Below are 144,179 nucleotides of genomic sequence, written 5' to 3'. Positions count from 1 at the left end.
AAGACTTTTGGAGTCTTTTTTATGTTAGCAGCCAATCTATTCTCATATTCTCTCTTTGCCACACTTATTTTCTTTTTCACTTCTCCTCTGAACTTTCTATATTCAGTCTGGTTCTCACTTGTATTCTCAACCTGACATCTGTCATACACCCCCTGTTTTTGCTTCATCTTACTCTGTATCCCTTTCATCATCCAGGAAGCTCTGGCTTTGGTTGCCTTACCTTTCCCCCTTGTGGGAATGTACCTCGACTGTATCCGAACCATCTCCTCATTAAAGGCAGCCCATTGTTCAATTACAGTTGTGCCTGCCAGTCTTTGATTCCAATTCACCTGGGCCAGTTCCATTCTCAACCCACTGAAATTTGCTTTCCTTCAATTAAGTATTTCTACTCTAGATTGCTCCCTGTCCTTTTCCATAGCTAGTTTAAACTTTATGATACTGTTATCACTGTTCCCTACTGACACTTGCTCCACTTGACCCACCTCATTTCCCAGGACCAGATCCAGCAATGCCTCCTTTCTCGTTGGACCAGAAATGTACATGGGAGATTACTGGAGAAGATTTGGGGTATGGAATTAAGGGGATGATTGCAAACTGGATAAAAATTGGCTAGAAGGCAGAAAACAAAGTAGGCAGTTTTCCAGAGTGGTTGGATGAGGGCAATGGTGGTGCACAGGACTCTGTCTGGGAACACTTCTGTTTGCTATTTCTATCAATGATGTGGATTATCAGACCAGAGGGAGAGATGTTGAAATTTGCAGAGAATACTGAAATAGGAAATATAGTTAATTCTTAAGAAAACCAAAGGAAACTACAAAGTGATATTGATAAGATGGGGACTTGGCTAAAAAGTGTCAGGTGGAATTCATTGTCAGTTAGTGTGAAGTGTTTCATTTGATTGAATAAAAGCAGTAATGATACTGCGAATGAGAGTAGGCTCGGTACTGGGGAAGAGCAGAGGGAATTGGGGGATAGGTTCACAGACATTAAAAGCAGCACCTCCAGTGATAATGCCATGAAACAAGCTAAAGAAATTGTAGGTTTTATGACGAGGTATAGAATATAAAAGGAAAGAGGTAATGATGAGCTGACTTTTCTGGGTCAACTGGCCTCCATGAGGTGTCTTGATTCGATGCTTTGGTTGCATCCGAATGGTCCGATCAGTTTTATTCTTTTGTTCCTTTCGAACTGTTCAGTGTAACCGAATGGCCTCGCTAAGCTACTTCAGAGGGAGGTTAAGAGTCAACTTTTGTGTGGGTCTGGAGTCACATATAGGCCAGACCGGGTAAGTACAGCAGGTTTCCTTCCCTAAAGAACATTAGTTGGGTTTTTACGACAATCCGACAGTTCGTGGCCGGTCACCTGTGTTGTATTCTGTGGGTGTGGGTTATACTCCGATTATACCAGCTGAGGACTAAACTGCACAGTGGCAGTTATGGTTAAAAGGTGGGAATTTTGCTGTGAGGACAGGAAGTTCCTTGTGGGTAGGGGTCTGTAATTGTGTATGGGGTATGGAGAGAAAGCAGGAAAGGGGTACTGAAGGAACGATCAGCTATGATCTTATTGAATGGCGGTGCAGGCTCGAAGGGCCGAATGGCCTACTCCTGCACCTATTTTCTATGTTTCTATGTTTCTATTGTCTGTATGGTCATTAAGTAATCTGTAGTGTTGTGGTCAGCAACTGGTTAATGATGAAAGTTAAAGTGTATATGTTGATACTTTGACAGGGAACTGAAAGTTCCTGATTTGGGCCTGACTCACAGCGTTTCTTGATGACTGATTTACTGAAGTGTTTCAGGCACAGCTGGTCAATGTCTGGTGGAGCCTGGTTACCAGCTCCCCGTGATTGTTTTGGATGTACACAAATGTTCTTCCGTGATGTTGCACACATGATGTTGCACATGGGAAGTCACGGCCAAGCAGGATTAGAGGGTGGAGGGATCCCGGAACCAATGTGGGGGAGCTGGGGGAGTAAATAGGAGTGAGAGTGAGGGTGGGGGAAAGGAATGGGATGGGGAAGAGAAGAGAGGAGGAGAGGGGGACTGGAGAGGGAGAGCTAGGGAGTGCTGGAGGAAAGAAAGTTCAGATCAGCAGGGTTAAGGAGGTATGGAACAGACAGACATTGACAGCTGTGGATGGGAAATGCAGGTGGGGTGAAATAACTCCTCCCCCTCCCCCTCCCCCCCCCCCCCCCACTGCAGCAGTGGGAAATGTAGCCAGTGGGAGGAATAGGATTGAAAACTTGTTCATCAAAGGGGAATGGGGTCAAAATCTTGGGTTAGGTCATCATTTTCATCTTGAAGGCTGATGTTTGGGATTCCTTTGTTAGGTGCTGTCACATCACGTTAGGTCCATCTCCACTGCAGGATTTGGGGACCACCTCCTGCTTTTAATATATCATTGATTATTCAGGATTATCAAACCTGACAGCCACTTCGCATATAGCAAAGTCTCTTAAACAAAATTTCAGTGAATCAGAGAAACATAGACATTTTGCAGCACAGAGAGAGACTGTACGGCCTGTCACATTGTACCAGCTCTCAGAGATCCATCGACTAGGTCCTCTTTCCCCTGTGTAAAGCCTTTACACAATACCACAAATCCACACGAGGCACATTCTATGGACAAGGTCACTCTGTGACCTGCACCTTTATTCACAGGACCAAGAAGTGATGACCCTGCGTGGGACCTCCCTCTATATACCTGGATGACCAGGTGAGGAGTGTCTCCCACAAGTTCACCCCCTGTGGTCAAGGTGTGCATTTCTCAAGTATATACAGTATTGCAGTGTTGTTACATGAAGGTTACATACATGACACCCTGCCCTTTCTTCATTCGACTCAAGCCCATGCTAGCATTCTGATAGATCTGATTAGTTTGGGATTGAGACAGGGCTATGAGCTGAGAGCAGGGCAATGGGATTAGTTTGGGATTCATACAGAGCTATGGAGAGAGAGCTGGGCAGTGGGATTAGTTTGGGATTGATACAGGGCTATGGGGTGAGAGCAGGGCAGTGGGATTAGTTTGAGATTAGAACAGGACTATGGGGAGAGTGCAGGGCAGTAGGATTAGTCTGGGATTGATTGCAGTAACTGTGGGCTCTGGACTAGGTATTGCCCTGCAGTAACTGTGGGCTCATACAAAAACAGAAAGTCCTGAAAATACACCGGTTCATTGGCACCTGAAAAGAGAATGATAGTGGGTCCGAACTGAACCATTGCCTTTTCTGTCTGCAGATGCTGGCTGACTCATTGCCACATCTAGTATTTTCTGATCCTATTTCTACTTCCTGTTCCCTGCACTGTTATCTGTACCATATGTGCTCTGGTTGGGTTCCTTCCGTTGAATGAAGCAAGGTTAACTTAAGATCCAATTTGCGGAATGGAATCATGCAAGCTGGGCAGGAAGGAAAGGGAGAAGAGAAAATGCAGTATAAGAAATCGAGAGAACCATGCACAGAATTATATTATAATTCTCTATTGTATAAAAAGGATATAGAGGCACTGGAGAGGTTGCAAATAAGATTTGCAAGGATGATACCAATATTGTCCTGTCCAATATTTATCCCTCAATCAACATCACAAAAACAAATTATCTGTCATTATCACATTGCTGTTTGTGAGACCTTGCTATCTGCAAATTGGCTACCGTGTTTCGTACATTACAACAGTGACTACACTTCAAGAGTACTTCCTTGGCTGTAAAGTGTTTTGGGATGTCACAATGTCATGAAAGGCACTATAGAAATGCAAGTCTTTTTTTACCAGAACTGAGAGGGTAAATTTATCAGGAAATTTGGAATTCTTTTGTTAAGTATCGAATAACTCCACGAGGCTAAGTACGGTGAGCTAGTTCAGGCATGACCTTACTGCAGTTTATTTATTCTCAAAGTGAGAATTCAACATGGCTGCCAACATTATATACACAGCTTGCACGTGTCTGCCAGTGACCATTAGGACTCCGACAGTTGCGCCCTCCGGTGGCAGGTAAAGCTCAGTTAACATCATTCCCCCCAAAATCCTTGGTACAGGTTATATTTACAAGTTGAGACGGTCTGGGGCCTTCCGCTCCCTGGTTGATCTTCTCAGTTCGAACCCAAGCTTGAGTGAGTTACTAGGACCATTGCGGCATTGTGGAGCAGTCGGTCTGACAGGACTGTCAGGGATGGTAGGTTCGTCTTTGTGAATGATACAAGGGTCAACTGATGGTTGGATGTGTGTTGGTTGGTCGATGATGATGTCATCTTCACTTTGTTCTGGGTTGTCTGTGAATCGCAGTTTGGTTTGGTCGATGTGCCTCTTGCACGTTTGGCCATTTAACAGTCTGACTACAAACACCCTGTTCCCCTCCTTGGCCAAAACTGCGCCAGCAATCCACTTTGTACCATGACCATACTTCAGGACAAACACAGGGTCATGAACAGCAATGTCACGTGATACGGCCGCGCGATCGTGGTACCATTGCTGTCATTGCCTTCTGGTTTCGACTTGATCATTGAGATCCAGATGTATAAGGGAGAGCCTGGTTTTGAGGCCTCTCTTCATTAACAGCTCGGCAGGAGGGACCCCGGTGAGCGAGTGGGGACTCATCCGGTAACTGCGCAGAATGCGGGACAAGCGGGTCTGTAGGGAGCCATGAGTCATGCATTTTAGGCTCTGCTTAATGGTTTGGGCAGCCCGCTCTGCTTGACCATTAGACGCGGGTTTGAAAGGGGCAGATCTGACATGCTTGATGCCATTACAGGTCATAAACTGGTGGAACTCCGAACTGGTGAAACACGGTCCATTGACGCTGACAAGGACGTCGGGCAGGCCATGGGTGGCGAACATGACCCGGAGGATTTCAATAGTGGCTGTGGACGTGCTGGTTGACATGATTACGCATTCAATCTATTTGGAGTAAGCGTCCACTACCACTAAAAATATTTTGCTGAGAAAGGGGCCGGCAAAGTCTATGTGGATCCTTTACCACGATTTGGATGGCCATGACCACAGACTCAGCGGAGCCTCCACAGGTGCATTACTTATTGCAAGTATTGCACTGATGCACGGATGACTCCAAGTCCGAGTCAATGCCGGGCCACCAAACATGAGACCTGGCAATGGCCTTCATCATGACAATGCCTGGGTGGGTACAGTGTAAATCTCGCACAAAAGTTTCCCTGCCTTTTTTTGGCATAACAACACGATTACCCCATAACAGAAAATCAGACTGAATAGACAATCTTTGCCAGGCTATAAGGCTTAACTTCATCCTGCATTTCCCTGGGAATGGCAGACCAATTTCCATTTAGGACACACCTTTTTACGCTTGACAGTACAGGATCCTGGCTGGTCCAGGTCCTAATTTGGCGAGCCATGACGGGTGACCCCTCGCTTTCAAAGGCATCCATGACCAGCAGCAAGCCTGCAGACTGAGGCATTTCCACCCCGGTTGTGGGCAATGGTAGCCAGCTAAGCGCATCAGCACAGTTTTCAGTGCCTGGTCTGTGGCGGATGACATAATCCTAAGCGGATAATGTCAGTGCCGATCTTTGGATGTGGGACAAGGCATTGGTGTTTATACCTTTGCTCCCAGAAAACAATAAAATGAGTGGCTTGTGGTCTGTTTAAAGCTCAAACCGAAGCCCAAACAGATATTGGTGCATTTTCGTAACCTCATATACACATGTTAAAGCCTCTTTCTCTACCATACTGTAGGCTCTTTCAGCCTTAGACAAATTTCTGGACACGTATGCAACTGGTTGGAGTTTGCCTGATACATTGGCTTGCTGGAGTACACAACCAACCCCAATATGATGAGGCGTTGCAGGCCAGCACTAACAGCTTACATGGGTCATAGTGTACCAGTAATGTATTGGAACATAGCAGGTTCCTGGCCTTCTCAAAGGTTCTGTCTTGAAATTTGCCCCAAACCCAGTCATTACCCTTTCTCAGCAACATGTGCAAGGGCTCTAGCAATGTGCTCAAACTAGGTAGAAAGTTATAGAAATAGTTCAGAAGACCCGGGAACAAATACAGCTCCGTTACACTCTGGGGTCTGGCTGCATTCTTGATGGCCTCTGTCTTCCGAGTCCGTAGGCCTGATGCCGTCTGCTGCAATCTTTCGCCCCAGGAATTCTTTTATATATGTAAACTTGTATATACTCTGTACAGCCACCAGAGGGCTCATCCTCTGGAGTCCCAAGGTATCCCATAATCCCTTGGGAGCACAGGTATTTAAGGAGGCCTCACAGGTTGGAGAGGCACTCTGGAGACCTGCAATAAAAGACTACGGTCACACTTTACTTTGAGCTCACAGTATTCAGTCTGACTCTTTCTTCATTCATAACAACTGGAGCCGAGATACAGATAGCGAACCCAAAGTGGGCATCCTGGAGAAATTCTCGGAGGGATAGGATTGGGAAACATTTGTGCAGTGACTCGACCAATATTTCGTAGCCGACGAGCTGCATGGAGAAGAGAACGCTGCCAAATGAAGGGCGATTCTCCTCACCATCTGCGGGGCACCAACGTATGGCCTCATGAAGAATCTGCTTGCTCCAGCGAAACCCACAGAGAAATCATATGATGATTTGTGCACACTGGCTCAGGAGCATTTGAACCCGAAGGGAAGCGTTCTGAAGGCAAGGTACCAGTTCTACACCTACAAAAGGTCTGAAGGCCAGGAAGTGGCGATTTATGTCGCCGAGCTAAGACACCTTGCAGGACATTGCGAATTTGAAGGACATTTGGAGCACATACTCAGAGACTTTTTTGTGCTTGGCATTGGCCACGAAACTATACTTCGCAAACTTTTGACTGTAGAGACCCCAACCTTGAGTAAGGCCACAGCGATAGCCAGGCGTTCATTGCCACCAGTGACAATACTAAGCAAATCTCTCAGCACACAAGTGCTGCTACAAGTACTGTGAACAAAGTGATGTTGTTTTCAAATCGCAACGTACAGGGCAGGTCACACATGCCTGCAGCTGCATGCCCGCAGATGTCTCAGAATCTGCCATCAAGGGTGATGAATGCAAAGCAATTAACACCTTGTTGGCGCTGCGGGGGTGATCATCGTTTCCATTCATGCCACTTTAAAGGGTACGTTTGCAAAGGCTGTGGAACAATGGAACACCTCCAACGAGTGTGCAGGTGAGCTGCAAATCCTGTTAATCCTGCAAACCATCATGCTGCAGAGGAGGACAGATCCATGGCGGATCACGACGAACCAGAGCCTCAGACCGAGGAGGCAGAGGTACATGGGGTGCACACATTTACCACAAAGTGTTCCCCGATAATGCTGAACGTTGAACTAAATGGACTTCCGGTGTCAATGGAGCTGGACACGGGCGTGAGCCAGTCCATCATGAGCAAAAGGACTTTCGAAAAATTGTGGTGCAGCAAGGCCTCAAGGCCAGTCTTAACTCCAATTCACACGAAGCTAAGAACTTATACAAAGGAACTAATTCCTGTAATCGGCAGTGCTACTTTAAAGGTCTCCTATGATGGAGCGGTGCACAAGCTACCACTCTTGGTGGTACCGGGCGATGGTCCCACGCTGCTCGGCAGGAACTGGCTGGGAAAGATACGCTGGAACTGGGATGATGTCTGAGTGTTATCGCCCGCTGACGACACTTCGTGTGCCCAGGTCTTAAGCAAGTTCCCTTCGCTGTTCGAACCAGGCATCGGGAAATTCCAAGGAGCAAAAGTGCAGATCACCTAATTCCCGGGGCGCAACCCATTCATCACAACGCGAGAGCGGTACCGTACATGATGAGAAAAAGGGTAGAGATCGAGCTAGATGGGCTGCAAAGAGGGGGCAACATTTCACCGAGTGGGCCAGTCCGATTATCCCAGTCCTCAAGGGAGACGGCACCGTCAGAATCTGTGGCCGGTATCAATGCGGACTTAGAGTCCTGCGTGCACAGATGTAACACATGCTCGCAGCTAAGCAATGCACCCAGGGAGGAGGCGCCACTAAGCTTATGGTCTTGGCCCTCTAAACCGTGGTCTAGGGTCCATGTCGACGATGCAGGCCAGTTCATGGGTAAAATGCTCCTTCTGGTTGTAAATGCATACTTCAAATGGTTTGAATGTGAGATAATGTCGGCAAACACGTCCGCTGCCACCACTGAAAGCCTGCGTGCCATGTTTACCATGCACGGCCTGCCTGATGTCTTGGTGAGCGACAATGGGCCATGTTTTACCAGTGCTGTGTTCAAGGAAGTCATGACCCGTAATGGGATCAAACATGTTACATCTGGCCCGTTTAAACCAGCATCCAATGGTCAGGCAGAGAGAGCAGTGCAAACCATCAAGCAGGGCTTGAAGAGGGTAATGGAAGGCTCACTGCAGACTCGCCTATCTCGAGTCCTGCTTAGCTACCGCACGAGACCCCATTTGCTCACTGGGATCCCACCTGCTGAACTGCTCATGAAAAGAGCACTTAAGACAAGGCTCTCGTTAGTTCACCCTGATCTACATGAACAGGTAGAAAGCAGACAGCTCCAACAAAATCAATATCATGATAGCGCAAATATGTCACGCGAGATTGAAATCAACGATCCTGTATTTGTATTGAATTATGGACAAGGTCCCAAGTGGCTTCCTGGCATTGTCATGACCAAAGAGGGGAGCAGGGTGTTTAGGGTCAAACTTTCAAATTCACCGGAAACACTTGGACCAAATCAAACTCAGATTCATGGACTATCCTGAGCAACCCACTTTGGACACTACCTTCTTTGGCCCCCACAACATGCACACCAGTGGCAACTGACACCGCGGTTGATCACAAAGCAGAACCCATCATCCACAGCAGCCCAGCAGGATTCACCACATCAGGCAGCCCAGCAAGGCCTGCTACACTGCAGCCCAGCGAGGGCCCAACAGACGATTCACCAATACCAGCACTTGCCCAGAGACGATCCACCAGGGCCAAGAAGAGCCCCAGATCGACTCACCTTATAAATAATTATATTGTTGACTTTGGGGGGGGGGGGGGTGGGGAAAGAGTGTTGTTATATATGTAAACTTGTATTTACTCTGTACAGCCACCAGAGGGTTCATCCCCTGGAGTCCCAAGGGATCCCATAATCTCTTGGGAGCACAGGTATTTAAGGAGGCCTCACAGGTTGGAGAGGTGCTCTGGAGACCTGCAATAAAAGACTAAGGTCACACTTTACTTTGAGCTCACATTATTCAGTCTGACTCTTTCTTCATACATAACAAATTCGACTTCTGGTGTCATGAAAACGCAATTGGAGTGTTTTAGCCTGAGTCCCACTCTGTCCAGATGACGTAGAACCTCTTCCAGGTTGTGCAGGTATCCGGTGGCGTCGCGACCAGTGATCAGGATTTCATCTTGGAACACGACGGTTCTTAGGACAGACTTCAGCAAACTCTCCATGTTTCTCTGAAATATGGCTGCTGCCGAGCGAATCCCGAAAGGGTATCTGTGGAATATAAACAGCCCTTTGTGTGTGTTGATGTATGTCTGTTGTTTCGACGATTCGACCAGCTCCTGTGTCATGTAAGAGGAGGTCAGGTCCAATTTGGTGAATGACTTCCCCCCCCCGCTAGCATTGCAAACAGGTCGTCAGCCTTGGGTAACGGGTACTGATCCTGTATAGAGACTCGGTTGATCGTTACCTTGTAGTCTCCGCAGATCCTGACTTTTCACTTGCCATCACTTTTCAACACCGGGACAATTGGACTGGCCCATTCGCTGAACTCGACTGGTGATATGATTCCTTCCCATTGAAGTCTGTCCGGTTCGATCTCAACTTTCTCCCTCATCATGTACGGAACCGCCCGAACCTTGTGATGGATGGGTCTTGCATCTGGGCCTAGGTAGATCTGTACCTTGGCTCCCATGAAGTTGCCGATGCCTGGTTCGAACAACGAGGGAAACTTGCTCAGCACTTGAGCACATGAAGCGTCATCCACTGATGATAAGGCTTTAATATCGCTCCAGTTCCATTTAATTTTCTCAAGCCAACTCTTGCCGAACAGCGTTGGGCCATTGCCTGGAACGATCCACAATGATAAATCTTGCACAGCTCCATCATACGATACCCTTACTGCCGTGCTGCCAATGACTGGTATGAGCTCTTTGGTGTAGGTACGCAACTTCACATTGATTGGGCTCAGTTTGGGTCTTTTTGTCTTAGTGTTCCACAGCTTTTTGAAAGCCCTCTGGCTCATTATTGACTGACTCGCACCCGTGTCCAATTCCATGGATACTGGAACCCCATTTAATTTAACTTCCAGCATTATCGGAGGACTTTTGGTAAAAGAATGTACCCCATAAACTTCTTCATCCTGTACCACGGGTTGAGTTGCCTGTGTTGATTGATCCATGCTGGATCGATCATCCTCAGGCATGTGGTGTGTCGCAGCACGCTTGCTCGGTTGCGGACACATTCGCTGAAGGTGCCCCATTGGTGCACAGCCTTTGTACACGTATTGCTTGAATCGGCATTGATGGGCCCGATGATAGCCCCCGCAATGCCAACAAGGCGATATTTGATTCACCCCCGATGGCGGACTTTGAGCAGTTAAGGTTGTACGAACACGGACAAGTAGGCCGTGCCATGTGCAGCTCTGCCTGTCGATGATATTATTTTATGCACAGTACTTGCTGGTGAGTTTCAATGTTGGGAAGATATGTGTTTCGAGTTTTCATCCGTGGACATGCATGCCTGGGCGATCGTGATGACCCTGCTCAGACCCAATGATTCAGCGGCCATTGCCAAGCACGAAAAAGTCCCGCAGCATTTTCTCCAATGCAGCTCCAAAGTTGCACAGCCCAGCGAGACGTCTCAGGTCAGCGGTTTGATACAACTGAGTGGCTTGCTGGGCTACTTCAAAGGGCAACTTAAGAGCCAATCATGTTGGTGTGGGACTGGAGTCACATATGGGCCCAGACCAGGTCAGGACGGCAGGTTTCCTTCCCTAAGGAACAATAGTGAACCAGTTGAGATTTTATGTCAATCCGACAGCGTCATGGTCACTTTTACTGGTACTAGCTTTTTAGTTCCGTGTTTTTAAACTTGAATTCAGGACAGTGCCTGACCGAGGTGTAGCTGTGCTGAATTAGCACACTGTGTGATGAGTATGGCAGGGTTTTGTGAGGAACGGATTATCTGGTGTAAGTAAATAAGATGCCTGTGTCTGACTGTTTCAATATATCTGTTACTTGAATCTGGATGTAACTGGACTATGAGCTGGAACGGTGTGGGGGAGGAACAGGGCTTGGGAGGAGAGGGGCCCCCTCGTCCCAATGGCCCCTTTCCCCTCCCCCCCCTCCTGCCAAGCTGCGTTGTCTTGTGGTAGTTCCGAGAGGAGGGGGCAATATCGTGGGATATGTGGAACATTCTTTGTTCCAGTCCTACTCGGGCCCCCTCCCTCACCTCTTTTTCCGGTACATTGATGACTGTATTGGTGCCGTTTCCTGCTCTCGCCCTGAACTAGAAAATTTCATTCACTTTGCGTCGAATTTCCAACCTTCCCTTACCTTCACATGGTCCAAACTCTTCCCTTCTCTTCCTCAACTTCTCTGACTCCATTTCTAGGGATAGGCTTTTGACCAGTATCCACTATAAACCCACTGACTCCCACAGCTACCTGGACTATACTTCCTCCCACTCCACATCCAGTAAGGACTCCATTCCATTCTCCCAGTTTCTCCGTCGCATCTGCTCTGACGATGCCACCTTCCACACTAGTGCCTCTGACATGTCTTCCTTATTCCTCAACAGAGGATTCCCCTCCGCCGTGGTTAACATGGCTCTCGACCATGTCCGTTCTATTTCCCGCACCTCTATTCTCCCCCCTTCCCCTCCCTCTCAGAACCACGACAGGATTCCCCTTGTCCTCACCTTTCACCCCACCAGCCTCCACATTCAACGGATCATCCTCCGCCATTTCCGCCAACTCCAGTGCGCTCCCACCACCAATCACATCTTCCCCTCCCCTCCCCTCTCAGCGTTCCGAAGGGACCACTCCCTCCGCGACACCCTGGCCCATTCCACAGTCACCCCCAGCACCTTCCTATGCAAGCGCAGGAGATGCAACACCTGTCCTTTTACCTCCTCCCTTCCCACTATCCAGGGCCCCAAACACTCCTTCCAGGTGAAACAGCGATTTACTTGTACTTCTTTCAATTTAGTACACTGTATTCTCTGCTCATGATGTGATCTCCTCTACATTGGGGAGACCAAACGCAGATTGGGTGACCGCTTTGCAGAACACCTCCATTCAGTCCGCAAGTGTGACCCTGAGCTTCCAGTCGCCTGTCACTTTAATTCTCCACGCCACTCCCACTCTGACCTCTCCATCCTCGGTCTCCTACAGTATTCCAATGAAGCTCAACGCAAGCTCGAGGAATAGCACCTCATCTTTCGTTTAGGCACTTTACAGCCTTCTGGACTCAACATCGAGTTCAACAATTTCAGAGCATAACCTCTGTCCATCTTTGGCTCCCTTCCCCCTCCCCCATCTTGTGTTTTCTTTCTTCTTTCTTTTTTTCCCTCTTTGTCTCCAATGGCAACTGGTCATTACTCCGCCATTCACAATCTATCCTGATTAACCTTTTTCTAACTTCTGTCACTATCATTTCAATTCGACCCATCATCCCTTTTGTCTCTCTAATCTCTCCTGCCTTCCACCCTATCACAGACCTTCCCTTTTGTTCTTTCTTCCCCTCCCCCTTTCAGTGCTTAAGAATGTGTTCTTTTCAAGGGTCGTCGACCCGAAACGTTAACTTTGTTTCTCCACAGATGCTGCCTGACCCACTGAGATTTCTAGCATTCTCTGTTTTTATATCAGATTCCATCATCCGCATCCGTATTTTGCTTTTGTGTTGCCTTTCCTTGTGGGTTAGCGGGTTACAGGACCTCAGACAGCCAACTGTCCACAAAGTTTCTCCTGAATATCCAATGTCTTCCCAGCACCCTTTCAGGCAGTGCATTCAAGATCATAACAACTCACTGGAGAAAAACTGTTCCCTCATGTCGCCTCTGGTTCTTTTGCCAATTACCTTAAATGTGTGCCCTTTGGATACCAACCCTTCTGCCACTGGAAACAGTTTTTCTTTATTTACTCTATCTAAACCATTCATGATTTTGAACACTGCTATCAAATCTCCCCTTAACCTTCTCTGTTCTAAGGAGAACAACCCAGTTTCTCCAGTCTCTCCATATAACTGAAGTCCCTCGTCCCTGGTACCATTCTAGTAAATCTCTTCAGCACCCTCTCAAAGGCTTTGACATCTTTCCTAAAATGTGGTGCCCAGAATTGAACACAAGACGCCAGCTGAGGCCTAACCAATATTTTATAAAGGTTTAGCATAACTTCCTCCTTCTGCACTCTATTAATAAAACCAAAGATCCCACATGCTTTTTTAACGGCCTTCTCAAATGTGCTGCCACCTTTAAAGATTTGTGCACATATACCCCAGGTCTCTCTGTTAGAGTGAGAGACAGAGAGAGAGTGAGAATGGGAGAGAGACACGGAGAGTGGGAGAGAGACATGGAGAGTGGGAGAGAGACACGGAGAGTGGGAGAGAGAGACAGCGAGAGTGAGAGACAGAATGAGAGAGTGGGAGAGAGACAGAGAGTGACAAAGAGACAGCAAGAGAGAGCCAGAGAGAGTGAGACAGCCAGAGTGGGAGAGCCAGAAAGAGTGAGAGAGCCAGAGAGAGAGAGAGAGACACAGGGTGAGAGAGAGAGACAGAACTCAAGAACATAAGAAATAGGAGCAGGAATAGGCCATCTGGCCCCTCGAGCCTACTCCGCCTTTCAATAAGATCATGGCTGATCTGATCCTGGCCTCAACTCAACTCTACTTCCTCAGAAGGCTTTCGACAAGGTCCCACACAAGAGATTAATGTGCAAAGTTAAAGCACATGGGATTGGGGGTAGTGTGCTGACATGGATTGAGAACTGGTTGTCAGACAGGAAGCAAAGAGTAGGATTAAATGAGGACTTTTCAGAATGGCAGGCAGTGACTAGTGGGGTACCGCAAGGTTCTGTGCTGGGGCCCCAGCTGTTTACACTGTATATTAATGATTTAGACGAGGGGATTAAATGTAGTATCTCCAAATTTGCGGATGACACTAAGTTGGGTGGCAGTGTGAGCTGTGAGGAGGATGCTATGAGGCTGCAGAGCGACTTGGATAGGTTAGGTGAGTGGGCAAATGCATGGCAGATGAAGTATAATGTGGATAAATGTGAGGTTATCCACTTTGGTGGTAAAAACAGAGAGACAGGCTATTATCTGAATGTGACAGATTAGGAAAAGGGGAGGTGCAACGAGACCTGGGTGTCATGGTACATCAGTCATTGAAGGTTGGCATGCAGGTACAGCAGGCGGTTAAGAAAGCAAATGGCATGTTGGCCTTCATAGCGAGGGGATTTGAGTACAGGGGCAGGGAGGTGTTACTACAGTTGTACAGGGCCTTGGTGAGGCCACACCTGGAGTATTGTGTACAGTTTTGGTCTCCTAACCTGAGGAAGGACATTCTTGCTATTGAGGGAGTGCAGCGAAGATTCACCAGACTGATTCCCGGGATGGCGGGACTGACCTATCAAGAAAGACTGGATCAACTGGGCTTGTATTCACTGGAGTTCAGAAGAATGAGAGGGGACCTCATAGAAACGTTTAAAATTCTGACGGGGTTAGACAGGTTAGATGCAGGAAGAATGTTTCCAATGTTGGGGAAGTCCAGAACCAGAGGACACAGTCTAAGGATAAGGGGTAAGCCATTTAGGACCGAGATGAGGAGGAATTTCTTCATCCAGAGAGTGGTGAACCTGTGGAATTCTCTACCACAGAAAGTTGTTGAGGCCAATTCACTAAATATATTCAAAAAGGAGTTAGATGAAGTCCTTACTACTAGGGGAATCAAGGGGTATGGTGAGAAAGCAGGAATGGGATACTGAAGTTGCATGTTCAGCCATGAACTCACTGAATGGCGGTGCAGGCTCGAAGGGCCGAATGGCCTGCTCCTGCACCTATTTTCTATGTTTCTATGTTTCTATGTTTCTATAACCCTTCACTCCCTTATCATTCAAAAATCTGTCTATCTCTGCCTTAAATATATTCAATGACCCAGCCTCCACCGCTTTTTGGGGTAGAGAATTCCAAAGATGCACCACGCTCTGAGGGAGACAGAGAGTGGGAGAGATACAGAGAGTGGGAGAGAGCGACAGCAAGAGAGAGTGAGAGACAGCAAGAGAGAGCCAGAGAGAGTGAGAGACAGTGAGAGAGAGAGAGAGAGACAGAGAGTGGGGGCAAGACATAAAGTGAGAGTGAGAGAAACAGAGAGTGAGAGAGCCAGAGAGAGTGAAAGAGTGAGAGAGCCAGAGAGAGCGAGAGAGTGAGAAAGAGACAGGGAGGGAGACAGAGAGAGTGAGAGAGTGAGAGAGAGACAGAGAGTGAGAGTGGCAGAGGCAGAAAGAGAGAGCTGTCCAAGATGCAATGAGAGAGAGACAGACAGAGAGACAGACAGTGAGATAGGGACAGACAGAGACAGACAGGGACAGACAGAGAGACAGGGACAGACAGAGAGTGAGAGAGACAGAGTGAGAGAGAGACAGAGTGAGAGAGACAGAGAGAGTGAGAGAGTGACAGAGAGCTCAATTTTCCCCAAAGCATTTTTTTTGCGTACTTAAAGAGTTACGCCCGATTTTTTTTGTGGCCCAAGTACGCCAAAAACAAAGTGTTATAAGTTTCCCCTTAGGATCTCTTCATTTTGGCATGGCCTAACCCGAGGGGGGTGGAGCCTTGATCTGCACCAAAAAGATTGGGCTGCCATAGTAACCAGGGACACAAGCATACAGCCACCTCACAACACATTAAAAGAATTGAAAAACACATCATAGCAATTTACCTCCAACCCTGCCGGAAGGGCTTGCTGATCCAGTCCCATTCTCGGTCCCCACCGGTTGCTTCGCCTGCCAGTGCATTCTCCCGCCCCTAGCCCTGGCTGAAGGGCTTGCCAGTGCGTTCTCCTGCCGGTGCGTTCTCTGAGTTCTCCTGCAAGCCAGTGATTTCTCTTGCCAGTGAGTTCTCCCACCCCTAGCCCGGGCTGCGTGGCCTCCCAGTCCGCTCCCCCGCCCCAGCCCAGGCCGAGTGGTCTCCTCCCTCCCGGTCAAAGGCTTCCCCCCACCCCCTCTCCCTCCCCTCACCTCTCTCTTCCTCCCCCATCTCTCTTACCTTTCCGGCTGCTGCTGTCTGGACATCTGTTGCACTTACCTGCGCCGATTTCCTTACCTGCACCGATTTCTTTAATTCTCCGCAAGGGTCTTCTCGAGCGGCCACATATGCTGGCCTAAGTAGAAATGGAATAAATATTAGCTGGCCAAAGTTGCCTAAATGGGCAGAATTGGCATAGGTGGCTGGTAACGCCCCCTTTTGAGAAAAAAAACTTACCTAAAAAAAAACGTAACTAAGTCAGTTACGCTGGTGCAAATTGATTAGGGAAACTGGGGATTTTTAAGTTAGACCAGAAAAAGCAGCCGACTCCAAAAAAAACGATGCAAATACTGGGGAAAATTGAGCCCCAGAGAATGGAGAAGAGACAGAGAGTGGGAGAGACACAAAGAGTGAGTGATACAGAAAAGAAAGATAAACTTGCGCAAAACATAAAAACAGATAGTAAAAGCTTTTACAGATATATAAAACGGAAAAGAGTGACTAAAGTAAATGTTGGTCCCTTAGAAGATGAGAAGGGGGATTTAATAATGGGAAATGTGGAAATGGCTGAGACCTTAAATAATTATTTTGCTTCGGTCTTCACAGTGGAAGACACAAAAACCATGCCAGAAATTGCTGGTCACAGGAATGTGGGAAGGGAGGACCTTGAGACAATCACTATCACTAGGAGGGTAGTGCTGGACAGGCTAATGGGACTCAAGGTAGACAAGTCCCCTGGTCCTGATGAAATGCATCCCAGGGTATTAAAAGAGATGGCGGAAGTTATAGCAGATACATTAGTTATAATCTACGAAAATTCTCTGGACTCTGGGGAGGTACCAGCGGATTGGAAAGCAGCTAATGTAACGCCTCTGTTTAAAAAATGGGGCAGACAAAAGGCAGGTAACTATAGGCCGGTTAGTTTAACATCTGTAGTGGGGAAAATGCTTGAAACTATCATTAAGGAAGAAATAGCGGGACATCTAGATAGGAATAGTGCAATCAAGCAGACGCAACATGGATTCATGAAGGGGAAATCATGTTTAACTAATTTACTGGAATTCTTTGAGGATATAACGAGCATGGTGGATAGAGGTGTACCGATGGATGTGGCGTATTTAGATTTCCAAAAGGCATTCGATAAGGTGCCACACAAAAGGTTACTGCAGAAGATAAAGGTTCGCGGAGTCAGAGGAAATGTATTAGCATGGATAGAGAATTGGCTGGCTAACAGAAAGCAGAGTCGGGATAAATGGGTCCTTTTCGGGTTGGAAATCGTTGGTTAGTGGTGTGCCACAGGGATCGGTGCTGGGACCACAACTGTTTACAATATACATAGATGACCTGGAAGAGGGGACAGGGTGTAGTGTAACAAAATTTGCAGATGACACAAAGATTAGTGGGAAAGCGGGTTGTGTAGAGGACAGAGAGAGGCTGCAAAGAGATTTAGATAGGTTAAGCGAATGGGCTAAGGTTTGGCAGATGGAATACAATGTCGGAAAGTGTGAGGTCATCCACCTTGGAAAAAAAAACAGTAAAAGGGAATATTATTTGAATGGGGAGAAATTACAACATGCTGCGGTGCAGAGGGACCTGGGGGTCCTTGTGCATGAATCCCAAAAAATTAGTTTGCAGGTGCAACAGGTAATCAGGAAGGCGAATGGAATGTTGGCCTTTATTGCGAGAGGGATGGAGTACAAAAGCAGGGAGGTCCTGCTGCAACTGTACAGAGTATTGGTGAGGCCGCACCTGGAGTACTGCGTGCAGTTTTGGTCACCTTACTTAAGGAAGGATATACTAGCTTTGGAGGGGGTACAGAGACAATTCACTAGACTGATTCCTGAGATGAGGGGGTTACCTTATGATGATAGATTGAGTAGACTGGGTCTTTACTCGTTGGAGTTCAGAAGGATGAGGGGTGATCTTATAGAAACATTTAAAATAATGAAAGGGTTAGACAAGATAGAGGCAGAGAGGTTATTTCCACTGATCGGGGAGACTAGAACTAGGGGGCACAGCCTCAAAATACGGGGGAGCCAAATTAAAACCGATTTGAGAAGGAATTTCTTCTCCCAGAGGGTTGTGAATCTGTAGAATTCTCTGCCCAAGGAAGCAGTTGAGGCTAGCTCATTGAATGTATTCAAGTCACGGATAGATAGATTTTTAACCAATAAGGGAATTAAGGGTTATGGGGAGCGGGCGGGTAAGTGGAGCTGAGTCCACGGCCAGATCAGCCATGATCTTGTTGAATGGCGGAGCAGGCTCGAGGAGCTAGATGGCCTACTCCTGTTCCTAATTCTTATGTTCTTATGTTCTAATGACAGAGATAGTGAGAGACACACAGAGAGTGAGAGAGAGACAGCAAGAGAGAGCCAGAGTGAGAGAGCCAGAGAGCGAGAGAGAGAGACATACAGGGTGAGAGAGACACACATGGTGAGAGAGACACACAGGGTGAGAGAGAGAGACATAGGGTGAGAGAGTGAGAGAGAGACAGAGAGTGAGAGAGAGGCAGCAAGAGAGAGACATAGTGATAGCGAGAAAGAGAATGCGAAAGAGACAAGAAAGAGAGACAACGAGAGAGAGAGTGTGAGAAAGAGAGAGTGAGAGACAGCAAGAGAGAGAGAGAGAGAGAGAGAAAGTGATGCAGGTAGTGAAAGCTACAAAGAATGACAGAGTGAGAGCAGCAGTAAGAAAGCATTACAGAGAGGGATAGGTAGCGAGAGAGATGGCGAGAGAGTGTGAGAGGGAGCAACAGGACAGGATGAGAGAAAGGCATCGGGGCTAAAATTAAACTTTGGCAATGCAGAGCAGACATTATCAAATCATCCATGATATACCCAGTCAGTGGAAAGGAAAATCAGGCGTGGTGTATGAGAGGCAGCCAATCCCATTCTACCTGCTTTTGCACCACCGCAAAAGTTGAAAACCTCTATTAGGTCACCTCTTAACATTCTCGGTTCCGAGCAAAACAGTCCTAACTTTTCAAACCGCTCTTCATAACTGAAGTCCCTCATCCCAGGTCACATCCTGGCGCACCTCCTCTGTACCGTTCTAAGGCTTTTATATCTTTCCTGAAGTGCGGTGCCCAAAATTGTCCACAATACTCCAGCTGAGGTCTAATTAGTGATTTATAAAGTTCGAGCATGATCTCTTTGCTTTTAGATTCTATTTCCTTATTTATACAATGTCAGATACGGCTCAGTGGATGCACACTCGCCTCTGAGTCAGAGGGCTGTGGGCTCAAGTCCTGCTCCAGAGACGTGAGCACAAAAATCTAGGCTAACACTCCAATTGCAGTACTGAGGAAGCATTGCCTGAAAGTGTGGTGGAGGTAGATTCAATTGAGGCTTTCAAAAGGGAATTGGAGAAGTACCTGAAGGAAAATAAGTTGCAGTGCTATGGGGAAAGGGCGGGGGAGTGGGACTAGCTGAAGTGCTCTTGCAGAGAGCCGGCACAAGCCGAATGGCCTCCTTCTGTGCTGTAACCATTCTATGAAAATTCCCCTCCTCTTCTCCAAATAGTGGCCATGGAATCTTTTACATCCACCTGAGGGGGCAGACGAGGCGAGGCCTCAGTCTAACATCTCATCTGAAAGACAGCACCTCCAACAGTGCAGCACTCCTTGGGCTGGATTTTCAGCTCAGTGGGGCGTTAAATGCTGTTTTTGGGCGTTCTGCCAGGTGTCCAGGATTTACCACCCGGCCAGAAGATTCGGCTATTGGTTTACTCCGGCGCAAAAACTTACCGCCCTGCCCTCCGTTTTTAGTGTGATGATGACGTCAATCGTCATACAATGCTGCGTTAGTGAAAAAACCAGGCAGTCCTAGGGTGCGGCAGGCGATATTGGCAGCATTTTTAAATGGAGCGATGAGGATCCTACATCGCAGGTCACATTGACTACAACGGTTGCACACATAACGCTGCGTGAAGCTCCGACTTGCAAACTTCACTTTTATCTGCCATTACCCTGTCCTTACAACTTCAGTGAGAGAATTTAATGGGGGCATTACTAGTTCACCAACGTATCGTGCTCCATGCTATTTACAGGCTGTGTCAAGCTAGAGGAAGGACTCTTGGCCATGTCGACCCACAGATGATGAGAGGCCGAAGATGTCCGGGGAGGAGGGCTTACCCCCCCACAGGTTTACAGGCACCAACGCTCAGACCTCCAGCTCTCTGAGGAGCAATGTGTGAGAAGGCTGTGCTTCCGAAAGGAAGTGCTGACAGAGATATGTCATCTGCTACAGGCAGACCGATGCCTGGACCGCTCTGGAGGCAGCCTTCAATACTCCCCTCAACAGGTATCCAAATTCATTGTGGTGTGCTGCATGGCACAGCTTGGCCATCATGAGGGGCCAGGCATTGCCAGTGGGGATTGCAGGCCCACCTCAGGAGGAGGATGATGACGAAGAGGAGCCTGGTGAGGCCCCCATTGGAGAACCACTCCATCCACTGGGGAGGCAGCGTGGAGATGCTGCTGGACCTAGAGTCGCACATCGCCAGCTCGTAATAGACTGGCTCTCCTAAATGGAGGAAACTGAGGGATGGAGCTAATGTGGAGCAGTGTGCAGGTAACCCTTAGGTCTCCAGCAGCGGCGCCTTCTGGTGTACAGGTAAGGTGTGTACAGGGTGAAGGTACATTCAGTGTTACAGTACATCATAACATTGTAGGCATGCATACATAACAGACCTGATGGGTCGAATGGCTTGTTTCTGTGCTGTAAATTCTATGTCATTTTATGTAGTTGCCCTGAAAAAGTTTGGTACAACTGAATGGCCACTTCAGAGGGCAGTTGAGCATCAACTATGTGGGATTGGAGTCATATGTAGGCCCAGACCAGCACGGCAGGTTTCCTTCTCTAAAGGGCATCAGGGAACCCGTTGGGGTTTTATAACAATGTGACAGCTTCATGGCCACTTTTACTGAGACCTGTTTTTATTTTCAGATTTATTTTACCTGATTTAAAATGAACAAACTGCCAAGGTGAAATTTGAACTGGTGCTCCCTGGATTATTGGTGGAGGCTTGCTAGGTTACTCGTCCAGTCACTGAACCATTACACTGAGGGTGGCTGCTGCACATTCGAGTTTTACATGTGAGAGAGGTTTTTCAATTGATATTAATATGATGTTACATTCAGTTTTTAAGAGTTTAATTCCGAAAGGAAGTCATCTTTTTTAAACTCGCATTGACCAGCAGACATGAAATTAGGTGGCAGTTTTGATAATTGTGAATATTAATTGGCAAACAGTGACAATCCTTGTATGTATTTCACATCATGGTGGTTTCTTTATGCCACCTGAATGGCCAGGCATTGGTTCTTCAATGTGCCCAGCAAGGAGCTTATCTAAACAGACCTTTGTATATCTATCGCTTCCACATCAAAGTGCAGGCATTACACTCACTGGTGATTTTGATTGATGGCTCGAGGGTTAAACTTCTCCTCGACCTTACAGTCCTAAGGGGTTGGCTTTCTCTATCTCTTTCTCTCTCTGAGGAACACCAGGATGGTTGAGTGAACCTATGTAGCTTCTAACCAAGTATAAAAAAAACACTTAGCTTGAGATTAGCTATCTTGAACGTGGGCTTTTACCTGGAGTGAGTTGTACTCCCATTGTTTTCCATAGAAGTGGTAGCAAAATGCTGTATCTCACTGTGAAAATATTGTGTTCATTCACATATTTTGTGCAAAATAATCTAGGTTATTAGTTTGTAATCATGCCTTGCCTCAAGAGAATGCTTTTCAGTCCACCTTCTATAAGAGGACTAGAATGCACACGGTGCCATGTGTGAGATTATAGTAGCCGATATATGTTACCATCCCCGAGTGAGGCTGTCATTTAACTAGATGAGCTCTCAAAGACACTGGGAGTTAGGACGCACTTATCAGAGTCATCAATGATACTGTAGCTGCAGAATCCAAAGCACATTCTGCACCAAATAAAAGTTCACGGGGTTGGAGGTAATATATTAGCATGGATAGTGTCATGTATGTAACCACAATGTAACACCACTATATTACTGTATACACTCAACCTAGATGCACACCTTGACCACAAGGGGTGAACTTGTGGGAGACACATCTTACCTGATCACACAGGTATAAAAAGGGAGGTCCCACGCAGTGTCATCGTCTTTGGAGTCCTGTGAATAAAGAGTTAAGGTCACAGAGTGACCTCGTCCCCAGAATGTGCCTCGTGTGGTTTCATACTGTAGAGTAAGGACTTTACAGATAGAGGATTGGCTAACTAACAGAAAACAGAGAGTCGGGATAAATGGGTCATTTTCCGCTTGGCAAATAGTGACTAGTGGGGTGCCAGAGGGATCGGTGCTGGGTCCTCAACTATTCACATCTATATTAATGACTTGGATGAAGGGACCGTGTAAAGTAACCAAGTTTGCTGATGTTACAAAGATGGATGGGAAAGCAAAGTGTGAGGAGGACCCAAACATCTGCAGAGGGAATATAGACAGGCTAAGTGAGTGGGCAAAAATCTGGCAGATGGAGTATAATGTGGGAAAATGTGAGGTTATCCACTTTGGCAGAAAAAATAGAAAAGCAAATTATAATTTAAATGGAGAAAAATTGCAAAGTGTTGCAGTACAGAGGGACCTGAGGGGTCATTGTGCATGAAACACAAAAAGTTAGTACGCAGATATAGCAAGTAATCAGGAAGGCAAATGGAATGGTGGCCTTTATTGCAAGGGGGATAGAGTATAAAAGCAGAGAAGTCCTGCTACAACTGTACAGGGTATTGGATATTGGTGAGGCCACGCCTGGAGTACTGTGTACAGTTTTGGTCTCCATATTTAAGGAAGGATATACTTGCATTGGAGGCTGTTTAAAGAAGGTTCACTAGGTTGATTCCAGAGGTGAGAATATAAGAAATAGGAACAGAAGTAGGCCTACGGCCCCTTGAGCCTGCTCCGCCATTTAATACCATCATGGCTGATCCAATCATGGACTCTGTTCCACTTCCCTGCCCACTCCCCATAACTCCATATTCCATCATCGGTTGAGGAATTGTCTATCTCTGTCTTAAATTTATTCAATGACCCTGCTTCCACAGCTCTCTGAGGCAGCAAATTCCACAGATTTACAACCCTCTGAGAGAAGAAATTCCTCCTCATCTCAGTTTTAAATGGGAGGTCCCTTATTCTAAGATTATGGCCCCTAGTTCTAGTCTCCCCTATCAGTGGAAATATCCTCTCTGCACCCACCTTGTCAAGCCCCCTCATAATCTTATACATTTTGAGAAGATTACCTCTCATTCTTCTGAATTCCAATGAGTAGAGGCCCAACCTTCTCTACATTTCTTCATAAGCCAACCCAATCATCTCCGGAATTAACCTTTTCTGAACTACCTCTAAAGCATGTATATCCTTTCTTAAATATGGAAACCAAAACTGTACACATTATTCCATGTGTGGCCTCAAGAATACCTTGTATAACTGTAGCAAGACTTCCCTGCTTTTATACTCCATCCCCTTTGCAATAAAGGCCAAACATAGAAACATAGAAAATAGGTGCAGGAGTAGGCCATTCGGCCCTTCGAGCCTGCACCGCCATTCAATGAGTTCATGGCTGAACATGCAACTTCAATACCCCATTCCTGCTTTCTCGCCATACCCCTTGATCCCCTTAGTAAGGACGATATCTAACTCCTTTTTGAATATATTTAGTGAATTGGCCTCAACAACTTTCTGTGGTAGAGAATTCCACAGGTTTACCACTCACTGGGTGAAGAAGTTTCTCCTCATCTCAGTCCTAAATGGCTTAGCCCTTATCCTCAGACTGTGACCCCTGGTTCTGGACTTCCCCAACATTGGGAACATTCTTCCTGCATCTAACCTGTCTAAACCGGTCAGAATTTTAAACGTTTCTATGAGGTCCCCTCTCATTCTTCTGAACTCCAGTGAATACAAGCCCAGTTAATCCAGTCTTTCTTGATATGTCAATCCCGCCATCCCGGGAATCAGTCTGGTGAACTTTCGCTGCACTCCCTCAATAGCAAGAATGTCCTTCCTCAAGTTAGGAGACCAAAACTGTGCACAATATTCCAGGTGTGGCCTCACCAAGGCCCTGTACAACTGTAGTAACACCTCCCTGCCCCTCTACTCAAATCCCCTCACTATGAAGGCCAACATGCCATTTGCTTTCTTAACCGCCTGCTGTACCTGCATGCCAACCTTCAATGACTGATGTACCATGACACCCAGGTCTCGTTGCACCTCCCCTTTTCCTAATCTGTCACCATTCAGATAATAGCCTGTCTCTCTGTTTTTACCACCAAAGTGGACAACCTCACATTTATCCACATTATACTTCATCTGCCGTGCATTTGCCCACTCTTCTAACCGATCCAAGTCACTCTGCAGCCTCATAGCATCCTCCTCGCAGCTCACACTGCCACCCAACTTAGTGTCATCCGCAAATTTGGAGATACTACATTTAATCCCCTCGTCTAAATCATTAATATACAGTGTAAACAGCTGGGGCCCCAGCACAGAACCTTGCGGTACCCCACTAGTCACTGCCTGCCATTCTGAAAAGTCCTCATTTAATCCTACTCTTTGCTTCCTGTCTGACAACCAGTTCTCAATCCACGTCAGCACACTACCCCCAATCCCATGTGCTTTAACTTTGCACATTAATCTCTTGTGTGAGACCTTGTCGAAAGCCTTCTGAAAGTCCAAATACACCACATCAACTGGTTCTCCCTTGTCCACTCTACTGGAAACATCCTCAAAAAATTCCAGAAGATTTGTCAAGCATGATTTCCCTTTCACAAATCCATGCTGACTTGGACCTATCATGTCACCATTTTCCAAATGCGCTGCTATGACATCCTTAATAATTGATTCCATCATTTTACCCACTACCGATGTCAGCTGATTGGTCTATAATTCCCTGTTTTCTCTTTCCCTCCTTTTTTAAAAAGTGGGGTTACATTGGCTACCCTCCACTCCACAGGAACTGATCCAGAGTCTATGGAATGTTGGAAAATGACTGTCAATGCATCCGCTATTTCCAAGGCCACCTCCTTAAATACTCTGGGATGCAGACCATCAAGCCCTGGGGATTTATCGGCCTTCAGTCCCATCAATTTCCCCAACACAATTTCCCGACTAATAAGGATTTCCCTCAGTTCCTCCTTCTTACTAGACCCTCTGACCCCTTTTATATCGGGAAGGTTGTTTGTGTCCTCCTTAGTGAATACCGAATCAAAGTACTTGTTCAATTGGTCTGCCATTTCTTTGTTCCCAGTTATGACTTCCCCTGATTCTGACTGCAGGGGACCTATGTTTGTCTTTACTAACCTTTTTCTTTTTACATACCTATAGAAGCTTTTGCAGTCCATTTTACTGTTCCCTGCAAACTTCCTCTCATACTCTATTTTCCCTGCCCTAATCAAACCCTTTGTTCTCCTCTGCTGAGTTCTAAATTTCTCCCAGTCCCTGGGTTCGCTGCTATTTCTGGCCAATTTGTATGCCACTTCCTTGGCTTTAATACTATCCCTGATTTCCCTTGATAGCCATGGTTGAGCCACCTTCCCTTTTTTATTTTTACGCCAGACAGGGTTGTACAATTGTTGTAGTTCATCCATGTGGTCTCTAAATGTCTGGCATTGCCCATCCACTGTCAACCCCTTAAGTATCATCCGCCAATCTATCCTAGCCAATTCACGCCTCTTACCTTCAAAGTTACCCTTCTTTATGTTCTGGACCATGGTCTCTGAATTAACCAATTCATTCTCCATCCTAATGTAGAATTCCATTATTTTATGGTCACTCTTCCCCAAGGGGCCTCGCACAACGAGATTGCTAATTAATCCTCTCTCATTACACAACACCCAGTCGAAGATGGCCTCCCACTAGTTGGTTCCTCGACATATTGGTCTAGAAAACCATCCCTTATGCACTCCAGGAAATCCTTCTCTACCGTATTATTTCCAGTTTGGTTAGCCCAATCTATATCCATATTAAAGTCACCCATGATAACTGTTGCACCTTTATTGCATGCACCCCTAATTTCCTGTTTGATGCCCTCCCCAACATCACCAACTGTTTGGAGGTCTGTACACAACTCCCATTAGCGTTTTCTGCCCTTTGGTATTCCGTAGATCCACCCATACTGATTCCACATTATCCAAGCTAATGTCTTTCCTTACAATTGCATTAATTTCCTCTTTAACCAGCAACGCCATCCTTTTCCTTTTCCTTTCTGTCTATCCTTCCTAAATGTTGTATACCCTTGGATGTTGAGTTCCCAGCCTTGGTCACACTGGAGCCATGTCTCCGTGATGCCAACCACATCGTATCCGTTAACTGCTATCTGCACAGTTAATTCGTCCACCTTATTCCGAATACTCCTCGCATTGAGGCACAGAGCCTTCAGGCTTGCCTTTTTAACACACTTTGACCCTTTAGAATTTTACTGCAAAGTGGCCCTTTTTGTTTTTTGCCTTGGGTTTCTCTGCCCTCCACTTTTACTCATCTCCTTTCTGACTTTTGCTTCTGTCTCCATTTTGTTTCCCTCTGTCTCCCTGCATTGGTTCCCATCCCCCTGCCATATTAGTTTAACTCCTCCCCAACAGCACTAGCAAACACTCCTCCTCGGACATTGGTTCTGGTCCTGCCTAGATGCAGACCGTCCGGTTTGTACTGGTCCCACCTCCCCCAGAACCGGTTCCAATGTCTGAGGAATTTGAATCCCTCCCTGCTGCACCACTGCTCAAGCCACGTATTCATCTGCACTATCCTGCGATTCCTACTCTGACTAGCACGTGGCACTGGTAGCAATCCTGAGATTACTACTTTTGAGGTCCTACTTTTTAATTTAGCTCCTATCTCCTTAAATTCTTCTCGTAGGACCTCATCCAGTTTTTTACCTATATTGTTGGTACCAATGTGCACCACGACAACTGGCTGTTCACCCTCCCTTTTCAGAATGTCCTGCACCTGCTCCGAGACATCCTTGACCCTTGCACCAGGGAGGCAACATACCATCCTGGAGTCTCGGTTGCGGCCACAGAAACACCTATCTATTCCCCTTACAATTGAATCCCCCATCACTATCACTCTCCCACTCTTTTTCCTGCCCTCCTGTGCAGAGAGCCAGCCACGGTGCCATGAACTTGGCTGCTGCTGCTCCCCCCTGATGAGTCATCCCTCTCAACAGTACTCAAAGCGGTGTATCTGTTTTGCAGGGGGATGACCGCAGGGGATCCCTGCACTACCTTCCTTGCACTGCTCTTCCTGTTGGTCTTCCATTCCCTATCTGTCTGTGAACTCTTTACCTGTGGTAAGACCAACTCACTAAACGTGCTATTCATGTCATTCTCAGCATTGTGGATGCTCCAGAGTAAATCCACCTTCAGCTCCAATTCCACAACACGGTCCGTCAGGAGCTGGAGGCGGATACACTTCCCGCACACGTGGTCGTCATGGACACTGGAGGCGTCCCTGATTTCCCACATAGTACAGGAGGAGCATAACACGTGTCCGAGCTCTCCTGCCATGACTTAACCCTTAGATTAACTTAAATTGGCAACTGTGCTAAAAGTTTCTTACTGATAAAGAAAAAAGAAAAACTACTCACCAATCACCAGCCAATCACTTACCCCCTTGGCTGTGACGTCACCTTTCTATTTCTTTCTGCTTCTTTTTTGCCCTCTCCCTGTAGCTGCACTGGCTCGCCTTTTGTAGGCCTCTCGCCGACCCCTGACTCACGTCTCTCCGACGCACCTCCCGACGCCTCTCGCGGCCTCTTGTAGGCCTCTCGCCGACCCCGGACTCACGTCTCTCCGACGCACCTCCCGACGCCTCCCGCGGCCTCTTGTAGGCCTCTCGCTGACCCCGGACTCACGTCTCCCCGAAGCCAAGATTCCATTGGCCTTCCTAATCACTTGCTGTACCTGCATACTAACCTTTTGTGTTTCATGCACAAGTAGCCCCAGGTCCCGCTGTACTGCAGCACTTTGCAATTTTTTTCCATTTAAATAATAACTTGCTGTTCGATTTTTTTTCTGCCAAAGTAAATAACCTCACACTTTCCAACATTATACTCCATCTGCCAAATTTTCGCCCATTCACTTAGCCTGTCTATAGGTTTTTTGTAGGTTTTTTGTGTCCTCCTCACACATTGCTTTTCCTCCCATCTATGTATCATCAGCAAACTTGGCTACGTTACACTCGGTCCCTTCATCCAAGTCGTTAATATAGATTGTAAACAGTTGGGGTCCCAGCACTGATCCCTGCGGCATCCCACTAGTTACTGATTGCCAACCTGAGAATGAAACATTTAGCCCGATTCTCTGTCTTCTGTTAGTTAGCCAATCCTCTATTCATGCTAATATATTACCCCAACCCCGTGAACTTTTATCTTATGCAGTAACGTTTTATGTGGCACCTTGTCAAATGCCTTCTGGAAGTTCAAATACACTACATCCACTGGTTCCCCTTTATCCACCCTGTTCGTTACTTCCTCAAAGAATTCCAGCAAATTTGTCAAACATGACTTCCCCTTCATAAATCCATGCTGACTCTGCCTGACTGAATTATGCTTTTCCAAATGTCCTGTTACTGCTTCTTTAATAATGGACTCGAGCATTTTCCCAACCACAGATGTTAGGCTAACTGGTCTATAGTTTCCTGCTTTTTTCTGCCTCCTTTTTTAAATAGGGGCGTTAAACATTTGCAGTTTTCCAATCTTCTGGGACCTCCCCAGAATCCAGGAAATTTTGGTAAATTTATCCGCCTTTAGTCCCATTATCTTACTGAGTACCACCTCCTGAGTGATTGTGATTGTGTTAAATCTCTCCCCGCCCCATAGCCCCTTGACTGTCCACTGTTGGGATATTTTTAGTGTCCTCTACCGTAAAGACTGATACAAAATATTTGTTCAGAGTTTCTGCCATCTCCATGTTCCCCATTACTAATTCCCCAGTCTCATCCTCAAGGGACCAACATTCACTTTAGCCACTCTTTTCCTTTTTATATACCTGTAGAAACTCTTGCTATCTGTTTTTATATTTCATGCGAGTTTACTTTCATAGTCTATCTTCCCTTTCTTAATCATTTTTTGAGTCATTTTTTGCTGGCTTTTACAATCTTCTGTCCTCCCATTGGTTTTGGCCACTTTGTATGCCCTTGTTTTTAAATTGGATACCATCCTTTATTTCTTTAGTTAGCCACAAATGGCTATCTTTTCTTTTACACCCTTTCCTCCTCACTGGAGTATATTTTTCTTGAGAGTTGTGAAATATCTCAAGTGCACGCCACTGTTCATCAATCGTCCTACACTTTAATCTATTTTCCCAGTCCACTTTAGCCAACTCTGCCCTTATACCTTTGTAGTCTCCTTTATTTAAGCTTAGTACGCTGGTTTGAGATCCAACTTTCTTGCCCTCCATCTGAATTTGAAATTCAACTGTGCTATGATCACTAATTCCAAGGGGAACCTTTACTCGGAGATTGTTTATTAATCCTGTTTCATTACACAGGACCAGATCTAAGATAGCCTGCCCCTGGTTGGTTCCATTACATACTGCTCAAGGAACCTGTCTCTTATGCACTCTATGAACTGTTCCTCAAGGCTACCCTGACCAATTTGATTTGTCCAATCAATATTGAGGTTAAAATCACCCATGATTATTGCTGTTCCCTTTTTACAAGCCCCCACTATTTCTTGGTTTATACTCCGACCAACAGAATTGCTACTGTTAGGGAGTCTATAGACTATGCCCACCAGTGACATTTTCCCCTTATTATTCCTTATCTCCACCCAAACTGTTTCAACATTCTTATCATTTGAGCCAATATCGTTTTTCACTATTGCAGTGATTCCATCCTTTATCAACAGAACTACCCCACCACCTTTTCCTTTCTGTCTGTCCTTCCAAATTGTCAAGTACCCCTGAATGTTTAGTTCCCAGCTGGTCATGAGGGGGTTGTCTTATGAAGATAGGTTGAGTAGGTTAGGCCTGTACTCATTGGAGTTCAGAAGAATGAGAGGTGATTTTATCGAAACATATAAGATAATGAGGGGGCTCGACAGGGTGGACGCAGAAAGGATATTTCCACTCATAGGGGAAACTAAAACTAGGGGACATAGTCTCAGAATAAGGGGCCGCCCATTTATAACTGAGATGAAGAGGAATTTCTTCTCTCAGAGGGTTGTAAATCTATGGAATTATCTGTCCCAGAGAGCTGTGGAGGCTGGATCCTTAAATATATTAAAGGCGGGGATAGGCAGATTTTTGATCGATAAGGGAGTAAAGGGTTATGGGGAGCAGACAGGGAAATGAAATTGAGTCCATGATCAGATCAGCCATAATCTTACTGAATGGCGGAGCAGACTCGAGGGGCTAGGTAGCCTACTCCTGCTCCTAGTTCTTATGTTCTAGTTCCAAGGTTCTCTCCTCAATTATAACTAACAAAAAGGGAATGGGATAATACTTGAATGGGGACAATTTGCTGGGCTTTCGGGAAAGAGCAAGGTAACAGGACTAATTGCAGGCTCTTTCAAAGAACTGGCACAGGCACGAAGAGCCAAATGACCTCCATCTATGCTGTAGCATGCTATGATTCCAACTCAAACTAATTAAAGACAATATTTGACTGATATCAAGAAGAAATCTTTCACACAAAGAGAGCTAAACACAGCTGAGCTGGTTGAGGCAAACAATCTTGGAATCACTTAAGAAGCAATAGAATGTTGTGAAGGTACAGGTACTCATCATCATCATAGGAAGTCCCTCAGGGCCGAGGATGACTTGCTTGCACACTAAAAATGAGTACTCAGGTGACTGATGAACTCATTTTAAACAGTGGAAGATGTCTGTGCGTGAATTCTTTTAACGTGGGGTAGCCGTTGCACAGCAGCCACCACACGAGCTTGACGGAGCAAAGTCTTGGTCCAGTGGCAAGTGGATCTAAGACAATTGGAAACCAGACTCTGCCACATGTGCCAATACGTACACACAACTCAAACAAACTCCAAATAACTGAGATATGAGAGGTACATAATTAGGTGCATTACCTTCCAATGGATTATACATTAGATCTGTACCATCTGCAGTACATCCTGTACCCACCAGCCAGTACTATGGCTCCTAGTAGAAGGTACTGTAGGATACTTCTGTTTGGGTGAGTTAGGATAGAGCGAATCCTTGTGTAGATCTTGCATTCTATCATGACATTACCGCAGGCAATATTAAATAGCAATCCACAGATTAACTTAATCATGGGTCAAAGTCTATTTATTAAAGATTTTCCATAAACATAGATGGGTGAGTCACTTTTAACCTGGGTTACCACTGCTTTTTAAATTCTATATATATAACCTACCAAAATAAGCATATTTTTGTCAATGTGAATGCGTTAATCTACCAGATGGATTCTTACAGTGAGATGGGGATGTTCTGGATATTGATCACAGTTAGATGGGGATATTGGTCTATATATTGACCTCTTACAATAAGACTGTTGGATTGATGTCCCGGAGACTGCTGGTGTCTTGTGACAGAAAAACTCGTGATTCATGTAGAAGAAAAGGAACCTATTTGTATTTTTAATTCGTGTTTGAAAATCAGAAAAGGTCGAGGAAGTAGTGTCTCACTGTTGCGTTTCGAATTGATTCAACATTGTGGGAAGGGAATGGGTGTTTCAGTAAGCCCTGTCCAGCCCCAGAGGTTTAACAGAAGGCACTGACTCCTCCCATCATTGTAAAAAAGCACAGCTTCAGAGGTCGACGAAAGGAAACCCCCGGAGTCAGAGAGCGGGACAGACGCTGAGATGACTGAGGCGCAGGAAGGTAGGAAAAAAGATGTAAATATATATAAATATACCAAACTTAACATGTTGAGAGAACAAGACATTGAGAGGAAGCTTAGTGCAGGCAAGGGTAGGACAGAAACTAAAGAAAGTATGTGTTACCTCTTCTTACATGGAGGGGATTGGACTGAGGTGTGACCGAGCCGGAGACTGCCGCTCCTTTGATCTTTGCACTCAGTTTGACTAATGGACTTCACAAGTTAGATCTCGGGACATTTCTGAGATGTCTGTAAATGAATTGCAGCAGTGAGAGTTGAGGGGACTCTCGGACTGCCGCCTGTCATTTCTGCCACAATTGTCGACTAAAGCAATGTGTGAACTGTGGAAATGCTCTGAAAAGCAGGCTGGGTTCCACATCAGTTGAACATTAACACTTTAGGACCAACCCATCTTTACACAGTACGTTTCACTATGAATACAAATACTTACTTTCTTGCTCTTTGTTCCCAGATAAACACACGGAATACTGTAAAGTTCCGATCGAACAGAAAACTATCTGGTCACAGAGTTTGAGAATTCACTGCAGAGCCGCAGTGTGTCAATCGGTGTGGTGCGGTTGTACCTCACTGCACGGTTACAGGGGTCAGTGTGTTAGTTCTCACGGGGTATGGCAGTCTGTAACAGCTCCAAACGGGAGCTGACCATTCACCAACACGCAGACATCCTTTACGAACACGGCGGTACTGATAGACACAAGGGCCTGGGATCGCGGTCTGTGTCTCACACGGTGTCTCAGAAGAACATGAGAAATAGGAGCAGGAGTAGGCCATTCGGCCCTTCCAGCCTGCTCTCTTATTCAATAAGATCATGGATGATCTTTGACCTCAACTCCAATTTCCTGCACTATCCCCATATCCCGTTATTCCCTTAGTATTCAAAAATCTGTAGATCTCTTGAGTATATTCAAGGCAATCACTGAGCCTCCACAGCCCTCTGGCGTAGAGAATTCCAAAGATTCACCACCCTCAGAGAAGAAATGTCACCTCATCTCAGTCCTAAATGGCTGACCCCTTATTCTGAGACTGTGATCTGGTTCTAGACTCCCCAGCCAGGGGAAACATCCTCCCTGTATCTACCCGTCAAGCTCTTTAGGCTGATAAACAAATACAATTCTTAATCTAAACTCTGGGGAATATAGGCATAGTCTACTCAATCTTTTCTCATAGGACAATCTCTTCATCCCAGGAATCGGTCTGCTGAACCTTCGTTGCACTCCCTCTACAGTAAGTATATCCTTCCTTAGAAAAGGAGACCAAAACTGTATACAGTACTCACCAAGGCCCTACATAATTGTAGTAATACTTTTTTACTCTTGTACTCCAATTTATTTGTAATAAAGGCTAACATACCATTTGCTTTCCCAATTGCTTGCTGTACCTGCATGTTAACTTTCTGTGATTCATGTACAAGAATACCTAGGTCTCCGTGAATACCAAAATTTCCCAGTTTGTCCCAGATTTTGCGCTTCCATTTTTCCTACCAAAGTGGATAATTTCACAATTCCCCACATTGTATTCCAGTTGTCCTGTTCTTGCCTACTCACTTAACCTGTATATATCCCTTTGTAACCCCTTTGCGTTTTCCTCACGGCTTACTTTCCCACCTAACTTTGTACTCAAAAAGGAGTTAGATGAAGTCCTTACTACTAGGGGGATCAAGGGGTATGGCGAGAAAGCAGGAATGGGGTACTGAAGTTGCATGTTCAGCCATGAACTCATTGAATGGCGGTGCAGGCTACAAGGGCTGAATGGCCTACTCTTGCACCTATTTTCTATGTACTGTCAGCAAACTTGGAAACATTCATTTGGTCCCCTTCATCTAAGCTATTGACATTAATTGTAAATAGCTGGGGCCCCAGCACTGATCCTTGCAGTACCGCACTAGTTACAGCCTGCCAACCTGAAAATAACCCGTTTATTTCTACTCCTCTTTTCTATCCATTAACCAATCCTCAATCCATGCTAATATATTACACCCAATCCCATGAGCCCTAATTGTGTGGAATAACCTCTTGTGTGGCATCTTATTGAATGCTTTTTGAAAATCCAAACACACTACATCCACTGGTTCCCCCTTATCCATCCTGCAAGTTACAACCTCAAAAAAACTGGTACAGATTTGTCAAACATGATTTCCCATTCATAAATCCATGTTGACTCTGCCCAATCATATTATGATTTTCTAAGTGTCCTGTTACCATGCCCCTAATAATAGATTCAAGCATTTTCCTGACCACTGATGTCAGGCTAACTATTTTCTCTCTCCCTCTTTTTTTTTGAATAGTGAGGTTAACTTTGCTACCTTCCAATCCATGGGGACCATTCTAGAATCTAGGGAATTCTGGAAGATCAAAACCAATGCATCCACTATCTCTGTAGCCACCTCTTTCACAGCCCTCGGATGGAGGCCATCAGGTCCAGGGCATTTATCGACTTTTAGTCCCATTAATTTCTCTAGTACAGTTATTTTACTAATATTAATTTCTTTAAGCTCCTCATTCTCATGAGACCCTTGGTTCCCCATTTATTTCTGGAATGGTATTTGTGTCTTCCATTGTGAAGACAGATACAAAGTATTTGTTTAATGTCTTTGCATTTCCTTATTCCCCATTATAATTTCTCCTGTTTCTGCCTCTTAGGGGCCCATTTTTACTTTCGCTCATCTCTTCCTTTTTAATTATCTATAAAAACTCTTACTAGTTTACTCTCACGTGCTCTTTTCTCTTAATCTATTTCTTGGTCATTCTTTGCTTAATTCTAAAATCCTCCCAATTTTCAGGCTTACTACTCTTTTTGGCAATGTTATAAGCCTCTTCCTTTAATCTAATACTATCTTTAACTTTTCTTGTTAGTCATGGTTGAACAACTAATCATGTGGGGTTTTTATTCCTTAGGGAAATGTATATTCGTTGCAAATTATGAATTATTTAAATGTTTAGCATTGCTTATCGACCATTTCATAGTGTATCAGTCTGCTACATCTCAGACTGCTACATCTTAGTTGGTGTCTCAGTCTGCATCTCGATATATCTCAGTCGGCGTCTCAGTCCTCTAGTTTCAGTTTATTAACAGTAAAAGAGCCAGACTGGAGGACTGCGACATGGTCCTTAATGCTAAGATGGGAATCATGGTCCTGCAGCAGGATGTATTTTGGAATATCTGACACCTTGAAGAAACTGGGCACAGTTTGAATTTTAATGCAGATAAACCAATTCTGAGGAAAAAAGCTTCACAATATGGAGAGTGAGGCTGAATTTTCCTGACCTACTGTCCTCTTGTCAGCCGTGGTTCAGTGGGTAGAACTCTCGTCTTTGAGTCAGAAGGTTCAAGTCCCACTGAGACTTGAGCACAAAACGCTAGGCTGACAGTACAGTACAGGGGGAGCGCTGCACTGTCAGAGGTGCCATCTTTTAAATGAGTCTTTAAACTGAGGGCCCTATAGAAATGCAAGTCTTTAGAATCATGGGGCCCGAAATTGGTGGACTTACTGTCCGCTGCTGCTGAGTTTTCTTGGCGGTCTCCCTGGTTTCCAGGCAGTCGCTCCTCCAAGCGAGTTTGGTGGAGTCCTCCCGCCGGCGGGGAGAGAAGACCGCTGGGGACCGTCCGCTGACATGCGCCAGCATGCAATGCCCACAAGAGTCCTCCCGCCCTCTGCGTTCCCAGTTTGGTCCGGGCGGCCCTCCGCTCCAGCCGGGGAAAAGACCGCCGTGTGGAGGCAGGTCTGACCTCAATGGTAAGTATGAAGACCTGCAAAAAAAGGTTAGTCCACTTTTCTTTCTTTTTTCTTTTGCAGGGATTTAGGATTTAGGTCCCTGAAGGATTTCTAGTGCGTTTTTTTTTTAATGTTTGAATTTTTTTTATTTTAGCAGTTCCCCCTCCCTGGGCCCGACTCAATCCTCGGGTACTTTGCCGAGGATTGCATTTGCTGCCGAAAATGGGAGCTACCGTCCGCTGCCACCCAGATTCGGCGCATAAGTCCCATTTTTGCCGCCGGGTGGTCTTTCCCAGATTTTTTTCATGAAATTTCGACCCAAATTACCATCAGGATCTCAGCAGTCCTCTGGACGGTATTTGGGTGGAACTTAGCTGTCACCAATTTCAGGCCCTTAGTCTCCATAGCCCAATTCTAATGATGATCTCCAGTCGAGGGGACATGGGTAAATGGCCCAATCTCGTGCTTCTGATGGCGGGGGCCACGGTCAATGGTAGCGCCAAGCTGATATGGAAGCGCCGATTCATTGATCAGAATTCCCTTCAAGCTAGCTACAGCACTGGGGGTGGAGTTAGCCCTACAGCTTCAAATGAAGAACAAAGGAGTAAATTGGGGTTTTAGGCAGAACTTGTTTACCCAACAACATCAACATATTTCATTATTTAGCATCTTATTAATGTAGGAAAATTTCCCAAAGCGCTTCACAAGAGCATAAATCGGACTAAGGTCGACACTCAAAGGAGAATGGAGTTGTGGAGAAAGTTCCCAGTAAAAGCGACTTGTGTAGACGGCTTCAGGAGACCGCGAGATGTGTTTTGGGGGTTCAGGGGTTCAGGGTAAGGTTTTACTCCAGTGACAACTGTCCACCAAGATACTTGGCCCTGAAATACCTTGGGCCTTTGATCCGGTGTAAATACAGGTGTCCAGTTGGTAGTAACCTCTGACCTTGTCCTCACCAAATTTGGCAGGGTCAGGAGGCGGGCACCTAATGGCAGTGGGAGTCCGATCCACCAGAGGCGTCTCATGGGCACCCGCTTGTCAGAAGAGACCTGAAATTGCAACCTCGGGCCAATAAATGTTTCTGTTCATTGTTTAAAGTTAGAGTAATTTCATGCTTCTCAGTGGCCACTCTGACTGGAGTGGAAGTGTGTTCTGAGGGAACCTGCCCAATGCCATCAAGCCACCCACAGAAACTGATTTCCATTCTTGGAAGAAAATGGATCCTAGTTAGGTGAAGACCAAAGAGGTCAGCAAATGCCTACCTGCAGAATCAAAAGGGGTGATTCCCCTCGACATTATTGGTTTAAAGGCATCACAGCATTTTACTTCCTTCAGAATCCGTAACAGTATTACTGGAGACTAAACCGCATCCTGAACAATGGGACAGAACTTGTTGTCTTGGCTCAGTGTGTAGGAATCGCGCCGCTGAGTCAGGGGGTCATGAGTTCATGTCCCACTCCAGAGACTTGAGCACATAATTGTAATGCCTGTAAGCTTGTAATGTTTGTAGCTGTGGATGTGGACGTATTGTGTACTGCAACTACAGAGTTAATAATAAACAGAAGCAGGAGGTTCCGGAGACTTCCGAGAGCTGCCTGCCATGTTAGAAAGCTGTGTTGTGTGCTGTGCTCTGTGAATATATCACATTTGGTGGCGAGATGGGATTTTTTTGATGATTTAAAGTGAAATTTTGTTGGTGAAGGATTCAGCCAGCTGACAGAGAGACTTTGGAAGCTTCTCGGTCTTTGGAAATAGCTACAAAATCCGAGGTAAAAAAAAACGAGCACGCTAGTTTAAACTGCAAAGTCAAAAATGGCTGCACCCGCAGGTGTAATGGGACATTTAGGTGAATATAAACGCGATCAGGAAAGGTTTAAAGTGAATCAGTTAGAAATGTATTTCACTGCAAATAACATAATCGAAGTTCCAGAGAATGCAGGTCAGAACTGGCTGTGTTGGAATGGAAGCGAGCTAGCTTCTTTTCTGTAGCTGGACCTGAATTGTATGAAACCCTGGTACATTTGCTTGAGCCAAAGGACACAACGCTTAGAGATTTTAACGAAGCTGGAGCAGCACTACTACCCGGTACCATTAGAAATTGCTGAAAGCTATTGTTTCGGTATATGAAATCAAAAGACCGATGAAAATATCAGTAATTACACTGTAGCATTAAAAAAGCTATTCACTGTTATTTCAGAAACTTTCAAAACCGAGCATTGCAGGATCGATTTGTTAGTGTGGTGAAAAATTATGCGATCAGAAGAAAGTTATTGACGACGGATGACTTGACTTTTGAGATTGCTTGTCAGACAGCGAGGTCAATGGGCAAGGCCAATCAATATTCCCAAGAATTTCATCATAATTATAGTCTTCAGTCAACCAAGGTAAATCGCCTGCAGATTCAAAGTAAAAGGCAGTGGGGGCCCAAAGTCTCAGAAACTGGAAATTCTAATAAAACGTCGAAGTCGTGCTATAGGTGCCTGGGACAACACATTGCTCAAAGTTGTCCATACGTGACGGCAGAGTGCTGCTTCTGCAGAAAGACTGGGCATCATGCCAATTGAAGGGTAAATCAGCTTTCAAAGTTTGAGTCCAGCATTCAAAGCTATGAGTAGAAATCCCCAAAGACTACATAGCATGGAAGAACAACAACATGACGAGGAGATGCTAGAGTTATACGTCATCAGGAGCACGAGGTTAACGGACAGCGATTCGAAAAGTATCAAAATCCACACTGATGTTGCGAGATTCAAGATACCAATGGAACTCGACACGGGTGCATCCGTGAGTGTAGTACCGCTGTACCTCGACAAATTGCGTGATTTCCCATTGGAGAAATCTAAGATGGAGCTGCGAGGCTACTTGGGAGAGAAAATTCCTGTGGTAGGTCATATCACCGTACTGGTGAAATACAAGGATCAATTTCAGAACTTGCCTCTAATAGTAGTGAAAGGAGACAAGTCTGCCTTACCAGGACGAAATTGGTTGAGATCACTGAAGCTGGATTGGAGTGAGATTTTTTGTGTTGAAACGAGATTTGCATCAATGGATATCAATAGTTATCCAAAGGCGTTCTGCAAAACGTGCAGTCCGATCCAAGGCTTCAAGGCGAGTGTCAGGGTACAGAAGGACGCTAGATCGGTTTACTGCAAGCCACGTTCCATACCATATGCACCCAAGGAGAAAGTTGAGCAAGAACTCAAAAGACTAGAGACTGAGAACATTATTTCTAAGATAGATCGATGTAATTGGGCTACACCCATTGTTGTTGTACCTATGTCCGATGGTAAAGTAAGATTGTGTGGCAATTATAAAGTAACCGTAAACCAGGTTCTTGAGGGTAATGTCCCAATACATTGCCAAATATAGAGGATTTGTTCACAACACTGGCAGGTGGTCAGATTTTCTCAACTGGATCTTACGAATGCCTACTTACTTGAACTAGATGAGGAGTCCAAGTCATGCTTGACTATAAATACTCATCTTGGCCTATATCAATTTAATAGGCTACTGTTTGGAGTGTCTTCCACCCCTGCCATATTCCAAGGGGTGATGAACCAGATTTTGCAAGGTATTGAAGGGGTAGTATGTTATTTAGATGACATACTCATTTCAGCACCAAATAGACAAAGTCATAATAACATATTGAATGAAGTCCTCAAATGGCTAGAGAAGCACAGAGTACAAGTGTCTGCTCGTAAGTGTGAGTTATTTAAAAACTCAGTGGAGTACTTTGGGTACAGAGTAGACAAAGATGGTTTGCAGCCAACCATGGGAAAGCTGGATGCAATCTGAAATGCACCCACTCCCAGGAATGTCACTGAACTGTGTTCATTTTTGGGTCTTTTTAATTATTATGGTAAGTTCCTACCAAATTTGGCTACAGTATTACTGAATGAACTATTAAAAAAACAGGTCCATTGGAAGTGGTCAAAAGAATGCAATACAGCATTTAAGGAGTGTAAAAGCAACTTAGTAGAGAGCACCATGTTAGTTCACTATGACGTATCTAAGGAGAGCAAGCTAGCATGTGATGCCTCTCCGTATGGAGTTGGGACAGTAATATCTCATGTATTACGTAGTAGGGAGGAGAGACCAATTGCTTTTGCTTCATGTGCCAATGAGAGTAATTATGCGCAAATTGAAAGGGAAGCTTTGGCATTAATTTTTAGGGTCAAGAAGTTCCACAAATATTTGTATGGTCGTAAGTTTACCATCGTTATGGACCATAAGCTCTTAACAGCAATCCTCCATCCAAAGTCACCAGTTCCAACATTAGCTGCAGCCCGAATGCAGAGATGGGCTTTGACTTGTCAGCATATACATATAATATTGAATACAGACGATCAGCTGATCACAGTAATGCTGATGCTATGTCTAGATTGGCTTCCCCATCACAAGTTACACCGGATAGGGAGGAAGTGTTTTATTTTTCATACATTGATGAACTACCAGTTACAGCTGAAGAGATTGGTAGAGCAACCAAACGTGACCCAGTGATGTCAAATATGAATGATTATATTGGAAATGGATGTCCAAACCTGTTATCAGACAAAGATATTCATCCATTCTTCATGTGGGGTGCAAGAGTGGTTATACCAAATAAATTCGGGTCCAAATTATTAGGAGACATCCATGACCAGCACCTGGGAATGTGCTTAACCAAGAGTTTTGCACGCAGTTACTTATGGTGGCCACGTCTTGATAAAGATATAGAGTACATCGTGAGTCAGTGTATATGACATGTCAATCGGTAAGCAAGCAACTGCCATCAGTACCATTACAGCCATGGAAATGGCCTCCCAGGGTGTGGCAAAGGCTACATATTGATTTTGCTGAGTTAGAAGGACAACAATTGTTCATTGTGATAGTCATTCGAAGTGGGTTGAAGTGTTTCCAATGTGGAAAGTAACAACAAGTAAAACACTGGACATTTTGCGACGTTTATTTTCTTCATTTGGCCTCCCAGAGGAAATTGTTTTGGATAATGGACCACAATTTCATTCTGAAGAATTTGCACAGTTCATGAGCAAAAATGGTGTGAAACATACCAAGGTTCCACCGTAACACCCTGCTTCGAATGGTGCAGCAGAGGGCACTGTACAAGTTGTAAAACATGCCCTCATAAAACAAATGTTCGATCCAAATCCAAAGAAACGACAATTGTCATTGGATCACAAATTGGCTAATTTTCTAATTACGTATCGTAATACTCCTCATACAACTACTGGTAGAACACCAGCAAAGTTGTTTCTCAAACGACAGCCACAAACTAGATTCTCGTTGTTAAAACCAAATTTGGCACAGTCCGTAGAAGACACAATTAACTCAAAGAGAATCATGATAGAGGTAGAGTAAAAGAGAGAAGCATGAAATGAAATCAGAAGGTGAGTGAAGAACCATCACCATAAATGGGTAAAGTTGTTACTAGGAAGAATGGTGAAGATATGTGGTCCTCGCACATATTTGGTCAAGATGTTTGATAATTGACAGGTTAGGTTTGTTCATATTGATATTTTACCTACAGACATGGAAGGAGTTGAAGGTGGGAATGATTCAATTATTTCTGACTCATCAGATAGTTTAGATACACCAGTAGCATATCCTACATCTAGTGTACTGGAAACAATTCCAAGAGAAAATCAGAATGTAAGTTTGAGTCCGAGTCAGGAAAACAAACAGCCTAAAGTTAGTGAGTTCAAATGAAAATCAAGGAAATTCCATGGAGGAAAACGTTCCTCAGGATCAGCCTTAGATTCAACATCATGTTTGGAAGGTTCTGTTCGAGAGCGAAGGTATCCTCTTCGAAACAGAAAGCAAGTGGTTAAGTTAAATTTGTAAATATGGAAAAAATAAATATATCCTGTGTTATGAATAAACATGCAAGTTATGTATGATATCATAACTTCTTTGAGGAGGGAGAAGTGTAATGTTTGTAAACCTGTAATGTTTGTAGCGCCACACTGTGAATGTGGACGTATTGTGTACTGCAACTACAGAGTTAATAATAAACAGAAGCAGGAGGTTCCGGAGACTTCGGAGAGCTGCCTGCCATGTTAGAAAGCTGTGTTGTGTGCTGTGCTCTGTGACTATATCACAATAATCTAGGCTGACATTCCCAGTGCAGTACTGAGGGAGTGCTGCACTGTCTGAGGGGGATTACTATGGGAGCTCTGCACTGTCGGAGGTGTTGCCTTTCGGATGAAACTTTAAACGGAGGCCCTGCCTGCTCTGTCAGGTCCCCTCTTTTGCTTTGAATCATGCCATGGGATCGTTTACATCCACCTGAGTGGGCAGACAGAGCCTAAGGTAATATGCTGGCACCTATCTTCTGTTAGCTGGATGGCGCGGGAGTAGAAGGGCTTTCTATGCTCTGCCTTTTATTTTGCTGGTTGGTTTCCACAATGAGATCCCTAAATTAGGTAGCTGGTGGCTTTTTGGGGACAATAGCAATGGTAGCTGTGTCTTGAACTGGACTCTAGTGATCAATGAAGGGCTCATGGATGGAGAATTGGTCTTGAGGGTTCATGGACAAGGATCAGACTCTGCCTTCCACAAGAGGGAGCTTGGGGCACAGAGAGATGTACAAGTGTCATTCTGGATACTTCCCTGATGATCCCTTTTCACTGGACCATCTTCATTGGGATAGGGTTTCTCTGAGACAATCTATTTTTGAGCTGATGCCTTGAGCTCCTCACACTGGAGCGAGCTGTTTTGGTTTGCTGTTCCCATGGTATTGAGGTAGCGATTAATAACTATTTTCATTGCCTGTTCACATGCTCAATGCTTTCTTAAATTAAGAGAAAGGAACACTTTGTAAAACACCAGTCTTAAGAGTCCAAACTAAATGAGACTGGAGGTCATGTTGTGCAGCTGGAGATTTTGCAAAGTGCAATGGATGCCGGACAGTTGTGACAGATTCCAGTCCTTATGAAAAGTCCGAAGATCAGTCCTGGGGTGAGATGTGTTAAAGGTGTGTGAAGTCAGGAAAGAAGGAGGGTATTAAAAGACTGATTTCACGAATCCCACTGTTGGGCACAACACAGGACAGTAATTCAGACACACGATTCCCACTGTTGGGCACAGCACTGGGCAGTAATTCAGACACACGATTCCCACTGTTGGGCACAGCACTGGGCAGTAATTCAGACACACGATTCCCACTGTTGGGCACAGCACTGGGCAGTAATTCAGACACACGATTCTCACTGTTGGACCCAGTACAGGGCAGTAATTCGGACACAAGGTGCCCACTGTTGGACACAGCACAGGGCAGTAATTCGGATACACGGTGCCCACTGCTGGACCCAGTACAGTGATTTGGACACATGGTGCACACCATTTTCTGACAATTCATCGGGTAACACTAGCGTGAATTCCCTTACTGGCCACACACTCGTATATGGAAACCAAACAAATACTGCTAATGCCGGAAATCCACAGTATGACTGTCGGCATCTGTAGAGATAAAACCCTTCACTTGAACTGATGTCAAAAGATAAAGCAAGCATGTTAGTATGGCTAGAGAAATAGAAAGAAAAAAAGGAGGAGGATATTATGCACCTTCAATTCCAAACTGAGTACTGTTGTTCACCTGCAATGAAGCCAGAGTGCAATCATAAATTGGATTATTAATTAACTGGTTAGCAAGAAACTAGGGTTAATTATCAATAGAGACAGTTCTCATTGGGCAGATATTACCAGCAAAGTCCATTGGGCCTGTTGTCAGTGAAGAAATTGAAAGTGGCAGCAGGGAGAATCAGATATTGGGTGTATTATACCGTGATATTAACACTGAGAATTGTCAGTGCAAACCCTTTTTATCCAATATGAAAACCTTGTTCTTTTTCCCCACTCAAAGCAGCCTAGACTTCAAGGAATAAATAACCAAGCACTTATAAGTGGGATAGTTGTTTTTCCAGAGAGAAAAGAGACTGGGGTTGGGTAGGTATGGTTGAGAATGAAGACAGGTTTCTTAGCCTAATCCTGTCCCTAAAAATTCTTCTTTGTTGTTGTTGTGACCACAGATTGTGACACAGGTCTCAGAAGTTTGACAGTGTGATTCTTTGATATGTAACATCAGCCACTGAAAACCAGCCAGTGTGGGTCAGACATGCTGAACCACTAAGTATGGAGACTGCTGGTGAGCACTGCTCACAGTGAAATAAATAAGGACACTGAAGCTGACTATTAGTACATTCAATATTGTCAGTTGCACATATGTGTGCAATTTTGGAGCAATGAATGTGAACAAATCCACAGAAGTGTCAGTTTGATAGAGTTAGGAGCACACTCACCTTAGAGGGAGAGGTGGGGGGGCGGGGGGTTGTCACTCCAGATGGGAGCACACCACCTCAGCTGACTCTTGAATGTCCTGGCTCTAATTTGAAGATTATGTCCCCATGTTCTGGACACCCCACCTGAGGAAATCGTTTCTCTGTATTTACCCTATCGAGTCTCTTTATCATGTTAAAGACCCCTCAACCTTCTAAACTCTAGGGAACAAAATCCATATTTCTGCAACTTGTCTTTGTTATTTAACCTTTTAAGCCCAGAATCATTTTTGTGATTCTGCATTGTACCACCTCCAAGGCCACTATATCCTTCCTGAGGTGCAGTGCCCAAAACTGAACTCAATACTCCAGATGGGGTCTGACCAAGGCTCTGTCAACTGAAGCAGAACTTTTTTACCCTTTGTATTCTAGCCCCCTCGGGATAAAGGCCAACATTTGTCATTTGCTGGGGGAGAGGTTCTGCTCGGTGAGCGGGTTGCTACTAATGACTGATGAACAAAAACAGCAAGGATATAGAGACACTGGAGAAGGTGCAAATAAGATTTAAAAGGATGATATCAGAACTGAGAGGTTGTAACTATCTGGAAAGACTGAACTGGCTGGGGCTCTTTTCTCTCGTAAAGAGAAGGCCGAGCGGTGCCTGATAGAAGTCTTTAAGATTATGAAAGGGATTGATAGAAAAGAAATAAAGACTTGGATTTATATAGCGCTTTTTATGAGCAACGGACGTCTCAAAGCGCTTTACAGCTAATAAAGTAATTTTGGAGTGTAGTCACTGTTGTAATGTGGGAAACGCAGCAGCTAATTTGTACACAGCAAGCTCCCACAAACAGCAATGTGATAATGACCGGATAATCTGTTTCTGTTATGTTGACTGAGGGATAAATATTGGCCCAGACCACCAAGGTTAACTCCCCTGCTCTTCAAAATAGTGCCATGGGATCTTTTACGTCCACCTGAGAGGGCAGACTCTGTTTAATGTCTCATCTGAAAGGCTGTACCTCCGACAGTGCAGCGCTCCCTCAGCACTGCACTGGAGTGTCAACCTAGCTTGATAGGGTAGACATAGAGAAGATTTTTCCATTTGCGGAGGAGACCAAGACTAGGGGCCATAAATATAAGGTATTCCAATAGGGAATTCAGGAGAAACATCTTTACGCAGAGAGTGGTTAGAATATGGAACTCATTACCACAAGGAGTAGTTAAGGCGAATGGCATAGATGTATTTCAAGGGAATCTAGATAAATGCATGAGGTAGAAAGGAATAGAAGAATATGCTGATAGGGTGAGCTGAAGTATGGTGGCTGGAGACTTGTGGAGCATAAACACCGGCATTGACCTGTTGGGCCGAATGACCTGTTTCTGTGGTGCACATTCTATGGGCTCAAATTTCCCCAGGAGTTACCTCGTTTTTTTTTTTGATTAAGTAGCTTTTTTTGGAGTAACTTTAAAAATCGCAAATTTCCAAATTTAACTTGCTCCAGTGTAAGTCAGTTAGGTTTTTTTCCAGTTTAGTTTGTTCTCTCCAAAAGGGGCGTGACAAGCCACTTATGCCTCTTCTGGCCATAGAAGTAAATTTGGCCAGCTGAAAGTTACTCCAAACTAACTTAGGCCAGTGTATGTGGCCACTTTTGTAGGCACAGAAAAACCTTACCTATATTTAAGAAATCAGCGCAGGTAACCAGAGATAGAGATAGAGGTAGGAGGGAGGAAGGTGAGTTAGAGGATTCTAAAGCACTAAAGACCTTCACAACATCAGCACAACATTACAACATCTTCAGCACAACTGCTGCACAACATCATCAAAAATAAATGAAAAATAAATCGGCTGCAGAAAATAGAGCAGTCCTACCTTGCCGACTGCAGAACGCACCGGCTAGCCCTCCCGCCTGTGTCCTTCTCCCATTGTCCTGAACAATGTTCCTCCCTTAACCCACACATTATCTGCTGTGTGTGGGAACTTGCTTTGCGCAAATTGACTTTTCAAAATTTATGCTTGAGATGTGGGCGATACTGACGAGGCCACATTTATTGCCCATCTCTAGTTGCCAAGAGGTGGTGGTGAAGGACAACTTCTTGAACTGCTACCGTCCGTGTGGTGAAGGTGCTCCATAAATTCTGTTAGGTAGGGAGTTCCATGACCATGAAGGAACAGAGATGTGTGTCCAAGTCAGGATGACGTGTTACTTGGAGGGGAACTTGGTGGTGATGGTGTTCCCATGATGTTGCTACTCTTGTCCTTCTGGGTGCTGAAAATTGCAGTTACTGGGAGCTGCTGCTGGAGGAAACATCATGATAAGTAGCATCATGTGGCTAGTACACCCTGCAGCCACAGTGCGTCAGTGAGTAAGGACTAGAGCTACTCACTCGAATTCTTGCCCTTTTCCTGGATCCTTTTCAAATACTTATTCAATCCCATTTTAAATGTTAGAGTTTCCCCCTCACTTACCCCTTGTGGTAAAACATTCCCTGATCCAATAACCCTCTGTGTGAAAACATTTCTCCGAACATTCCCCTTCAATCTTCCACTGATGACCCTCGGTCTGAGCCCCTGTTCCAAACTTTCCAACCAGTGGATAAAATCTTTAGTGTTTTCGCTTAAAACCTTTCTGTATTTTCTGAAGAACTCTAACCTCTCAATCCTGGTATCATTTGAGTGAATTTACTATGTCCCCTTTCCACAGCTCGAATACCCTTCCTATGATGGGATGTGCAGACCTGTCTGCACGGCTTTAACCGTGCTCTAACCATTGCCTTGTACAAATCATACAATCATGGAATGGTGACAAATCAGTAGGAGGCCACTCATCCCGTTGAGCCCATGCTGGCTCTCTCCAAGAGAATTTCAGCAAGTCCCACTCCCAGGCCATTTTCCCGTAGCCCTGCAAAGAATTGTCCTTCAGGTACTTATCCAATTTCATTTTAAAAGCCACGATTGAGTGTGCCTCCACCACCCTCTCAGGCAGTGCATTCCAGATCCTAACCACTCGCTGCATAAAAAAGTTTTTCCTCATATCGCCTTTGGTTTTTCTGCCAATCATCTTAAATCTGTGTCCGCTGTTCTCGACCCTTCCGCCAATGGGAACTGTTTCTCTATATCTACTCTGTCTAGACACCTCATGATTTTGAACACCTCTATCAAACCTCCCCTCAACTTTTTCTGCTATAAGGAGAACCCCAGCTTCTCCAAACTATCCACGTAACTGAAGTCCCTCATCCCTGGAATCATTCTCATAAATCCTTTCTGCATCCTCTCTAAGGCCTTGACATCCTTCCTAAAGTGCGGTACCCAGAATTGGACACAATACTGGGTAAATCAGTGTCAGAACAGTGGGCGGCATTCAAGGAGGAGATCCGGAAAGCTCAGGCCAAACATGTGCCCTTAAAGAAAAAGGCTGGGAAAAATAATTCTAGTGCCCCCTGGATGTTTAGGGACTTACAGGGGAGGATTAAGAAAAAAAGGGACTCCTATGTCATATACCAACGGCTGAATACTTTAGAATCTTTAGAGGAATATAGAAAGTTAAGAGGCAAAATTAAAAAGGATCTTGGGAATGCTAAGGGAGAACATGAAAAATTCTTGGCAAGTAAAATTAAGGAAAACCCACAGATGTTCTATGAATATATTAAGAGCAAAGGGATAACTAAAGAAAGGGTAGGGCCTATTAGAGACCATGAAGGTAATCTTTGTGTGGAGGCGGAAGATGTTGGTAAGGTTCTTAATGAATACTTTGCATCTGTTTTCACAAAGGAAAGGGGTAATGCAGAGGAATGTGATATTCTGGATGAAATAAATAAGTGAGAGAGAAAGTATTAAGGGGTTTAGCAGCTTTGAAAGTAGATAGGTCCCCAGGCCCGGATGAAATGCTTCCCAGGCTGTTGAGCGAAGTAAAGGAGGAAATAGCAAAGGCCTTGACCATCATTTTCCAGTCCTCTTTGGAACTGGGCATGGTGCCGGAGCATTGGAGGACTGCCAATGTAGTACCCTTGTTTAAGAAGGGAGAAAGGGACAGGCCGAGTAATTACAGGCCTGTCAGCCTAACCTCAGTGGTGGGAAAATTATTGGAAAAAATCCTGAAAGACAGGATAAATCTGCATTTGGAAAGGCTAGGATTAATTAGGGACATTCAGCACAGATTTGTTAAGGGAAGATCGTGTTTGACTAACCTGATTGAATTTTTTGAGGAGGTAAGCAAGAGGGTTGAATATAGGGAGTATGATTAAGAAGTTTGCAGATAACACTAAAATTGGCTGTGTGGTTAATAATGAAAAGGAAAGTCCTGGGCTGCAGGAGGATATCAATCTACTGGTCAGGTGGGCAGAGCAGTGGCAAATGGAATTGAATTCAGAGAAGTGTGAGGTGATGCAATTTGGGAGGGCTAATAAGGAAAGGGTAAAGCGGTAGGCCACTTAATAGTGTAGATGAACAAAGGGACCTTGAAGTGCTTGTCCACAGATCTCTGAATGTAGCAGGCCAAGTGGATAAGGTGGTTAAGAAGGCATACGGAATGCTTGCCCTTATTGGCCGAGGCATGAAATATAGGAGCAGGCAGGTTATGCTTAAATTGTATAATACTTTGATTGATTAGGCCACAGCTGGAGTACTGCGTGCAGTTCTGGTCGCCGTATTATAGGAAGGACATGATTGTACTAGAGAGGGTGCAGAGGAGATTTACCAGGATGCTGCCTGGAATGGAGAATCTCAGTTATGAGGACAGATTGGATAGGCTGGGTTTGTTCTCATTGGAACAGAGGAGGTTGAGAGGAGACCTCATTGAGGTGTACAAAATATTGATGGGCCTGGACATAGCGGATAGTAAGGGTCTATTTCCATTGGTGGAGGGGTCTATTACAAGGGGGCATAGTTTTAAGGTGGTTGGTGGAAGGTTCAGAGGGGATTTGAGGGAGGGCTTCTTTATGCAGAGGGCTGTGGGGATTTGGAACTCGCTGCCTGGAAGAGCGGTGGATGCAGAAACCCTCACCACTTTTTAAAGGTGTTTGGGTGGGCACTTACAAGTGCAGTAACCTGCAGGGTTACGGACCTAGAGTTGGTAATTGGGATTAGACCGGATGACCTTTTGTTGGACGGCGCAGATATAATGGTAAGTATTACAGGGAATAGAATATGGCCAGGGTGATGATCTGGACTAGTTTTGATCGCCTGGATGGGTCGGAGAGAAATTTTCCCAGATTTTTTCTCTCTAACTTGGCCTGGGTTTTTATCTGGTTTTTGCCTCTCCCAGGAGATCACATGGCTTTGGTTGGGGTGGAGTGTAGAATGTTTCAGTGTAAGAGGTGTCGCAGTTGTGGTGAGACGGATTGGTTGGGCTGGGTGCTCTTTGCCTTTCCGTCATTGTTCATAAGTTTATATGTAACTTTTGGGACTACTGACCAAGAGCCACGTGGCTTTGTCGGCCGGCGTGGACACAATGGGCCGAAATGATCTCCTTCTGCTCTGTAAATTTCTATGTTTCTATGTTTACTCAAGTTGAGGCCGAACCAGTGTTTTATAAAGGTTTATCATAACTTCCTTGCTTTTGTACTCTATGCCTCTATTTATGAAGCCCAGGATCTCGTATGCTTTTTTAACTGCTTTCTCAACCTGCCCTGCCACCTTCAATGATTTGTGCATATGTACCCCCAGTTCTCTCTGTTCAGGCACCCGCTTTAGAATTGTAGCCGTTAGTTTATATTACCTCTCCTCATTTTTCCTACCAAAATGTATCGCTGCACTTTTCTGCATTAAATTTCATCTGTCACGTGTCCGCCCATTCCACCAGCCTGTCTATGTCCTCTTGAAGTCTATCACTATCCTCCGCACTGTTCACTATACTTCCAAGTTTTGAGTCATCCTGCAAATTTTGAAATTGTGCCCTGTACTCCCACATCCAAGTCATTAATATATATCTAGAAAAGCAGTGGTCCTAGAACCGACCCCTGGGGAACAACACTGTGTATCTTCTTCCAGTCTGAAAAACAACCGTTCACCATTACTCTCTGTTTCCTGTCACTTAGCCAATCCATGTCCATTTTATTACATGGTCTTCAACTTTGCTGGCAAGCCTATTATGTGGCACTTCATCAGATGCTTTTTGGAAGTCCATGTACACCATGTCAACCGCATTGCCCCTTTGTTACCTCGCCAAAAAACTCAACCAATTTGGTTAAACACGATTTGCCTTTGACAAATCCGTGCTGGCTTTCCTTAATTAATCCACACTTGTCCAAATGATGATTAATTTTGTTCCAGATTATCATTTCTAAAAGCTTCCCCACGACCGAGGTTAAACTGACTGGGTTTATCCATACAGCCTTTTTTGAACAAGGGTGTAACATTTGCAATTCTCCAGTCCTCTGGCATCGCCATCTTTCTAAGGAGAATTGGAAGATTATGACCAGTACCTCCGCAATTTCCACCCTCAATGCCCTCAGCATCCTAGGATGCATCCCATCTGGTCCTGGTGACTTATACCGTCCAGTATCTTAACTACCTGCTCTTTCACTATGACTTTGGCAGCTTCTTCCTTGGTAAAGACAGATGCAAAGTACTCATTTAGATCCTCTGCTTCTATGCGTAGGTCTCCTTTTTGGTCCCTAATCTGCCCCACCTCTTCTCTTACTACCCGTTTATTATTTATATGCCTTTGGAAGACTTTTGGATTGCCTTTTATGTTAGAATCAACCTAATTTCTTGTTTTTATATTCAGTTCTCTTGTTTAAAAAAAACCCCACAAAACCTATTTGCCTTAGGAACATAGGAACAGGAGTTTATCCCCTTGAGCCTGTTCCATCATTCAATGAGATCATAGCTGATCTGTGACCTAACTCCATATGCGTGCCTTTGGTCCATATCCCTAATATCTTTGATTAACAAAAATCTGTCAATCTCAGATTTAAAATTAACAATTGATCCAGCATCAGTTCCCATTTGCAGAAGAGTGTTCCAAACCTCTACCACCCTTTGTGTGTAATTTCACTCCTGAAAGGTCTAGCTCTAATTTTTAGATTATGCCCCCCTAGACTGAGACTCCACAATCAGCGGAAATAGTTTCTCTCGATCCTGAAAACCTCAAATTACCCACTAACCTTCTAAATTTCAGGGAGTACAGCCCTAGTTTGTGTAATCTCTCCTTGTAATTTAACCTTGGAGTCCAGGGGCTAGAATCTCCACTTTTTTTGTATGCTTAATACCACTTAACGCCCATTTTACCGCTGAAATGATGTATAACGCCCATATATTGCCCATTCTAGCACAAAATGGAAACTGACGGGCTTTTTTAAGCGACTTATCACCAAGTGTTATTTTCCCAATGGGCGTAACGCCAAGAAAAAATATCACTGTCCGCCCACTTTTTTGGGGCAGAATCAGCAGAATGGGCGAATTCAACGCCCATAATATCACCTAGTTACTTTCGAACAGAATTAACGCTGAGATTCAATATTAATGCCTGCCGACTGTTTTTTGTCGCAAGAGTATATTTACCCAAACTAGCGGCCATGAAGATCACCCATCTTCAATTTCACCACCTCGCACACATATCGCCCACAATATCACTCGCTCAAAAAACCGCCCACAAAAAGTGGAACTAATCGGAACAAATGCCAGCAGTGTGGCTGGCATTTATTAAATCCCACTCTTATGTGAGGAGCTGATAGCGGAAAGATTTGACTGAAAGAGCGCTGATGTGAGTGACAACGCTAACACACTGCTGTGTGTGCGCAGCTCAGACATCAATGTTGCCCATCACCTTAGTGCCAGTTAAAGTTTACGTTGATTGATGATAAGGAATCACCAGTGTGTAACGGTCTAGCTATCTGAGACAATACGCAACAAGCTTATGTTCAATAACAAAAGTTTAATACCAACATTGGTCTGAAATCATAAGTATCACAGCCAATAACACCCAACCCTTGCCCACATCCCACTTTTTCCACCATTGACATCAATCACATGTTTAACATGTCCAGCAACACAGAATACAAAGGCAAAGCAGGAGCATGGTCCCCAGCCCCCATACATTGCAACAAATTGCATTCGCCCAGATGGAGATATAACACAGCCATCACCTGCGCACATGCACCTCTCTTTCCTCCCCCCCCCCACTTCTCCTTCTCCCCACCTCCACCCCTTCCCTTCCTCGCTCCACAGTGCTTGGCCGAGGAACTCCTCAGGCGATGCCTCATTGAGGGGGGATGAAGGCAGAGGTTGTGGTTGCACGGGTACGGGAGCGGGGGATGCCGAGGGGGCAACATTCTCTGATGCAGAAACAGGATCTTGGTCCTTGCTCTCATCTGTCATTCGCAGTGGTGGTGCGGGACCTAGGGGTAGAGTGCCATGCTCTGGGACCACTGGGAGGGCTGTAGCAGCAGTGTTCCTGGCTATCGCATCCAGGGACTCCACCATGCATGGAATGTACTCTGTCATGGTGGCCAGGTGTCGGGATATGCCCCCCAAACCTTCGATGAGCTGGTCACCAATGTCTACAGTCCTCCTGGACAAATGTACCATCTCTCCGCTCTCATGTTGCGCTTGTGGAACAGACCTGCCACGTTCAAGAGACCTCCGTGGGGTCGGCGCTGTCCTGGGGACAGATTGGGTGCCCTGTGGAGAGGTGCTTGGGGCCGGCACCTCCAGAGTGGAGGCGGGAATGCCCAGAGGACCACTAAATGGCCTTGGGGTGGAATGGGTTCTGGAGCGTGGCGATACAGGTTCTTCGAAGTCCGCGTTCTCATCCATCGAGAACAGACTCAGCGAATTGACAGGAGATAATTGGAGCTCCTCAGCACCAGATGCAGTAGGATCGTCTGTCGACTCCTGCCCCGCTCCCCCACTTTCTGGCCTCTGTGGCCTTGCGTGGGGCTGCTGGCTGAGCTGCAAGACACAAATGAGGTTGTTAGAGGAGACGGGGATGCAAAGGTGACAAGGTGAGTCCCGCGCTACACACAGCATATGCACGACAAAAGCACCACCGTTCTCAAAATCGTTGCAGACATCACATTTCAACACCATCACATTTCAACAAAATTGTGCATTGCAATAATTTTCATCAGGCCAGCATGATTTCTATGACAGTTTAAGAAATCATCTATCATATATGATTGGTCCGATATGAGGTGGTGTGGCATCTATTGACTTTACATCACGTAATGGTGTAAGCTTTACTCACGTGGCATCACTTCAGGATCTGCAGATGCATCCATGGCTGTCCGGGGGTGCTTCCCCACAAGTGCTAGCACTCGCTCCTCCATCTCTGTGATGGCATTGGGGACTGATGACCCCCCACCCATTCATCTCTGCATGGACCTCATCGTCAATAGCTTCTTCTGTAAAAGGTGACAGGACGACATGGCATGAGATCATTGCATGATATCATTGCTAGATACTGTCACATAGAATGATACAACACATAACCGACAGATGTAATCATGATATGATTATTATCATTCTTTACCTAAAGACGTGCACCATGACTGCAGCTTTGAGTAACACATTCCCAGTAAAAGTGCAAGACCTCACATCTGATAGTCACTCATGACGGTTACAAATCAAATTATACAAATATATAAGTACATGTAAATCAATGAAATAGTCTTGCGGATCCCACAAGGTCGTTCCATTGTTTGCGGCATTGGTTGCCCTCACGCACCTCGTTGGTCGCCGACGAGACCACCACTGCTATCTCGGTGCATATCCTCTGGTAGGCCTTTGGGGTGGGCTTCCCACGCCCTCCCTGTGTCAAATCACCCCAGCGTGACTCAACCTCCTGCAGGAGGGGTGGCATTTGCCTCGTCAGAGAACCTCCTGGCTCGTTTGCGGCCTCCAATGTACTCCTCTCCCACCTCACTGCTCTCTCCAGCGTCAGTCTCCACAGCGTGCTGTGATGCCGCCTCCTCTCCCTCCATTTTAGTGCAAATTCGGTCAAACAGCTACTTTTTGTTTGCCTACTTCCTGTGAAGCTCAAGTCTCCCTCCTTCTTCCCAAAGCAGCCACACCACACCCAGACACGCCTTCAGTCCCTCTCTCTCTCTGTCTCTCTGGAGCTAAATTAAAAAGTAGGACCTCAAAAGTAGTAATCTCAGGATTGCTACCAGTGCCATGTGCTCGTCAGAGTAGGAATCACAGGATAGCTCAGATGAGGAGTGGTGCGGAAGGGAGGGATTTAAATTCCTGGGACATTGGAACCGGTTCTGGGGGAGGGTGGACCAGTACAAACCGGACGGTCTGCATCTGGGCAGGACCGGAACCAATGTCCTAGGGAGAGTGTTTGCTAGTGCTGTTGGGGAGGGGTTACACTAATATGGCAGGGGGATGGGAACCTATGCAGGGAGACAGAGGGAAGTAGAATGGAGGCAGAAGAAAAGTAAAAGTGGAGGGCAGAAAAACCCAAGGCAAAAAGCAAAAAGGGCCACATTACAGCAACATTCTAAAGGGGCCAAGTGTGTTAAAAAGACAAGCCTGAAGGCTCTATGCCTCAATGCGAGAAGTATTCGTAATAAGGTGGACGAATTAATTGCGCAGATAGCAGTTAACGGATATGATGTAATTGGCATCACGGAGACATGGCTCCAGAGTGACCAAGGCTGGGAACTCAACATCCAGGGGTATTCATTCAGGAAGGATAGACAGAAAGGAAAAGGAGGTGGGGTGGCGTTGCTGGTTAAAGAGGAAATTAATGCAATAGTAAGGAAGGACATTAGATTAGATGATGTGGAATCGGTATGGGTGGAGCTACAGAATACCAAAGGGCAGAAAACGCTAGTGGGAGTTGTGTACAGACCACTAAACAGTAGTAGTGAGGTTGGGGACAGCATCAAACAAGAAATTAGGGATGCGTGCAATAAAGGTACAGCAGTTATCATGGGTGACTTTAATCCACATATTGATTGGGCTAACCAAACTGGTAGCAATGCGGTGGAGGAGGATTTTCTGGAATGTATTAGGGATGGTTTTCTAAACCAATATGTCGAGGAACCAACTAGAGGGCTGGCCATCTTAGACTGGGTGATGTGTAATGAGAAAGGATTAATTAGCAATCTTGTTGTGCAAAGTCTCTTGGGGAAGAGTGACCACAATATGGTAGAATTCTTTATTAAGATGGAGAGTGACACAGTTAATTCAGAGACTAGGGTCCTGAACTTAAGGAAAGGTAACTTCGATGGTATGAGACGTGTATTGGCTAGAATAGACTGGCGAGTGATACTTAAAGGGTTGACGGTGGATAGGCAATGGTAAACATTTAAAGATCACATGGATGAACTTCAACAATTGTACATCCCTGTCTGGAGTAAAAATAAAATGGGGAAAGTGGCTCAACCGTGGCTAACAAGGGAAATTAAGGATAGTGTTAAATCCAAGGAAGAGGCATATAAATTGGCCAGAAAAATCAGCAAACCTGAGGACTGGGAGAATTTTATCATACAGCAGAGGAGGACAAAGGGTTTAATTAGGAGGGGGAAACTAGAGTATGAGAGGAAACTTGCTGGGAACATAAAAACTGACTGCAAAAGCTTCTATAGATATGTGAAGAGAAAAAGATTCAGGTGAATTTATAATGGGGAAAAAAGAAATGGCGGACCAGTTAAACAAATACTTTGGTTCTGTCTTTACGAAGGAAGACACAAATAACCTTCCGGAAATACTAGGGGACCGAGGGTCGAGTGAGAAGGAGGAACTGAAGGAAATCCTTATTAGGCAGGAAATTGTGTTAGGGAAATTGATGGGATTGAAGGCCGATAAATCCCCGGGGCCTGATAGACTGCATCCCAGAGTACTTAAGGAAGTAGCCCTCGAAATAGTGGATGCATTGGTGATCATTTTCCAACAGTCTATCAACTCTGGATCAGTTCTTATGGACTGGAGGGTAGCTAATGTAACACCACTTTTTAAGAGAGGGAGAGAGAAAATGGGTAATTACAGACCGGTTAGCCTGACATCAGTAATGGGGAAAATGTTGGAATCAATTATTAAAGATGAAATAGCAGTGCATTTGGAAAGCAGTGACAGGATCAGTCCGAGTCAGCATGGATTTATGAAAAGGAAATCATGCTTGACAAATCTTCTCGAATTTTTTGAGGATGCAACTGGTAGAGTGGACAAGGGAGAACCAGTGGATGTGATGTATTTGGACTTTCAAAGGGCTTTTGACAAGGTCCCACACAAGATTGGTGTGCAAAATTAAAGCATATGGTATTGGGGGTTATGTACTGACGTGGATGGAGAACTGGTTGGCAGACAGAAGGCAGAGAGTCGGGATAAATGAGTCCTTTTCAGAATGGCAGGCAGTGACTAGTGGCCTGCCGCAGGGCTCAGTGCTGGGACCCCAGCTATTTACAATATACATTAATGATTTAGATGAAGGAATTGAGTGTAATATCTCCAAGTTTGCAGATGACACTGAGCAGGGTGGCAGTGTGAGCTGTGAGGAGGATGCTAAGAGGCTACAGGGTGACTTGGTTAGGTGAGTGGGCAAACGCATGGCAGATGCAGTATAATGTGGATAAATGTGAGGTTATCCACTTTTGTAGCAAAACCACGAAGACAGAATATTATCTGAATGGCGGAAGATTAGGAAAAGGGGAGGTGCAACGAGATGTGGGTGTAATGGTACATAAGTCATTGAAAGTTGGCATGCAGGTGCAGCAGGTGGTGAAGAAGGCAAATGGTATGTTGGCGTTCATAGCGAGGGGATTTGCGTATAGTAGCAGGGAGGTCTTACTGCAGTTGTACAGGGCCTTCGTGAGGCCTCACCTGGAATATTATGTTCAGTTTTGGTCTCCTAATATGAGGAAGGACGTTCCTGCTATTGAGGGAGTGCAGCGAAGGTTCACCAGACTGATTCCCGGGATGGCAGGACTGACATATGAGGAGAGACTGGATCGACTGGGCCTGTAATCACTGGAGTTTAGAAGGATGAGAGGGGATCTCATAGAAACACACAAAATTCTGACGGGACTGGACAGGTTAGATGCAGGAAGAATGTTCCCGATGTTGGGGAAGTCCAGAACCAGGTGACACAGTCTTAGGATAAGGGGTAGACCATTTAGGACCGAGATGAGGAGAAACTTCTTCACTCAGAGAGTTGTTAACCTGTGGAATTCCCTACCGCAGAGAGTTGTTGATGCCAGTTCATTGGATATATTCAAGAGGGAGTTAGATATGGCCCTTATGGCTAAAGGGATCAAGGGGTATGGAGAGAAAGCAGGAAAGGGATACTGAGGGAATGATCAGCCATGATCTTATTGAATGGTGGTGCAGGCTCGAAGGGCCGAATGGCCTTCCCCTGCACCTATTTTCTATGTTTCTATATCTCCTCTTCTGCGCATGTCATGGTGCCCCTGACCTCCGGAATCGTGGGAATCGAGCCTTGCAATGCTGTTGCTAAGGATGGCGACACTTTATGGCAGAAGGTCAAAAAAATTTACCGCTCCCGTCCATTTGAGATCGCTCACGGTAACGCCCATTTTCAAAAATATAAACTAGGTGTTTTGAGAATGGGCAAGAAGCTGGCGATCTGAAAACACTTTTTTACTGCCCATGCCGGAAATAATGCCCATATTTGGGCGATAACCTCAAAAGCAGAGGTTCTAGCCCCAGGTATCTTTCTGGTAAACCTACGCTACACTCCCTCCAAGGCCAATATATCCTTCCTAAATATATCCCAAGGACGCCACCACAACCGCTGTTCTCGGCCCGCCAGCTCTTCTGGGCCCACCGGGGCCCGCTGGTTAATCTGGGCCCGCCGACTCTTCTGGGCCCACCGGGACCCGCCAACTCGTCTGGGGCCCGCCCAACACTTCGGAGCCTGCCGGCTCTTCGGGACCCGCCGACTCTTCTGAGGCCCGCCGACTCTTCCGGGCCTGCAAACTCTTCGGGGCCCACCGGTTCTTCTGGGCCCGCTGGCCCGCCGGCCACAAGGAAGACGCTGAGGTGGAGTGTTCCGGCAGGACTGTGAAACATTCTGCCCAGGGCCGGCGTCGAACTGGCCGAGAGGACTCCGGTGCCGGCGTCGAACTGGCCGAGAGGACTCCGGTGCCGGCGTCGAACTGGCCGAGAGGACTCCGGGGCCGGCGTCGAATCGGCTGAAGGGACTCAATTTTTAAACTTTTAATCAACTTTTAAAACTTCTTAAACAATTCGGGAAAACTTTTAAATTTTTAATCAACTTGGAGAACTTTTTTCTATTTCTTTTTTAACTTATAATCAACCTGAGCAACTTTTTTAAACAAATTGGAAATACTTTTACACTCTTAAACTTTTAAATAACCTTGAAAACTCTGGAAGAAACTTCTTAAACCATCCCTCAGAACCCCAGCGGACAATTGACCTTCCTAATGCCTGCCCCCCAACCAAACCTCGGGCCACCTACCATCAATGGCGCTATTCGGCACCGAGCTCGCGGCCAACACCTCGCCAGCAGCAGTGCCTGGTGTCCAGTCATCTTGGACCCTCTTACCACTTGTTCAGCTAAGCCCGTGTGGTTGCTGGTGTGCAGCGGCCACCCCACGTTATAAGAACTCACGCACAGGCATCTTCCACTTCGTCAATATGAAGTTCGAGACCTGGAGCATCAGGACCCTCATGGACAATTCCAACAGCAACAGGCCGGAACGCCGCACCGCCTTAGTTGCCCGGGAACTCGGACGTTTTGACATCGACATTGCCGCCCTAAGCGAGACCCGGCGGGCAGGGGAAGGCCAGCTCAAGGAACAAGGTGGAGGTTACACCTTTTTCTGGAAAAGAAAACCAGAGGAAGAAAGCCACCTCCATGGAGTCGGCTTCACCATCAAAAATGAGCTGGTCGACCGCCTCAAAGACTCCCCCCTGCGGGGTTAACGAACGCCTCATGATTCTTCGTCTTACCCTATCCCGGAACCAATGTGCCACAGTCATCAGTGCGTACGCCCCAACACTCGATGCAACAAATGAGGCTAAAGAGGATTTTTATTCCAATCTCAAGACATCCCTGTCCCATGTCCCCGCGAGCAACAAACTGATCCTCCTAGGTGACTTTAATACCGGGGTCTGCAAAGACACAGCCCCCTGGGGAGGCGTGATTGGCAGAGAGAGGGTAGGGAAAGCCAATTCCAGCAGTACTCTACTCTTGACAAAATGTCTATAGCATGAACTTCTCCTCATCACCAACACCCTGTTGCACCAGAGGAACAAATACAAGGCATGGTGGCAACACCCTCGCTCCAAACACTGGCACCTGTTCAACTATGTCATCATCCGAGCCAGGGATCGCAAGGATGTGAACATCACCCGCGCCATGACAGGAGCTGAAGACTGCTGGACGGACCACGGCCTAATTCGATCCATCATCAACATTAACATAGCCCCAAAGCAGAGAGGACAGCAGAAGCAGTTCCGCAAAAAAGCTAATGCCGGGGCACTTAGAGACCCAGCTAAGAGAGCCCTATACAACCAGCGCCACACAGATAATCTGGCATGCCTTGATGACCCAGAGATGCTGAATGCCCACAGCGATTGGTCTGCCCTCCAGACCTCTATAACCAGTGCCTGTGAAGAGACACTTGGCCACTCAGCCAGAAAACACCAGGACTGGTTTGATGAAAATGATCAGGAGATCAAAGAACTAATAGATCGCAAGCGCAGAGCATTTCTGAGCCTCAAGCAACAACCCAATGTTACAGACGGCTCAAGGCTGAGGTTCAACAAAAAACCCGGGACCTGAAGAATAGGTGGTGAATGGAGAAAGCACAGGAGATACAACAACTGGTCCACAGCCATGATATGCGAGGATTCTTCATTGCTACCTACGGTCCAAACTCCCAAGGCCCCACCCCGAACCTGGCCAAGAACGGGGAAACACTCATCAGGGACACTGAGGCTGTCCGGGCCCGCTGGAAGGAGCACTTCGAAGATCTCCTCATTCAAGACTCTGCCTTTGACTCGAGTGTTCTCGACTCCATCCCGCAGCATGTGACCCACCACCACCTCATTGAAACCCCAACGTTGCACGAGGTAGGCAAAGCCATAGGACTGCTTAAAAATAAGGCTACGAGTGCGGATGGAATCCCTGCTGAGGCTTGAAGTATGGTGGAGAGGCACTGTTGGCGCAGATACATGACCTCATCTCTCTCATCTGGAGGGAGGAGAGCATGCTGGGAGATCTCAAAGATGCAGTGATTGTGACCATCTTTAAAAAAGGGGACAAGTCCGACTGCGGCAACGACAGGGGAATCTCCCTGCTATCAGCCACTGGGAAAGTTGGCGCTAGAGTCCTCCTCAATCGTCTTCTCCCTGTGGCCAAGGAGCTCCTCCCGGAATCACAGTGCAGATTTCATCCCCTACGGGGCACAACGGACATGATCTTTGTAGCGCGACAGCTGCAGGAAAATGCAGGGAGCAGCGCCAGCCCTTGTACATGGCCTTTTTCGATCTTACAAAGAGGCCTTTGACACTATCAACCATGAGGGTCTATGGAGCGTCCTCCTCCATTTCGGATATCCCCAAAAGTTTGTCAACATCCTCCACGACGACATGCAGGTTGTGATCCTTACCAACAGATCCATTACAGACCCAATCCACATCCGGACCGGGGTCAAACAGGGCTGTGTCATCGCTCCAACCCTCTTTTCAATCTTCCTTGTTGGCATGCTCCACCTCAGTCAACAAGCTCCCTGCTGGAATGGAACTAAACTATAGAACCAGTGAGCAGCTGTTTAACCTACGCCGCCTCCAGGCCAGGTCCAAGATCACCTCAACCTCTGTAATTGAGCTACAGTACGCGGACGACGCCTGCGTCTGTGCACATTCAGAGGCTGAACTCCAGGATATAGTCAATGTATTCACCGAGGCATATGAAAGCATGGGCCTTACGTTTAACATCCTTAAGACAATGGTCCTCCACCGACTTGTCCTCGCCGCACAGCACTGTCCCCCAGTCATCAAGATTCATGGTGCAGCCCTTGACAACGAGGACCATTTCCCATACCTCGGGAGCCTCTTCACATCAATGTGTGCCCTTGATGAGATTCAGCACCGTCTCCAGTGTGCCAGTGTAGCCTTCGGCTGCCTGAGGAAAAGAGTGTTCGAAGACCAGGCCCTCAAATGTACCACCAAGCTCAAAGTCTACAGGGCTGTAGTAATACCCGCCCTCCTGTGTGGATCAGAGGCATGGACGATGTACAGAAGACACCTCAAGTTGCTGGAGAGATATCACCAATGATGTCTCCGCAAGATCCTGAAAATCCCCTGGGACGATAGGTGCACTAACATCAGTGTCCTTGTCCAGGCTAACATCCCCAATATTGAAGCACTGACCACACTCAATCAGCTTCGTTGGGCAGGCCACATAGTTCACATGCCAGACACGAGACTCCCTAAGTAAATGCTCTATGTGGAGTTCTTCACGGCAAATGAGCCAAAGGTGGGCAGCGGAAACATTTCAAGGACACCCTCAAAGCCTCCCTGATAAAGTGCAACATCACCACTGACACCTGGGATCCTTGGCCGAAAACCGCCCTAGGTGGAGAAAGTGCATCTCAAGTGAGCTCCGAATCTTAATGCCGAGAGCGTGAAGAGGTCAAGCGCAGGCAGCGGAAAGAGCATGTGGTAAGCCTGTCCCACACACGCCTTCCCTCAGCGAATATCTGTCCCACTTGTGACAGAGTCTGTGGCTCTCGTATTGGATTGTTCAGCCACGAGAGAACTCACTTCAGGAGTGGAAGCAAGTCTTCCTCGATTCTGAGGGACTGCCTATGATGATCCTTCCTAAAGTTTGGTGCCCAGAACTACTCACAGTACTCCAGATGTGGTCATAGAATCGTTGCAGCACAGAAGGAGGCCATTCGGCCCGTCGAGCCCATGCTGGCTCACTGCAAGAGCAATTCAGCTCGTACCACTCCCCCGCCCTTTCCCCATAGCCCTGCAATTTTTTTTTCTTCAGGTACCAGGGCTTTGTACAGCTGTAGCATAACTTTTATCTCTTTGTATTCTAATCCTCTAGATATAAAGGCCAGCATTCCACTAGCCTTTTTGGATTATTTTCTGTACCTGTCCATGACATTTTAACGATTTATATACCTGGACCCCCAAGCCTCTTTGGACCTCCACTGTTCTTAGCTTTTCACCGTTTACAAAGTACCCTGTTCTATCCTTTTTAGGCCCAAAGGTGATGACCTCACATTTGCCTACATTGAAATCCATTTGCCACAGTTTTGCCCATTCACTTAATCTATCACTATCTCTTTGTAATATTATACTTTCATCTACACTGCCTACAATGTCGCCTATCATTGTGTCATCGGCAAATTTGGATTGATGACTTTCTAGCCCATCATCTAAATGGTTAATAAATACTGTGAATAGTTGAGACCCCAACACAGATCCCCGCAGGACACCACTAGTCACATCCTGCCAATTATAGTACTTGTCCATTATCCCTATTCGCTGTCTCCTGCCGTTCAGACAATTTCCTAACCAGGTCAATAATTTGCCTTCAAATCCATGGGCTTCACCCTTAGTTAACAGTCTCTTGTGAGGGACTTTATCAAATTCCCCTGTCCACTACTTTATTCACCTCTTCAAACAACTCAATCAGGTTTGTCAGGCATGATCTACCTTTCGCAAATCCATACTGGCTCTCTCTGATCAGCTGAAAATTTTCAAGGTGTTCAGTCACCCAATCCTTAATTATAGACTAGTAATTTCCTGACAACAGATGTTAGGCTAACTGGTCTATAATTCCCTGGTTTCCCCCCCTCATTATTCTTAAATAGCAGAGTGACATGCACAATTTTGCAATCTAAAGTTCCTGAATCGAGAAAGCTTTGGAAGGTTACTGTTAGTGCATCTGCCATGTGCTCACCCAATGTGCCCAAGGGTTGGTTTTTTGAGGATGGGATGATGACTGCAGATTTGAACGATGGGGGAAGTACCTGAGGAGAGAGAACCGTTAACAATGTCAGCTAACATGGCAGCCAGAAAAGGAAGTTGTGTGGTCAGCAGTTTGGTGGGAAAATAGTCGAAGGAGCAGGAAGTGGGTCTCATGGACAAGATGAGTGCGGAGAGGTCATGAGGGAAGATCGGAGAGAAACTGGAGAAAGATGTGAGTTCAGGGCTAGGGCATGGCAGGGGAACCTCAGAGTAAGTTTGGCTCGGTGGATGGTCTCAATCTTGGAGACAAAGATGTCCGTGAGTTCTTCACACTTGTTGAAGATGAGGGTGGAGGAGACAGGGGAGAGGGGTTTAAGAAGACAGTTAAATAAGAGATTGATTTTTTGGATATTAAGGGACATGAAGTTGAGGTAGAAGATCAGCTATGATCTTATTGAATGGCGGAGCAGGCTCGAGGGGCCGAATGGCCTACTCCTGCTCCTATTTCTTATGTTATGTTAGAGAACAGAAGCCGAGGGTTATCTTTGCATTCCAGAATGATTCTGGAATAGTAAGCAGTTTTGGCAGATGAGAGTAGGACCCGATAATGCTTTGTGGCCCAGCCAGATCTGGCGGTGAATGGCTACACCAGTTGTCTGCTACATCCAAACTTACTCTGAGGTTCCCCTGCTCTGCCCTAGCCCTGAACTCGTATATTTTTCCAGTTTCTCTCTGATCTCCCCTCATGACCTCTCAGCGCTCATCTTGTCCATGAGACCCACTTCCTGCTCCTTTGACTATTTTCCCACCAAACTGCTGACCACCCAACTTCCTTTTCTGGCTCCCATGTCAGCTGACATTGTTAACGGTTCTCTCTCCCCAGGTACTGCCCCCCCCCCACTCATTCAAATCTGCATCATCCCCTCCTCAAAAAACCAACCCTTGAGCACATTGGATGAGCACATTGCAGATGCGCTCACAATAACCGTCCAAACTTTCTCGATTCAGGAACTTTAGATTGGAAAATTGTGCATGTCACTCTGCTATTTAAGTCTGCGTCTTTTGGACCTAAGTGAGCGAAGATGAGGGCTGTACCAGGGGAAATGTCATGGTGAATAGAGGGCCAAAGGCTGGACAGTTGGGATTCTGTAAGTGCAGTTGTAAGAGAGTTGGGAGAGAGGTTTTTTTCCAGGGCGTACACAGAAAGGAGTAAAGTTGTGCGGGTGGGGGGCAAAGTGGGATATGGGTGGAGAGCGATACAAGGAAGTGGTTAGAAATGGCCTTAACTGCGATTGACACGATGGGAGTAGCGAGGCCTCAAGAGATGGCAAGGTCGAGGGGGTGGTCGTGAATATGGGTTTACATGGAGTGAGGGATTAAGTGAGGATAGGAGGGTGGTGAACTCAGAGGACAGAGAGCATGATGAGTTGAGATGGAGGTTGAAATCACCGAGGAGGAGAGGTCACTCTGTTCAGAGGCTGAGGGAGGAAAACGGTGAGGATATCTCAGTGATAAACTTTTTATGGTACTTGAATGGACGCAGAGAACGATAAATAATTAGATTAGATAAATGTTCACGCACCATTAGGCTGTTAACTAAATCTGGCTCATTTACTCATTACTAAATCTAATATGTCCCCATGTTGGTTCTAGGACATACTGTTGCAGAAAACTATCCCGGACACACTCAAGAAATTCACGACTTTACTGACGTGCTAGTCTGCTTATCCCAATCGAAAGGAAAATTCAAAGCCCCCATGAAAATCACTCTGCCTTTGCTATATTCCTTTTTATGGCCTATTCTACCTGTACCGTGTCATGTATTCAACTGTCATTGTAACCCATGTATAAACTGACCTAAGTTGTACATCGTGAAAACACTGACCACTAGGTAGTGAACTTGTGGGAGATACTCCTAACCTGGACTTTCAGGTATAAACGGGGAAGCTCCACCCACCTTCTTCACTACAGCGCTGGCTAATAAAGGTTACTGGTCACAAAGTGACCTTCTCTCGAGTATGGGCCTCGTGTGCATTTGTACTGTACAGTAAGGACATATCATTGGTGACGAGAAACTGGGATTTAAACCACGCGAGCATGGCCACTAGCAGCACAGACGAGAGGTACTGTGTTGGTGATGATTGGGACGATTTTATTGAGAGACTACAGCAAAGTTTCGTCACTAAGGAATGGCTGGGACAGGATTCGGCCGACAAACACAGGACTCATCTCCTGACAGTTTGTGGATCCAGGACGTACTCCCTGATGAAGGACCTTCTAGCGCCAGAGAAGCCGGCGGACAAGACTTTTGAAGAGCTCAGTAAGTTGATCGGGGAATACTTTAAACCAGCGAGCAGCATGCACATGGCGAGACACCGGTTTTATACGCACCGGCGGCGAGAAGGGCAAAGCGTTCCAGACTTCGTGGCAGACCTCCGGTGACTGGCGAGCCGATGTAAGTTCCCAGATGCATGCAGAGTGGAGATGCTGCGAGACTTTTTTATTGAGGGCATCAGGCACGCTGGGGTTTTCAGGAAACTGATTGAGACCAAAGACTTGACCCTGGAAACGGCAGCTTTGATGGCCCAGACATTTATCTCGGGGGCGGAAGAGACCAGAATGACGGTTGACAAAAGTCTTGGTTTAAATGCAGCAAATGGACAGGGAATCACCATTGTTAACGTGGCACACAGTTCTCCAGGCAGACTGGGGCAATTGGACATGCCCGAGCATGTAGTTGAACCCAAAGGGGAAATTCAACAGATACAATGGCTAGCTGAACGGTGATTCATGCCATCGCAAGGGACAATGCGGCCAATATTGGGGCCATCAACACCTGTCAATGGTGCGCTTAAGAACAGTTACAGAGACAGTAAGAGACGATCGACTGGTAATGGACTTTTGTTTCAACAACGTCATGTTGGAGGTGTGGAGGCAAACACACAGCCAGAGCTTGCAGGCATCAGCAATATACCTGCAGAAACTGCAACATCAGTGGTCACTTGGCGCGTATGTGCAGGAATCCTGCAGCCAGGTTGATGTACGAGGAGGACGGGCCCGATGTAAGCCCTACGAGGCCAAATGGACACTGGGGGAAATCACTGGAAGCTGAAGTTCAGCGAGTGCATGTGGCGCACATATACAGTTCATACACCAGGACGCCACCGACAATGATGAAAGTGCTCCTCAATGGCATCCCAGTATTAATGGAGCTAGACACGGGGGCCAGCCAGTCCCTGATGAGTATCAAACAGTTCGACAAGTTGTGGGCGTCCAAGGCCAGGAGGCCAAAATTATTGCCGATTGATGCACAGCTACGATCATACACAAAGGAGATCATTCCGGTGCTAGGCAGCGCCACAGTAGTCGTGACCCACAAAGATTCGGAGAACAGGTTGCCACTCTGGATTGTCCCGGGGGACGGTCCCGCACTGCTGGGGAGGAGTTGGCTTGCTGTCATGAACTGGAAATGGGGCAATGTCAATGCAATTTCTTCTGTGGAGCGAATATCATGCTCACAGGTCCTGGACAAATTTGACTCACTATTTCAACCTGGCATTGGCACTTTCATGGGGACCAAGGTAGTGATTCACATAAACCCGGACGCCAGGCCAGTACACCACAAGGCCAGAGCGGTGCCATACATGATGCGGGAAAAGATAGAAGGCGAATTGGACCGCCTGCTGAGGGAAGGCACCATCTCACCAGTCGAATTCAGTGACTGGGCGAGCCCGATTGTGCCGGTGCTCAAGGTGGATGGGTCGGTCAGGATATGTGGTGATCAACCGGGTGTCACTCCAAGACCAGTATCCGCTACTGAGAGCGGAGGACCTCTTTGCGACGCTATCCGGTGGCAAACTTTTTTCAAAATTGGACCTGACCTCGGCTTCCATGACCCAGGAGCTGGCGAGTGAGTTGAAGAAGCTGACAGCCATCACGACACACAGGGGGTTGTTTGAGTACAACAGATGTCCATTCGGGATTCGCTCGGCCGCTGTGATCTTTCAACGAAACATGGAAAGCCTCCTCAAGTCAATTCCAAGGACGGTGGTTTTTCAAGATGACATCCTCATCACAGGTCGCGATACTGAAGAACACCTCCACAACCTGGAGGAGGTGCTACACAGACTGGACCGGGTAGGTCTGCGACGGAAAAAGGCGAAGAGCGTCTTCCTAGCTCCAGAGGTAGAATTCCTGGGGATGAGGGTAGCAGCAGACGGGATCAGACCTACTGCGTCCAAAACGGAAGCGATCCAGAGAGCACCCAGACCCCGCAACATGATGGAGCTGCGTTCGTTCCTGGGACTCCTGAATTATTTTGGTAACTTTCTTCCCAAATTGAGTACGCTGTTAGAGCCGCTACACGTGCTCCTACGCAAAGGTCGCGAATCGGTTTGGGGGTCAGCCAGGAAAGGTGCACGCAATGTGTTATGCTCCAACAATCTGTTAACGCTATATGACCCATGTAAGAAACTTGATTTAACGTGCGATGCGTCGTCCTATGGGGTTGGGTGTGTGTTGCAGCATGTTAATGCCAAGGGTCAGTTACAGCCGGTAGCTTATGCCTCCAGAAGTCTGTCCCAGGCAGAAAGGGGTGGGATGGTAGAAAAGGAAGCGCTCGCATATGTAAATGCAGTAAAAAAAAAAAAAATGCACCAGTACCTGTTTGACAGGAAATTTGAGCTGGAGACAGATCACAAACCCCTAACGTTCCTTTTGGCCGACAACAAGGCCATAAATGCAAATGCGCCGGCCCACATACAGAAGTGGGCACTCACGATAGCTGCCTATGACTATACAATTCGGCACAGACCGGGCACTGAAAACTGCGCCGATGCACTCAGCATGCTCCCACTAGCCACCACCGAGGGGGCAACCGAGCATGGTGCTGAGATGGTAATAGCTGTTGAAGCTTTCAAAAGCGAAGGCTCACCCGTGACAGCCCGTCACATCAAAGTCTGGACAAATAGAGACCTGCTACTGTCTTTAGTAAGAAATGTGTCCTGAATGGGGACTAGGCAGCCACATACGGGCATGCCCTGAGGAATTTAAACCATTTCACAGGCGCAAGGATCAATTCAGGCCGATTGCCGATTATGGGGAAACTGAGTAGTCATGCCCCAGATGGGCAGAGAGGTGTTTATCAGAGAACTTCACAATGAGCACCCGGGCATTGTCATGATGAAGGCAATTGCCAGGTCACATGTTTGGTGGCCAGGGATAGATGCAGACTTGGAACTTTGTGTTCGCAGGTGAAACATGTGTGCCCAGCTGGGCAACGCACCCAGGGAAGCCCTCCTTAGCCCCTGATCCTGGCCCGCCAAGCCATGGTCACGTATCCATGTGGAATATGCAGGTCTTTTCATGGGAAAAATGTTTTTGAATGTAGTAAACGCCGACTTCAAATGGATCGAGTGTCACATTCTCCATTCAAGCACATCCTCTGCAACGGTAGAAAGTCTACGGACAATGTTCGCCGCCCATGGTCTACCGGATGTCTTGGTCAATGACAATGGCTCGTGCTTTACAAGCAGTGAATTCCAGGACTTCATGGCAGGAAATGGTATCAACCTTGTCAGAACGGCACCGTTCAAGTCTGCCTCAAATGGCCAGGTGGAACGATCAGTGCAGATAATCCAACAGGGGATGCTCGGAATCCAAGGGGGTTCCCTACAAAGCCGCTTATCACGCCTCCTGTTGGCCAGTATATCCCGACCACACTTGCTCACAGGGGTTCCATCCACAGAGCTGCTAATGAAAAGGACGCTCAAAACCAGGTTATCCCTTATAACAACATAAGAATTAGGAAGAGGAGTAGGTCATCTAGCCCCTCGAGCCTGCTCCGCCATTCAACAAGATCATGGCTGATCTGGCCGTGGACTCAGCTCCACTTACCCGCTCGCTCCCCATAACCCTTAATTCCCTTATTGGTTAAAAATCTATCTATCTGTGATTTAAATACATTCAATGAGCTAGCCTCAACTGCTTTCTTGGGCAGAGATTTCCACAGATTCACAACCCTCTGGGAGAAGAAATTCCTTCTCAACTCGGTTTTAAATTGGCTGCCCCGTATTTTGAGGCTGTGCCCCCTAGTTCTAGTCTCCCCGACCAGTGGAAACAACCTCTCTGCCTCTGCCTTGTCTATCCCTTTCATGATTTTAAATGTTTCTATAAGATCACCCCTCATCCTTCTGAACTCCAACGAGTAAAGACCCAGTCTACTCAATCTATCATCATAAGGTAACCCCCTCATCTCCGGAATCAGCCTAGTGAATCATCTCTGTACCCCCTCCAAAGCTAGTATATCCTTCCTTTAGTTAGGTTACCAAAACTGCACGCAGTACTCCAGGTGCGGCCTCACCAATACCCTATACAGTTGCAGCAGGACCTCCCTGCTTTTGTACTCCATCCCTCTCGCAATGAAGGCCAACATTCCATTCGCCTTCCTGATTACCTGCTGCACCTGCAAACTAACTTTTTGTGATTCATGCACAAGGGAGGGGTTTCCTGTACGGGCTGCTCCTGCACACCCTCAACTTTGCCATCCTCGCCGGCCGTCCGGACACGCCATGGCGTACCATCTTGCCGTCCGGAGGAGGCGGGGGTCCCCGATGGAGGGCACTCTACGCAGGGGTCCTCCCACTATTCATCGGGGACTTGGCCTGGAGGGTGGTGCACGGAGCAGTGCCGTGCAACAAATTTTTAAGCCGGTTCACGGACTCCCAGGCCGCCTGCAATTTCTGCGGTCTGGAGGAGTCCGTGTTCCATGTTTTTATGGAGTGCACAAGGTTGCAGCCCCTGTTCCACTATTTGAAGGGGCTGCTCCTGAAATTCTGGCTGCACTTCAGTCCCACTCTCCTGATCTTTGGGCACCCTGTGCGGAGGGGAGCGGGTAGGTCCGAAGGCCTCCTCGTAGGACTGCTCCTGGGCACGGCCAAGGGTGCCATCAGCCGGTCCAGGCAGCGGGCGGTCGAGGGGGTCGTTCAACCTGACTGCCTGCCTCTCTTCCGCTCTTACATCCGGTCCAGGGTGTCCTTGGAGATGGAGCACGCGGTGTCCACCGGTACGCTCGCGGCCTTCCGCGAGAGGTGGGCACCGGAGGGACTGGAGTGCATCATCACGCCCGGCAACCAAATTTTAATTTGATTTTACGTTTTAAAGTTTAATTTGTTTTCATTGCCGGTGCTTTTAGTGTCCCCCTCCCCTTTTATAGGGGGCACTGGGAAAATTTGATTTTAGCGCCCCAAAAAAAAACCCAAAAAAATAATTAAAAAAAAAAAAAAAGGGGCCTTGAAAATGTCTGCTGTGTCACCCAGGTCGGGTGGCATGGTCTTAATGTTTTATGTTTTGCAGGTAAACTCAAAAGAGTTTCATGCACAAGGACCCCCAGGTCCCTCTGCACCGCAGCATGTTGTAATTTCTCCCCATTCAAATAATATTCCCTTTAACTGTTTTTTTTCCAAGGTGGATGACCTCACATTTTCCGACATTGTATTCCATCTGCCAAACCTTAGCCCATTCGCTTAACCTATCTAAATCTCTTTGCAGCCTCTGTGTCCTCTACACAACCCGCTTTCCCACTAATCTTTGTGTCATCTGCAAATTTTGTTACACTACACTCTGTCCCCTCTTCCAAGTCATCTATGTATATTGTAAACAGTTGTGGTCCCAGCACCGATCCCTGTGGCACACCACTAACCACCGATTTCCAACCCGAAAAGGACCCATTTATCCCGACTCTCTGCTTTCTGTTAGCCAGCCAATTCTCTATCCATGCTAATACATTTCCTCTGACTCCGTGTATCTTTATCTTCTGCAGTAACCTTTTGTGTGGCACCTTATCGAATGCCTTTTGGAAATCTAAATACACCACATCCATCGGTACACCTCTATCCACCATGCTCGTTATATCCTCAAAGAATTCCAGTAAATTAGTTAAACATGATTTCTTCTCCATGAATCCATGTTGCGTCTGCTTGATTGCACTAATCCTATCTAGATGTCCTGCTATTTCTTCCTTAATGATAGCTTCAAGCATTTTCCCCACTACAGATGTTAAACTAACCGGCCTATAGTTACCTGCCTTTTGTCTGCCCCCTTTTTTAAACAGAGGCGTTACATTAACTGCTTTCCAATCCGCTGGTACCTCCCCAGAGTCCAGAGAATTTTCGTAGATTATAACGAATGCATCTGCTATAACTTCCGCCATCTCTTTTAATACCCTGGGGTGCATTTCATCAGGACCAGGGGACTTGTCTACCTTGAGTCCCATTTAGCCTGTTCAGCACTACCCCACTAGTGATAGTGATTGTCTCAAGATCCTCCCTTCCCACATTCCTGTGACCAGCAATTTTTGGCATGGTTTTTGTGTCTTCCACTGTGAAGACCGAAGCAAAATAATTGTTTAAGGTCTCAGCCATTTCCACATTTCCCATTATTAAATCCCCCTTTTCATCTTCTAAGGGACCAACATTTATTTTAGTCACTCTTTTCCGTTTTATATATCTGTAAAAGCTTTTACTATCTGTTTTTATGTTTTGCGCAAGTTTACTTTCATAATCTATCTTTCCTTTCTTTATTGCTTTCTTAGTCATTCTTTGCTGTCGTTTAAAATTCTCCCAATCTTCTAGTTTCCCACTAACCTTGGCCACTTTATACGCATTGGTTTTTAATTTGATACTCTCCTTTATTTCCTTGATTATCCATGGCTGATTATCCCTTCTCTTACCCCCCTTTTTTTCACTGGAATATATTTTTGTTGAGCACTATGAAAGAGCTCCTTAAAAGTCCTCCACTGTTCCTCAATTGTGCCACCATTTAGTCTGTGTTTCCAGTCTACTTTAGCCAACTCTGCCCTCATCCCACTGTAGTCCCCTTTGTTTAAGCATAGTATGCTCGTTTGAGACACTACTTCCTCACCCTCAATCTGTTTTACAATTCAACCATACTGTGATCACTCATTCTGAGAGGATCTTTTACGAGGAGATCGTTTATTATTCCTGTCTCAATACACAGGACCAGATCTAAGATAGCTTGCTCCCTTGTAGGTTCTGTAACATACTGTTCTCAGAAACAATCCCGTATGCATTCTATGAATTCCTTCTCCAGGCTACCCCGTGCGATTTGAGTTGACCAATCGATATGTAGGTTAAAATCTCCCATGATTACTGCCGTTCCTTTTTCACATGCCTCCATTATTCCCTTGATTATTGCCCGCCCCACCGTGAAGTTATTATTTGGGGGCCTATAAACTACGCCTACCAGTGATTTTTTTCCCCTTACTATCTCTAATCTCCACCCACAATGATTCAACATTATGTTGATTAGAGCCAATATCGTCTCTCGCAACTGCCCTGATATCATCCTTTATTAACAGAGCTACCCCACCTCCTTTTCCTTCTTGTCTATCTTTCCGAATTGTCAGATACCCCTGTATGTTTAATTCCCAGTCTTGGCCACCATGCAACCACGTTTCTGTAATGGCCACCAAATCATACCCATTTGTAATGATTTGTGCCGTCAACTCCTTTACTTTATTTCGAATGCTGCGTGCGTTTAGGTAGAGTGTTTTAATACTAGTTTTTAAACCATGATTTTTAGCCCCTTTATATTCATACATATTGTCCCTTCCTATCACCTAGTGGTTTACACTTACCCCACTGCTACTCTGCTCTGTTGCCTCCTGGCTTTTGTATTCTTTCTTGGGGTCCTGTTCATCTGAGCTCTAACTAGCTCAGAGCCCTCTCCTGGGTTCCGAATACTTCTTGTATTGAGGCACCGAGCTTTCATGCTTGCCTTTTTATTACACATTGACCCTTTAGAATTTTGCTGTACAGTGGCCCTTTTTGTTTTTTGCCTTGGGTTTCTCTGCCCTCCACTTTCACTCATCTCCATTCTGTCCTTTGCTTTTGTCTCCTTTTTGTTTCCCTCTGTCTCCCTGCATTAGTTCCCATCCCCCTGCCATATTAGTTTAACTCCTCCCCAACAGCACTGGCAAACACTCCCCCTTGGATATTGGTTCCGGCCGGTCCTGCCTAGGTGCAGACCGTCCGGTTTGTACTGGTCCCACCTCCCCCAGAACCGGTTCCAATGCCCCAGGAATTTGAATCCCTCCCTGCTGCACCACTGCTCAAGCCACATATTCATCTGAGCTATCCTGCGATTCCTACTCTGACTAGCACGTGGCACTGGTAGCAATCCCGAGATTACTACTTTTGAGGTCCTACATTTTAATTTAGCTCCTAGCTCCTTAAATTCGTCTCAACATCCCAACATGAAAGAAATTGTTGAGAGCAGGCGCCAGTCACAATGTGACTACCATGACGGGAATGCAAGGGCGCGATGTATTGATGTCAATGACTCTGTCTTTGTCCTCAACTATGCTGCAGGGCCCAAAAGGCTCGCAGGCACTGTGATTGCTCAAGAGGGGAATGGGATTCTGGTAGTTAAACTTACCAATGGACAAATCTGCCGCAAACACATGGATCAAACAAAAAGGAGGTTCAGTAACCCATAGAAGAAGCAGAGGAGGAACACGATGTGGAGTTCACTCCACCACAGGTGACCGAACACCGGAACCAAATGGAGGAGTGCCCCATCACTGTGGGCAGTCCGGACAGGCCTGAGGCACCGCAAACAGGAGACACTCAGGCCAGCGCCCAACCACCGGAGCCCCAACTCAGGTGCTCTGCAAGGGAGTGTAAACTACCAGAAAGACTTAACCTGTGATCCCAATAAGACTTTGGGGGGGAGGTGATGTCATGTATTCAACTGTCATTGTAACCCATGTATAAACAGACCTAAGTTGTACACCGTGAGAACACTGACCACTAGGTGGTGAACTTGTGGGAGACACTCCTAATCTGGACTTTCAGGTATAAAACCTTCTTCACTTCAGTGCTGGCTAATAAAGATAACTGGTCACAGAGTGACCTCTCAAGTATGGGCCTCGTGTGCATTTGTACTGTATAGTAAGGACATATTACACCCCATCATTAAAGAGCTATCTATCAGTATCTCCGCTGTTAAGGATTTGAGCATTTATTTCCTTTTACGATGCTCAATAATATCAATTAAAATGATTGAAGCATGACATGCCTTCACAATTGATTCTGGCTCCCTCTGACTAAGCCCTTGCCTTTAAAAGTGATGACTAATTCCATCCCTTGTAAATGTGTCAGAAAGCTTATCACCTTTGTTCAAAGTTCATGTGGTTTTGAGCTATGGGCTGTTCAGATATGCTTTGCTGAGATATTTTTGCTGTTGTGGTTCCTCCGTTAATGGCACGAATTCTTGATTGTGGTGTGGGTGTTTTGTTCTTGCTGATCATTACTGGTAGTGCTACATTTAACAGTTGAAATTATTTGCAGTATGAGTCTTACACAAAATGCCATGAGAAGCAGGTTAGATGGTCAACAATGAATGTGACATCCCTCAAATACTGTAACCTTTGCAAAGGGATATAGACAGGCTAAGTGAGTGGGCAAAAATTTGGCAGATGGAGTATAATGTGGGACAATGTGAGGTTATCAACTGTGGCAGAAAAAATAGAAAACCACATTATAATTTAAATGGAGAAAAAATGCAAAATGTTGCAGCACAGAGGGACCTGGGAGTCCTTGTACATGAAACACAAAAAGTTAGTATGCAGGTACAGCAAGTAATCAGGAAGGCAAATGGAATGTTGGCCTTTATTGCAAGTGGGATGGAGTATAAAAGCAGAAAAGTCCTGCTACAACTGTACAGGGTATTGGTGAGGCTACACCTGGAGTACTACATACAGTTTTAGTCTCCGTATTTAAGGAAGGATATACTTTCATTGGAGGCTGTTGAGAGAAAGTTCACTCGGTTGATTCTGGAAATGAGGCATTGACTTATGAGTATAGGTTGAGTAGGTTGGGCCTATACTCATTGGAGTTCAGCAGATTAAGAGGTGATCTTATCGAAACATATAAGATAATGAGGGGGCTCGACAAGGTGGATGCAGAGAGGATATTTCCACATAGGGGAAACTAAAACTAGGGGACATAGGCTCAGAATAAGGGGCCCCCCATTTAAAACTGAGATGAGGAGGAATTTCTTCTCTTCGAGGGCTGGAAATCTGTGGAATTCTCTGCCCCAGAGAGCTGTGGAGGCTGGGTCATTGAATATATTTAAGGCGGCGATCGACAGATTTTTGAGCGATGAGGGAATAAAGGGTTATAGGGAGTGGGCAGGGAAGTGGACATGAGTCCATGATCAGATCAGCCAAGATCTTATTGAATGGCGGAGCAGGCTCGAGGGGCCAAATAGCCTACTCCAGCTCCTATTTCCTATGTTCTACTAAATAGATGATTCCAAGACCTCAATCATTTCAGAATGGGCTGGGTTGCTTTTCTCTTCAAAAGAGAAGGCTGAGGGGTGACCTAATAGAGGACTTTAAAATCTTAAAAGTTTTGATCGAGTGGATACACTTGTAGGAAAGAGCATAACTAGAGGTCATCAACATAAGATAATCACCAAGAAATCCAATAGGGAATTCAGAAGAAACCTCTTTATCCAAAGAGTGGTGAGAATGTGGAACTCACTTCCACAGGGAGTGGTTGAAGTAAATAGTATAGATGCACTTAAAGGGCGGTTAGATAAGCATGTGGGGAAGAAAAGAATAGAGGGTTGTGCTGAGGGTTATATGAGGAAAGGAGGACGGTTGAGTGGAGCATCAACACCGGCATAGACTGGTTGGGCCAAATGGCCTGTTTCTGTGTAATCCTAGAATCAGTCCCTGTAATTTGTCGCCTGCTCCATAATAATGTGTTGAGTTTATAATAGAAACAATCTTACCCTCACAACTTTAAATGCAGAGCGACATTGTTTGAAATGTAAACTCCCTACTCACCGCAGTTTTTTTTTATTCTCACCCATTTTCTCAGCTGTTCTCACCTTGTGAAGACATTGACAAGATTTCCTATATCTATGCTACCAATGGGAGCTGTGAAACACAAGAATAAAATGACCTCCGATATCTCACACTGCAAGTTACACAGAGAGCTTACCTTGCATTTTGACCTGTAAGTCAGTGCCCATCGTTCCCCCAGCTCCACATTTAAATCTCTCCAATCAGGTTTCCGTCCCAGCTGCACCACTGAATCAGACCTAAACAAGGTCACAAATGACATCCTCTAAGACTGTGGTGTATTATCATTCCTTGTCCTCTCTAGCAGCATTTGACATGGTCAACCAAGCATCCTCCTCCAAGGCCTTCCTTCCATTGTCCAGCTCAGTCGGATCGCCTTCGCATGGTTCCACACTTAACTATCCAATCGCAGCCAGAGCATTTCCAGCAATGGCTTTTCTTCAGTTCAGTTCCAGTTAGTTGGCCTTGAGTAGCTGCTGAGCAGAATTAGTATTTTACAGTTTTAAATTGCCAGAGAAAGGGCAGTTAACATTCACGGTGCAGCACGTGCTGAAGATACCTGAAACTTCAATAAAAACAAGAGAGAAATGTAACATAAAATAGCCCGGTGTTACCAGAAGTCTATATTTACTTTTAGTTTTATATTTATGTATGTGTTGTAAGCCATGTGTCTGCATGTAACGGTGTTCCTGTACAAGTGTTATCTGCAGCTCAGTGAATATCACTCGTCTGAAGATTGAGTTCAAGCACCACTCCAGAGACTTGAGCACAAAATCTCGGCTGACATTCCAGTGCAGTACTGAGCGAGTGCTACACTTAGAGAATTGTCATCTTTCGGATGAGACATCAAGTGGATGTAAAAGATCCCACGGCACTATTTTGAAGAAGAGCAGGGGAGTTCTCCCCAGTATCCTAGCTAATATTTATCCCACAATCAACATCACTAAAAAGGATTATCTGGTCATATCTCATTACTGTTTGTGGGAGCTTGTTGTGCACATATTGGCTGCCATGTTTCCCACATTACAACAATGACTACACTTCAAAACTACTTTATTGGCTGTAAAGCGCATTGGGCATCTGTTCATGAAAAGTGCTATATAAATGCAATTTATTTTATAATACGTGTTTGGATGTTTTCATGTGTGGAATACATACGTGTGACTGTATATATGTATTTCTGTCAGGAAAGACTTAACAGACTGGGGCTCTTTCCTCTAGAAAAGAGAAGGATGAGGGGTGGCCTGATAGAGGTCTTTAAGATTATGAAAGAATTTGAGAGGGCAGATGTAGAGAAGATGTTTCCACTTGTGGGGAGAGCAGAACAAGGAGCCATAAATATAAGATAGTCACTAATAAATCCAATAGGGAATTCAGGAGAAACTTCTTTACCCAGAGAGTGGTGAAAATGTGGAACTCATTACCACAAGGAGTAGTTGAGGTGAATAGCATTTTAGGGGAAGCTAGATAATAACATGAAGGAGAAAGGAGTAAAAGGATACTTTGATGGGGGTTGTGTAGACCAGCCTATTTCTGTACTGTACATTCAATGTGTGTGTTGATGTATATATGTATGTTTGTATATATGTGTATATGTTCACTTGTACTCACTTGAGGCAGTTGCTTTTTGATGCCTGACCTGATCATCAGCAGCCTCTGATCCTGTCTTTACTGGACATTTACATGCACCTATCGAGCAGACATCATGTAATAGCCATCCGGAAGAGGAGCCCTGGCTGGTTTGCCTTCCCTAGCCCAGGGGCGCTGAAGTCTACCATAATCACCCTACCACTAACTCAGCTCGGATCAGCAGTCACAGCACAGGCCCGAAACAGAACCTGGGGCTTTCCCGTTTGCGCGGCTCACTGGCTGAACGCATGTGTTGGTGAGTTTCCCCAGCAGTCTGGTCGAGTCCTGCCGATGCCTGCGGCGTGATCAGTGATCTCTCCGGGCTCAGGCAACCTCTTCGGAACTGGCTGTGAGTAAGAGCAGTCTGACTAAACATTTTCTCATTCAGCCTCTTCAGATGGCAACAAGTTAGAACACATCGATGCAAACAGCAGCATAGTTACACTGGGTGTGAATGCTCTGATTAGCCCACAGCATGGAGACAGTTAATGATGCCTCACTGACGTCTCTGTTTGCAGTAGGTAGAAGTACAATCACCTCACATGCAACCTGCACAGCCCTTCCTGTCACACAACTTCTGACCATGTGCCTGGAACTTGTTCTGCACTGACACACTCTGTACAGTGATGGGCCTGAGGCCTGCATTAAATTGTGTGTCACTGAGTACACACAGCAGGAGCCAATTTAACAGTGAGTACCACATTCCAGTGTCACCTCGCACGCACTGCTAAATGCTGAGATCCACTCATTCTCTTACTTAAATACTAAATCTTTTTTCTAACTACAGCGCTTCTGCAGCCCATTGTCTGAAGAATCTATTTTCTATATTTCTCACTGTTTACTCTATTCACTGGAGATTAGGAAATATTTCATTGGCTCTACTGTGTTGCTGGAGATACTGAGACATGAACCATTGTACTGTGTGTGCTGGGGATACTGAGGGACTGGGCCCATGGTACTGTATGTGCTGGGGATACTGAGACATGACCTATTGTACTGTGTGTGCTGGGGATACTGAGGAACTGGGCCCTTGGTACTGTGTGTTGCTTGGGATACTGGGACTGGGCCTGATACGCCCTTACTACACAGTATAAATGCACACGAGGCCCATGCTTGAGAGAAGGTCAGTCTGTGACCTGTCCTTTATTCCTTAGCACTCAAGTGATGAAGGTGGGTGGAGCTTCCCCTTTCATACCTGAAGGTTCAGGTTAGGAGTGTCTCCCACCTAGTGGTCAGTGTTCTCCCGGTGTACAACTTAGGTCAGTTTATACATGGGTTACAATGCTGGTTGAATACATGACATCACGTCCCCTCCCCCCCAAAGTCTTATTGGGATCACAGGTTGAGTCTCTCTGGTGGTTTACGCTCCCTTGTAGAGCGCCTGAGTTGGGGCTCCGGTTGTTGGGCGCTGGCCTGAGTATCTGCTGTTTGCAGTGCCTCAGGCCTGTCCGGACTGCCCATAGTGACTGGGCTCTCCTCCTTTTGGTTCCGGTGTTCGGTCACCTGTGGTGGAGTGAACTCAATATCGTGTTCTTCCTCTGCTTCTTCTATGGGGTTGCTGAACCTCCTTTTTGTTTGATCCACATGTTTGCGGCAGATTTGTCCATTGGTAAGTTTAACTATCAGAATCCTATTTCCCTCTTTGGCAACCACAGTGCCTGCGAGCCACTTGGGTCCTGCAGCGTAGTTGAGGACAAAAACAGGATCATTTACATCAATACATCGCGCCCTCGCATTCCTGTCATGGTAGTGATATTGTGACTGGCGTCTGCTCTCGACAATTTCTTTCATGGTGGGGTGTATAAGGGATAATCGGGTTTTGAGCGTCCTTTTCATTAGTAGTTCTGCGGGTGGAACCCCTGTGAGCGAATGTGGTCGGGATCTATAGGCCAACAGGAGGCGTGATAAGCGGGTTTGTAGGGAACCCCCTTGGAATCTGAGCATCCCCTGTTTGATTATCTGCACTGCTTGTTCTGCCTGGCCGTTTGAGGCCGGCTTGAACGGTGCCGTTCTAACATGGTTAATTCCATTGCCTGCCATGAAGTCCTGGAATTCAGTGCTTGTGAAGCACGGGCCATTGTCGCTGACCAAGATGTACGGTAGACCGTGGGCGGCGAACATTGCCCGTAGACTTTCTATCGTGGCAGAGGATGTGCTTGAATTTAAAATGTCACACTCGATCCATTTGGAGTAGACGTCGACTACAACCAAAAACATTTTCCCCATGAAAGGACCTGCGTAGTTCACATGGATGCGTGACCAAGGCTTGGCAGGCCATGGCCAGGGGCTAAGGGGGACTTCCCTGGGCGCATGGCCCAGCTGGGCACACGTGTTGCACCTGCGAACACTAAGTTCCAAATCTGCGTCTATCCCTGGCCACCAAACATGTGACCTGGCAATTGCCTTCATCGTGACAATGCCCGGGTGCCCATTGTGGAGTTCTCTGATGAACACCTCTCTGCCCATCTGGGGCATGACTACGCGGTTTCCCTACAGTAGGCAATCGGCCTGAATCGAGAGTTCATCCTTGCGCCTGTGAAATGGTTTAAATTTCTCAGGGCATGCCCTGTACATGGCTGCCCAGTCCCCATTCAGGACACATTTCTTGACCAGAGACAATAGCGGGTCTCTATTTGTCCAGACTTTAATCTGACGGGCTGTCACGGGTGAGCCTTCGCTTCCGAAAGCTTCAACAGCCATGACCATCTCAGCACCATGCTCGGTAGCCCCCTCAGTGGTGGCTAGTGGGAGCCTGCTGAGTGCATCGGCGCAGTTTTCGGTGCCCGGTCTGTGCCGAATTGTGTAGTCATAGGCACCTAACGTGAGTGCCCACCTCTCTATGCGGGCCGATGCATTTGCATTTATGGCCTTGTTGTTGGCCAAAAGGGACGTTAGGGGTTTGTGATCTGTCTCCAGCTCAAATTTCCTGCCAAACAGGTACTGGTGCATTTTCTTTACCGCATATACACATGCGAGCGCCGCCTTTTCTACCATCCCGCAGCCCCTTTCTGCCTGGGACAGACTCCTGGAGGCATAAGCTACCGGCTGTAACTGACTCTTGGCATTGACATGCTGCAACACACACCCGACACCATAGGACGACGCATCGCATGTTAACACAAGTTTCTTACATGGGTCATATAGTGTTAACAGATTGTTGGAACATAACAAATTGCGTGCTCTATTAAAAGCCCTTCCCTGGCTGTCCCCCCAGACCCATTCGCGACCTTTGCGTAGGAGCACGTGTAGCGGCTCTAGCAGCGTGCTCAATTTGGGAAGAAAGTTACCAAAATAGTTCAGGAGCCCCAGGAACGAACGCAGCTCCGTCGTGTTACGGGGTCTGGGTGCTCTCTGGATCGCTTCCGTCTTGGATGCAGTAGGGCTAATCCCGTCTGCTGCTACCCTCATCCCCAGGAATTCTACCTCTGGAGCTAGGAAGACGCACTTCGCCTTTTTCAGTCGCAGACCTACCCGGTCCAGTCTGCGTAGCACCTCCTCCAGGTTGTGGAGGTGTTCTTCAGTATTGTAACCCGTAATGAGGATGTCGTCCTGAAAAACTACCGTCCCTGGAATCGACTTGAGGCATTCCATATTTCGTTGGAAGATCGCGGCGGCCGAGCGAATCCCGAACGGACATCTGTTGTACTCAAACAACCCCTTGTGTGTCGTGATGGTGGTCAGCTTCTTCGACTCACTCGCCAGCTCCTGGGTCATGTAAGCTGAGGTCAGGTCCAATTTTGAAAAAGGTTTGCCACCGGATAGCGTCGCAAAGAGGTCCTCTGCTCTCGGTAGCGGGTACTGGTCTTGGAGTGACACCCGATTGATGGTGGCCTTGTAATCACCACATATCCTGACCGACCCATCCGCCTGGAGCACCGGCACAATCGGGCTCCCCCAGTCACTGAATTCAACTGTCGAGATGATGCCTTCCCTCAACAGGCCTTCTATCTTTTCCCGCATCACGTACGGCACCGCTCTGGCCTTGTGGTGTACTGGTCTGGCGTCCGGGTTTATGTGAATCACTACCTTGGCCCCCATGAAAGTGCCAATGCCGGGTTGAAATAGTGAGTCAGATTTGTCCAGGACCTGTGAGCATGATACTCGCTCCACAGAGGAAATTGCATTGACATCGCCCCATTTCCAGTTCATGACAGCAAGCCAACTCCTCCCCAGTAGCGCGGGACTGTCCCCTGGGACAATCCAGAGTGGCAACCTGTTCTCCGAATCTTTGTGGGTCACGACTACTGCGGCGCTGCCTAGCACCAGAATGATCTGCTTTGTGTAAGTCCGTAGCTGTGCGTCAATCGGCGATAATTTTGGCCTCCTGGCCTTGGATGCCCACAACTTTTCGAACTGTTTGATACCCATCAGGGACTGGCTGGCACCCGTGTCTAACTCCATTGATACTGGGATGCCATTGAGAAGCACTTTCATCATTATCGGTGGCACCCTGGTGTATGAACTGTATACGTGCGCCACATGAACTCGCTGAACTTCAGCTTCCAGCGATTTCCCCCAGTGTCCATTTCTGCAGGTATTTTGCTCATCTCTGCAAACTCCGGCTGAATGTATGCCTCCACGCCTCCAGCATGAGTTGCGGTTTGAAACAAAAGGTCCCTTGCCAGTCAATCGTCCCTGACTGCCCGTTATTGTCCTTGAGTGCACCATTAACAGGTGTTGATGGCCCCATTACTGGCCGCATTGTCCCTTGCAATGGCGTGAATCGCTGTTCAGCTTGCCATTGTCTCTGTCGAACTCCCCCTCTGGGTTCGACTACATGTTGGGGCATGCCTGACTGCCCTTGTCTGCCTGGAGAACTGTGTGCTGCTTTAACAATGTTGAATCTCTGTCCCAACCATTCCTTAACACAGTACCTCTCGTCTGTTCTGCTAGTGGCCATGCTCGCGTGGTTTAAATCCCAGTTTCTTGTCGCCATTGATACGTCCTTACTACACAGTATAAATGCACACGAGGCCCATGCTTGAGAGAAGGTCAGTCTGTGACCTGTCCTTTATTCCTTAGCACTCAAGTGATGAAGGTGGGTGGAGCTTCCCCTTTTATACCTGAAGGTCCAGGTTAGGAGTGTCTCCCACCTAGTGGTCAGTGTTCTCACAGTATACAACTTAGGTCAGTTTATACATGGGTTACAATGCTGGTTGAATACATGACCGGGCCCATGGTACTGTGTGTGCTGGGGATACTGAGACATGACCCATTGTACTGTGTGCGCTGGGGATACTGAGGGACTGGGCCCTTGGTACTGTGTGTTGCTCGGGATACTGAGGGACTGGGCCCATGGTACTGTGTGTTGCTGGGGCTACTGAGGGACTGGGCCCTTGGTACTGTGTGTTGCTGGGGCTACTGAGGGACTGGGCCCATTGTACTATGTGTTGCTGGGGCTACTGAGGGACTGGGCCCTTGGTACTGTGTGTTGCTGGGGATACTGAGGGACTGCGTCCATGGTACTGTGTGTTGCTGGGGATACTGAGGGACTGGGCCCATTGTACTGTGTGTTGCTGGGGATACTGAGAGACTGGGCCCATTGTACTATGTGTTGCTGGGGATACTGAGGGACTGGGCCCATTGTACTGTGTTGCTGGGGATACTGAGAGACTGGGCCCATTGTACTATGTGTTGCTGGGGATACTGAGGGACTGGGCCCATTGTACTGTGTTGTTGGGGCTACTGAGTGACTGGGCCCTTGGTACTGTGTGTTGCTGGGGATACTGAGGGATTGGGCCCATTGTACTGTGTGTTGCTGGGGATACTGAGGGACTGGGCCCTTGGTACTGTGTGTTGCTGGGAATACTGAGGGACTGGACCCTTGGTACTGTGTGTTGCTGGGGATACTGAGCCTGGGCCTATTGTATGGCTTTTTCTGATGAGTCAGCTCCTCCCAATCGCCAGTCTGTTGTGTATACACGAACGCCACGAGGCTGAGTACTGTGAGCTAAACTTAGTGTGACCTTAGTCTTCTTTATTACAATTCTAGAGTGCCTAAACAACATGGCATACAACCTTTTATACTGGCCCTGCCCGTGTGTGCAGGTGACCATTAGGACTCCAACAGTCGTGCCCTCTGGTGGCAAGTATTACATAGTTACATACATAACACAGTCAAGTGTTGCTGCTGGGGTCTGCAGACAATTCGGAACTCCGCCTGTCTGGTCCTTTTAATTTTACATTGTGTGCCGATGATGTTTCCTAGCCGTGTCATTGCGTGTTAAGTTGGCTCCGCCTACCTTAAGTGGGAGCCTCGTCCAGGGCCTGAATCACCGCAGTTAATATGGCAGTAGCTAAGAACAGTTATCACCCCTCGCTAGCCCTTCATGTCGGTTGGGTTGGCGGTTAATATTGAGTCCAATAACTGGAATATAATCGTGCAGTGTACTAGATACAGAGAATCGAAATGAAAATTTGAGGACAAGGTAATTGACTGGAAAAAAGAAAATTATAAAATATAATTAAAAGAGACATTTTTATTTGTTCCGGGGATACGGCAAGGCCGGCATTTATTATCCCTCTCTAATTGCCTTGAGAAGGTGGTGGTGAGCCACCGCCTTGAACCGCTGCAGTCCGTGTGGTGAAGCTGCTCCCACAGTACTGTTAGGGAATTCCAGGATTTTGAGCCAGCGACGATGAAGGAATGGCGATATATTGCAGGGGTCTGCTGCCCTTGTCCTCCTCGGTGGTAGAGGTGGTGGGTTTGGGAGGTGCTGCCGAAGAAGCCTTGGCGAGTTACTGCAATGCATCTTGCAGATGGTACACACTGCAGCCACGGTGTGCCGGTGGTGGAGGGAGTGAATGTTTACGGTGGTGGATGGGGTGCCAATCATGTGGGCTGCTTTGTCCTGGATGGTGTCGAGTTGCTTCAGTGTTGTTGGAGCTGCACTCATCCAGGGAAGTGGAGAGTATTCCATCATACCCCTGACTTGTGGCCTTGTAGATGGTGGAAAGGCTTTGGGGAGACAGGAGATGAGACACTCGCTGCAGAATACCTAGCCTCTGAACTGCTCTTGTGGCCACAGTATTTATGAGGCTGGTCCAGTTAAGTTTCTGGTCAATGGTGACCCCCAGGATGTTGCTGATGGGGAATTCAGCGATGATAATGCCGTTGAATGTCAAGGGGCGGTGGTTAGACTCTCTCTTGTTGGAGATAGTCATTGCCTGGCACTTGTGTGGAGCGAATGTTACTTGCCACTTACCAGTCAGTTTGTGCCGATTAAATGGGAAATGAACAGGCATCCAAAACTCAAGATCAGCAATGGGAAATATTTAAACAGGAGATGGAAAGTGTACAAATATTGCAGAAAGAGTGTGTGGGGCAGGCTGGGGCTGGTACAAAGAGACAAGCAAGGTCAGGAAAAGATCAGCTGCACCAGCAATGCCTGTCTCATCCTACATGGTTCCACCTGCTCAAAGCATTAACCCTATCCCATCCCCACCCACCTGCCCCTCAGACACACAGTCTTCTTGGCCCCAGAGGGGAAGAAGGAGACTAAATAAAGGGGGTGAAATTGGGCTCCTTTCCGCCTCCCATTAGAATCTCCGGCAGAGGGTGGGAGGGGTGGGGGAACAGGGTGTGGCAGGATCACGACTCCCGCTAAATTCGGTGGGAGTTTTGCGGAGGCGAAAAGATGTTGCGCCCGGAGATAGTGATGTCATTGCCGTGCCCAGCATCCCGGTCACGCCCCGGATGTTAAATTCCTTCTTGCCCCCTGCTTGTGCTCCTGCTGTTACCAGAAACATGGAGAGGAGGCGACTTTCAGTCGGATGTCGGCTGGAGGAGCACTTTTTAAAGGGGTCAACATCCGCTTTAGTTTTAGTCAGCCACAATGCGGCCTTATTACTTTCACATTGGCCTTTTGACGGGAGGAGTTTCTTCTCTGAGGGTTGTGAATCTATGGAATTCTCTGCTCCAGCGAGCTGTGGAGGCTGGGTCATTGAATATATTAAAGGCGGAGATAGACAGATTTTTGAACGATAAGGGAGTAGAGGATTATGGGGAGCGGGCAGGGAAGTGGAGCTGAGTCCAAGATCAGATCGGCCATGATTTTATTGATTGGCGGAGCAGGCTTGTGGGGCCAAATGGCCTACTCCTATTTCTTATGTTCTTATGTTATGTTCTTGACCGATTTGAGCATTTTAGAGTTCAGCAAATGTTCTGGCTCAAAGATTCTTGCAATTCATTGAGGGGAGATTTGAAAGTGCAATATTTGGATCCTTTCATGGTGCTGTGCTGGCACTGGACTTCGCCCTCTAGCATCAACATCGGAGGCAACTGAGGCTCGGAGAAAGAGTGCAAAATGAAGCCAGAGTAGGAGGGCCAACAGGGCTGTCAGCAGGAGGCCGTACCAGCCCCCGCCCCAGGGTATTCTGGCAGCAGTTCTCCAACATCAATTTCACTGAGGAGCAGTGGGGACCAACTTGCCCTTTTCGTGCCGCCCGTTAGCACCTCAGGGGTGCACTAAGGGGGAGCAAACCGCTTTTTGCAGGGGGTGCGGGCCGCTATTGGCTTATGGGAATTTGCCCGGGAGTTAGTGCAGTAGCGGGTAGCGCCCCGAGCTGCCGCGTAACCGGCGATGACGTCATCGCCATGCGCAGCGACCCTTTTCCACCCCACAGCGGGTATTGTCCCACGGCCCGCGAGGCTGGTGCGTGCGGGCATCGGCGTAAGCCGCGCGGGTTGCGAAACGGGCCAAAATCCCCTTGCGGGGTGGAAGTTAATGGGGAGATCGCCAGCGCCCCTGACTGCCATCTTGGTTTTGCCGACTCTCCAGTCGGCTCCAATACTTGTACCCGAGCATGGTCCAGGCCGCCATCATGCAGCCCCACACTCCATTTTGGGTGCCGAACTGCAGCCCCGGTACCACCCTGCCCTGGTTCTAATGTCCTTGCTCAATGGCACAAAACCCACACGAGGCACATTCTATAGACAAGGTTACTCTATGACCTGAACCTTTATTCACAGGACCAAGAAGTGATGACCCTGCGTGGGACCTCCCTTTATATACCTGAATGACCAGGTAAGGAGTGTCTCCCACAAGTTCACTCCCTGTGGTCAAGGTGTGCATTGCTTAAGTATATACAGTATTACAGTGGTGTTACATAGAGGTTATATACATGACACTGGTGGCCCAGAGGAGGCCATCAGAGGCCTTGCAAAGTGTGCATCAGCCCTCCCCTTTAAGCATAGGGGAGGGGCACTGAAACGCGTCAGTGCTCCGTGAGCGCCAAGAGATTGCGCTTCATAAGAACATAAGAAATAGGAGCAGGAGTAGGCCATTCAGCCTCTCGAGCCTGCTCCGCCATTCAATAAGATCATGGCTGATCTGATCATGGACTCAGCTCCACTTCCCTGCCCGCTCCCCATAATCCTTTTATTCCCTTATCGCTCAAAAATCTGTCTATCTCCGCCTTAAATATATTCAATGGCCCAGTCTTCACAGCTCTCTGGGGCAGAGAATTCCACAGATTTACAACCCTCTGAGAGAAGAAATTCTTCATCATCTCAGTTTTAAATGGGCGGCCCCTTATTCTGAAACTATGCCCCCTAATTCGAGATTCCCCCACGAGTGGAAACCTCCTCACTGCATCTACCTTGTCGAGCCCCCTCTTTTATATGTTTCAATAAGATCTCCTCTCTTCTAAACTCCAATGAGTATAGGCCTAAGCTGCTCAACCTTTCTTCATAAGACAACCCCTTCATCTCAGGAATCAACCGAGTGAATCTTCTCTGAACAGCCTCCAATGCAAGTATATTCATCCTTAAATACGGAGACCAAAACTGTACGCAGTACTCTAGGTGTGGCCTTCACCAATACCCTGTACAGTTGTAGCAGGACTTCTCTGCTTTTTACTCTATCCCCTTTGCAATAAAGGCCAACATTTCATTTGCCTTCCTGATTATTTGCTGTACCTGCATACTAACTTTTTGTGTTTCATGCACAAGGACCCCCAAGTCCTGCCGTACTGCAGCACTTGGCAATTTTTCTCCATTTAAATTATAATTTGCTTTATTTTTTCTGCCAAAGTGGATAACCTCACATTTTGCCACATTATACTCCATCTGCCAAATGTTTGCCCACTCATTTAGCTTGTCTATATCCCTTTTCAGATTTTTTGTGTCCTTCTCATAACTTGCTTTCCCACCCATCTTTGTATCATCAGCAAAATTGGCTATTTTATACGGTCCCTTCATCCAAATCATTAATATAGATTGTAAAAAAAATTGAGGCCCCAGCACCGATCCCTGCGGCACCCCACTAATTACCATTTGCTTACTCCTGAGGGGCGGTAAAGCCAATTGAGCGGCCGGGGCGCAGGAAGTACCGCCCCGAGCAGGTTACCGTACCCAATCGGGGCACTGGGCAATTTCACCCCCAGTGTGTTCAAAGGCTCCGCTTCAGCAAGGCCGTGGTCACAGAGCTCTGCCACCTCCTGCAGCTACACCTCGAGCCTCAGACCAGGGTGACCACGGCATTCTCAGTGGCTGTTGAAGTCACTATCATGCTCAATTACTACGCCAGAGGATCGTTCCGGTGTGCAACAGGCGACATCTCCAACATCTCTCAGTTTTCTGTCCATTGCTCCATCCGCCAGGTCACTGGTGCTCTGTACAGAAGGAGAAGGAACTGCATTTCCTTCCCCATGACCAGCGAGAAGCAGCACGAATGTGTATGTGACTTTGCCAGGATAACGGGCTTCCCCATGGTGCAGGCCGCCAGGGACTGCACCCATTTTCGGCACCTCATAACAATCCTGAGATATTCCGTAACCACAAAGGCTACCGCCCACTGTGCGGTTGGTATGCGACCACACACGCTGAAATTGTGCAGGAAATTGTGTTGGGGAAATTGATGGGATTAAAGGCCGATAAATCCCCGGGTCCTGATAGTCTGCATCCCAGAGTAAATAAGGAAGTGGCCCTCGAAATAGTGGCTGCATTGGTGATCATTTTCCAACAGTCTATTGACTCGGGATCAGTTCCGATGGACTAGAGGGTAGCTAATGTAACACCACCTTTTAAAAAGGGAGGGAGAGAGAAAGTGGGTAATTATAGACCGGTTAGCCTAACATCAGTGGTGGGGAAAATGTTGGAATCAATTATTAAGGATGAAATAGCAGCGCATTTGGAAAGCAGTGACAGGATTGGTCCAAGTCAGCATGGATTTATGAAAGGGAAATCATGCTTGACAAATCTTCTGGGATTTTTTGAGGATGTAACTAGTAGAATGGACAAGGGAGAACCAGTGGATGTGGTGTATTTGGACTTTCAAAAGGCTTTTGATAAGGTCCCACACGAGATTGGTGTGCAAAATCAAAGCACATGGTATTGGGGGTAATATACTGACGTGGATAGAGAACTGGTTGGCAGACAGGAAGCAGAGAGTCGGGATAAACGGGTCCTTTTCAGAATGGCAGGTATTGACCAGTGGAGTGTCGCAGGGCTCAGTGCTGGGACCCCAGCTCTTTACAATTGAGTGTAATATCTCCAAGTTTGCAGATGTCACTAAACTGGGTGGCAGTGTGAGCTGTGAAGGGGACGTTAAGAGGCTGCAGGGTGACTTAGACAGGTTAGGTGAGTGGGCAAATTCATGGCAGATGCAGTATAATGTGGATAAATGTGAGGTTATCCACTTTGGGTGTAAAAACGCAAAGACAGAATATTATCTGAATGGTGGCAGATTAGGAAAAGGGGAGGTGCAACGAGACTTGGGTGTCATGGTTCATCAGTCATTGAAAGTTGGCATACAGGTACAGCAGGCAGTAAAGAAGGCAAATGGTATGTTGGCCTTCATAGATACGGGATTTGAGTATAGGAGCAGGGAGGTCTTACTGCTGTTGTACAGGGCCTTGGTGAGGCCTCATCTGGAATATTGTGTTCAGTTTTGGTCTCCTAATCTGAGGAAGGACGTTTTTGCTATTGAGGGAGTGCAGCAAAGGTTCACCAGACTGATTCCAGGGATGGCTAGACTGACATATGAGGAGAGACTGGATCAACTGGTCCTTTAAACATTGGAGTTTAGAAGGATGAGTGGGGATCTCATAGAAACATACAAGATTCTGATGGGACGGGACAGGTTAGATGCAGGTAGATTGTTCCCGATGTTGGGGAAGTCCAGAACCAGGGGACACAGTCTTAGGATAAGGGGTAGGTCATTTAGGACTGAGATGAGGAGAAACTTCTTCACTCAGAGAGTTGTTAACCTGTGGAATTCCCTGCCGCAGAGAGTTGTTGATGCCAGTTCATTGGATATATTCAAGAGGGAGTTAGATATGGCCCTTACGGCTAAGGGGATCAAGGGGTATGGAGAGAAAGCAGGAAAGGGGTACTGAGGGAATGATCAGCCATGATCTTATCGAATGGTGGTGCAGGCTCGAAGGGCCGAATGGCCTACTCCTATGTTTCTATGAATCCTCATGTCAATGCCCGCTATCCTGGCAGCAGCCATGATGCTTTCATCCTGCGCCAAGCCAGTTCTCTTCCAGCCACCACATGAAGCTCGCGGCTGGCTGCTGGGAGACGAGGGTTATCCACTCTCCACCTGGCTCATGACTCCCCTCCGCAACCCCAACGCTCCTGCCCAATGAGAGCCATGCTGCGACCAGGAGCATGATTGAGCAGTCCGAGTGCTGAAGCAATGGTTTAATTGCCTTGACCGCTCGGGAGGAGTCCTGCAGTACTCGCCTGAGCGGGTGGCCTTTTTCGTCTAATTCTGCTGCATGCTGCACAACTTGGCCATCATGAGGGCGCAGCCATTGCCACCAGGCATAACTCCACCACCTCAGGAGGAGGAAGAGGGAGATGAGGAGCAGGAACAGCACCGACGGAGGAGGCAGCCAATCGATCGGCCTTGTGGAAGGGCAGTCCGCGTCCGCCTCACCAGACTTCAGTTCCAGTGAATTCCAGGCCACTTCCCGGTTGCTCAGCACGTCCTCATTATTGCATCAATTTGTAATTCCATACTACACCCCAAAGCTGAAATGAGACACGGCACCAAATGTGTAACATTCCAGCAATTTTATCAAAAGACATTGTTTTTGATGACTGCTCAGTGTTCAGTGCCATTCGCAACTCCTCACATAATGGAGCAGTCCGTGTCCACATGCAGCAAGAGCTAGATGACATTCAGGCTTGGGCTGATAAGTGCCAGGCAATGACTATCTCCAACAAGCGAGATTCTAACCACCACCCCATGACATTCAACGGCATTACCATCACCAAATCCCCCCCATCAACATCCTGGGGGTCACCATTGACCAGAAGCTTAACTGGACCAGCCACATAAATACTGTGGCAACAAGAGCAAGTAAGAGACTGGGTATTCTGCAGCGAACTTGTCCTCTGGGGAACTGGCCCCCGAGCTACCCTTTCCCCTTGGCCTTGCTGCAGCCTGCTCATCCCTGGTGCATCACCCAGTGCAGACCCCTCATCTAAACTTGCCTCTAACGATCGCGTATTGCCAGTATGAGGTAGTGCCTGCGGGTGAGAGATGCAGTGATACGGTGCTTTGCTCCTCCTCCTCTTCTCCCTCCTCACTCTGTGGGGGGCTCAGGGACAGGCTGCTCATCTGGTTGCTGATTATCTGAAAGCATAAAGGCACAAGACTGGCGTTACTGTGCGGGCAGGGGGCAGAAATGGAGCAGACAGTATCAGGAGCTGGAAAGTGAGAAAGGCTTGTGGTATGAAAGGGAAGTTGGATGATAAAAGAAGAGGGGATGAAGATATCGTTGTTGCCCCAATGGGGTTGACATCACCGACGGCCATGGCGCCCACCACCTGCTGCCCAATGAGATGCAGCACAAGCTCCTCGTGTTCTGAGAGCTGCTGGAGCTGAGGTTCATCCCGCCTGTCCTCTGTTGCTCCCTCCTATTGAGGGCCATCTTGGCCTGCAAAAGAAAGGAACGTGTGTGAGTCAGAGTTCAGCTATGTATTTGGGAGATATATCTGCCGTCATTGAATAGCTGTGATTGTAGGCAAGGTGTGAGATGTGGATGTGAGTGTGAGATGTTTGATGGGTGAGTGGTGGAGGTCTGGTGCTTTGTGCACAGACTGAGGTTCAGATGCTGGTATAAGGACCTGTTGAAGCATGTACTCACCTTGACTCTGACTGAGGTCGTTGAATTTCTTCCAGCACTGTGTCAGGTTACGTTGCATCGTACTACTGGTCGAGACCTCCAAGGCTACTTCCCTCCACATTGCCCTGAAGACCTGGGGCACTGCCCTCCTTCGCTCCACTCCCACGTCCAATGCCTTGTCACTGGAATGACGAGCTCTCTCCCTGGAAGTGGGATCAGCCATTATAGTAGCCATCCTAGTAAAAGATCCTCTCGAAATGAGTGATCACAGTATGGTTGAATTTGTAATACAGATTGAGGGTGAGGAAGTAGTGTCTCAAATGAGCGTAGTATGCTTAAACAAAGGGGACTACAGTGGGATGAGAGCAGAGTTGGCTAAAGTAGACTGGGAACAGAGACTAAACGGTGGCACAACTGAGGAACAGTGGAAGACTTTTAAGGAGCTCTTTCATAGTGCTCAACAAAAATATATTCCAGTGAAAAAGAAGGGCGGTAAGAGAAGGGATAACCAGCCGTGGATAACCAAGGAAATAAAGGAGAGTATCAAATTAAAAACCAATGCGTATAAGGTGGCCAAGGTTAGTGGGAAACTAGAAGATTGGGAAAATTTTAAACGGCAGCAAAGAATGACTAAGAAAGCAATAAAGAAAGGAAAGATAGATTACGAAAGTAAACTTGTGCAAAACATAAAAACAGATAGTAAAAGCTTTTACCGATATATAAAATGGAAAAGATTGACTAAAGTAAATGTTGGTCCCTTAGAAGATGAGAAGGGGGATTTAATAATGGGAAACGTGGAAATGGCTGAGACCTTAAACAATTATTTTGCTTCGGTCTTCACAGTGGAAGACACAAAAACCATGCCAAAAATTGCTGGTCACGGGAATGTGGGAAGGGAGGACCTTGAGACTATCACTAGTGGGGTAGTGCTGGACAAGCTAATGGGACTCAAGGTAGACAAGTCCCCTGGTCCGGATGAAATGCATCCCAGGGTATTAAGAGATGGCAGAAGTTATAGCAGATGCATTCGTTATAATCTACCAAAATTCTCTGGACTCTGGAGAGGTACCAGCGGATTGGAAAGCAGCTAATGTAACGCCTCTGTTTAAAAAAGGGGGCAGGCAAAAGGTAGATAACTATAGGCCGGTTAGTTTAACATCTGTAGTGGGGAAAATGCTTGAAGCTATCATTAAGGAAGAAATAGCAGGATATCTAGATAGGATTAGTGCAATCAAGCAGACGCAACATGGATTCATGAAGGGGAAATCATGTTTAACTAATTTACTGGAATTCTTTGAAGATATAACGAGCATGGTGGATAGAGTTGTACCGATGGATGTGTATTTAGATTTCCAAAATGCATTCGATAAGGTGCCACACAAAAGGTTACTGCAGAAGATAAAGGTACGCGGAGTCAGAGGAAATGTATTAGCATGGATAGAGAATTGGCTGGCTAACAGAAAGCAGAGAGTCGGGATAAATGGATCCTTTTCGGGTTGGAAATCGGTGGTTAGTGGTGTGCCATAGGGATCGGTGCTGGGACCACAACTGTTTACAATATACATAGATGACCTGGAAGAGGGGACAGAGTGTAGTGTAACAAAATTTGCAGATGACACAAAGATTAGTGGGAAAGCGGGTTGTGTAGAGGACAGAAAGAGGCTGCAAAGAGATTTAGATAGGTTAAGCGAATGAGCTAAGGTTTGGCAGATGGAATACAATGTCGGAAAATGTGAGGTCATCCGCCTTGCAGAAAAAAAATAGTAAAAGGGAATATTATTTGAATGGGGAGAAATTACAACATGCTGCGGTGCAGAGGGACCTGGGGGTCCTTGTGCATGAATCCCAAAAAGTTTGCAGGTGCAGCAGGTAATCAGGAAGGTGAATGGAATGTTGGCCTTCATTGCGAGAGGGATGGAGTACAAAAGCAGGGAGGTCCTGCTGCAACTGTACAGGGTATTGGTGAGGCCGCACCTGGAGTACTGCATGCAGTTTTGGTCACCTTACTTAAGGAAGGATATACTAGCTTTGGAGGGGGTACAGAGATGATTCACTAGGCTGATTCCGGAGATGAGAGGGCTACCTTATGATGATAGATTGAGTAGACTGGGTCTTTACTCGTTTGAGTTCAGAAGGATGAGGGGTGATCTTATAAGAAACACTTAAAATAATGAAAGGGATAAACAAGATAGAGGCAGAGAGGTTGTTTCCACTGGTCGGGGAGACTAGAACTAGGGGGCACAGCCTCAAAATATGGGGGAGCCAATTTAAAACCGAGTTGAGAAGGAATTTCTTCTCCCAGAGGGTTGTGAATCTGTGGAATTCTCTGCCCAAGGAAGCAGTTGAGGCGAGCTCATTGAATGTATTCAAATCACAGATAGATAGATTTTTAATCAATAAGGGAATTAAGGGTTACGGGGAGCAGGCGGGTAAGTCTTATGTTCTTATGTTCTTATTGCCATCAGGAGATTCAGTTGCTCGTAGGACGCTTTCAGAGCCATCAGTGCTGAAAATGAGAATCTGTACAATGACACAACTGCCCCTTTAAGAGTTGGAATGAGCCATTGCTGAAGGCATGCACCTGAAATTCATGATCGCTTTGCTCGTGGCGCCCAACTGAGCTCATTAGCACGTGATTTAGCGCTCCACTTCCTTCCTGGGGTGCTAACACCCAATTTAGTAGAAGTTCAAAGTCATTTGGGCTTCAAACTAAATTAAGGTGGGTAGGGTTCAGGTGAGCGGAAATTTAAAAAGTCAAAGAGAAAGGATAATGCAATATTGCAGGGTAATGATAACCAGAGTGTGACAGGAAGGGACAGAGCATATAAACATTAGAGTGCATAAGAAAGTGGGGTCAGAGTGGGGAAAAATGGTAAAAAGATCAAATTAAAATCTCTTGTTATGAATGCTGCGTGCATTCAATTAAAGATAGATGAATTGACGGCACAAATAGAAATAAATGGGTATGATCTGATAGCCATTACAGAGACGTGGTTGCAAGGTGACCAAGGTTGGGAACTGAATATTCAGGGGTATTTGACATTTCAGAAGGTTAGACGGAAAGGAAAAGGAGGTGGGGTATCTCTGTTAATAAAGGATGAGGTCAGTGCAGTAATGAGAAATGATATTAGCTCAGAAGATAAAGATGTAGAATCAGTTTGGGTGTAGATAAGAAATAGTAAGGGAAAGAAGTCACTGGTGGGAGTGATCTACAGGCCCCCTAACAGTAGCTACACTGTAGGACAGAGTACAAATCAAGAAATAATGGAGTCTTGTAAGAAAGGTACTGCAATAATCATAGGCGTTTTTAATCTTCATACAGATTGGATAAATCAAATTGACAAAGGTAGCCTTGAGGAAGAGTTCATAAGAGTGAATTCAGGATGATTTCTTAGAACAATACATTGTGGATCCAACCAGGGAGCAGGCTATTTTAGATCTGGTAATGTGTAATGCACTATGATTAATTAATGATCTTAAAGTAAAGGATCCTCTCGGGAAGAGTGATCATAGCATGTTAGAATTTTAAATTCAGTTTGAGGATGAGAAATTTGGGTCTCAAACTAGTGTCCTGAACTTAAATAAAGGCAATTACAAAGGTATGAAGGCAGAGTTGTCTAAAGTGGACTGGGAAAATAGATTAAACGGTTAGACGGTAGATAAGCAGTGGCAAATATTTAAGGAGCTATTTCATAACTCTCAGCAAAGATATATTCCAGTGAGCAAGAAAGACTCTAAGAGAAGGATAAACCATCCGTGGCTAACTCTGGAAGTTAAGGATGGTATCAAATTGAAAACAAAGGCATACAGTGTTGCGAAGATTAGTGGTAGGCCAGAGGATTAGTAAATTTTTTTAAACCAGCAAAGGACAACTAAAGAAATAATAAAGAGAAGATAGATTATGAGAGTAAACGAGCAAGAAATATAAAAACAGACAGTGAGAGCTTCTACAGGTATATAAAAAGGAAGTGAGTAGCTAAAGTAAACATTGGTCCCTTAGAGGATGAGACTGGGCAATTAATCATGGGAAAAAGGGAAATGGCAGAGACTTTGAACAAATATCATGGTAGAAGACACTAAAAGCATCTCAATAATAGATAATCAAGTGAGTATAGGGAGCGGGAACTTAAAACAAAACAATCACTGTCATGAGAGAAAAAGTACTAAGCAAACTAATGGGACGAAAGGTGGACATTTCCCCCTGGACCTGATGGTCTGCATCCTAGGGTCTTAAAAGAAATGGCTGCAGAGATAGTGGATGCATTGGTTGTAATCTACCAAAATTCCCTGGATTCTGGAGAGGTCCCAGCAAATTGGAAAACTGCAAATGTAACGCCCCTATTTAAGAAAGGAGGGAGACAGAAAGCAGGAAACTATAGACCAGTTAGCCTAACATGCATCACTGGGAAAATGCTGAAGTCCATCATTAAGGAAGTAGTAGCATGACATTTAGAAAATCATAATGCAGTCAAGCAGAGTCAGCATGGTTTTATGAAAGGGAAATCATGTTTGACAAATTTGCTGGAGTTCTTTGAGGATGTAACGAGCAGGGTGGATAAAGGGGAACCAGTGGATGTGGTGTATTTGGATTTCCAGAAGGCATTCAATAAGGTGCCACATAAAAGGTTACTGCACAAGATAAGAGCACACGGAGTTGGGGTAATATATTAGCATGGATAGAGGATTGGCTAACTAACAGAAAACAGAGTCGAGATAAATGGGTCATTTTCAGGTTGGCAAACTTTAACTAGTGGGGTGCCGCACGGATCAGTTTTTACAAACTATTTACAATCTATATTAATGGCTTGGATGAAGGGACCGAGCGTAACGTAGCCAAATTTGCTGATGATACAATGGAGATGAGGATGAATTTCTTCTCTGAGGGTCGTGAATCTTTGGAATTCTCTACCCCAGAGAGCTGTGGTGGCTGGGTCATTGAATATATTTAAGGTGGAGATAGACAGATTTTTTAACTACAGGGGAGTCAAGGGTTATGGGGAGCAGGCAGGAAAGTGGAGTTGAGGCCAAGATCAGATCTTATTGAATGGCGGAGGAGGCTCAAGGAGCCAAATGGTTGACTCCTGCTCCTATTTCTTACGTTCTTATTAGCGCCTGACACTAAAATTTCAAAAGTGAATGCTGAATTTCTCCCCCAAAGTTTGAAACTAAAAAGGAATCATTTAGTGCCTACAGTTGGTGATACACAATGCCAGGACACTGGTCAAGAATTATTGAATGGTACAAAAATGAAAATTAGAAATGGAAAATGGGAGCATGAGTGGAAATGAGGAAAATAAATTGTGACGCCCTACACCCTAGGTCTCATACACCATGAGCACAGACCCGTGTTGTCTCACCATTCTGGCTGTCTGACCAGCAGGCTTCGAGTATTTGAACGTTCGATCACACTTGTGCGACATTTCTCTCAGTAGATTTCCACATATAGTTTCCAGAATCTCTCCAAACCAATGTGAACTGTCTTTGAGCAAGGCTCCAGATCCATTCCTGATTCAAGTATAAACAGCTGTGTTACAAACAAACATCTGAATAGTTCACAGCAGGAGAAGTTAATTAGAAATTCCAGGATGTCACGAACCTCCTGGTTGTGAAGTGAGAGCCTTGCGTTTACTTCCTATTAATTCCCAAAGTGCTCACAATTATTATTTCCATTTGCAAGCTGTTGATTGCAATGAGCCAGTAGTGGCCACATCTGTAGCAATTGTCGAAAATAGTGACGATCGTAGCTTGGGGTTACTCTCTCATTGCAGCTGCAACATTAAACATAACAGATGTCATAGGGAGACTGCCATAGGGATGAGGAGAGAATGGTTACAGGGGGGTTGTGAGGAAATCCAGGAAGATGCTGAACTCACAAAGGCTGCTGCACTCCTCTCAATTCAACATTTTAACCCCTTTGCCCCATGTTTTCCCTGGTCAATGCCTCACACATCAAATCCGTACACACTGTGCATGCATTAGCTCGCACACTGTGCTCTAACTCAGTCATTTCACCCCTATTAAAGGTAAATTGTGCAATAAACTGACACCTTCTGCAATAGATGGCCTGGAAGGGCCCCGGCAGTGAGGCAGGAGGAGATGAGAATGTGCTGCCCCACCCAAGCTCAGCCATCTTCCATTGATACATGCTCTTCCAGTCTCCTCCCTCAACCACCTGCCACCTTGGCTCCCTCGCGGTTTTCGAAAGCCTTGTGAAACCTGCCCCTGTAGTCAGACTCCACCCTCTATCTACCGCTATTTCTCTTCTTCCCCTCCTCCTCCTTGGGTCCATTGTTTATTTCACTCTGAAAAATATCTGTTTGTATGTGAGGAGCAGAATAGAAATGTAATGTTTTAAATTAATACCTAGGATAAAGTACCACAGAATAGACTATTTAGCAAAATTAAAACCATTGGGATTAAAGTGGCAATGGCTGCATGGATATGGCTAAGGGACAAAATGCAGAGAGTAGCATTGAACGGTTGTTTTTCAGACTGGAGGGAGGTGTACAGTTGTGCACCGGGGTCGATATTTGGGCCACTGCTCTTTTTGATATATATTAATGGCTTGAGGATGCAGGGCATAACTTCAAAGTTTGCAGATGACACAAAGCTTGGAAGCTTGTAAACAGGTGAATAGGAACAGACTTTGGTGGGGGACAGAAAGAGACTGGTGGAATGGGCAGGCACATGGCAGATGAAGTTTAATGCAAAGAAGTGTGAAGTGATACATTTTGGAAAGAAGGACAAGGAGCGACAATATAAACTAAATGGTACAATTTTAAAGGGGGGTGCAGGAAAAGAGAGACCTGGGTCTTCACATACATAAATCTTTGAAGGTGACAGGACAAGTTGAGAAAGCTGTTAAAAATGCACACAGGGCCCTGGGCTTTATAAATAGAGGCATCGATTACAAATGCAAGGAAGTTGTGCTAAACCTTTAAAAGGGCCTCAACTGGAGTATTGTGTCCAATTCTGGGAACCACACTTATGAAGAATGTCAAGGCCTTGGAGAGGGTGCGGAGGAGATTTACTAGAATGGTGCCCGGGATGAGGGACTTCAGTTATGTGGAGGGACTGGAGAAGCTGAGGTTGTTCACCTAAGAGCAGAGAAGATTTTGAGGGGATTTAATAACTGTGTTCAAAATCTTGAAGTATTTTGCTAGAGTAGATACAGAGAAAGGGTTTCCAGTGGCAGGAGGGTTGATAACCAGAGGGCACAGATTTAAGATAATTGGCAAAAGAACCAGGGGGAAGATGAGAAGTTTTTTTAATGCCGTGAGTTGTTATGATCTGGAACACGCTGCCTGAAAGGGTGATGGAAGCAGATTCAATAGTAACTTTTAAAAGGGAATTAGAATAAATACTTCAAAAGGAAAAAGAACAGGAGAGTGGGACTAACTGGATCGCTCTTTCAAAGAGCTGGCATTGGCCGATGGGCCAAATGGCCTCCTTCTGTGCTGAAAACGTCTATTATACATGTTGGGCCTGTCCCAGGCTTACCCTGTCCTGTAAGGCTTGGTTAGACTCTGGTTCCTGTGTTGTTGTTTGACAATTACTGCCTGGTTGCCCTTGGTGAGGAATTAAAGAATAATGTAATGTGGAAATATCACATGGAAAGAATGTTGTTTTTCCTTTGGAGACAGAAGGTATTGTTTGAAGTGGCTCCAAGCTGCATGGAGTAATTGTAGCTGGAGGGAATTCCTGCACCCGTCTCAGCTCAGAGACGTCATATAAAGTCTGTGTGTTGCTATGAACCAGGGTCAAACTGCAAACATCTCGGAGAGTTTCCCTCCTAAATGCTCCCTGTAGATTAGACTTGAAAAGCAGAGAAAACCCCATCTCGAGCAGATTGGCCTGTGCGGACAGGATGTCAGACACTAGCATGATTCATTCTGTTTTGTAAGGCTCTATATACAGTTCTAATTGCAGAATTGCCTCTGATTAATTATTCAGATCTTCAGACACATTTTTCACGGGAACATAAAATCCTGACTGCTCACCCTGTCCTCAGTCCCATTGCCATGACAACATAAAAACATAAGAATTGGGAGCAGGAGGAGGCCATATGGCCCATCGAGCCTGCTCCGCCAACACAAATGATCGTGGCTGATCTTCAACCGGGCAATTAGATTGGAAGAAAAAGAAATGCTTTTGCAGTGAGAGTGCAGAACTGTGTATTAAAGAGCAGCTGTCACACACAACATGAACAACTTGCATTTATATAATGCCTTTCACATGTTAAAACGTCCAAAGGCACTTCACAGGAGCATTATCAAAATTAATGCCACATAATGAGATATGAGGACAGGTCAAAGAATTAAAAACTTGGTCAGAGAGGTAGGTTTTAAGGAGCATCTTAAAGGAGGAGAGGATGAGGGGGTTTGGGGAGGGAATTCCAGAACTCAGGGCCCAGGCAGCTGAAGGCACAGCCGCCAATGGTAGAGCAAAGAAAATCGGGGATGCGCAAGAGGCCAGAATTGGAGGAGCGCAGAGATCTCGGAGGGTTGTAAGGCTGGAGGAGGTTACGGAGATAGGGAGGGGCGAGGTCATCCAAGGATGAAAATTTTACAAGATCAGTGGCAAGTGTCCAGTTTGTTCGTGTGTCTCATCACATCTCGTCTCATCTCATGGTCCTGCTGCTGAGCTCAAAGCCCCGTTCCCTCTCTCCATCACGGGTTTGGTGGCAGTATTTGGCCAGGTGGGGACAGATCACACTGTTGAGTGTCTCGTTGATTTGGGAAAGTCTGTAACATTTCTACACAATGTTTGAAAGGTCTTTTCACAGTCTGCCTTTTTTATTATTGGCCTTTTTACTCATACAAGATTCTGAGGGGGATTGACAGAGTAGATGCTGAGAGGTTGTTTCCCCCTGGCTGGAGAGTCTAGAACTAGTCTCAGGTTAATGGGTAGGTCATTTAAGACAGAGATGTCTATGGTACATGGTCAATGTCTCTGAGCCATACAAGAGGGCTACAGACTATGAACTTGGTGGTAGATTTGAGGTCCTGATCTTTGAATACTCTGGACCATGTACAGTAGACACTGGAGAAATACCACCAATGATGCCTCCGCAAGATCCTACAAATCCCCTAGGAGGACAGACCAACATTAGCGTCCTCGACCAGGCCAACATCCCCAGCATTGAAGCACTGACCACACTCGATCAGCTCCACTGGGCAGGCCACATTGTTCGCATGCCAGACACGAGACTCCCAAAGCAAGCGCTCTACTCGGAACTCCTTCGTGGCAAACAAGCCAAAGGTGGATAAAAGAAACGTTACAAGGACACCCTCAAAGCCTCTCTGACAAAGTGCAATATCCCCACTGACACTTGGGAGTCCCTAAGTGGAGGAAGTGAATCCGGGAGGGCGCTGAGCGCCTCGAGTTTCATCGCCGACTGCATGCAGAAAACAAGCACAGGCAGCGGAAAGAACGTGCAACAAACCTGTCCCACCCTCCCTTACCCTCTCAACGACTGTCTGTCCCACCTGTGGCAGGGACTGTGGCTCTCGTATTAGACTGTTCAGCCACCTAAGGACTCATTCTAAGAGTGGAAGCAAGTCTGCCTCGATTCTGAGGGACTGCCTATGATGATGATAAGACAGAGATGAGGAGGAATTTCATCACTCAGAGGGTTGTGAATCTTTGGAATTCTCTGCCCCAGAGGGCTGTGGATGCCGAGTCTCTGAATATAATCAAGGCTGAGATAGATTGATTTTTGGGATCTAGGGGAATCACGGGCTATGGAGTTCAGGCGGGAAAGTGGAGTTGAGGCCGATGATCAGCCGTGATCTTATTGAATGGCGGAGCAGGCTCAAGGGGCCGTATGGTCTACTCCTGCTCCTATTTCTTATGTTTTTATGTTCTTAGCCCTGAAATAGGGAGTCTCCCCTCCCGGAACAGAGTCCTGCTCACTGGATGAACCATAGACGGCAGCTTGCTCGATTCGCAGCGCTAATCATGTAAAAGCTACGGCACCTTCAACACAGCACAAAATCACCACTCAACGCTGAGATCATGGTATTAAGTTAAATAGTGCCTCATTGTGTACAGAACATGAATTGAATAAATATAACACTGCACACACGAATCAGGAGAGTGTGATTAGACTGGGTGGGATATTGAAGGGTGAGGCGAGAGTGGTATTGGACTGGGTGGGATATTAAAGGGTGAGGGGGAGAGTGGGATTAGACTGGGTGGGATATTAAACAGTACAGGGAGTGAGGGGGGAGAGTGGGATTCGACTGGGAGGGATATTAAACGGTATGGGGATTAGACTGGGTGGGATGTTGCATTTGATCCATTTATTCATCACATCTCTTGCTATTGTGGCATTTTCTGTGATCAGAGCAGGTGAAGATAATGCTTCAAATAGGTACACAGGACTGTGATCATTTGTTCAAATCTAAATACAGATTAGTTGTACTGAAGGGGTTAATGGTGCTGTGACATGTAAAAGGGACCTTACCTATCTGGGGCCAGTGAGACTGACTGTAATATCAGGAGAGCACTTAAAGCAGTTGTCCCTTTAATATTGAAAGCAGCTCATCAGTCAGCTGAGCACAGCACTGTCGCCACAGCAGCAAGTGAATATGGGAGTGCGGCACATTCTCAGCAACATTTGTCCTTTGTGAGTGCGCAGAGTCCTTGAGAAAGATAACTATGTGCATATAACCCTGCGGTTGAGGGAAGGCAGCCTGATAGCACCACTAGAGCTGATACCCACTTGAGAGTGACCCATCTGCAGGGTCTGCTCTCTGTATATGGAGCAGGTTGTTGAAGGAATTAATTCGGAAGTGTTGTTCAGACGCTCCAGGAAATCCAGGCTGCCCGACCTGAGCCGGAGCAGTCTCGAATGCACAGTGAGTAGCTGCAAGTCTGTGGGGAGGGAGTGCTTTAAAGCCAGGGGCGCTGGCTGCTGATGGATTGATTGGTTTATGTTACAGGTGAAAGAGCTGCTGATATCAGACAGCCCGGCAGCAGTACCACTGTGCCTAGTGCTCCTGTGTGTGACAAACCAGTGTTTCCTGAACATGTGTGGAGAGAGAAACGTTGGGTTAATGTTTCAACTGTGTTCTGACAAAGGGTCATGAACCTGAAATGTTAACCCTGCCTTCCTCTCTCCACAGGTATTGCCCTGACCTGCTCAGTGGTTCCAGCATTTTCTGTTTTTATTTCAGAATTCCAGCCCCTGCAGGAAATGTGTCCAGATCTGTGTCGTTCTCTGAGCTCCAAATCCCTCCACCTGTCAGTGGGCAGATGCTTTGAGCGTAATTTACAAACACCAAGGGGGAGAAATTGCAGTTTTGTGCTCCAGGAAGGAACGAGAACACTAAATCAAACACGAGCAATTCCTTTGGAACGCTAAAGCTAACAAGAGGGACAGTAGTGGTGCAGCGCTGCACAATGTCGAGTGCAGTACTGCCGGGATCGGGGACTCCTTCCCCCTCTTAAAGGGCCGGGCCATCGCTGCAGGCTCTGCATGAAATCGATGTCCCTCCTCACCAACAACACCCTTAATCCGCGACACTCAGCCCCAAGCACTCTAACAGAGTGCAGGGCTCATCAACCGCAGCTGAAGAAAATCGTGAAAAATTTACCTTATGGCTCCAAACAAATTTTATAATGATACAAGCAGCCTTACCTTTAAATAGCGCCCCCAAGAAGCCAGCCTCTCTAACGACGCCTCCTGCAGTTGCCGGTGTCGACGCCCAGCGATGCTGCAGGGGACAGAACCGAAGTTCGGGTCTGGGGCACTACCAGGCCATTGCACAGCCAGATGACGTCACGATCTCCGGGGTGCAAATGATTGAGGCACCCGGGGTTACAGCCGCCACAAACCTCCACGGCAATTCCGCAGGCGTCGGTACTCTCGCCACGCCCGGTTGCGCAGTCCTTATTTTTATATCATGTATTATATAAAAATAAGGACTGAATGCGTGACTTTAAAATGAAGACTGAATTATGCTGCTCGCCCTGATCCAATTATCCCCTCCCCTTAAACCATGAAGGCGTGACTTGTTCTTGACTCCTATTTGGAATGTCAAGGGAAGTCAATGATTAATTTAGTAAGAAGAAGCCAAACCTTCTTGAGTTCTTTTCATTAAAGTCAACAACCAGTAAGCACCAAAAACCACTGAGATCATTTTCTCTAGCTGTCAATTTGATTGTTTGAAGGAAAGAACTTGCATTTATAAAGCACCTTTAACATATTCAGGGCATCCCAAAACACTTCACAGTCAATGAAGTACTTCTGAAATGTAGTCAGCGTTATAATGTAGGCAAACGTGCCAACCGCTTTGCACACACAAGGGAATGTTCCAAAAACAACAATGAGAAACATGACTAGATAATCTGTTCTGGTGGTGTTGGTTGAGGGATAATATTGACCAGAACACATCAGGAATGGAAGGATATGGTGATAGGGTGAGATGGAGGTGTGGGAGGAGTCTGGTGTGGAGCATAAACACCAGCACAGACCCATTTGGCCAAATGGCCTGTTTCTGTGCTGTAAATTCTATCTTTTTAAAAAAAAAAACAGGAAACAAGACAAAGTGAAATAGAAATCCACTGAAAGTGAGGGACACGTGAACGGGGAGGTCGAGACCGGGAGAAGTGCCGGGACTATGCTGAGCCTGAGCCTGAGCAGGTCATTCGAAGAACTTACCGAACCTATCGTCATTCTGTTTAGCTCATGCCATGCGCTGTTTCCTTCTTCATTTACAGGAATAAAACAGAAGAACCCATGGCACAGGCACCTGATCGCAATCATCACCGTGCTGATGGTGGTCGGAGTAGTAGCATTGGTGACAACAGCTGTCGTACAAAACAGGTCACTCCCACAGAAACTGAAGGTAATTGCGAGCACCATCAGGAAACTTCCAATGCTTGGTCAGTGATGTGTTGTCCATCTCTTCTAATGTCCAACCTAAGGTGCTGTCTCCTGGCCATGTTTTATTATTATTCATTATTATTCATTCTCGGGATGTGGGCGTCACTGGCAAGGCCAGCATTTATTGCCCATCTCTAATTGCCCTTGAGAAAGTGGTAGTGATCCACCTTCTTGAATCGTGCAGTCCGTGTGGTGAAGGTGCTCCCACAGTGGAGAGGGAATTCCAAGATTTTGACCCAGCGACAATGAAGGAACGGCGATATTTATCCAAGTCAGGGTGGCGTGTGGCTCAGAGAGGAATTTGGAGGTGAGGGTGCTCCCATGCGCCTGCTGCCTTGTCCTTCTAGGTGGGAGAGTTTGCTGGTCTGGGAGGTGATGGTGGAGAAGCCTTGGCGAGATGCTGCAGTGCACATGCTAACTGCAATTGTCTTGGGCTTTAATGCTCTGTTATTGTAGCAGTAAGTCACGACCAGTTTCACTGAAATACTATTGTGGATTGTGAACCAAACAGTTAGAATCAGAGAATTACATAGAACAAGGGTTCTCAACCTTTTTGCTTCTGCTGCCGCCCCTCCGTGTTACAAAAATTCCATGGACCCTCTAACACAAGCCAAGTATGTTTTCTGTATAAAAATTAGTTATACTGTTAAATATATTGATGATTATTTTTGTTTTACTTACTGAATGTGAAATTTGTTGCTGGTGCTGAGCAACAATCCTGTCAAGATGTGGAGGCTTCTTTGAAAAATTCAGTAAAAAGTGGGAAATGATTGACCAATAAGTCAAAAAATGCTGCAGAGACAAAGTCCGAAAGGGGAAATGGTGAACCAAAACATGCGGAAATTAGTAAAAGGGGGGAGTTAATTAGCCAAAAGCCAAAAATAATTTTCAGAGACTTAAGTCCAAAGTGGGAAATGGTGAATGAAGTGTCTTCCTGAAGAGAGTATGGGTGGGAGCCTGGAATGACCTTGGTTAGTGAATTCCCATTGTTCATTTCCCCCAACTCGTACGCCGCAGTTGCACACGTTTTGTTCCAGAGATCTGAGTCCAATAGAAAAAGCATATCTAAAATGGCAAAATGACCCTTCCTCAATTTCCAAGAGGGACTGCTACAGACACATGCAGAGCAAAGCACAGAGAGACCTTCGCCAGATACAAGATAAATGGTGGCAGACGAAAGCAAAGGAAGTGGAACATTATGCTGAAACTCACAATACAAAGATGTTCTTCAGCGCCATCAAGTCAGTCTATGGACCATCAAAACCCAGCACCACTCCACTCCTTTCAGCAGATGGCAGCACTTTGATCAAAGAGAGGACTGGCATAAATGAGAGGTGGAGTGAACATTTCAGCAATCTTCTTAATAGACCTTCAACAATGAATGAAAAAGCACTTGACTCCATATCCCAGCAACCTATCAAAGAAGATCTTGATCTTCCTCCCAGCATGGACGAAGTAAAGAAAGCCATCAACCAGATGAGTACAGAAAAGATTCCAGGAAAGGATGGAATCCCTGCCGAAATCTATAAGGCAGTAGGCCCAGCAACTCTCGAGGCCTTTCATGACATAATAACCAGCATCTAGGAAGAGGAAGACATGCCACAGGACTTTCGTGACGCTATGATAGTTTCCCTCTACAAGAACAAGGGCAACAAAGCAGACACTGGCAATTACAGAGGAATATCGCTTCTGTCCATTGCTGGGAAGATCATCGCCCGCATAGTGCTGAACCGACTCATAGCTAGTGTCTCAGAAGCAAATCTTCCAGAAACACAATGTGGCTTTCAACCTGGTCGGAGCACAGCATACATGATCTTTGCACTCGGACAAGTGCAGGAGAAGTGCATTGAGCAGAATATGGACCTGTACGCTGTATTTATTGACCCCACTAAGGCCTTTGATACTGTCAACAGAGCAGCGCTGTGGTTAATCTTGACGAAACTCGGGTGTCCAAGGAAGTTTGTCCACATCATCGAGCTGTTTCATGACAACGTGACAGGTGAAGTGCTCTCAGAAGGCACAACCACGGCCCCATTTGCTATCTCCAAATGAAGTAAAACAAGGTTGTGTAGTCGCTCCAGTTCTGTTCAACCTATTCTTTACCTGCATCTTGAACTATACCATAAAAGACTTGGAGTTTGGGGTCTACCTGAAATATCGATTTAGATGGTTCGCTGTTCAACCTCTGCCGCCTTGCTGCAAAAACCAAAGTACGGAAACGACTCATCCTAGAGGCACTCTTTGCTGACCACTACTTCCTCATGGCACATAAGGAGAGTGACCTACAATTCATACTCAGCAAATTTGCTGAGGCAACAGAACTGTTTGGCCTAACCATCAGCCTTAGTAAAACTGAGATTCTCTATCAGCCTGCCACTGGCACCACAGCACCTGCTCCCACAGTCTCCATCGGCAGTATACAACTAAAGTCAGTAGACAGCTTCAAGTACCTTGGCAGCACCATATCAAGTGATGGGTCCTTGGACAAGGAGATTGCTGCAAGGATCTGTAAAGCCAGCCAGGCACTTGGTCGCTTGCACACTAAGGTGTTGAGTCACCACCACATCCGACTGTCAACTAAACTGTTGGTGTATAGAGCAGTCGTTCTCTTATCTCTCCTTTATGGATGTGAGACCTGGACACCCTGCAGGCGACACACCAAAAAGCTGGAAGCTTTCCACATGCGCAGTCTCAGATCTATACTCCACATACGCTGGCAAGACCGGGTGTCAAACCTGGAGGTTCTGGAGAGAGCACAATCAACTAGCATTGAGGTGATGATCATGCGAGCCCAGTTCCGGTGGGCTGGACATGTCATCCGCATGGATGAGTCAAGGATCCCTCGTCAGCTTCTTCACGGTGAGCTCTGTGAAGGCCAAAGATACCAGGGGCGCCCCCCGCAAGCGCTACAAAGATTGCATTAAGGCTAACCTCCAGTACTGTGGCATCCGACTAAAGGACCTCGAGATACAGCAGCTAATAAAATCCAGTGGCGAACCCTCATGAGGACTGCCTGCCAGACCTTCGAAGAAAGCCGATGTCAACGCCTGCGGGACACTAGGGATAGACGACATCAGGTGGCAGTACTGTCAGCATCAGGCACACTAAACTTCCCTTGTCCGGTGTGCAAGAGACTATGTGCATCCAGAATTGGCCTATACAGCCACTTGAAGACACATGCCATTGATGATTAGCACAATCATCATGCGAGCCCAGTTCCGGTGGGCTGGACATGTCATCCGCATGGATGAGTCAAGGGTCCCTCGACAGACTACCAAGAGGATTTCCCCCAATTCGTACAGCCGCAGTTGCACACGTTTTGTTCCAGAGATCTGAGTCCAATTTCTTCCGGGAGTGGCTGGTTGGAAAGTGCTGGCGCTGCCCATGCTATTTGGCTGCACTGGCCCCAATTGAGCAAGGGAAGTGGGTGAAATGGTGACTCCAGTGCTGGACCGGATGAGCAAACCCAGTGTTCCGTTAATGTTCGGGTCGGAACATCGGATCTGCTCTGGGTCAACGGCAGGTGAGGGGCTTGCTGACTAGGGAGGGCAGTACCAAGCCTGCAGGCTGTGCCTATGCCAGAAGGAGTGACAGCAGGAAAGCGGGTGACCATTTTCCGACTTATAAATCTGCGAGTTCGCGACTGATCTTCTTGGTTGCGACATTTGGGCTAACCAGGGCGAAGGGGCACCCGGTGTCTGTCCCCGAAACCTATCGAGGCGGTCCTATTAAAACCGCGGGGACCAAGGCTGCCATCTGTGGGTGCACCAGTCACTTTATCTTAGTGATTGATTGATTTTCAGTTCACCAATCGGCACTTCTGGGGCACTCTGGTCGGATGTGTTTTGAACAACAGTGGTCCCAGCACTGATCCTTGTGCAACCCTACTTTCCACCTTCTGCCACTCTGAATAGCTACCCTTTATCCCCGACTCTCTGCTTTCTGTCTTGCAGTCAGCCTTTCTGCTATTTGTCCCTGACTCCGCATGTTCTGACCTTATTCATTAGTCTGTTATGTGGCACCTTCTCGAAGTATCGATGGTATCGAGCTTCTTGAATGTTGTTGGAGCTGCACTCATCCAGGCAAGTGAAGAGTATTCCATCACACTCCTGCAGGCATGGGCTGCTTCATTATCTGAGGAGTTCTGAATTGCACTGAATACTGTGATATCATCAGCGAACATCCCCACTTCTGACTTTATGATGGAGGGAAGGTCATTGATGAAGCAGCTGAAGATGGCTGGACCTAGGACAGTTGCCCTAGGAACTCCTGAAGCAACGTCCTGCGGCTGGGATAATTGACTCCAACAACCACAACGACAACCATCTTCTTTGGGGGCATAGTGTCAGGATAAGGGGTTGGCCATTTAGGACTGTGATGAGGACGAATTTCATCACTCAGAGGGTTGTGAGTCTTTAGAATTTTCTGCCCCAAAGGGCTGTGAATGCTAAGTCATTGAGTATATTCAATTCTGAGGTAGATAGATTTTAGGAATCAAGGGACCGGGCAGGAAAGTGGAGTTGAGGTTAAAGAACAGCCATGATCTTATTGAATGGCAGAGCAGGCTCGAAGGGCTGTATGGCCTACTCCTGCTTCTAATTCTTATGTTCTTAATCGCAGAGAATTAACTTGATCCCAGAGGAGAAGGACAGTCTGACTGAAGACTGATGGGAACATACAGGGAGATCTGAAAACATGTAATTGGACAGATATTGGGCAACATTGGTGCTGGAGTGGAAGGCTGTCACTGCCCAAGTGGCATGGTCTGTCCCAATTCCAGTGACAGAAAGTTTGCTTCCATTCCATGACTGCACCTGGATCTCCTGGTTCCATGAGTCAGCTGACATATGCCTTTCCTTGTCTCTCTCATTGAAAGTAAGAGAATGTTGTTTGGAGACAAGGTTATTGAGGCACACAATCGATGGCAGATGAGTATACCTGGAATGGTCTGGAGATCCACTCAACTTCCCAGCTAACACCAAGCCATCAACAACAGTTTCTATACATCCCACGTTGAGTGATGCAACATTACAGCTCTCTCTCCTACTCTCTGCCTTTGTCATAACAGTGGCCTTGGGCCACTAATCCAGCACTGCCCACTCATGATGATGATGATTCTGTTCCTTCAGATCCCACATCCTCAGTGTTCCCAATCTCTGGACTGTCACAGATCCCACACCCTCAGTGTTCCCCATCATGGAAGGTGAGCAGGATGTCACGCCAGTGACAGGCAGTGTCAGTTCTTATTTCACTTGTGTGATGGACTATCAGAAGCTCACACTGCAGGCGACGTGGCACAAGGCATGATTGCCAACTATGATCTCCAAACTGTGAGCTGCCAATGTGAATCAGAGCAGAAGGCAGGCTCCATAGACAGGCACAGCCCATCAGGGAAGAAGCAAGACTCTCCCTTCTGCCCAGACCAGAAGCACGACACCAGTTCCTGCTGTGGACAAGACAATGGCCCAAAGACTGGGAAATCCATAAGCGCGAGACCCTGCTGAATTTAAAATGGACAAAGGGGAGCAGTGATGCAGTTTCATGTTCCTGAGCCATAATTTCTGAATATTGTGTCTGATGAGTGAATAGATTCCCTAAGCTATGGTGATGTGTTACAATGCAGTACAATCTAATATATCTCTCAATGCTGAATGATGCTGTATTCCATTGCCTGTCCAACAGTATGGAATAGTTCTTGATGCTGGATCCTCTCACACTGCTCTGTACATCTATCAGTGGCCGGCTGAGAAGATGAATGACACCGGCCTAGTCCAGCAGCTGAAATGCTGCAATGTGAAAGGTACGAGATTCTCCTCTTGCAGTTTATCTGTCGGTAACTGAGCCCCTGAAGCAATGGATGCCACGATATTAAACCACCCCCCACCCCTCCCACGACTGGTGGGAGAGGGTTGGTGGCAGGGTGGGGGCGGGGGGAATACAGGGAACTGAAAGAGGGCGGATATCAGGGTGCTGTGAATGTACCACCGTGGACATTTCATTAACATATTTATATCGGGCTCCCACTGTGCAATTGTGTGGCCAATTTAAAATTGACTGCTACTGCATTTCCTGGGGAGAAAGGGAGGCGAGATCCTACAGCTCCACAAGGCAGGTGTCACTTTCAGCACTCCTCGCAGGCCAGGAGGAGCAGAAGTGCTCCCCCCGGCCTCTCGAGGAAGCCTGCCTCCCCCAGTCCCGATCACCAGCCTCCCCTGCCCTCCCGATCGTGGCCTCTCTCCCTCCCCCCCAATCACGGCCACTTTCCCCCCCGCCACCAACATCTCCCAATCATGGCCTCTATCTCCCTAACCCCCTCCCGATCATGGCCTCTCCAACCCCTCCCCCCTCCCACTCGCAGCCTCTCCCTCCCTCCCCCCTCCCAATCACGGCCAGCCTCTCCCTTCCTGATTGCTGGGGACCATCCCTCAGGATCCTTGGCTGCAGCTTCCTGCCACATTCTTCAGCTGTTCTCGGCCTCGCCCTCCCAATAAATAGCGGGACCCGAGTATCTCACTCACTACCACATGGCTACAAGCTCACTTGCATGAAACCAACTGCCTTTGAAAATGGTGTTTCTTTGTGCCGAGGGTGTAAGTGTTGGTAAATGTCGCATCACCTGATGGTTGAGAGTATAACTGGCATTGCTGTGAGTATTGAAGCACACCCTCCATAACTAGGAGAATGGGTCACGGTGGAGTGGTGAATCGCTCTCTTTTTCTCCTTTCCTCCCTCTTTTTGGCTCTTCCCCCATCTCTCTGCTCTCTGCTGCATCAAAAACATTTTAAAATCCACAAGTTGGTAACAGAATCACAATAATATTATTTGGTTACATGTATGTATTCTGCCCCCTGGAGGAAGGCTGTGTCATGACAGGGTTTCTCTTCTCCCTCCCTCACAGGTCCTGGGATTTCCAGTTATTGGATGGATGTTGGAGCGGCTGGACGCTCCCTGAAACAGTGTCTCGATGAGGCTAAAGAGACAATTCCAGAGCAGCAGCACAGAGAGACCCCGGTGTATTTGGGAGCTACAGCTGGCATGCGCTTACTGAGGTTAGAGTATGTGAGAACAGTCCTTCACATCCACTGCCACCTCTCGACGACTCACCCTTCTGAGACTGGCATTTTTCACAGATTTTAAACATATTGGATTGATTTTTGACTTTAAATAGAGACGAGAGCATGAACTCTGTAATGAACCCCCACAGCAGCCAGCGTCACACTAGCATTGGCACAGCCCAAGGGACTCGGACACTTCCCAGTACCTGAGTCAGGCTGCTCCTCGGCACCTGTTGGGCAGCTAGTTACAGACTGTTAACTGGTTAACCTTTGCCACTGGTCAAAGGCCTAACTCTGTCAAGCCTGTGTGGGGGCTGATGTGCAACGGTCACCACACGTTAAAAAAATCCATGCACAGGCAGCTTCCACCCCTTCAAATGGAGTTCAGGACTGGAACATCGGGTCCTTCATTGAAACATCTGTGAACACATGTGGAAGCAAGTCATCCTTGTTTGAGGGACCGCCTATGATACAGACTGTTTCAGGGAGCCGCTCAGCTGACGGGCTTGTCTGGAGAACACAAGTGTGGAGGCAGGCTGGTGTGCACAGAGTGATATTAACGCAGTGCTTCTAAACAGAATGCTAAATTTGGGAAGTTGGAGAGAGTGGGGAGACAGGCTACCCTTTCTGCAGGAGCAAGTGTCACAACAGTCAATCCAAACTCATTGGAGAACTGCGAAAGATCTGACTCCGGTTCAGTTCGACTGTATCCGGACAGGAACAGTCGGGCACTTTGCCCGATTGACCCAAGAACGAAGGGGCCTCCTTGTGTGGCGAGAGGATTAGTTGGCATTTAACCAGGTTACAGAACCTGAGCTGACTACAAGCTGCATGGAATGAGCCCGACCTCTGAACCTCTCCCAGAAACCTTCACTGCACCAGAACCAACCAGCTGCTCGAACATTACAGATTATTCATTAGGTTGAAGACACCACACTGCTGCTCTTCCCCCACAGACCATCTTACAGCCACAGAAAGTCTCAGGAATTTCCAGGCAGCTGCTTTCCAACAGGGATTGTCACCATGTCCTGTCCTAACTGGCCTAAATCATAGAATCTTACAGCACAGAAGGAACTCTTTTGGCCTGTTGTGCCTGTACCCTGACTGACCTTCCTGCCGATATTTCTTCGCTTTTATTTCAATAGCTGTATTGCTTTAACTCTTCAACACTGGAATATCTACAAACTCCTCAAACCCGATGCCAAAAGTCCTTCAATTCCTTGGAGAGCAAACAAATGATCTTGGTCGCATCACTTATTCCTGTGACTATAACCAGCCAGCTGCTCCATGCTCCCTTGATATTTGCAGCAATTTTCTATTCCTGTTGTCTTTTAGGCTCCGACAGTTCTTTCAGTTTCCAGTCAGTAATATTTCCTCTATTTGTTCTCTCCTCTCCTTTCCCAACCTGTCCCTGCTGAACTCTACCTTCAGTGCCTCAGGACACAGCTCATTTCCCCCTTTAGCCACTTGGCTCTGCTTAGAATGTTATTTTTCTCTTCCTTGGCGTAATCCTTATATTTACATCTTTCAGTAATTGTTTAAAGCTTTAAACATTCACTCCCTCCACTACCGGCGCACTGTGGCTGCAGTGTGTACCGTCCACAGGATGCAGTGCAGTAACTCGCCAAGGCTTCTTCAGCAGCACCTCCCAAACCCGTGACCTCTCCCGCCTAGAAAGACAAGGGCAGCTGGCGCATGGGAACACCATCACCTCCACGTTCCCCTCCAAGTCACACACCATTCTGACATGGAAATATATTGCCGTTCCTTCATTGTCACTGGGTCACAATCCTGGAACTCCCTCCCCAACAGCACTGTGGGAGCACCTTCACCACACTGACTGCAGCGGCTTACCACCACCTTCTCGAGGCTACTAGCAATAAACAATAAATGCCGGCCTTGCAGCGACGCCCACATCCCGAGAATAAATAATGGAAAGGACGAGATTGCTGCTAACGAAGTGGAAGTGGTTTGCGCATGTGCGCTGCTGGTTTGTCATGGGAGCCGCTTTGTTAAAAACGTCTTTAAAAAGACGGAAAGGGAGCGGGCTGGTAAGAAAGCCCAGAACCTAAGAACATAAGCGCATAAGAAATAGGAGCAGGAGTAGGCCATAGACCCTTCAAGCCTGATCCGCCATTCAATAAGATCATGGCTGATCTGATTTTGGACTCAGCTCCACTTCCCCGCCTGCTCCCCATAACCCCTCACCCCACCCCCCCATCGCTCAAGAAACTGTCTATTTTGGTCTTAAATTTATTTAATGTCCCAGCTTCCACAGCTCTCTGAGGCAGAGAATTCCACAGATTCGTAACCCTCAGAAGAAATTTCTCCTCATCTCAGTTCTAAATGGGTGGCCCCTTATTCTAAGATCATGCCCTCTAGTTCTAGTCTCCCCCACCAGTGGAAACATCCCCTCTGCATCCACCTTGTCAAGCCCCCTCATAATCTTATACGTTTCTATAAGATCACCTCTCATTCTTCTGAATTCCAATGAGTAGAGGCCCAACCTACTCAACCTCAAAAGTCAACCCCCTCATTCCTAGAATCAACCTAGTAAACCTTCTCTGAACTGCCTCCAAAGCAAGTATATCCTTTCGTAAATATGGAAACCAAAACTGCACGCAGTATTCCAGGTGTGGCCTCACCAATACCCTGTGCAGCTATAACAAGACTTCCCCGCTTTTATTCTCGATCCCCTTTGCAATAAAGGCCAAGATTCCATTGGCCTTCCTGATCACTTGCTGTACCTGCATACTAACCGTTTGTGTTTCATGCACAAGTACCCCCAGGTCCTGCTGTACTGTAGCACTTTACAATCCTTCTCCATTTAAATAATAACTGATTTTTTTTTCCAAAGTGCATGACCTCACACTTTCCAACATTATACTCCATTTGCCAAATTCTTGCCCACTCACTTAGCCTCCAACAGCCTCTTTTAAATCCTCCTCACACATTGCCCTTCCTCCCATCTTTGTATCGTCAGCAAACTTGGCTACATTACACTCAGTCCCCTCTTCCAAGTCGTTAATATAGATTATAAATAGTTGCGGTCCCAGCACTGATCCTTGCGGCATCCCACCAAAATTCCCTGGATTCTGGGGAGGTCCCAGCAGATTGGAAAACTGCAAATGTAACGCCCCTATTCAAAAAAGGAGGCAGACAAAAAGCAGGAAACTTTCGACCAGTTAGCCTAACATCTGTGGTTGGGAAAATGTTGGAGTCCATTATTAAAGAAGCAGTAACAGGACATTTGGAAAAGCAAAATTTGGTCAGGCAAAGTCAGCATGGATTTATGAAGGGGAAGTCATGTTTGACAAATTTTCTGGAATTCTTTGAGGATGTAACAAACAGTGTGGATAAAGGGGAACCAGTGGATGTGGTGTATTTGGACTTTCAAAAGGCTTTTGACAAGGTCCCACACAGGAGATTAGTGTACAAAATTAAGGCACATGGTATTGGGGGTAATGTACTGACGTGGATAGAGAACTAGTTGGCAGACAGGAAGCAAAGAGTGGGAATAAACGGGTCCTTTTCAGAATGGCAGGCAGTGATTAGTGGGGTGCCGCAGGGTTCAGTGCTGGGACCTCAGCTATTTACAATATACATTAATGATTTAGACGAAGGAATTGAAGGTAATATCTCCAAATTTGCAGATGATACTAAGCTGGGTTGCAGTGCGAGCTGCGAGGAGGATGCTAGGAGGCTGCAGGGGGACTTGGACAGGTTAGGTGAATGGGCAAATGCATGGTAGATGCAGTACAATGTGGAAAAACAGGAAGGCAGATTATTATCTGAATGGTGGCAGATTAGTAAAAGGGGAGGTGCAACGAGACCTGGGTATCATGGTACATCAGTCATTGAAGGGAGACATGCAGGTACAGCAGGCAGTAAAGAAAGCAAATGGCATGCTGACCTTCATAGCAAGGGGATTTGAGTATAGGAGCAGGGAGGTCTTACTGCAGTTGTACAGGGCCTTGGTGAGACCACATCTTGAGTATTGTGTGCAGCTTTGTTCTCCTAATCTGAGGAAGGACATTCTTGCTATTGAGGGAGTGCAGCGAAGGTTCATCAGACTGATTCCTGGGATGGCAGGACTGACATATGAAGAAAGACTGGATCGACTGGGCTTAAATTCACTGGAATTTAGAAGAATGAGAGGGAATCTCAGGAATATATAAAATTTTGACGGGATTGGACAGGTTAGATGCAGGAAGAATGTTCCCGATGTTGGGGAAGTCCAGAACCAGGGGTCACAGTCTAAGGATAAGGAGTAAGCCATTTAGGTCCGAGATGAGGAGAAACTTCTTCACTCAGAGAATTGTGAACCTGTGGAATTCTACCACAGAAAGTTGTTGAGGTCAGTTTGTTAGATATATTCAAAAGGGAGTTAGATGTGGCCCTTACGGCTAAAGGGATCAAGGGGTATGGAGAGAAAGCAGGTACTGAAGTTGCATGATCAGCCATGATCATATTGAATGGTGGTGCAGGCTCGAAGGGCCGAATGGCCTACTCCTGCACCTATTTTTGATGTTTCTATGTTTTCTATGAGATGTGCCGTGTGGGGAATGTAGTGAGCTTGGGAGGAACAGGTGACTTTGAACCTCTGGTTCCCAAAGCTCTTCCCCACTGGGGGTTTCCTCGCCTCCTGTCTGGGTCTGTTCAGACTCACTGATGAAGATTGATCATTGTGATTGGTCAACAACTCCATTATCGTTGGATCATGTGATGACTGAGATGGCAGAAGGTGAACTCGATAGGCCTTGGCCTTTTCCTGCTGTTCCCTTTTGCTGAGGGTTTGAGCTCCGAGCTGACACGTTGAGGTTTTGCATGTCATGCTGTTGATCAGCAAGCCTGCTGCTGATTTATTCGAGGATGTGGACACACTGAGCTCAGTACCTGGTGTAGGGGCTCAGCAATACCGAGTGGGGAGTGAATCCTCTGGATCAGCTCGTCGGATATTTCATACAGTCCCTGTCTTTCTTTCTGTTTTCCAGTTTACAGAACCACACTCAGTCCGAGAGACTTCTCCACTCGGTGGAAGAATTCATCAGCTTCTATCCATTTAATTTCCAAGGTGCGCGTATTATTAACGGACAAGATGAGGGAGCTTTTGGCTGGATTACCATCAATTACCTAATGGAAAACTTCCTGCAGGTATTCCCAGAAACATTAACCATTAAATAGTCCTGTGACTTTATTCTGACTGCACTGTAAAAATACTGAGCTTTAAGCAGTTCAGAGTTCTCGTGTCTCCAGTTTCTCCGTCAGTGGGGTCTGGATAAGCAGCCGACCTGAGCTCCAGTCTGAGACCGCGGTCTGAACCCCGACGGGGACTTGGAATTTCTGACAAGTGCACCCGCCTTGTGCAGCTACAGGTGGTTGTGGGCCCAGTGATGGAGGGCCCCTGGGATCTGCCCTTCTACCCACCGCGGATCTTTGGGTCCTGCCTTTCTCTGGTCGGGGAGTTATTGACAGACACACTCGCAGCCATCGGAGTGGGTGTGACCAGTGGCTGAAACAGAACCTCCCTCCCCATGCTGCTCCATCATATTGATGGACTATTCCAGCCCCTGGTCCCGGTCCCCAGTCTTAAAGCCCCAGCTCAGACTGTGCGTGTGTCTGTCTATCTGTCTATCTGTCTATCTGTCTATCTGTCTGTCTGTCTGTCTGTCTGTCTGTCTGTCTGTCTGTCTGTCTGTCTGTGCGTGCGTGTGTGATTCCAATGATTCGTGCTGTTAATAGACAAAGGACTTACCTGTGTGGCGTGTGCTGTGGGAAGGCAGGTTGGAAGAACACTTGCTTGCAATATTCAGCACATCCGTCATGTTGAAAAATTTGAATGAAGTACTGAAAGTGTCAGTAATGGGGTCTGTTCAATGATTTCTGGTCTCACTCTCCCTCTTCCCTGTTTATTAGGATAGTGCGGAAGGAAACCCTGAAACACTCGGGGCGATGGACCTGGGGGGTGCCTCCACACAGATCACGTTTGTTCCTGATGGGAAGATTGAATCGGAGCAAAGTTCTCTACATTTCCGCCTGTATGGGAAGAGTTACAACATGTACACACACAGCTACCTGTGTTACGGAAAGGATCAGGCTCTGAAACTGCTACTGGAAAAACTGAATGTAAGGAAGGAGGAGGAGGTAGAGGAGATAATGGATGGGATAAGAATTGGTAAAGACGAGGTATTAGAAAGACTGGCTGTACTTAAAGTAGATAAATCACCTGGACCAGATGGGAGGCATAGAAACATAGAAACATAGAAAATAGGTGCAGGAGCAGGCCATTCAGCCCTTCTAGCCTGCACCGCCATTCAATGAGTTCATGGCTGAACATGAAACTTCAGTACCCCCTTCCTGCTTTCTCGCCATAACCCTTGATCCCCCGAGTAGTAAGGACTTCATCTAACTCCCTTTTGAATATATTTAGTGAATTGGCCTCAACTACTTTCTGTGGTAGAGAATTCCACAGGTTCACCACTCTGGGTGAAGAAGTTTCTCCTCATCTCGGTCCTAAATGGCTTACCCCTTATCCTCAGACTGTGACCCCTGGTTCTGGACTTCCCCAACATTGGGAACATTCTTCCTGCATCTAACCTGTCTAAACCCGTCAGAATTTTAAACGTTTCTATGAGGTCCCCTCTCATTCTTCTGAACTCCAGTGAATACAAGCCCAGTTGATCCAGTCTTTCTTGATAGGTCAGTCCCGCCATCCCGGGAATCAGTCTGGTGAATCTTCGCTGCACTCCCTCAATAGCAAGAATGTCCTTCCTCAAGTTAGGAGACCAAAACTGTACACAATACTCCAGGTGTGGCCTCACCAAGGCCCTGTACAACTGTAGCAACACCTCCCTGCCCCTGTATTCAAATCCCCTCGCTATGAAGGCCAACATGCCATTTGCTTTCTTAACCGCCTGCTGTACCTGCATGCTAACCTTCAATGACTGATGTACCATGACACCCAGGTCTCGTTGCACCTTCCCTTTTCCTAATCTGTCACCATTCAGATAATAGTCTGTCTCTCTGTTTTTACCACCAAAGTGGATAACCTCACATTTATCCACATTATACTTCATCTGCCATGCATTTGCCCACTCACCTAACCTATCCAAGTCACTCTGCAGCCTAATAGCATCCTCCTCGCAGCTCACAATGCCACCCAACTTAGTGTCATCCGCAAATTTGGAGATACTGCATTTAATCCCCTCGTCTAAATCATTAATGTACAATGTAAACAGCTGGGGCCCCAGCACAGAACCTTGCGGCACCCCACTAGTCACTGCCTGCCATTCTGAAAAGTACCCGTTTACTCCTACTCTTTGCTTCCTGTCTGACAACCAGTTCTCAATCCACGTCAGCACACTACCCCCAATCCCATGTGCTTTAACTTTGCACATTAATCCTAGAATGCTGAGGGAAATGAAGGAAGAAATCGCGGAGATACTGGCCATACATAATCTTCCAATCCTCCTTAGAAACGGGGGTGGTGCCAGAGGACTGGAGAATCACAAATGTAACACCCTTGTTCTAAAAAGGGTGTAAAGATAAACCCAGCAACTACAGGCCAGTCAGTTTAACCTCGGTAGTGGGGAAGCTTTTAGAAACAATAATCAGGGACAAAATTAACAGTCACTTGGATAAGTGTGGATTAATTAAGGAAAGTCAGCACGGATTTGTTAAAGGCAAATCATATTTAACCAACTTGATTGTGTTTTTTGATGAGACAACAGAGAGGATTGATGAGGGCAATGCAGTTGATGTGTATATGGATTTTCAAAAGGCGTTCAACAAAGTGCCACATAATAGGCTTGCCAGCAAAGATGAAGCCCATGGAATAAAAGGGACAGTGGCAGCATGGATACAAAATTAGCTAATGACAGGAAACAGAGAATAGTGGTGAATGGTTGTTTTTCGGACTGGAGGAAGGTATACAGTAGTGTTCCCCAGAGGTCGGTTCTAGGACCACTGCTTTTCATAATATATATTAATGACTTGGATGTGGGTGTACAGAACACAATTTCAAAATTTGCAGATGACACAAAATTGGGAAGTATAGTGAACAGTGAGGAGGATAGTGATAGACTTCAGGAAGACAGACAGGCTGGTGAAATGGACGGACACGTGGCAGATGAAATTTAATGCAGGAAAGTGCGAAGTGATACATTCTGGTAGGAAGACCGAGGAGAGGCAATATAAACTAAATGGTACGATCCTAAACGGGGTGCATGAACAGAGAGACCTGAGGTAAATGTGCACAAATCTTTGAAGGTGACAGGGCAGGTGGAAAAAGTGGTTAAAAAAGCTTACGGGATCCTGGGCTTCATGAATAGAGGCGTCGAGTACAAAAGCGTGGAAATGATGATGAACCTTTATAAAACACTGGTTCGGCCTCAACTGGAGTATTGTGTCCAATTCTGGGCACCGCACTTTAGGAAGGATGTGAAGGCCTTCGAGAGGGTGCAGAAAAAATTTACGAGAATTATTCCAGGGATGAGGGACTTCAGTTACGTGGATAGACTGGAGAAGTTGGGGTTGTTCTCCTTAGAGCAGAGAAGGTTGAGGGAAGATTTGATAGAGGTGTTCAAAATCATGAGGGGTCTGGACAGAGTAGAGAGAGAGAGAAACTGTTCCATTGGCAGAAGGGTCAAGAACCAGAGGACACAGATTTAAGGTGATTGGCAGAAGAACCAAAGGCGACATTAAAATAAAAACTTTTTACACAGCGAGTGTTAGGATCTGAAATGCAGTGCCTGAGAGGGTGGCGGGGGGCAGACTCAATCGTGGCTTTCAAAAGGGAATTGGATAAGTAGAAGGAAGGGCGGGGGAGTGGGACTGGTTGAAGTGCTCTTGCCGAGAGCTGGCACGGGCTTGACTGGCCGAATGGACTCCTTCCATGCTGGAACCATTCTATGATTCTAAAGAATACAGAATCACCTGCCTGACAGAGAGTACCTGCAAACCCTATGCTGTGGGAGCAGCTCACAGCCGCTGGACAGGCAAGGTTAGTGTCTGACTGCTCACACACACAGTGCTCACAGCCATACTGTTCTAATCACACATGTATCAAAGGGCAGCTTTGCTAACCATTGCATTAGCTCAATGTCTGACAAAGTGTCAGGCTAATTGGTACTGATACATGTAATGACAAGGGTTAGAGCTCGGTACTGGTACACAGAATAACAAGGGATGATTGACTCTGCAATTCCATTATAGGTCTGATCCCCTGTCGCTGGTCTTTAAGTGACCTAACACTGGGAGTCTGGGATGAGGTCAGATACCAGGCTGTGCATCGATGGAAGTTCCATCTCAGTGCATCTCCGCTAATGCAACAATTCCAAGGAATATCCTGGCTGGCCCTAACTCCTTCTGTTATAAGTTATATCAGAGGTGTGAGACAGGCAGAGAGCGGCCTGACTATAGGTTCAATAAGTCTCGCTGAACGAAAGCCCACCCTCCAGTTCCAGAGTTTACTCTGGCTTTGTTACCCCTCAGTTATTGAGCTGTATTTCTGGTGTAAGGACACAGTGCGGAGCCAGACCGAGTGTGCAGGCTGAGTGTTAAACACCTCGCTTACATTTACTCCTTTTCCTTTTTTAGGTGTCTGACAATGGAACCATTTTCAGCCCCTGTTTTAACAAAGGCTACACCAGATCCATCAATGTGACTGCTTTCTATAACAGTCCATGCACACCTGGCCAGCACAGCACAACTCATCAAACAGTGAGTCTGATTGGGACAGGGGACTCAGACCAATGCAGTAACCATGTTCGGAGCATCTTCAACTTCACGTCTTGCACCTGGAGCAGCTGCTCATTTGATGGGGTTTACCAGCCTGAGGTTCAGGGGCGCTTTGGGGTGAGTATTTTGCGTGTTTCCTGAAGCTTCCTCATTCTAAACTGACCGACTTTGTGATCGGTGCCTCTACACTGCCCCATCAGTGACCTGTCCCTCTACACTGCCCCATCAGTGATCTGTCCCTCTAGACTGCCCCATCAGTGACTGGTGCCTCTACACTGCCCCGTCAGTGAGTGACCCGTCCCTCTACACTGCTCCGTCAGTGAGTGACGCGTCCCTCTACACTGCCCCATCAGTGAGTGACTGGTGCCTCTACACTGCCCCATCAGTGACCCGTCCCTCTACACTGCCCCATCAGTGACCCGTCCCTCTACACTGCCCCATCAGTGACCTATCCCTCTAGACTGCCCCATCAGTGACCTGTCCCTCTACACTGCCCCGTCAGTGAGTGACCCGTCCCTCTACACTGCCCCGTCAGTGAGTGACGCGTCCCTCTACACTGCCCCATCAGTGACCCGTCCCTCTACACTGCCCCGTCAGTGAGTGACCCGTCCCTCTACACTGCCCCGTCAGTGAGTGACCCGTCCCTCTACACTGCCCCGTCAGTGAGTGACCCGTCCCTCTACACTGCCCCGTCAGTGAGTGACCCGTCCCTCTACACTGCCCCGTCAGTGAGTGACGCGTCCCTCTACACTGCCCCATCAGTGAATGACCCGTCCCTCTACACTGCCCCGTCAGTGAGTGACCCGTCCCTCTACACTGCCCCGTCAGTGAGTGACCCGTCCCTCTACACTGCCCCGTCAGTGAGTGACGCGTCCCTCTACACTGCCCCATCAGTGACCCGTCCCTCTACACTGCCCCATCAGTGACCCGTCCCTCTACACTGCCCCGTCAGTGAGTGACCCGTCCCTCTACACTGCCCCGTCAGTGAGTGACCCGTCCCTCTACACTGCCCCGTCAGTGAGTGACCCGTCCCTCTACACTGCCCCGTCAGTGAGTGACCCGTCCCTCTACACTGCCCCGTCAGTGAGTGACCCGTCCCTCTACACTGCCCCGTCAGTGAGTGACCCGTCCCTCTACACTGCCCCGTCAGTGAGTGACGCGTCCCTCTACACTGCCCCATCAGTGAATGACCCGTCCCTCTACACTGCCCCGTCAGTGAGTGACCCGTCCCTCTACACTGCCCCGTCAGTGAGTGACCCGTCCCTCTACACTGCCCCGTCAGTGAGTGACCCGTCCCTCTACACTGCCCCGTCAGTGAGTGACCCGTCCCTCTACACTGCCCCGTCAGTGAGTGACGCGTCCCTCTACACTGCCCCATCAGTGAATGACTGGTGCATCTACACTGCCCCATCAGTGACCTGTCCCTCTACACTGCCCCATCAGTGACCTGTCCCTCTACACTGCCCCATCAGCGACTGGTGCCTCTACACTGCCCCGTCAGTGAGTGACGCGTCCCTCTACACTGCCCCATCAGTGAGTGACCGGTGCCTCTACACTGCCCCATCAGTGAGTGACCGGTGCATCTACAATGCCCCATCAGTGACCCGTCCCTCTACACTGCCCCATCAGTGAGCGACTGGTCCTTCTACACTGCCCCATCAGTGAGTGACTGGTGCATCTACACTGCCCCATTGGTGAGTGACCAGTGCCTCTACAATGCCCCATCAGTGACCCGAACAATTTTATCTGGAGAATAATCCAAGTTTCTGTGGCGTTTCTCATTCCATCTCTCCTCTTCCCGCAGGCATTCTCTGCATTTTATTTTGTGATGAAATTCTTTAACCTGGTAGAGGGAGGGCCTCATGATCCGGATAAAGTGAAGCAGATACTGGATAAATTCTGCTCGAGGTCGTGGGATGAGGTAGGTGTGAGCTGCGGCTGTCCCAGTGTGAAAGTTCTGCAGCACAAGCTGTCCACAATCAGAGGGTGCAGCAAGGGGCAGGCACTGACTGCTGATCGAGCTTTATCACAGCAGGTGATACTTCCTATGCCTTGAATCGTGGGCATGTGGCTGTCGCAACTCTTAGCTGTCACTCTCCATAGTTTTGGAGAGGATTAACAGGCTGGCTGTACAAGGTAGAATTCAGCGAGGAGTCCGCTCGATTCATCACCTGCCTTTGGACTGAGCTGAGTCCGAGGGCAAAAGCTGGATTCACTACCATGAGGCTAATCGAGCTATACTGTCCCAGCACTGGGGAGAGGAACATCGTAAAACGGTGAGCCTCTTGATGCGAACCCGTTTTTTTTGGCGATCGCCACCCTTTCTCCAGCCATATCCCAGAAATGAATCTCAAGTGTTCGCTGAGCACAGGAAGTGAATATTTATGACTGAAGAAGATTACAATGAGACATGAATAGATGAGCTGGTCCCAATTACAACTAATCCTTCTCAAGGGATTGGCCGGAGTTTTCTGTTCATACCCCACCCAGGACAGGAACATCCCGGGATAACGGGAACAGGAGCGGAAACCCCCAACCTCAACTCAATGCACGGGGCTGAAGAGGACATAGAATCATAGAATGGTTACAGCACAGAAGGCCATTTGTCCCATCGAGCCCGTGCCGGCTCTCTGCAAGAGCACTTCAGCCAGTCCCACTCCCCCAAGTGAGACTAGTAGTTGTCCAACAGTATCTAGCCCTGTGTATATCTGTCAGCACTGATCACTCTGTGCAGAGTAAGGTCAGCAGCTCACTCAATGCAAACTTTCAACAAGGCAGTCATGCCCGGGGACCGCATGGCTCCTCGCCCCACACTAACCCGGGCCCACCTGTACACATACCCCGGGAACGCAGCCTCTGTCTCTCTTTATTCCTCTCTACCTTTTACATTCTGATATTTTTAGCATTACCTCCTTTTTTGTCCCTTTTACATTCTTTTATTCCTCCTATTTGCTTATTTTACGTTTTCTGCCGCCTTTCAACGGGAGTACCGGAGGCTTCAGTCCGGGCTTCCAGCTAACGGGCAGGGTGGCGCTCGGCTTAGCTCTCAGCGAGTGTTGCCTGGTGCTGCTATAACTACAAGCCCCCAGATTACTGTAAAGTTTAACTGTTACCTGGTGGTAACCTAATTTCTGACACCCCCTTCTAGTGTAGAACATGAGGAACAAGTGTGAGGATTAATCCCAGCAGTCATGAGCCTGGTTTCTCCTGACATTAACTTGTTGTTCACAGATTCAACAAACTTACCTGATTAAAGAGAAATACCTGAGTGAATACTGCTTCTCTGGACATTATATTCTCATCCTCCTGAACAACGTCTACAATTTTACCTCCAGTAATTGGAACACAATCAACTTTATGAAAAAGGTTTGTACCCGAGCCACTGTTCCCATCCCTCCCCAGCCACTGTCTCAGCATAAACCAGACCATTCCCATCTCGCCATCTAATTTGACCCCAAGCTGAGCTTCCAATCTCATATTCTTTCCATCACCAAGACCTCCTATTTCCATTTCTGTAATATCGCCCGTCTCAGCCCATCTGCTGCTGAAACCCTCATCCATGGTTTTGGTACCTACAGACTCAACTATTCCAGCGCTCTCCTGGCTGGTCTCCCACCTTCCATCCTCCATTAATTTCAGTTCATGTAAAACTCTGCTGCCTGTGTCCTAACCATCGCCATGTCTCGCTCACCCATCACAAAATAATTTTCGATCAGGGAGGCCAGTCATCCCATCTCAGTTCATCAATGCAAAATGATCCCAAGGTCTCCCTATTGCTGCATCCAACTGGTTCGTAAATGATTCCAGTGTTTGTGGTTGTGCTGCGCTATCTGGGAAGAAATTCCCCGACTGTCGGTCCTAAATTTGCCTTTTACTAGTTTAAACCTTTGACCCCTCGTCCTACTCCGACAATTTAAAGTAATAGTCCAATTTACTTTTTACGATCTTGTATATCCCCATGTTACTTGTTTGATGTTTCCTTTCAAATCTGAGCAGCCCAATTTCCAACCCTTCCTGATCACTCAGTTCCTTAAGATTGGGGATAATCCTCATGGATCTTCTCTGCACCACTTCCAGCACTTGAACATCTCAGTGACTGAGTTTGCAATGTGGGACTGACCAGAACTAGACCCAGTGCTCAAGGTGGGTCTGACCAGAGCCCTGTACAGTTTGAGCATTGCTTCCTTTGACTTGTACTCTACTGTTCTGACTAGGTAGTTTAACATTCTATTGTCGATGTAGTTGCTGCTCTGCATTGGTTCAACAATGTGCATCAATACTTTAAGACACCAAGGGCTAAAAATTCATTATAGCCTGGTTTGAGGCGGTGACACTGCCTGGGCGCTAATTTTACCGCCTTCAACCGGGATATTCCAAGAGGGGAGGGGAGGGGCGTGCTAAGGGAAGCGTTCCGCGCTAATCCTAGAGCGTTACGGGCAGGAGCGCTGCAGGGATAATGAAGTTCTGGCGCTAGGAGACCAGCATCTAATGGGGAAGTCAGCTGGACCAGCTGAAAAATGGGACCGAGTTTAGGGGAACTTTGGAAACCTCAGCAGCAGTATGTTAGACCGTAAGAAATCATAGCACTGTTGAAAGATTTTACACCGTCCACCCACCTGCTCCTGCTTTATAATATCGCCCCGGGAGCTTCCACGGGACGCCTGCTCTCCCTGTCGCCCTGTCGATGACGGCGTCAGGCGCTACGGCAGGTGAAAGGAGTGAAGTTCAGGATCGTGCCACTAACATCGCTTTGCACACTCAGGACGTCCCCAAGCGGGTGGCGCCGGAGTGCGCAGCGCTAAATGACAGCGCTTTGCCGCTAAACCAGCAATGAAGTTCGTGGCAGGCACTGACAGCGCAGCGCTTGGGCAGCAAGCACTTGGCGGCCCATTAGTGCTCCTCTCGGGCACGAATGGGTGGGTGGGGGGGGGGGAGCGCTAACAGGTGCCGTTAAGCAAACACATTTTTAGCCCCAAGTCTCTTTTAACTTCATCCGTAGCTATTTCCGCACCGTTCTAGTGTACATCGCGTCCATTTGTCCTTCCGATGTACAGTAATTTACATTTGTTTGTGATAAACTTTAACTGCCATTATTCTGTCCACTTACATTTTTTGTCCAGCTCCTTTAACTCCTGATTACACAGTCCCTCCTAGTTTGATATCATCTGCAAATCTTATTTATTTTATATTGAGCTGCTGAATCCAAAGCCTCAGAATTAGAATTCTTATCCTCGTGTTTAAGGTCTTTCCAGCCTCAGCTTTCCCGACCTCTGTAACCTCATCCGGCCCCATAATTCCTTCCCCAGAACTCTCCATTCTGCTCACTCTGGCATTCCCTCTATGTCGTCCTCCCTTCACCCCACCACCATGTTTCCAACTTACTGGGGGTGAAATCACTCTGGGGCAATTGCAGAAAACGGACGATAGCAAATTGATGATCTGTTTTACATTACTGACGGGATCTGTCTCAGGGTCCCAGTTACTGACGGGTTCGATCTCAGGGTCCCAGTTCCTGACTGGTTCTGTCTCAGGGTCCCAGTTCCTGACGGGTTCGATCTCAGGGTCCCAGTTCCTGACGGGATCTGTCTCAGGGTCCCAGTTACTGACTGGTTCGATCTCAGGGTCCCAGTTCCTGACGGGATCTGTCTCAGGGTCCCAGTTACTGACGAGTTCGATCTCAGGGTCCCAGTTCCTGACGGGTTCTATCTCAGGGTCCCAGTTCCTGACTGGTTCTGTCTCAGGGTCCCAGTTCCTGACTGGTTCTGTCTCAGGGTCCCAGTTCCTGACTGGTTCTGTCTCAGGGTCCCAGTTCCTGACGGGTTCGATCTCAGGGTCCCAGTTCCTGACTGGTTCTGTCTCAGGGTCCCAGTTACTGACGGGTTCTGTCTCAGGGTCCCAGTTACTGACGGGTTTGATTTCGGGGTCCCAGTTACTGACTGGTTCGATCTCAGGGTCCCAGTTACTGACTGGTTCGATCTCAGGGTCTCAGTTACTGACGGGTTCGATCTCAGGGTCCCAGTTACTGACGGGTTCGATCTCAGGGTTCCAGTTACTGACGGGTTCGGTCTCAGGGACCCAGTTACTGACGGGTTAGGACTCAGGGACCCAGTTACTGACGGGTTCGATCTCAGGGTCCCAGTTACTGACGGGTTCGATCTCAGGGTCCCAGTTACTGACGGGTTCGGTCTCAGGGACCCAGTTACTGACTGGTTCGGTCTCAGGGACCCAGTTACTGACGGGTTCGGTCTCAGGGACCCAGTTACTGATGGGTTCTGTCTCAGGGTCCCAGTTACTGACGGGTTCGGTCTCAGGGACCCAGTTACTGACGGGTTCTGTCTCAGGGTCTCAGTTACTGACTGGTTCTGTTTCAGGGTCCCAGTTACTAATTGTTTTCTTTCTTGTTTGCAGATTAAAGGAAGTGATGCCGGGTGGACCCTTGGTTACATGCTGAACCTTACAAACATGATTCCTGCGGAGCTGCCTTACTCCAAGCCCCTCACCCAAGCCTCGTACACGACAGTCATGGTCATCTTCTCCCTTCTGCTCGTCATTCTGATACTTCTTGTCTCTCTCATTGTTTGGAAGCGACATTGCAGAGCAGAGAAAAAGATATAATGTTTTTTACAAATGGAGATTTTCATGCCAGATTTAACAACATACTGGCATAAATCTGACATGAAATTGTAGTTTCGAGCTGGATGACTTCCATCCAATGTGGCTGTACCACCTCCAGCAGGGGCCAGTCAGTGGACAGTATACAATGGGACCATGGGACAATGGATACACACTCACTCTCTCTAAACTGGGGGATCCGCGACCGGACGTCATTTCAAACCTACTCCTCTTTATGAAACCAACATTGACTCAGTTCTTGCGAATTATTCTCAACAGCTGGGCCCGCCTCCTCACAGAGACCCACAACTCTCACTCACTTTGCACCGACGCTCTCTGCCGGTCGGTCACGCCGATTCCTCTTCCTGGCGCCGCGACCTTGTGCCATCCTCCTGACAGGTGATCAGAGCGCTTGCGGGGCTCGTCAAACACGTGCCCAAACGTTTCAAACAGTCACGTACAATCCCACAGTGCGGCTGTTACACAACATGCCAACGGGACTGTATGGCGGTGAATCATGTTTGTAGCAGCCTCTCAGCGTGTGCATGGGTGCTCGTGCCCTCGCTCACCTTGGCCAGCCTGCTGACGGCTTTAAACATTATCCAGCGCGCAGTAGCTAATAGTGGCCATCCGTTGCTGCAGAGTGCCCAGAGTTGGTGTGAGAAGCAGAGGCATCCATCTCTCATATCGAAGTAAATACTTGTTTTCTTAAAAGCATTATTAAAACACTCTTTACGTGCAGCACGCTCATATTTTGAGTATTATAATTTAGATGGGCCTCTGTGATTACTAATCCCAACACGCACTCGCCCTCTCTACAACACGCACTCGCCCTCTCTACAACACGCACTCGCCCTCTCTACAACACGCACTCGCCCTCTCTACAGCACGCACTCGCCCTCTCTACAACACGCACTCGCCCTCTCTACAACACGCACTCGCCCTCTCTACAACACGCACTCGCCCTCTCTACAACACGCACTCGTCCTCTCTACAACACGCACTCGCCCTCTCTACAACACGCACTCGTCCTCTCTACAGCACGCACTCGCCCTCTCTACAACACGCACTTTCATCCCATCTTTTCTACTTTGAGGACTGCCAACCTTTTAAGTACCTTCTCTTTAGCTATTTTTATCCTATCCAATTTCTCTACTATCTCCTCCTTTACTGTGACATTGGCAACATCCTCTTCTTTAGTGAAGACAGATGCAAAGTGCTCATTTAGTACCTTCGTCTTGTCCTCTGCCTCCACAAGAAGATCGCCTATTTGCTCCCTAATCGGCCCACTATCCTTTTAGTATTTATATATTAATAAAACACTCTTGGTTTCCTTTTATGTTAGCCGCGAATCTATTCTCACACTCTCTTTGACCCGCTTATTTTCTCTTTCCATTCTCCCCTGCACTTTCTATATTCAGCTTTGTTCTCTACATTATTATGAACGTCACAGTTATATAAGCCTCCTGGTTCTGTTTCATTCTAACCTCTATATCTTTAGTCATCCAGGGAGCTCCAGCATGGGGTGCCCTTCTTTTCCCCCTTGTTGGAATGTATCTAGTCTGCACCCAAACCATCTCTTTGATGGCTTCCCATTGCTCATTCATTGTTTTACCAGTTAAATGGCTCACATCACAGGGCATGGGTGAGCTTCCACTGCTACTCCAGGCAGGACTTGCTGGGTCATTGACTCCGTTACCAGGAACTGAGTGACAGCCCAGGTCTCCAGCTCTCACCAATAAGCTAAGCTCTCTCGTCACTTATTACTGAGTCTGCCACACAAGGTTAACCTAGAGCCGAACTTCGATTGTGAGGCGAGCTGCATCGATATAACAAGTCTCCACTCAATCTCCCAAAGAGAACTCTGATTAGATAACAGAGAAGTGTTCAAATGCATTTGCAATTTGTCTCACTATTTATAAGGGTAAATCTCACTCCTACCACATTCACTCTCTGGGCAGGTCACAACTTGTTCACTTGGGCTGAAGGTGGCTGCACTGAAATGAACCTTGTCTGTTGACAAAAATCTTTAAAGCAATCTATTTATAGCAGAACTAACTTGAACTCACTACAGATACAAACTTCTTAAATTCACTGTTGATTAATTGGGATGAATATTTTGTAAGTGAGCCTGTACTTTAACACAGACTGCAGAGACCAGGCTCCCATTCTGCCTCCAGGCCAGATCCAAGGTCATCCCATCCTCTGTCATCGAACTACAGTACGCGGATGACACTTACATCTACGCATACTCGGAGGCCGAACTCCAAGCCATCGTCAACACCTTCATCAAGGCTTACGAAAGCATAGGTCTTACATTAAACATCCATAAGACAAAGGTCCTCCACCAATCTGACCCCGCCACACAGCACTGCCCCCCCCAATCACCAATATCCACGGCCCAGCCTTGGACAATGTGAACCATTTTCCATACCTCGGGAGCCTACTATCAGCAAGGGCAGACATCGATGACGAGGTTCAACACCACCTTCAGTGTGCCAGCGCAGCCTTCAGTCGCCTGAGAAAGAGAGTGTTTGAAGACCAGGACCTCAAATTTGGCACCAAGCTTATGGTCTGCAGGGCAGTGGTGATACCCGCCCTCCTATATGTCTCAGAGACATGGACATCTCAAAGTGCTGGAGAAGTACCACCAGCGCTGCCTCCGCAAGATCCTGCAAATCCACTGGGAGGATAGACGCACCAACGTCAATGTCCTCGTTCAGGCCAACATCCCTAGCATTGAAGCACTGACCATGTTCGACCAGCTCTGTTGGGCGGGCCACATCGCATGCCGGACACGATACTCCCTAAGCAAGCGCTGTACTTGGAGCTCTAACACGGTAAGCGAGCCCCAGGTGAGCAGAGGAAATGTTTCAAGGATACCCTCAAAGCCTCCTTGATAAAGCACAATAACCCCACCGGCACCTGGGAATCCCTGGCCCAAGAACACTCCAAGTGGAGGAAGAGCATCCGGGAGGATGCTGAGCACCTCAAGTCTCATCGCTGAGAACAAGCAGAAACCAAGCGCAGACAGCGGAAGGAGCGTGCATCAACCCAGACTCCCCACCCACCCACCCTTTCCTTCAACCACTGTCTGCCCCACCTGTGGCAGAGACTGTAATTCCCATATTGGACTGTTCAGTTGCCTGAGAACTCACTTTTAGAGTGGAAGCAAGTCTTGATTTTGAGGGACTGCCTATGATGATGATGATTATTATTATTCAGGGAATGCTAAAGAGATTCAGAACTAAGCTTCCATTCCACAAACAAATACCAGGATTAGCAGACAGGAAGCCAAGCCTCTTTTAGCACAATTCATACCAAACCATGTATTCATAATAGGCCAGCTCTTTGCAGAATATTGCAATAATAATGCGACTGCTAGAATAACAAACTGATTGAAGATTGGGTGTGTTATTGATCAAGATTGTGCCGCCCTCCCCCAACTGCGAAGAAGACATTTTGTATTTTTAGTTTTGTGTTGAAGTGATTGTCACTATTTCTTTTAAATAAAATGTTCATACAGATATCGACTGAGAATCTTTTTGGTTTAAAAGTGTCAACTATAACCCTCACCGTTTCTAATTGTTAGGAATAGTGAATTTTGTAGCTCAAGGCAAACAACTTAAATTTGGCAGATGACACCAAACTAGGAATTGTGGGCATAATAATGTCAGAACTTAATACAGTATGGAAAAGTATGAAGTACTGCAGGTTTTTCTTTTTATTCATTCAGGGGTTTTGTGGTCGTCGTTGGCAAGGCCAGCATTTATTTCTCCTCCTTATACAACAACTTGTATTTATATAGCGCCTTTAACGTAGTGAAATGTCCCAAGGTGCTTCACAGGAGTATTATGGGACAAAAAATTTGACACCGAGCCACATAAGGAGAAGTTAGGGCAGATGACCAAAGAGGTAGGTTTTAAGGAGCATCTTAAAAGAAGAGAGGCGGAGAGGTTTAGGCAGGGAGTTCCAGAGCTTGGGGCCCAGGCAACAGAAGGCATGGCCACCAATGGTTGAGCGATTTTAATCAGGGATGCGCAAGAGCAGAATTAGAGGAGCGCAGACATCTCGGGGTGTTGTGGGGCTGGAGGAGGATACAGAGATAGGGAGGGGCGGGGCCATGGAGGGATTTGAAAAGAAGGATGAGAATTTTGAAATCGTGAGCATAGGGGTGATAGGTGAGCGGGACTTGGTGTGAGTTAGGACATGGGCAGCCGAGCTTTGGATCACCTCTAGTTTACGTAGGGTAGAATGTGGGAGGCCAGCCAGGAGTGCGTTGGAATAGTCAAGAATAGAGGTAACAAAGGCATAAGGAGGACACAAACAACCTTCCGGATATAAAAGGGGTCAGAGGGTCTAGTAAGGAGGGGGAACTGAGGGAAATCTTTATTAGTCGGGAAATTGTGTTGGGGAAATTGATGGGATTGAAGGCCGATAAATCCCCAGGGCCTGATGGACTGCATCCCAGAGTACTTAAGGAGGTGGCCTTGGAAATAGCGGATGCATTGACAGTCATTTTCCAACATTCCATTGACTCTGGATCAGTTCCTATCGAGTGGAGGGTAGCCAATGTAACCCCACTTTTTAAAAAAGGAGGGAGAGAGAAAACAGGGAATTATAGACCGGTCAGCCTGACCTCAGTAGTGGGTAAAATGATGGAATCAATTATTAAGGATGTCATAGCAGCGCATTTGGAAAATGGTGACATGATGGGTCCAAGTCAGCATGGATTTGTGAAAGGGAAATCATGCTTGACAAATCTTCTGGAATTTTTTGAGGATGTTTCCAGTAAAGTGGACAAAGGAGAACCAGTTGATGTGGTATATTTGGACTTTCAGAAGGCTTTCGACAAGGTCCCACACAAGAGATTAATGTGCAAAGTTAAAGCACATGGGATTGGGGGTAGTGTGCTAATGTGGATTGAGAACTGGTTGTCAGGCAGGAAGCAAAGAGTAGGAGTAAACGGGTACTTTTCAGAATGGCAGGCAGTGACTAGTGGGGTGCCGCAAGGTTCTGTGCTGGGGCCCCAGCTGTTTACATTGTACATTAATGATTTAGACGAGGGGATTAAATGCAGTATCTCCAAATTTGCGGATGACACTAAGTTGGGTGGCAGTGTGAGCTGCGAGGAGGATGCTATTAGGCTGCAGAGTGACTTGGATAGGTTAGGTGAGTGGGCAAATGCATGGCAGATGAAGTATAATGTGGATAAATGTGAGGTTATCCACTTTGGTGGTAAAAACAGAGAGACAGACTATTATCTGAATGGTGACAGATTAGGAAAAGGGAAGGTGCAACGAGACCTGGGTGTCATGGTACATCAGTCATTGAAGGTTGGCATGCAGGTACAGCAGGCGGTTAAGAAAGCAAATGGCATGTTGGCCTTCATAGCGAGGGGATTTGAGTACAGGGGCAGGGAGGTGTTGCTACAGTTGTACAGGGCCTTGGTGAGGCCACACCTGGAGTATTGTGTACAGTTTTGGTCTCCTAACTTGAGGAAGGACATTCTTGCTATTGAGGGAGTGCAGCGAAGATTCACCAGACTGATTCCCGGGATGGTGGGGCTGACCTATCAAGAAAGACTGGATCAACTGGGCTTGTATTCACTGGAGTTCAGAAGAATGAGAGGGGACCTCATGGAAACGTTTAAAATTCTGATGGGTTTAGACAGGTTAGATGCAGGAAGAATGTTCCCAATGTTGGGGAAGTCCAGAACCAGGGGTCACAGTCTGAGGATAAGGGGTAAGCCATTTAGGACCGAGATGAGGAGAAACTTCTTCACCCAGAGAGTGGTGAACCTGTGGAATTCTCTACCACAGAAAGTAGTTGAGGCCAATTCACTAAATATATTCAAAAGGGAGTTAGATGAAGTCCTTGCTACTCGGGGGATCAAGGGTTATGGCGAGAAAGCAGGAAGGCGGTACTGAAGTTTCATGTTCAGCCATGAACTCATTGAATGGCGGTGCAGGCTAGAAGGGCTGAATGGCCTGCTCCTGCACCTATTTTCTATGTTTCTATAGATGAGGGCTTCAGCAGCAGATGAGCTTGAGGCAAGGGCGGAGACAAGCGATGCTACAGAGATGGAAATAGACGGTCTTAGTTAAGCTGCGGATATGTGATCGAAAGCTCATTTCAGGGTCAAATATGATACCAAGGTTGTGAACAGCGTAGTTCAGCCTCAGACAGAAGATGGGGAGAGGGATGGAGTCAGTAGTTAGGGAATGGAGTTTGTGGTAGGGGCCGAAAACAATGGCTTCGGTCTTCCCAATATTTAATTGGAATAAATTTCTGCTCATCCAGAACTGGATGTCTGAAAAGTAGTCTGACAATTTAGAGACCGTGGAAGGGTCGAAAGAAGTGGTAGTGAGGTAGAGCTGGGTGTCATCAGCGTAATTGTGGAAACTGACGCTGATCTGATCCATTGATTGTGGGATCGCTTAACTCTGTCTATAGCATGCTGCTTCCACTGCTTAACATGCATGTAGTTCTGAGTTGTAGCTTCACCAGTTGACAACTCATTTTTAGAAATACCTGGTGCTGCTCCTGGCATGCTTTTCTACAGTCCTCATTGAACCAGAGTTGGTCCCCTAGCTTGATGGTAATGGTAGAGGGATATGCCGGGCTGAGGTTACATATTGTAGTGGAATACAATTCTGCTGCTGATGGCCCACAGCGCCTCATGGATGCCCAGTTTTTAGTTGTTAGATCTGTTCTGAATCCATTCCATTTAGCACGGTGGTATTGTCACAACACAATGGAGGGTGTTACCTGTGTGAGGACAGGACTTCGTCTCCACAATGACTACCAATAATGTAATGAACAGATGTGTCTGCGACAGGTAAATTGGTGAGGACGAGGTCAAGTAGGTTTTTCCCGCGTGTTGGTTCACTACCTGTCGCAGGCCCAGCCTGGCAGTTTCAGCATTCGGCCAGCTTGGTCAGTAGTGGTGCCACCGAGCCACACTTGGTGATGGACTTTGAAGTCCCCCCACCCAGAGTACATTCTGTGCCCTTGCTACCCTCAGTGCTTCTTCCAAATGGTGTTCAACATGGATGCGTACTGATTCATCAGCTGAGGGAGGGCGGTAGGTGGTAAGCAGCAGGTTTCCTTGCTCATGTTTGACCTGAAGCCATGAGACTTCATTGGGTCCGGAGTCAATGTTGAGGACTCCCAAAGCCACTCCCTCCCGATTGTATACCACTGCGCTGGTGGGACAGGACATAACTAGGGATAGTGATGGTCGAGTTTGGGACGTTGGCTGAAAGGTCGGATTCAGTGAGTATGACTAGGTTAGGCTGTTGCAATTGTGGCACAAGTCCCCAGATGTTAGTGAGGAAAGTTTTGCAGGGTTGACTGAGTTGGGTGTGTCTTTGCCATGTCCAAATCCAGTGCCCAGACCGATTCGAGGTGCTGTTCGGTTTTATTCATTGTTTTTCCAAGTGGTTTGATACAACTGTGTGGCTTGCAAGGCATTTCGGTGGGCAGTTAAAAGTTAACCACATTGCTGTAGGCGTGGAGTCACAACTCTTTTAGAGTAAACAAAATCAACATTAAATCAAGTGCCCCCCCCCCCCCCCCCCCCCGATCTGGGGGACACTCCAAACACTTTTCACATGCCCTTTTTTTTTGTTTTTAATGGTGGTTTTTGGGGGTTTTTTGGGCACTAAAATCATAATTTTTCCCAAGTGCCCCCTATAAAAGGGAAGGGGGACACTAAAACCGACATTTAAAATAAATTAGACTTTAAAACATATAAACTCAAATTAAAATTTGGTTGCGTGGAGTCACATAGGCCAGACCAGGTAAGGAGGGCAGATTTCATTAGTGAACGAGATAGGTTTTTACAACAATCCGTTAGTTTCACCATTAATGATGCTCATTTTTATACCAGATTTATTCATTAATTGAATTGAAATTCCCTTGCTGCCTAGGAGAGATTTAACTTGTGTCTCTGGATCATTAGTCCAGGCCTCTGAATTACTGGTCCCTAGGATGCTGCTGAATAGCCATGGTGCAGCGGGCAGAGCCAAGGCTGGAGGCAGAGGGAAAAGGGTGGGGGCGGGGACAGAGGACAAGGGCTGGAGGCAGAGGACGGGGACGGAGCAGACTAGGGCTCTGGGTTGGCGTCCGGGACTGGGACCAGGCTTTGCCAGGACCAAAGATGGCGGCACCCAGCGGCGGGCGGGAAGTAGCCTCGGAAGCGGAAATCCGAGCCCGGAAGCGGAAGTGGAAGGCCGGGCTGGGCCTGGTGCAGATGGCGGCGCGATGGGCGGCTGGAGCCCGAGTCCGAGCCTGGGGGCAGCGGGAGATACCCGGCGGCTGCCAGGGCGGCGGGCCGGAGCCCGGGGAGCAGGTGAGCGAGGCCCGGGCCTGGGAGAGCGGCTAGGCCGGGAGCGGCAGCGGGTCCTCCGCCCGGGAGCGGCTCCGGGAGCCGGCGGCGGTGACACGTGTGCGGGTCTGGGCAGCGGGGCGGGCGGCCTGGCCTCAGTGCGGGCCCGGGGCCTGGGGCTCGGCCTCAGCCCCCGGGAGTGGGACACGTGTCACCGCCGCCGGCCTCGGTAAAGGCTGGGCTGTGGTTATAGTAACTAGTGCCGGGCTGTGGTTATAGTAATTAGTGCCGGGCTGTGGTTATAGTAACTAGTGCCGGGCCGAGCTGTGGTTATAGTAACTAGTGCCGGGCTGTGGTTATAGTAATTAGTGCCGGGCTGGGCTGTGGTTATAGTAACTAGTGCCGGGCCGAGCTGTGGTTATAGTAACTAGTGCCGGGCTGTGGTTATAGTAACTAGTGCCGGGCTGTGGTTATAGTAACTAGTGCCGGGCCGAGCTGTGGTTATAGTAACTAGTGCCGGGCCGGGCTGTGGTTATAGTAATTAGTGCCGGGCCGGGCTTTGGTTATAGTAACTAGGGCCGGGCTGTGGTTGTAGTAACTAGTGCCGGGCCGGGCTGTGGTTATAGTAACTAGTGCCGGGCTGTGGTTATAGTAATTAGTGCCGGGCTGGGCTGTGGTTATAGTAACTAGTGCCGGGCTGTGGTTATAGTAACTAGTGCCGGGCCGGGATGTGGTTATAGTAATTAGTGCTGGGCTGTGGTTATAGTAATTAGTGCCGGGCTGGGCTGTGGTTATAGTAACTAGTGCCGGGCCGGGCTGTGGTGATAGTAACTAGTGCCGGGCCGGGCTGTGGTTATAGTAATTAGTGCCGGGCTGGGCTGTTGTTATAGTAACTAGTGCCGGGTTGTGGTGATAGTAACTAGTGCCGGGCCGGGATGTGGTTATAGTAATTAGTGCTGGGCTGTGGTTATAGTAATTAGTGCTGGGCTGTGGTTATAGTAACTAGTGCCGGGCTGTGAATATAGTAACTAGTGCCGGGCCGTGGTTATAGTAACTAGTGCCGGGCCGGGCTGTGGTTATAGTAACTAGTGCCGGGCTGTGAATATAGTAACTAGTGCCGGGCTGTGGTTATAGTAACTAGTGCCGGGCCGGGATGTGGTTATAGTAACTAGTGCCGGGCTGTGGTTATAGTAACTAGTGCCGGGCTGTGGTTATAGTAACTAGTGCCGGGCTGGGCTGTGGTTATAGTAATTAGTGCCGGGCTGTGGTTATAGTAACTAGTGCCGGGCTGTGGTTATAGTAACTAGTGCCGGACTGGACTGTGGTTTGTTCGCATTAAACAGAAAATGCTCAGTGGCTCAGGCAGCATCTATGGAGAGAGAAACAGTTAAGTCTTCAGGAAATGTTGGAGATGGAACAGGTTTTAAACAAGTGCAGAACCTGGGAAAGAGGGAGCATGAAAGGGGCGGCCTGTGAGAGGCTGGAAGGCAGGAGTGATTAAACGACAAAAGGCAAGAAAAGTGAAGAGACAGATGACAGGCCCAGACGAGGGGTAAATATTACACTGAGTGCTGTGAAAGTTCTGGTCTTCATACTATACAAGCACTGGAGAAGGTGCAAGAAAGATTTACAAGGATGAACAGGCTGGGGCTCTTCTCTAGAAAGGAGAAGACTGAGGGGTGACCTGATAGGGCACTTTATGGTTATGGAAAGGTTTGATGGAGTAATCATAGAGAAGATGTTTCCACGTGGGGAGACCAGAACTAGGGACCATGAATATAAGATGATCTCTCATAAATCCAATACGGATTTCATGAGTTATTTCTTCACTCAGAGAATGGTGAGAATGTGGAACTCGCTACCACAGGAAGTGGTTGAGGCGATTAGTATAGATGCCTTGAAGGGGAAGCTAGATAAGCACATGAGGGAGAAAGAAACAGAGGGATATGGTGATGGGATGAGATGAAGAGGGGTTGGAGGAGGCTTGTGTGGAGCATAAACACTGGCACAGACCAGTTGGCCTGTTTCTGCGCTATAAATAAGATGTAATAGTTTCAGGTCATTCTGAGATTATAGTAGCTAGTATCCCATATAAATTAAACTTACTGGTTCAAAGTGTGAGTCTCAATAAACAGGCATTTATTTGGGGAGAGGATGATCTCAGCAATCCATTCTGAGGCGGGTCTGGGCCCTCCGTTATATCCCCTGCTTCTGATGTCCTTTTCGCAGATGACTGGGTTCGGGCAATGAGGGCTGAGTTCTCTGGGCTTAGGGCTACGGTGGGTGGCTGGGTGGGGGCGTTGGGTTTGTTCCAAGGATTTGTGTCCCTGTCCCTCGAGGCTTGTGAGAATCAGAACACAAACCATTCCATGTAACTCCCAAATGTAGAGTCCTTTCTTTCTCTCGTTTATTTTCTGCAATTGCCTTTGATTCGCTGTAGGGAGACAGTCTGGGCGATTACCACTCGTCTGCCAGCCTTCCCGACCTCAGCATCACCGGACTGGACATCACGGATCTGGACACTGGAGGGATACTGGGAGCGTTTCACAGTTATATCGATCAGTCTATAATCTCCATTATTGAAGATTCGTCGGCAACAGAGGTGGGTTGATACTGACACACCCTTGCACTGTGGGTGTGAGCTGGCCCTGTGTCCCTTAAAGATGCACTGACCCAGGAATGTGTACCATGCGCCTCTCCCCTTCGGGAACGTTCTCCTCGGGTAAGCAGCATGTGCCCGGACCCCCGTACTGCTGCTCCTGTGATAGGTAAGCAGGGTGCCTCGGGGCGTTCCCGGGACTTTGTGTGGGGGTGGGGGGGCAATCCTGGGACCTCTGCTTCTGGGGGGGGAGGACCAATCCCGGGACCTCTGCTTTGCTTCTGAGGGATGGGGAGGGGGGTCGTTCCTGGGACCTCGGGCGGGGCGGGGATGGGGGAAGACAATCCCGGGACCTCTGCCTCTGGGGGGGCGGGGGGTTGTTCCTGAGACCTTGGGCGGGGATGGGGGAAGGCAATCCCGGGACCTCTGCCTCTGGGGGATTGGGGGGGGGAGGCGGGGGATTGTACCTGGGACCTCTGCCTCGGGGCCTTCCTGGTTTTGGACGTTTACGGCTGGGTGTGTGGAGACCTGCCGAGTGCAGGTGAAATGCAACTTCTCTCCCTGGGCTGGGCTGTTCACCCCCCCCCCCCCCCCATGAGATGGATCGTAGTGTCATGGTTACTGTGCTCTTGTGGTTTGACCGGTCCCCAGTCCACACGGCCCGTTATTCACACTGTGCGTGGCGAGTGGTCATATCTGATACTGAACCCTGCTCCGTTTCCAGAATAAAGCCCCGTTGGACGAGGAGAGCGAAGCGACGCTGCTGACGGCCCTGACCGAGATTCTGGACACCGTCGACGATGAAAACCCTTCTCCCTTCGACACGCTTCCCGACTCGGAGCTATTCATCTCGCCGAAAGACGGGCATGGGCGCTCTCTGGTAGGAGGGGTTGTGGGAGCGTGTGGGGGGCAGCGCTTTCTGGTAGGAGGGAGGGCTAGGCGAGAGGACTCGATGGTTAATATCAGGGTGATACTACATAGGAACAGGAAGTCATTCAGCCCCACGAGCTTGTTCGACCATTCTATCAGATCATGGCCAATCTGTATCTCAACTTCATTTGCCTGCCATGGTTCCATATCCCTTGATACTCTTTTTAAACCCCCCCCCCCCACCCCAAAAAAAATCTAGCGATCTCGGTCTTCAAAGCTCCAATTGACACCCAGCACCGACAGCCGTTTGTGGCAACAACTGGTGTTGCTCCAGATGTCCACCACCCTTTGTGTGAGTAAAGTGCTTCCTGATTTCTCTCCTAAATGATCTGGCTAGAATCTTACCATTGTGGCCCCTTGTTCTGGATTCTGCACCGGAGGAAATAGTTTCACTGTATCTGCCCCATTGAATCCCTTTATCATTTTAAACACCTCAATTAGATCACCCCACAACATTATAAACCTTTCAGCCCCAGTATCATTCTGGTGAATCTACACTGTACCTCCTCCAAGACCAATCCTTCCTGAGGAGGACGCCGTACTCTCGATGGGGTCTGACCGAGGCTCTGTGCGACTGAAGCACCAGTTCCTGTTTAAATTCCGCCCTTCCTGAAATAAAGGCCAACATTCCGCTCGGTGTTGATTACTTTTTACTGATTTGTGCACATTGGCACCGAAATCCCCTTCCACTGCCACAACACCGAGTCACAGTGGATAGGTGACTCTACCCCGCGCTCCCCTGCCGCCGCACTCATCCCCTCCTGCGCGCTCTCCCCCACCTCCCTCCATGCTCTCTTCCTTCTTCGAGCGCCCCCGTCCCGCTTCTCTCCCGCTCCCTCCCCCCTCCTCCCGCGCGCGCTCTCTCCCTTGCACGTTACCCCTCTCTTTTACCCCATCTCTCTCATTCTCTCACTCTTGCGTTCCCTTGTAGGCTGGGAGCCACTCGTGGGCCATATTTCCAGACTCGGGGAAGGAACTTTTTGGACACAAGATCCTGTCCGCTCCCAGAGGCCCGAGTGCCCTGTGGAGGTTGGAGAAACCTGTGAGCAGAAGCTTTGGCGAGGTGATTTCGCAGCAGCGTAGTGATGGCGAGGAGGATGAGGACTCAGCCAGCAGCGGGCAGGATGTCTCTGAGTCTGGCAGTGAGCTCCTGGACCTGCAATCGGACGAGCTGCTGGATACAGCCGATGAGCTGGAGAACGGAGTAACGCTTGTGATTGGACAGGAATTGCCGTGTGTGATCAATGTGGAGCATGTTTCACTGTCTGACCTGGTCAAGTTCGTTCACCCTTACTGTTTGCCCAGTGGAGCCATGTGTCTTGGGACAGACATAGCGGGCGATGTGCTCCAGTTGGACATTCAGGTGGTGCAGGAGGGTGAACTGCTGGACCTGGAGGTACCGGCGGCCCTGAGCACAGACAGCCAGCGCCCGCCGGGTACCACACTTGAGGCTGGCATGGCACTGGCCGCCGGCGAGGAACCTGCGTTGGGCCAAGACCCTGCCCCAGAGAGTCTTCCCCAAACTCTGCAGCAACAGCAAGTCTCGCCTGTTCCCTCGGCGCATCAGGAGGGCAGCCCCGTCCCGGCGAGGAAAAGAGGACGGCCGAGGAAAACGGCAAAACCCGCGGAGACGGCGGTTGTTGGCATGCAGCCGGACGGCCCCAGAACGCCGTGTACACGGTCCAGCCTCCGCACACGGCTTCGAGCTGCAGCGAGCGAGACCCAGGCCCTCGGCAGCGCCCTGTCCCCACCAGCCCACCGCAAGCGGGAACAACTGGCTGCTACTTTGCAAGAATCCAGACACTTAGCCTGGCAGATGGAAGAAGTGGAACTGGGAGCCGGGAGAATCCAAACCAGGGGCAGAGCGAGAGCAGCCGGGAGCAAGGCTGCACAGGGCCCGAGGAAAGCCGCATCGCCTGAGAGCCAGCCTGGACTCCGAGGCTCGAGCTCAAGCCACGCTTCGCAAGCTGCCAGGGTGGGGGGGGAAGCAACCCAGCCCCCAACTGGACCTGGAGAAACTGCTACAATACAAGCCCCACACCCGAGAGAGGAAACTGCTTTGGACACCAACCCCGCCCTGGCCCCGCAGGCCGGCCCCGTCCTGGCCCCACGGGCCGACCCTGCACTGGCCCCGCAGGCCGGCCCCGCCCTGGCCTCACGGGCTGGCCCCGCGCTGGCCTCACAGGCTGACCCCGCCCTGGCCCCACAGGCCGACCCCGCCCTGGCCCCGCAGGCCGGCCCCGCCCTGGCCCCGCAGGCCGGCCCCGCCCTGGCCCCGCAGGCCAGCCCCACCCTCGCCCCGCAGGCCCGGCCCGCCCCAGCCCCAGCATATCCCGCCTGTAATGCGCTAACTCCTGCGGCCTCCAGTAACGAGCCCAAACTGCGGCCAATCAGCCTCCAGCAATACCGGCTGCGACTCCAGCAGCGGCAGCGAGACCCCGGCTGGAATCCGCGGCTCGCAAATGAATCCGGCCAGCAGCGCGCCTGGCCCGTCGTCCCCCTTCAGTCCATTGTCCAGGGGGAGCTCAGCATCCTGCCACTGGAAACCGTTGGATCGGCGATCCGCGGACAGGCGGCTCTGCCCACGCTGGCCCTTCCCACACGGACCCCGCGCTCGCTAGTTCCTCCCACGCTGGCCCCTCCCACGCTGGCCCCTCCCACACAGCCCCCGCCTACGCGGCTTCCACCATCGCTGCGGCTTCCACCATCGCTGCCTCCTCCCACACCGGCACCTCCCACACCGGCTCTGCAGCTGCTGGGCTGGGCCACTGGAGAGTGCCCGCCTGGGATTCAGCACCAAGCCAGACTGGGAGCAGCGATTCATACATTTCTCCCGAAGGGTCAGACATTCCCAGCTCAAATCCCGCCCCAGATCCTGCCCAAGATCCCGCCTCTGGCCCAGATCCCGACTCTCCCCCAGATCCCGACTCCGAATCTCACCCAGATCCCGGCCCCAGAGCCCGGTCCGGAACAGGCCCCGAGCCCCACAATGGTTCTTCCAGTCGCAGCCCAGGCTGCTGCAGGCGGGATGTGCGATGCTGCACCGGAACAGGACTGTTCGTCTCGGCAGAACAACTTGCCGCAGGCAAAACCTGTCCTAGCGCCCACAGTGCCGGCCAAATCTACGCCAGTCCCCCAACCTGTACCAGCGCAGAGACACCAATCAAGCAGGGCGGCCCCGGCCCAGGAGGAGCGCGATCGAGAGACACCCAGCTCCTCGCCGCAGGATATCGGTTCAAAGGACAAACCCAAAGGTATGTAAATACCTGCTAACAGGTGGAGAACATGTAGGTGGTGTTGTGAATGAATGAGGAGGGTGTGCCCCATTAAATGCCGGCCATGTTTGTCCCGTTTGGGTCTGAGTGAGCCAAGGTGTCAAACCCCCCCCAGGGGTTTGTCAGCCTGCAGGCGCTGTCTCCACAGGCAGCTGTCGTAGCACATGAGCTGCCACAGTGAGTGTTGGCCGGAGATCCAACTGCCCCCCAGTCTGCCGGTCCCCCTTGGTATTGGGGGAGGGGGGACACCAGGTGTGAGGAGAGGGAAGTGGGGCAGGGCGGATACGCTGGCGTTTTACTGTTCAGTCGCTGATGCTTTCTTCCCCCATCCCAGGTATCGAAGCGGCCGATGTGATGAGTTTGCTGGAACAGTTTGAAGTCACTGAGGGTGAGATGGGTTCCTGTTCATTGGTGTGGAGATGGGCGGGGCCGGGACCCATGCTTTCAAGCACGGGATTGGTGGGTTTTTCCGGTCTAACGTCTCTCTGATTCCTTTTCAGCCACAGAGGAGGAGCCGCCAGACTCTCCCCGGGGAGGCAGCGTTGGGTGAGTCCAGTCTGAGCCCTGGTACAGGCCCAGCTCGCCCATTCTGTGCTGGGGGGGAGGACTGCGAGGGGTGGGGCGTCCCTGGGGGGGAGTGGGGGGGGAGGGAGGGCGGTTGGGGAGAGGGAGTGGGGTGTCCCTGATGGAGGAGACTGTCCCTGGAGGGAGGGAGGGGTGTCCCCAAGGGGGGCCTGTCCCCAGTGTGGGGGTCTATAAATTGCTGGTAATTTTCTGAGCCTCGTGTTTTCAGGTCAGAGTCACTGGAGGAGCGGCAGCTGCTGGATCACATGTTGGGGGCGGAGTTGGCAAGTACCGCAGGTGAGTCTCGGATCTTGAATCCCCCTGGGGGGGGGGGGGATAAATCCCCTGACCCTGACAGTTGGTGGGGGGGGGGGGTGGAGGATGAATCCCCTGACGGGGTGGTGTGTCGACCGGGGGGAGAGGGGGAGGGTGGATGTGCTAAGAATGCCGCGTGCTGAGTCACCCCAACCACCAGGTGTACTTATTTACTGGATCAGGCAGATATACTTGCCTTGGAGGCAGTTAAGAGAAGGTTCACAGGATTGATTCCGGAGATGAGGGGATTTACTTGTGAGGAAAGGTTGAGCCTCTACTCATTGGAATTCAGAAGAATGAGAGGTGATCTTATCGAAACGTATAAGATTGAAGGTGCTTGACAAGGTGGATGCAGAGAGGATGTTTCCACTGATGCGGGAGACTAGAACTAGGGGGCACG

At 47.5% G+C, this 144,179-nt stretch overlaps 2 protein-coding genes and 1 long non-coding RNA gene across 4 annotated transcripts in view; 2 read left to right on the top strand and 1 right to left on the bottom strand.

Moving 5' to 3' along the window:
* Positions 1-31,942: 31,942 nt before the first annotated feature.
* On the top strand, positions 31,943-128,505 carry entpd1 (ectonucleoside triphosphate diphosphohydrolase 1). Its single transcript, XM_070876347.1, has 10 exons — positions 31,943-31,998; positions 104,194-104,321; positions 110,042-110,159; positions 111,258-111,408; positions 116,409-116,568; positions 117,331-117,540; positions 121,012-121,269; positions 122,957-123,073; positions 124,384-124,518; positions 127,561-128,505. Exons 1-10 carry the CDS (start codon positions 31,980-31,982, stop codon positions 127,765-127,767), a joined length of 1,503 nt encoding a protein of 500 aa, XP_070732448.1. The 5' UTR covers positions 31,943-31,979; the 3' UTR covers positions 127,768-128,505.
* On the bottom strand, positions 52,172-125,835 carry LOC139260143 (uncharacterized). 2 transcript variants are annotated; one of them, XR_011592723.1, is made up of 6 exons: positions 125,769-125,835; positions 91,489-91,670; positions 90,833-91,278; positions 75,896-76,229; positions 53,191-53,347; positions 52,172-52,895 (listed from the first exon to the last, which is right to left on the bottom strand). It is a non-coding gene; the product is annotated as an uncharacterized lncRNA (long non-coding RNA). The 2 variants fall into 2 exon arrangements; XR_011592722.1 differs by lacking the exon at positions 125,769-125,835 and adding an exon at positions 96,825-96,969.
* Positions 128,506-135,993: 7,488 nt separating the features above from the next.
* LOC139260141 (peroxisome proliferator-activated receptor gamma coactivator-related protein 1-like) overlaps positions 135,994-144,179 on the top strand; it is a 15,503-nt gene continuing 7,317 nt past the window's right edge. The window contains exons 1-7 of the mRNA XM_070876346.1: positions 135,994-136,120; positions 138,537-138,698; positions 139,420-139,575; positions 140,557-142,879; positions 143,235-143,288; positions 143,401-143,446; positions 143,694-143,761. Of these exons, the coding sequence (XP_070732447.1) occupies positions 136,022-136,120; positions 138,537-138,698; positions 139,420-139,575; positions 140,557-142,879; positions 143,235-143,288; positions 143,401-143,446; positions 143,694-143,761 (2,908 nt within the window). The 5' untranslated portion in view covers positions 135,994-136,021. The remainder of the gene's footprint in view (positions 136,121-138,536; positions 138,699-139,419; positions 139,576-140,556; positions 142,880-143,234; positions 143,289-143,400; positions 143,447-143,693; positions 143,762-144,179) is intronic.

Source organism: Pristiophorus japonicus, chromosome 3 (assembly GCF_044704955.1).
Source record: "Pristiophorus japonicus isolate sPriJap1 chromosome 3, sPriJap1.hap1, whole genome shotgun sequence".
Classification (NCBI taxonomy): Eukaryota; Metazoa; Chordata; class Chondrichthyes; family Pristiophoridae; genus Pristiophorus; species Pristiophorus japonicus.
The sequence above is the reverse complement of the archived record's forward strand: the minus strand, read 5'-3'. Positions and strand labels throughout refer to the sequence as shown.

Coding starts and splice junctions, on each gene's coding strand:
- entpd1 (XM_070876347.1), top strand. Junction 116,569..117,330: donor TAATGGAAAACTTCCTGCAG/GTATTCCCAGAA, acceptor CCTGTTTATTAG/GATAGTGCGGAAGGAAACCC. Junction 124,519..127,560: donor CAATCAACTTTATGAAAAAG/GTTTGTACCCGA, acceptor TCTTGTTTGCAG/ATTAAAGGAAGTGATGCCGG.